General features: G+C 49.1%; 1 protein-coding gene across 1 annotated transcript; it reads right to left on the bottom strand.

The window, feature by feature from the left end:
• Nucleotides 1–27,222: 27,222 nt before the first annotated feature.
• On the bottom strand, nucleotides 27,223–95,062 carry LOC147120884 (endothelin-1). The gene is made up of 4 exons (XM_085977481.1): nucleotides 94,786–95,062; nucleotides 86,422–86,596; nucleotides 34,578–34,706; nucleotides 27,223–28,547 (listed from the first exon to the last, which is right to left on the bottom strand). The coding sequence occupies exons 1-4, from the start codon at nucleotides 94,844–94,846 to the stop codon at nucleotides 28,436–28,438; spliced, it is 477 nt and encodes a 158-aa protein (XP_085833607.1). The 5' UTR covers nucleotides 94,847–95,062; the 3' UTR covers nucleotides 27,223–28,435.
• Between the last annotated feature and the right edge of the window lie 28,300 nt (nucleotides 95,063–123,362).

The following is a 123,362-nucleotide window of genomic DNA, read 5'->3' as shown; positions in this document are numbered from 1 at the left end:
AGAGCTTACCTTCTTCCTTCCTTCGCAGGGGTCCATCGGGCCACCTTCCCCCCCAGTCGCACTCTTTCTTCCCCCCCAGTCGCACTCTCTCTTCCGCCCAGTCGCACTCTCTCTTCCCCCCCAGTCGCACTCTCTCTTCCCCCCCAGTCGCTCTCTCTCTTCCCCCCCGTCGCTCTCTCTCTTCCCCCCCAGTCGCTCTCTCTCTCTTCCCCCCAGTCGCTCTCTCTCTTCCCCCCCCAGGTCGCTCTCTCTCTTCCCCCCCCGTCGCTCTCTCTCTTCCCCCCCAGTCGCTCTCTCTCTTCCCACCCAGTCGCTCTCTCTCTTCCCCCCAGTCGCTCTCTCTCTTCCCCCCAGTCGCTCTCTCTCTTCCCCCCAGTCGCTCTCTCTCTTCCCCCCCAGTCGCTCTCTCTCTTCCCCCCAGTCGCTCTCTCTCTTCCCCCCCAGTCGCTCTCTCTCTTCCCCCCCAGTCGCTTTCTCTCTTCCCCCCAGTCACTTTCTCTCTTCCCCCCAGTCGCTTTCTCTCTTCCCCACAGTCGCGCTCTCTCTTCCCCCCCAGTCGCTCTCTCTCTTCCCCCCCAGTCGCTCTCTCTCTTCCCCCCCAGTCGCTCTCTCTCTTCCCCCCAGTCGCTCTCTCTCTTCCCCCCCAGTCGCTTTCTCTCTTCCCCCCAGTCACTTTCTCTCTTCCCCCCAGTCGCTCTCTCTCTTCCCCCAGTCGCTCTCTCTCTTCCCCCAGTCGCTCTCTCTCTTCCCCCAGTCGCGCTCTCTCTTCCCCCCCAGTCGCTCTCTCTCTTCCCCCCCAGTCGCTCTCTCTCTTCCCCCCCAGTCGCTCTCTCTTCCCCCCCAGTCGCGCTCTCTCTTCCCCCCAGTCGCGCTCTCTCTTCCCCCCCAGTCGCTCTCTCTTTTTCCCCCAGTCGCTCTCTCTCTTCCCCCCGGTCGCTCTCTCTCTTCCCCCCGGTCGCTCTCTCTCTTACCCCCAGTCGCTCTCTCTCTTACCCCCAGTCGCTCTCTCTCTTACCCCCAGTCGCTCTCTCTCTTCCCCCCAGTCGCTTTCTCTCTTCCCCCCAGTCGCTCTCTCTCTTCCCTCCAGTCGCTCTCTCTCTCTCTTCCAACAGCAACATGCCCTCGAAATAGCCTCGGCACCGCCGGGCACTCCAGCTAGTCTATATATAAACCATCTGAACCCCTCGATTAGATTCCAGCCTGTAACTCACTCCCAGGTATCCATTATTCTATATATAAACCACCCGAACCCCTTGATTAGATTCCAGCCTGGAACTCACTCCCAGGTATCCATTATTCTATATATAAATCACCCGAACCCCTCGATTAGATTCCAGCTTGTAACTCATTCCCAGGTATCATTTATTCTGTATATAAACCCCCCGAACCCCTGGATTAGATTCCAGCCTGTAACTCACTCCCGGGTATCCATTATTCTATATATAAACCACCTGAACCCCTCGATTAGATTCCAGCTTGTAACTCATTCCCAGGTATCATTTATTCTGTATATAAACCCCCCGAACCCCTGGATTAGATTCCAGCCTGTAACTCACTCCCAGGTATCCATTATTCTATCTATAAACCACCCGAACCCCTCGATTAGATTCCAGCCTGTAACTCACTCCCAAGTATCCATTATTCTATATATAAACCACCCGAACCCCTTGATTAGATTCCAGCCTGTAACTCATCCCCAGGTATCCATTATTCTATATATAAACCACCCGAACCCCTCGATTAGATTCCAGCCTGTAACTCACTCCCGGGTATCCATTATTCTATATATAAACCACCCGAACCCCTCGATTAGATTCCAGCCTGTAACTCACTCCCAGGTATCCATTATTCTATATATAAACCATCTGAACCCCTCGATTAGATTCCAGCCTGTAACTTAGAAACATACAAACATAGAAGATAGGAGCAGGAGTAGGCCATTCGGCCCTTCGAGCCTGCTCCGCCATTCAATGTGATCATGGCTGGTCATCCAAATTCAGTACCCTGTCCCTGCCTTTTCCCCATATCCCTTGATCCCTTTAGCCTCAAGAAATATATCCAACTCTTTCTTGAATATATTTAATGAACTAGCCTCCACCGCCCTCTGTGGCAGAGAATTCCACAGGTTCACCACTCTCTGGGTGAAGAAATTCCTCCTCATTTCAGTCCTAAATGGCTTACCCCTTATCCTTAGACTATGACACCTGGTTCTGGACTCCCCGGCCATCAGAAACATCCTTCCTGCATCTAGTCTGTCCAGACCTGACAGAATTTTATAGGTTTCGATGAGATCCCCTCTCAATCTTCTAAACTCCAGTGAGTATAAGCCCAATCGACACAATCTCTCCTCATACGTCATTCCTGCCGTCCCAGGTGTCAGCCTGGTGAATCTTCGCTGCATTCCCTCCATGGCAAGAACGTCCTTCCTCAGGTAAGGTGACCAAAACTGCACACAATACTCAAGGTGCGATCTCACCAAGGCCCTGTACACCTGTAGCAAGACATCTTTGTTCCTGTACTCGAACCCTCTTGCTACAAAGGCCAACATACCATTTGCCTTCTTAACCGCCTGCTGCACCTGCATGCTTACCTTCAGCGACTGGTGCACAAGGACACCCAGGTCTCTTTGCACTTCCCCTTCTCCCAATCTATTGCCATTCAAATAATAATCTGCCTTCCTGTTTTTGCCACCAAAGTGGATAACCTCACATTTATCCACATTATAGTGCATTTGCCATGTTTCTGCCCAATCACCCAACCTGTCCAAATCGTACTGGAGTTTCCCGACATCCTCCTCGCAGCTTACCCTCCCGCCCAGCTTTGTGTCATCTGCAAATTTGGAGATATTACATCCAATTCCCTCGTCCAGATCATTAATATATATTGTGAACAGCTGGGGTCCTAGGACCGATCCTTGCGGTACCCCACTAGTCACTGCCTGCCACTCGGAAAACGACCCGTTTATTCCAACTCTTTGCTGTCTATCCGCCAACTAGTTCTCTATCCAAGTCAATACCTTGCCCCCAATCCCATGTGCCTTAATTTTGCACGCTAACCTCTTATGTGGGACCTTACCGAAAGCCTTCTGAAAGTTCAAATACACCACAGCCACTGGTTCTCCCTTATCTATTTTACCAGTTACATCCTCAAAAAATTCCAGTAGATTAGTCAAGCACGATTTACCTTTTGTAAATCCATGTTGACTTTGTTCGATCCTGTCACTGCTTTCCAAGTGTTCTGCTATTACATCTTTTATAATAGACTCTAGCATTTTCCCCACTACCGATGTCAGGCTTACCGGTCTATAATTCCCCGCTTTTTCTCTACCACCTTTGTTGAATAGTGGGGTAACATTAGCTACCCTCCAATCCATGGATACCGTTCCAGAGTCTATCGAGTTCTGGAAGATGACCAGTAATGCATCTACTATCTCTAGGGCCACTTCCTTAAGTACCCTGGGATGTAGACCATCAGGCCCTGGGGATTTATCGGCCTTCAGTCCCATCAATCTTCCTAACACCATTTTCCTACAAATACTGATTTCTTTCAGTTCCTCTCTTTCATCAGACCCTTTGTTCCCCGGCATCTCTGGGAGTTTATTTGTGTCCTCCTTTGTGAAGACAGAAACAAAATATGTATTTAGTTGGTCTGCCATTTCTTTGCTCCCCATTATAAATTCCCCCGATTCTGACTGCAAAGGACCTACGCTTGACTTCACCAATCGTTTTCTCTTCACATATCTATAAAAGCTTTTACAGTCAGTTTTTATGGTCCCTGCTAGCTTACTCTCATATTCTATTATCCCTTTCTTAATTAATCCCTTTGTCCTCCTTTGTTGACTCCTAAACTGTTCCCAATCCTCAGGATTATTGCTTTTTCTAGCCAATTTATATGTCCTCTCCTTGGATCTTATGCTATCCCTAATTTCCCTTGTTAGCCACGGTTGAGTCACCTTTTTTGTTTTATTTTTATGCCAAACTGGGATGAACAAATTCTGTAGCTCATCCATTCGGTCTTTGAATGTTTGCCATTGCCTATCCACCGTGAACCCTTTGAGCGCCATTCCCCACTCAATCCTACCCAACTCGCTCCTCAGACCATCGTAGTTTCCATTATTTAAATTGAGGACCCTTGTCTCTGAGTCAACTACTTCATTCTCCATCTTAATGAAGAGTTCGATCATATTATGATCGCTCCGACCCAAGGGGCCTCGTACAACAAGATTGCTAATTAATCCTTTCTCGTTACATAATACCCAGTCTAAGATGGCCTGATCTCTGGTTGGTTCCTCGACATATTGGTCCAGGAAACCATCCCGTAAACACTCCAGGAATTCCTCCTCCACAGTATTGTTACTAATTTGGTTGGCCCAATCTATATGTAGATTAAAGTCACCCATGATGACTGCTGTGCCCTTATTGCACGCTTCTTTAATTTCCCTTTTAATGCCATCCCCAACCTTCACCTTACTGTTTGGAGGTCTATATACCACTCCCACTAATGTTTTTTTCCCCTTAGTATTTCTCAATTCTACCCATACAGATTCCACATCATCAGAGCTAATATCCTTCATTACAATTGTATTAATCCCTTCTTTAACCAGTAATGCTACCCCACCTCCCTTTCCTTTTTGCCTATCTTTCCTGAATATCGAATACCCCTGGATGTTGAGTTCCCAGTCTTGGCCACCCTTGAGCCACGTTTCTGTAATCCCAACCAAATCGTATTTGTTTACCTGTATTTGCGCAGCCAATTAATCCACCTTATTACAAATGCTCCTCGCATTAAGACACAAAGCCTTCAGGCTTGTTTTTTTAACGCTCTTAGACCTATTAGAATTATTATTTACTGTGGCCACGTTTGATTTAAACTGTTGATTTCTCTGACTGCCACTTTTGTTTTTCTCCTTCCTATCTTTTGCTTTTATCCCTGTTTTCCTTTCCTCTGTCTCCCTGCTCAGGTTCCCAACCCCCTGCCATTTTCGTTTAAATCCCCCCGAACAGTGCTAGCAAACCTCCCCGCAAGGATATTTGTCCCGCTCTGGTTCAAGTACAACCCGTCCGACTTGTACAAGTCCCACCTTCCCCAGAAGCAGGCCCAGTGATCCAGGAAACTAAAGCCCTCCCTCCTGCACCAACTCTTTAGCCACGCATTCATCTGCTCTATCCTCCTATTCCGATACTCACTAGCACGTGGTACCGGGAGTAATCCAGAGATTACAACCTTTGAGGTCCTGCTCTTTAATCTGCTACCTAGCTCCCTAAATTCTTGTTGCAGGACCTCATCCCTCTTCCTACCTATGTCGTTGGTCCCAATGTGAACCACGACCTCTGCCTGTTCACCCTCCCCCTTCAGAATGCCCTGCAGCCATTCAGTGACATCCTTGATCCTGGCACCAGGGAGGCAACAAACCATCCTGGAGTCACATCTACGGCCACAGAACCATCTATCTGTTCCCCTTATGATAGAATCCCCTACCACTATTGCTCTCCCACTCTTTTTCCTCCCTTCCTGAGCAGCAGAAGCACCCCCGGTGCCAGGAAGTTGGCTGCTGCTGCCTTCCTCTGGTGAGTCATCCCCCTCAACAGTATCCAAATTGGTATATCTGTTTGAAAGGGGGATGGCCACAGGGGTCCCCTGCACTACCTGCCTACTTCTACTGCTCCGCCTGCTGGTCACCCATCTCCCTTCTGCCTGTGCAGCCCTACCCTGCGGCATGACCAACTCATCATACGTGTAATCCACGACCCTCTCAGCATCGTGAATGCTCCACAACCCATCCATCCGCAGCTCCAGTGCCTCAATACGGCCCGTTAGTAGCTGCAGCTGGATGCATTTCTGGCACTCGTGGTCATCAGGGACGCTGGCAGCGTCCCTGAATTCCCACATAGAGCAAGAGGAGCATAACACGGGGCTGGGCTCTCCTGGCATGACTTACCCCTTTAATGAATTTAAATTAATTCAATACCACCAGTTAAAGATATACTCTAGGGCGCTTATTTACCAACTGCCCCCACTACACCACAGAGACACAAGAAAATATAAACCGCAGAATTTAATCTTGTAATAAAAGAAATACTCACCAACCAATCACTTACCTGCTTCCTGGTGACGTCACACTTGGATTACTTTTTACCTCTCTCCTCTGCTGTTGAATTGGTATGCCTCGTTCGCTGCCGCCGCTTTTAAGTGTCGCCGGTCGCGCCTCTGCTCTCCCCCAGGTCCAAGCTCTCTGGTCAGGCCTCGTTAGCTGCCGCCGCTTTTAACTGCCGCTGGTCGTGCCTCTGCTCTCTCCCAGATCCAAGCTCTCTGGTCGGGCCTCGTTCGCTGCCGCCGCTTTTAACTGCCGCCGGTTGCGCCTCTGCTCTCTCCCAGGTCCAAGCTCTCTGGTCGGGCCTCGTTCGCTGCCGCCGCTTTTAACTGCCACCGGTCGCGCCTCTGCTCTCTCCCAGGTCCAAGCTCTCTGGTCGGGCCTCGTTCGCTGCCACCGCTTTTAACTGCCGCCGGTCGCGCCTCTGCTCTCTCCCAGGTCCAAGCTCTCTGGTCGGGCCTCGTTCGCTGCCGCCGCTTTTAACTGCCACCGGTCGCGCCTCTGCTCTCTCCCAGGTCCAAGCTCTCTGGTCGGGCCTCGTTCGCTGCCACCGCTTTTAACTGCCGCCGGTCGCGCCTCTGCTCTCTCCCAGGTCCAAGCTCTCTGGTCGGGCCTCGTTCGCTGCCGCCGCTTTTAACTGCCGCCGGTCGCGCCTCTGCTCTCTCCCAGGTCCAAACTCACTCGCAGGTATCCATTATTCTATGAATAAACCAGCTAAAAGGGTTAAATTATGAGGACAGGTTGCATAAACTAGTTTTGTATTCCCTTGAGCATAAAAGATTAAGTGGTGATCTAATTGAGGTATTTTAAAGATGATTAAAGGATTTGATAGCATAGAGAGTGAAACTATTTCCTCTGATAGGAGGAGTCCAGAACAAGGAGGAATAATCTTAAAATTAGTGCTAGGTCATGCAGGGGGGAAGTCAGAAAGCACTTCTTTGTGTTAAATCCGTGAATCTTGATGTATGGTGTCCTTCAATAAATCGACAGAGACTGCAGAGGAACAATCAACAGGTGTTTACTGGATGAGGGTTACTCTAAACTAACAGTACAGATCCCTACTCAGGGTTTATATACAGGTGTGGTCACTGCCGGTACTACAGTATACAGGAGCTGTAAAAAGTAGTTCTCCCCTTAAAGGTACATACACTAAAATTCCTCCCCTTTTAGATTAACAGTACCATACATTCATTTAACAATTAACACTTTTAACATGCAACATTAACTGAAAATAGTCCATTTATAAATTCAGTCTTGGGGCGGCTTCCTGATCCTTTCTGGATAGCGCCTTTCCTGAGTGTCTTGCTCTTGATGCGGAGGCGATTCTGCCCCCCTGTCGTCGGTTGGTTCTTCAGCTTCCGATGCTACTGTTTCTAGGGTAGATGCTACCTGTATGTTGGGTTCATCACCAGGTACGCGAGACATGGGGTTGATTCGTTCCTGTGACGCTAGGATCTGGTTGACATGGCATCTCACAATGTTCTCCCCAACATCCACTGTGTACGTTAGTGGCCCCTGCCTTGTGCATATCGTTCCTGGTTGCCATTTCTCTGTTCGGTAGTCGCAGGCCAAGACTGGTTGCCCTACATTGAAGCTCCTTGTCGGCTTCTCATTGATGTGCTGGAATTGCTTATTCTCAACATTTCTTCGTACATTTGGCCTGAGCAAATCCAGACGAGATCTCAACCTTCGGTTAAAGAACATCATGGCCGGGGTCTGGTTGATAACTGCATGTGTCGCATTTCTGTAGGCTAACAGGAAATTGTCCACCTTATGCTGCAGTGGAATGTCGTCATCGCACATGGCCCTTACTGCCTTTTTAAAGGTTTGTACAAACCTCTCAGCCAATCCATTTGTGGCTGGATGATACGGGGCGGATGTGTAATGCCTTACCCCATTCCTTCTCATAAATTTCCGAAACTCTTCGGACACAAACTGTGGTCTGTTATCAGAGCAAATCTGCTCTGGCAAGCCGTTCCTGGCAAATATGGTCCGTAGGACTGCAATCGTTTTCTCCGTGGTGGTGGAGGACATTTTGATCACCTCAGGCCATTTCAAGTGTGCATCCACGGCTATTAAGAACATTGAGTCCATGAATGGACCAGCAAAATCAATATGCATCCGTTGCCATGGAGAGGAGGGCCACTCCCATGGGTGTAGAGGGGCATGTGGTGGTGCATTTTGGACCTTCTGGCATCCTGAGCAGCTCTTTGTCAGGTCCTCGATTTGCTGATCGATCCCCAGCCACCATACATAAGTCCTATCAAGGCTTTTCATTTTCACCCCTCCCAGATGGCCTTCGCGAAGCTCATTGAGCACTCTCTCCCTTAACTTGGGTGGAATTACCACTTGGGATCCACACATCAAGGTCCCCTGGCATACTGACAGCTGTTCTCTTCTGGATGAGAATGCTGGCAACAGTGAGTCGCCATGTGTTGGCCATCCCTTCACCGTCAAATCATATACCCGAGACAGTGTCGGGTCATTTCAGGTCTCCTTCGCTATATCCGCGTTAGTTACTGGCAAGCGTTCAATTATAGTCGAATAAAATATTTCGACAGGGTCCACTGCTGGTGCTTCCTCCGCAGTAGGCACTGGCAGGCGTGATAGCCCATCAGCGTTTCCATGCTGTTTTGTGCCCTTATACTCTATTTCATATTGGTTCAGCCCTAGAAAAAGGGACCATCTTTGTAGCCATTGCGCAGTCATCACCGGAACGCCCTTCTTTGGATTAAAGATGGAGACAAGTGTTTGGTGGTCAGTCAGCAAGGTGAACTTCTGCCCGTGCAGATAGTGGTTGAACTTTTTCACTCCCCACACTAGGCTGAGGGCCTCCCTGTCAATCTGGGCGTAGTTACGCTCGGCTGATGTTAGTGACCGAGACGCAAAGGCTACTGGCCTCTCCAAGCCGTCCGGGAATTTGTGCGACAGCACCGCTCCAATACCATAGGGTGATGCATCACACGCCAACCGAATTGGTAGTGCTGGGTTGAAATGAGCCAACACCTCTTTTGATGTGATCAATTCTTTGCACTTCTGGAAAGCTCGTTTACATTCGTCATTCCACTTCCATGGTACCCCCGTTTGCAGTAGGGTGTTCAGTGGGTGTAGTACTGTAGACAAATTCGGCAAGAACTTATGGTAGTAGTTCACCAGCCCGAGGAACGACCTCAGTTGTGACACATTTTCCGGTGCTGGAGCCTTGACTACTGCCTCAATCTTTTCAGGGGACTTATGTAACCCCTCTTCATCAATAACGTGGCCACAATACGAGATCTGCTTCTGGAAAAACTCGCATTTGTGGCGATTAGCTCGGAGCCCATATTCCTTCAATCTAGTGAGCACCTGCTCGAGGTTGGCGAGGTGATCACTGTCATTTTCGCCCGTAACCAGGATGTCGTCCAAATAACACTGGGTCCCTGGAATCCCTTGCAGGACTTGATCCACTGCCCTCTGCCAAATAGCCGGAGCTGATGCTACCCCGAACACCAGCCGGTTGTATTGGTAGAGACCTTTGTGAGTGTTGATCGTGAGGTACTGTTTCGAGGCTTCTTCTACCTCCATTTGCAGGTACGCCTGGGCCAGATCAATCTTAGTGAAGCGTTTTCCTCCAAATAGCGAGGCGAAAATATCTTCAATCCGTGGAAGCGGATATTGTACCGTGTGAAGGACTGGGGTCACTGTCACCTTAAAGTCCCCACAGATGCGAACCTTCTTTGGTTCCCCAGGCGTATTACTCAACGACCTCTTCATTACAGGAACAATGGGTGTGGCCCACTCGCTCCAGTCCACTTTGGACAGTACTCCTGAACGTTCCAAACCTTCCAGCTCTGCTTCGACAGCTGGGCGGATCGCATAAGGCACCGGTCTGGCCTTAAAAAACTTTGGGCTTGCATTTTCCTCTATTTTGATCGTCGCTGTTATGCCTTTTAGTGTTCCGAGTCCCTCCTGGAACACTTCTTGTGCGCCAGTTAGCATTTTTGACAGTTGTCCAGGTGTGACGTCGTCATCCTTTTTGGCATCTACCGTCAGTGCTTGTATGGAATGCCAATCTAGCTGTATCTTCCGGATCCAGTCACGTCCTAGTAGTGGTGGTCCTCCATCTGGCAATACATATAGGTCCATTTTTGGTGTTTCCTTGCCGTTGTATATCACGTTCACCCTAATTTTTCCTTTGGGGTAGACTTTTTGCCCCGTGTACGTCTTCAAGACAATCTCTGTATCTCTCAAGGGTATATGTGAGAATAGTCGCTTGTAGTTCCTTCGGTTTATGACTGTTAGGGCTGATCCTGTGTCCAATTCTATTTTCATTTGGACTCCGTCTATCTTGAGCGTGACCCAGATAGTTTGGTGATCCTCCATTTTGATTACATTATGTAGTTTCAGACAACCCAGCTCCTTGCTTCTGGAGTCTGTATCACTTTTCTGTTCGTCTGAACTACTCTCCGTCACCTTATGTACCTTTTTGTACTTCTCCTGTGGAGATTTCTTGCTGCTGGTTTTCTTTCCCGACCTGCAGACTCTTGCTATGTGTCCTACTTTTCCACACTGTCTGCACACTTGGTCCTTGAACCAACAATCCTTATGGTCATGTGTTGTTCTGCCGCAGCGATAACACTTCACTGCTCCATATGACATTTCATTTGTGCCATATTCATGCGGTCTCCGTTGTATCTCTGCAGCGCCCCGTGCGGCTGCTTCGTGCGATACTGCCATGCTGAAAGCATAAGATCCTTTTCTGATAGAAGCCGTTTCTGGGTTCCTTCACTTTGAAGCCCACACACAAACTTGTCCCTTAAAGTATCTGCTAGTCCCGTTCCAAACTGGCAGTGTTTCGATAGCTTGCGCAGTTCCGTTAAATACTCAGCATTACTTTTGTCTTTATGCTGGTTCCTTTTGTGAAACTTAAATCTTTCTGCTATCAGCAGCGGTGTGGGGTTTAAGTGGTCCTGTAGGATTGCCACTATGCTTTCAAAATCCTTTTCCACTGGCTTCTCTGGGGTTGCTAGGTTTTGCAGTAAGCCATACGTTTTTGCACCCATGGAATTCAACAATACCAGTGCTTTCCTGGCATCTGGCACTTCATTCGCCTTGCAGTACACTTCTGTGCGTTCTACATATGTCGCCCAATCTTCGACTTCATTGTCAAACGCTGTGACACTGCCACTCTTCGGCATCCCTGGGTGTGGTTAGACTGGCTAAAAATGGCATCTCCCGCACTCTCCCTTCTTCTCCGCTGGCTCAAAATGGCGTCTCCCGCGCTTTCCTTTCTTCCCGCGCTCTACCTTCTTCTCCACTATGGCTCAAAATGGCATCTCCCACGCTCTCCCTTCTTCTCTGCTGCGGCCCAAATGGCGTCTCCCGCGCTTTCCTTTCTTCCCCCACGGACGCTGCTGAGCCCTTGAGCACCGGCCGTGCTCTGCGCGTTTTCCTGCGTGCCTCTCTCGTTGACGCCGCTCGGTCCTGAACCCCGGCTGTGCCCTGTGCGCTTTACCCTCTCTCTCATTTTCTTTTCCGTCGATGCCGCTCGGTCTTCAACCCCAGCTGCGCCCTGTGTGCTTTACCCTCTCTCGTTGACGCCTCTCGGTCTTCAACCCCGGCTGCGCCCTGTGCGCTTTACCCTCTCTCTTACCCCGTCAACGCTGCTCGGCCTTTTTCTGTGCCGTCGGTCGGCTCCAGCCACCACTGTCCGGGAAGGGTCTGCGCCGTACCTGCTGCCAGCCCGCTGCGCTGGATCATCGCGACTGGAGAACCAAGCCCAGCTCTCCACAGCCTCCTCTGCAATGCTCAAGTCCTCTCTGGATGGTCGACGCCCGCACTTCTGGACTCGGCCTTCCCCTTTCACTGCTCTCCAGGAGCGAATCCCTGGGAGGTGATGCAGAGTTGCAGGTAGGTTTGAATCCACTCGTCGCCAATGTTAAATCCATGAATCTTGATGTATGGTATCCTTCAATAAATCGACAGAGACTGCAGAGGAACAATCAACAGGTGTTTACTGGATGAGGGTTACTCTAAAACTAACAGTACAGATCCCTACTCAGGGTTTATATACAGGTGTGGTCACTGCCGGTACTACAGTATACAGGAGCTGTAAAAAGTAGTTCTCCCCTTAAAGGTACATACACTACACTTTGCACAAAAGGTAGTGGAAAGCTAGAACTCTCCCACCCCCCACCCACCCCTTCCCAAAAGAAAAAGCTCTTGAGGCTGGGGGTCAATTGAAAATTTCAAAACTGAGATGGAAAGATTTTTGTGAGGCAAGGTTATTAAGCGTTATGGAACAAAGACGGGTTAAGGTATAGATCGGCCATGATCTAATTGAAGGACGGAACATGCTCAAGGGCCTATGTTCCTACTTAAGATCCTCGATTGGATTATAGCCTTTAACACCATCCAGGGAATTGTCGTTAAGCATTATTAACCATGATGTTCACTGCTGGCAAACCAGTCAACCATGAAGGTGTCAGATCCAAGCCCAATTTTGGCCTCATCCAACATTAACTCACAAGCATTGAAGGAGAAATTTGATGCATACACGAGGGAGAAGTGAACTCAGGGACCTGGGGGCAGGCTGGGAACTGGTCATTGCAGTGGGCGGGGGGGTAGATGAAGCAGTGTGGGAGGAGGCTCCTGTGGAATTTAACACTGGCACAGAGCAGTTGGCCTGTTTCTATGCTGTGGATTCTGGCACGATCATTGAATGGTAATTCGAAGCAGAAATTCTGGCTAATTTTCGCAGAAATTCTGGCCAATTTTCCTTCAGTTTAACCCAGGGGTGCACAGACCAATTAAAAAACAAAGTATTGATGATTTATTTAATTCATTGAGTAGTGGAAGGGCAGAGGATTAGGAAATTTTTAAAAACCAGCAAAGGACGACTAAAAAAATGATAAAGAGAGAGAAGATAGAATATGAGAGTAAGCTAGCAAGAAATATAAAAACAGACAGTAAGAGCTTCTACAGGTATATAAAAAGGAAGAGAGTAGCTAAAGTAAACATTGGTCCCCTAGAGGATGAGTCTGGGGAATTAATAATGGGAAACAGGGAAATGGCGGAGACTTTGAACAAATATTTTTTATCAGTCTTCACGGTAGAAGACACTAAAAGCATCCCAATAATGGATAATCAAGGGGCTATTGTGGTGGGGGGGGGGACTTAAAACAATCACTATCACTAGAGAGAAAGTACTAGGCAAACTAATGGGACTAAAGGTGGACAAGTCCCCTGGACCGATGGCCTGCATCCTAGAGTCTTAAAAGAGGTGGCTGCAGAGATAGTGGATGCATTCGTTGAAATCTACAAAAATTCCCTGGATTCTGGAGAGGTCCCAGCAGACTGGAAAACCGCAAATGTAACACCCCTATTTAAGAATGGAGACAGAAAGCAGGCAACTATAGACCAGTTAGCCTAACATCTGTCATTGGGAAAATGCTGGAGTCCATCATTAAGGAAGTGGTAGCAGGTCATTTAGAAAATCATAGTATAGTCAAGCAGAGTCAGCATGGTTTAATGAAAGGGAAATCATGTCTGACAAATTTGCTGGAATTCTTTTAGGATGTATCAAGCAGGGTATATAAAGAGGAACCAGTAGATGTCGTGTGTTTGGATTTCCAGAAGGCATTCGATAAGGTGCCACATAAAAGGTTACTGCACAAGATACGAGCTCACAGGGTTGGGGGTAATATATTAACATGAATAGAGGATTGGCTAACTAACAGAAAACAGAGAGTCGGGATAAATGGGTCATTTTCAGGTTGGCAAACTGTAACTAGTGGAACAATAGCAAAATACTGCAGATGCTGGAAATCTGAAATAACAACAGAAAATGCTGGAAATACTCGACAGGTCAGGCAGCATCCGTGGAGAGAGAAACAGAGTTAACGTTTCAGGTCTGGGACCCTTCATCAGAACTGGAAAAAGCTGGAGATGTAACAGATATCTCCAGGTGCAGAGACAGGGTGGGTTTAGGAGGGGAGGAAGGAATAGAAAGAATATATTGTGCTTATGTAAGAGGCAGGAAAGATAAAATGTTGCAACTGGGAATGGCAAAATAATACAGCATGAAAAATGGGGGCAGGGTTTATTGTCTGAAATTGTTGAACTCGATATTGAGTCCGGCAGGCTGTAAAGTGCCTAATCGAAAGATGAGGTGCTGTTCCTCGAGTTTACGTTGAGCTTCATTGGAACAATGCAATAGCCCGAGGACAGAGAGATCAGAGTGGGAGTGAAGCGGTGAATTAAAGTGACAGGCGACCGGAAGCTCAGGGTCACACGTACGGACTGAACGGAGGTGTTCCGCAAAGTGGTCGCCCAATCTGCGTTTGGTCTCCCCAATGGACCACATCGTGAGCAGCGAATACAGTATACTAAATTGCAAGAAGTACAAGTAAATCGCTGTTTCACCTGGAAGGGGTGTTTTGGGCCCTGGACAGTGGGAAGGGAGGAGGTAAAAGGGCATGTGTTACATCTCCTGCGCTTGCACGGGAAGGTGCCGGGCGAAGGAGAATGGCTGTTAGGGGTGATTGAGGAGTGGACCAGGTTGTCGCGGAGGGAGCGGTCCCTACGGAATGCTGAAAGGGGAGGTGAGGGGAAGATGTGTTTGGTGGTGGGATCACGTTGGAGGTGGCGGAAATGGCGGAGGATGATCCGTTGAATGTGAAGGCTGGTGGCATGAAAGGTGAGGACAAGGGGAACCCTATCGTGGTTCCGGGAGGGAGGGGCAGGGGTGAGAGCAGAAGTGCGCTAAATAGAACGGACACGGTCATGGCCGCGTCAACCACAGTAGAGGGGAATCCTCGGTTGAGGAAAAAGAAAGACATGTCGGAAGCACTGGTATGAAAGGTGGCATCGTCAGAACAGATGCAGCGGAGACGGAGAAACTGGGAGATTGGAATAGAGTCCTTACAGGAAGCCGGGTGGGAGGAAGTGTGGTCCAGGTAGCTGTGGGAGTCGGTGGGTTTGTAGTGGATGTTTGTCGAAAGCCGATCGCCAAAAATGGAGATGGAGAAGTCAAGGAAGGGAAGGGAAGAGTCGGAGATGGACCATGTGAAGGTGAGGGAAGGGTGGAAATTGGAAGTAAAGTGAATGAACTTATCTAGTTCGGGGCGAGAGCAGGAAACAGCACCGATACAGTCATCGATGTACCGGCAAAAGAGGTGAGGGAGGGGACCTGAGTAGGACTGGAACAAAGAGTGTTCCACATATCCCATGAACAGGCAGGCATAGCTAGGGCCCATGCAGGTTCCCATAGCAACACCTTTAATTTGGAGGAAGTGAGTGGAGTCAGGGGAGAAGTTGTTCAATGTGAGAACAAGTTCAGCCAGGTGAAGGAGGGTGGTGGTGGATGGGGACTGGTCGGGCCTCTGTTCAAGGAAGAAGCGGAGCACCCTCAGGCCATCCTGGTGGGGGATGGAGGTGTAGAGGGATTGGACGTCCATGGTGAAAAGGAGATGGTTGGGGCCAGGAAACTGGAAACTGTTAAAGTGACGGAGGGCATCGGAAGAGTCGCGAATGTAGATGGGAAGAGACGGGACAAGGGGAGAAATAATAGAGTCGAGATAGGAAGAGATAAGTTCCAGGGGCCAAATGACCTCTTCCTGTTCCTACGTCTTATGTTCTTAAGTTCTGAGACAGATGACAGCCTGTACTCCGTAGACACAGGAGACGGTAAGAAAGAGCTGCTCCATAATAAAAGATAAATTGCAGCTTGTGCAGATAGGCCTAATTCTACATAATGACAGGAAGACCTGTCAAACCTATAAATACTATAAGCCCCAAAACATCACTAAAACCTCAAATATTTTTTTTTTAAAACATCACATTTTTAAAATAAACTATAAATTACATAAAATAACTATTTTAAACAATAATTTAAATTTTTGAAAAAATTAATTACATTTTCTAACGGGGCTAAAAATAAACTTACCTTTCTTTAAAGTATTTAAAAATAATAAACCTGTGGAAAAAAATGTTTTAATTTTAATTAATTCACCACTTACCTTGTTAAAAGCAGGTCTTGCGCCTGCTTTTTAACAGTGTAATTGCTGGAGACCTACCCTCCCAGAGAAACCTGCACAAAAAACGTAAGTTCGATGCACACGCGCTGCCTCTCCGGTGCATGCGTTCCACCTGTGAACCCCTTCTTTCAGGGGAACGGAAGTTCCGGTTTCCCGCGCATGTGCAGTGCATGCAGGAAACCGGCACTTTCGTTGGGCCTATGCGTGAGTACCCAGCGCGTACTCACCCGTGGAGACCCGAATTTCTGGGCCATAATTAGCAAGCACAAAATAAAATGCTCAGTCGCACTTACACAAGCAATAGTTGGAAATAGAACCAGGAAGTGCCAAAATAAAATGCAGAGGTATTCTGTAAAATAACAATTGGTAGCATTCTACAAAAATGGGGCAGTGGTTATTTAATATAGAGATGATTATTTTTATAGTTAAAAATAACTATATTTATTGCTTCAGTAGCTACCGGTCTCAGACTTGTATTGCATTAGTGTTACACGACATATTTGTATAAGTGGCTCTGTCAGAAATTCAAGCACTTTTACTAACTTGAAAAGCACCATACGTTCATGTGACTTCATATATTCAGCTTTCTGAAAAGGCTGTGAGCTTCAATTGTGTAGATTTTGGGGAAACATTCGGTTGATTTGCACCTCCAGTTAGCGCCCTACTAACGGGGCGCAAAGCAACTAGCACCTAGGGGCGGCACCGCCAAGGCCTCCCGCGAAATTCAGTGGGAGGTTAGCGGCGGTGGTAACTGTTAGCGCCCCGCGGCACTGCGCCTCCGGCGATAGCATCATCGCCATGCGCAGCACCCCAGCTGCGATCTTCGGTAGCGCCCCGTGACTTACCGCCAGACGCTATGTCCGACAGGGTCAGGGCGGGGGCCTACCTGCGGCCGGGGTGGTGCAAATGAAAGGGGAGGTGCCAGACGGCCATTTTTGGTGCTGGCAGTCCTGCCCCCCCGTTGTTGTCCCCGGCCCCCCGTGAAGCCCCCATCGTGGGGATGCCGGCTACGCTCCGCGAACGCGGCACTTCTCTTGAGTGCCGGCACTCTGATTGCTGGTGGCCCAGCTGGGCCCCGAGTCACGCTGCGCAAGGCTCCTCCCCCTTAATAAGTGGAGGAAGGCTTGCAGTACCGCGCCATGATGTTCAATCGCAGCGCCCCAAGAGGGAGGCGGGGCGCTTCAAGTTTGGGCGCTACCTGTGAATTTTGGGCACGGGGGCGCAAATTTTTTCGGTGCGCAAAAGTAGCACCCTGGCGAAGTTAGCACCCCAAAGGAGACGCGACCCAATTTTTCCCCCTCTTTAACACACCTTTTTAAACATAACAAAGTATTTTAATTATTTTTTAAAAATACTGTAATCTCATTTCATCCAAAAGACGGCACCTCCGACAATGTCGTGCCCTGGGGCAGCAGCATGGACAATAAAAAATAACCGAACAAGGGGTTTTGAAAGGCCCTTTGCTGTGATGGTTTATCCGCATCAAAAGACTTGCATTTCTATAGCGCCTTTCACGACCACTGGACGTCCCAAAGCACTTCACAGCCAATGAAGTACTTTTTGAAGTGTGGTCACTGTTGTAATGTGGGAAACACGGCAGCCAATTTGCACACAGCAAACTCCCACAAACAGCAATGTGATAATGACCCAGATAATCTGTTTTTAATGATGTTGGTTGAGGGATAAATATTGGCTCCAGGACACCGGGGAAAACTCACTCTGCTCTTCTTCAAAATAGTGCTGTGGGATCTTTAACGTCCACCTGAGAGCAGACGGGGCCTCGGTTTAATGTCTCGTGCGAAAGGCAGCATCTCCGACAGTGCAGCACTCCCTCAGCACTGCGCTGGAGTGTCAGCCTAGATTTTTGTGCTCAAGTCCCTGGAGTGGGACTTGAACCCACAACCTTCTGACTCAGAGGTGAGGGTGAACATAAGAACATAAGACGTAGGAGCAGGAGTCGGCCATTCGCCCCCTCGATGCTGCTCCGTCATTCAATAAGATCATGGCTGATCTGATCTTGGCCTCAACTCCACTTCCCTGCCCGCTCCCCATAACCCTCGACTCCCTTATCGTTCAAAAATCTGTCTATCTCCACCTTAAATATATTCAAAGACCCAGCCTCCACAGCTCTCTGGGGAAGAGAATTCCAAAGATTCACGACCCTCTGAGAGAAGAAATTCCTCCTCATTTCCGTTTTAAATGGGTGCCCCCTTATTCTGAAACTATGCCCCCTAGTTCTAGATTCCCCCACGAGGGGAAACATCCTCTCTGCATCTACCCTGTCGAGCCCCCTCAGAATCTTATGTTTCAATAAGATCCCCTCTCATTCTTCTAAACTCCAATGAGTCCAGGCCCAACCTGCTCAACCTTTCTTCACAAGACAACCCCTTCATCTCCAGAATCAACCTCGTGAACCTTCTCTGAACTGAACCACAGCTGACGCCATCAGATAAATAAATAACCCTGAGAACAATTTTTTTTACAGACATAGATACTTTAATAACAATTTTAAAACAGGAATTACAAATATCTGTCTTAATATAACAAGTACAACAGGAAAAAAATATGGCTTTGTACAAAAAATGTAAGGTTGCATTGTAAACAACGGTTTCACAATATTACTGACTTTCCGCTTAATTCGGTCTGTTGCTTCTAGAGGTGGCCTTTAGTTGGTGGGGGGGAAACTGTGTTTAAAAAATAAAGGTTGCCTCTTCATAAAATGTTTGGATTTGCACACTCCAGGTTTCTGAATCCCAATGCATGCTTCTGTGACCGAGAGCAAGGGCAAGTCAATCAGGCCCTTCCAAGCGAGGGGTCATGAGAGAAGGGGAGGCTTGAATGGGACATGTCCTCTGATGATCACTGCCTGTGGCGGGGGGGCAGCGCGCCCTCCCCCCTCCCTTGACTCCCCCGCCCCCCCCCCCCCGCTCGGTGCCTACCTGTCCAAGAAGGAAATGAGGGAGCAAGTCACCCAGGCGTGGTGGGTGGCACAGTGTGGGTGAGACACAGTCAACCTACATCTCCATTGGGACGGAAGTCGGTGGCCTTGAACTGCCTCGCAGGGTTTGGGTGCTTCATCTCGTGGCTACATTGAAACTGTTGAGTAGACAGTAGGACACGCACACAAGGGTTGTGCGCCACACGTCCGGCACAGTTACGGCGTCACAGGGACCGAAGGTGGTCGGGGGGGTTCTGCCCAAGGTTGCCAACTCGGGTGGGACGAGGGGGTTTCATCATGCAATGTAACGGCTTTAAGGACTGAGCTACTCATTTTTAAGAAATAACTTGCAATTATACAGTGCCTTCCATGACCACAGGACGTCTCAAAGTGCTTCACAGCCAATTAAGTTCTTTTTTTTTTAAGTGTCTGTGATGAAATATATGCCTTCATCAGCCCCTGTGTTTTACCTGCTTTGTATTGTGTGTACTGCCCCCTTTTTCCTATTGTGTGTATTGGCTACGCCCCTGTCTTTTGTCATATAAAGGTCTCAAGAGCTGTATGAGTCATTCTATCAGACGAACCCGATGTGTAAAGACCTGCAATGTTCTTAGTGATTCAAAGCCTTTAGTTGAATCCTTTAAACTCCTTGGGCTAGATTTTCAGTTGCTTGCGCCAGCAGTTAGCGCCTTAAGAGAAGTGATTTTCGGGCGCTATTCGTGTAGCGCCCGGGCGCAGCGCAGTTTACGCCCCGCCCCAAATTAAGTTGCCCATTAGCGCCGGCGCAAAGTTTAGCGGCCGCCCGGATGCGCGCGCAGAAAATGACGTCACACCCTCGTGCAACGCCCTTTGGCCGCCCCGAATCCAAACTTCAGTCGGACCGCCCCATTCTGCGGCTGGCGTCCAGAGCGTTTGTAAAATGGAACGCAACACACCCTGGGGAGCGCAAATTAAAGGGCACTCCTCCTGCACTATAAACGGCAGTCTGCATGTGTTGTGTGGAAGGATCCAGTGTGTTGTTGTGAACGGTGTATTTATGTTTACCACCACCACCACCACCACCACCACCACCACCACCACCAACACCACCACCACCACCACCACCACCACCACCACCACCACCACCACCTCCTCCTCATCCTCCTCCAAAAAAAACACATTCACCCTTCCCCTTTAAGAGCTCACTGGCACCAGAGTGTCTGCCGTGCGCTGCGCCCGAGCTCGGGCGCTGCGCTCTGCACCGCCGGCTTAGCGCCTAAAGATAGTAGTGGAACGCCTCTTTTAGCGCTCCACCAACCTCTTAGGGCGAAGCCACTGAATTTCCGGCAACGGGGCGCTACTTTGGGGCGGGCGCTAACTTCGGGCGGGCGCTAAGGTTAGCGCCCCAAAACTGTCTATACTTAAAATCTAGCCCCTTGTCTTTGAGTTATCGATGGCACATCAGTGTCATCGCTGATATAATGTAGGAAAGGCGGCAGTTTGCCCTCCAGTGGAAAATAAGGACCAGGTTTCAGCTTCTGCTAAACTGTCCTGTGTTTCTCACAGAACCTAGGATGGCATGCAGTTTATACTAAGGTAGTTTTCTTCTGCCATCTTGGCTCCCTGTCCCCCCTCCCCAGCCCTGCAGTTGTTGGCTGAGATTATTCTCTCTTTAATTGCTCACTTATCCTCCCAAAGTTACCCCCGTTTAACTCAACCCCCCGCACCCCACCCCGACCCAGATGGCCTTCTGACCATCTGGGGTGCTTGCCAGCTCTGGATGGACGTATTCCTGGAGATATCATCACATGACCTCCTCCCTCCATTGGCCCCGCCCCCATGGTCTCCCCATTGGCCGCCCGACACGTCCGCCCACGCGGCGCCCCGCCTTCCCACGGCCAATGGGAAAACGAATAGACTCACCTGATTGGATGATTCTTAACTGTCCGTCAAACGGCTTTTTATCCCCCATGTCCGCTATTTCCATAACTGATAAACAAAAGTGTTCAAAGGAAAATTTTTAAAAAGAAACAATTTTCTATGATTTTTCTCCTGGTTTTTCGCTTGCAGCAGGAGATTGGTCTTTAATTCCCGGAGACTCCGGGCCAATACTGGAGGGTCGGCAACACTTGGACAATCTCGGACCGTGACGGTATCCTGGGGCCTCGGCCCACGCCTGCCTGCTTGCCTTGACAACTCTGCAGACTGGACGTCAGACGGCTCCCCCCCCAGCCAATGAACAGCAGGTGCTCAGACTAGACCTCCCACCGCCCCAACACCACGTCACACCCCCGCCACCGCTCGCCCAACGTGACTATCCTCACCGCCTTCCCAAGCCGACTGGACACCCAACAAAACTCTTCGAACTGGGCGATGACAAAGTTTCAATCAAACTCTGGCCTCTCCGGCCCATCTCCAATGTCAATTCCCGGAGACTCCAGGACAACCGGGGGTGGGGGGGGGGGGGGACGTTGGCAACCCCTGGCCCTGCCCTATCGGAGTTTACACCGGACAATCACACAGCCCTGGGGCACTGGGAGCTGAGCTTTACTACTGGAGGGAGCTGATAGAACCACTTCCGACAGATTCCTGAATCAATTGGATTTAATGCTGTATATACACACGGGATTCTGAGTGCGGGTATTAGCTTCCAGGACAGGAGACAGGACAGACCACGTTCCCCCACCCCCACCCCGGCAGCACAACAATGGTAAAGGCCTAGCAACAGGTCAGCTTTATACCTTAATGCCCGGCCTATGAATGGTGCATTAACAGGGGCGGGGGGGGGAGGGCAAAAGAGTGAAAGAGTTTTACTTAAAGATGTGTTAAATATCATCTTTCTTGCAACTGCTCTTGGCTTGTTGCGTTAGAAGCATTCCTTTTGTAGTCTTCCATAAGGTAAGCCACAGCATTCAGCTGAAAATCCCCGACTATTTATCAACACTGTGGCAATGGAGCTCTTTAATTGTTTACAATAGCAAAATACTGCGGATGCTGGAAATCCGAAATAACAACAGAAAACGCTGGGAAAACTCAGCAGGCCAGGGCAGCATCCGTGGAGAGAGAAATAGAGTCAACGTTTCAGGTCGGAGACCTTTCGTCAGAACTGAGAAAAAAGCAGGAAATAGAAAGCAAGTTTAGGGGCTGGGAAAAGGGGGAGGGGATGAGAGAACAAAAGGGAAGGTCAGTGATAGGATAGAAGGCCATGGAGGGAGTGCAGCGAAGATTCACCAGGCTGATACCTGGGATGGCAGGAATGACGTATGAGGAGAGATTGGGTCGATTGGGCTTATACTCGCTGGAGTTTAGAAGAATGATAGGGGATCTCATCGAAACTTATAAAATTCTAACAGGACTAGACAGACTGGATGCTGGAAGGATGTTCCCGATGGCCGGGGAGTCCAGAACCAGGGGTCACAGTCTAAGGATAAGGGGTAAGCCATTTAGGACAGAGATGAGGAGGAATTTCTTCACCCAGAGAGTGGTGAACCAGTGGAATTCTCTACCACAGAAGACAGTAGAGGCCAATTCATTAAATATATTCAAGAAGGAGTTGGATATATTTCTTAAGGCTAAAGGGATCAAGGGATATGGGGAGAAGGCAGGGACAGGGTACTGAATTTGGGTGATCAGCCATGATCTCATTGAATGGCGGAGCAGGCTCGAGGGGCCGAATGGCCTACTCCTGCTCCTATCTTCTTCTATGAGAGATTAAGAGACATTGAGAGACATTAAGAGGTATTCAAGGCAAGAGGAGATGGTAATGGGACAGGTTAAGGAATAAAGGATGGCTCGAGGTGGAGTGTGAATTGCGCTGGCAGAATGAAAGACAGCTGCCATGTGGGAGGGAAGAAAAAAAAGCCAAACAATAAGTGTGGATAAAAAAAGAAAATATATATATGTGATTAGGGCCGAGGTTATGATCTGAAATTGTTGAACTCTATGTTGAGTCCAGAGGGCTGTAGAGTGCCTAATGGAAAGATGAGGTGCTGTTCCTCGAGCTTACGCTGAGCTTCCATGGAACAATGCAAGAGGCCGAGGACGGTGAGGTCCGAGTGGGAATGGGGCAGTGAATTAAAGTGACAGGCCACCAGGAGCTCGGGGTCCCACTTACGGACTGAACGGAGGCGTTCCACAAAGCGGTTTACATGGGCTCCTTGAACTGAAAGACCTTGCAAGTAGGCCCCAGGCCTTTTACACTTCATCCTTCGCTATCACACCAGGGACACAATGGCTCATTTCAAAAGTGTCTGCTTACAAAAATGGTGTTTCATACAATTTCCCAAACCAATTCACTGAGTGACCTGCAGATCCTTTTCTACTTCTTCCGAACATGTTTGCAACAGCTGCTTGACGTGACAGATGCAATGGATCATGCGCGGCTACAATCTGAAGCAGCATCGTCTGCCGCACCCGACCTACCCCACCACACACCGCCCCATGGATGCCAATGGTGGAGCGATGGAAGTCGGGCATGTGCTAGAGGCCAGAATTGGAGGAGCGCAGAGATCTCGGAGGATTGTAGGGCTGGAGGAGGTTACGGAGATAGGGAAGGGGCGAGGCTATGGAAGGATTTGAAAACAACAACAACAACAATTTGTATTTATATAGCGCCTTTAACGTAGTAAAAACGTCCCAAGGTGCCTCACAGGAGTGTTATAAGGCAAAAATTTGACACCCAGCCACATGAGAAGAAATTAGGACAGATGACCAAAAGCTTGGTCACAGAGGTAGGTTTTAAGGAGCGTCTTAAAGGAGGAGAGAGAGGTAGAGAGGTTTAGGGAGGGAATTCCAGAGCTTAGGGCCTAGACAGCTGAAGGCATGGCCACCAATTATAATCAGGGATGCTCTAGAGGGCAGAATTAGAGGAGCGCAATGATCTCGGAGGGTTGTGGGGCTGGAGGGGATTACAGAGATAGGGAGGGGCGAGGCCATGGCGGAATTTGAAAACAAGGATGAGAGTTTTAAATTTGAGGCGTTGCCGGACTGGGAGGCAATGCAGGTCAGTGAGCACAGGGGTGATGGGCGAACGAGACTTGGTGCCAAGGAAAGAAAGGTAGAAGACAATTCATCTGCAAATGGTTGACCGGTTCAATCAGTTATGACTCGCTCCTCCTGTCAGTTGGCTGTGTGTGGGATGGGGAGGGGGTTGGTTACCAGGTTACCTGACTCACCGCCATAGCAATAATTTTGAAACACCTTAAAGGGGCACTGAGTTCATGAAATGATTTTGGCGAACTTTTTCTTTAGTCTCGGAAAAGTAATTTCCTTCGCAATGACATGAGGGTAGCGCGTTGGACGTGGTCTACATGGATTTTATCCAAGCTTTTGACAAGGTCCCACATGGCAGGAGAGTAAAAGAGAGTAAATTGGTAAGTTGGATCCAAAGTTGGAGCAGTGGTAGGAAGCAAAGAGTAATGGTCGGCGAGTGTTTTTGTGACTGGAAATCTGTCTCCAGTGGGGTTCCACAGGCCTCAGTACTAGGTCTCTTGCTTTTTGTGGTATATATCAATGATTTAGACTTCAATGCAGGGGGCAGTGTTCCTTGTAAGGTGCGGGGCTGTGCATCAGGGAACCTGCGCAGTCGGCTTGCCGACATTTCAATGTAAAAACCGCGCATGTGCGGTATTTTGAATGGCCCAGTCAGCCCCTTAAAGGGGCTGTGCTGGGCCCAAAAAATTACAGGGAACATAGATAGGGGGCATGATTAGGAAGTTTGTAGATGATACAAAAATTGGCAGTGTGGTTGATAGTGAGGAAGAAAGCTGTCGACTACAGGAAGATATCAATGAACTAGTCAGGTGGGCAGAAAATTGGCAAATGGAATTCAATCCGGAGAAGTGTGAGGTAATGCATTTGGCAAGGGCTAGCAAGGCAAGGGAATACACAATAAATGGTAGAATACAGAGATGTGTAGAGGAACATGTGTGTAGTGCATGTCCACAGATCCCTGAAGGTAGCAGGACAGGTAGATAAGGCGGTTAAGAAGGCATACGGGATACTTGCCTTTATTAGCCAAGGCATAGAATACAAGAGCAGGGAGGTTATGCCCGAACTGTATAAAACACCAGTTAGGCCCCAGCTAGAATACTGCGTGCAGTTCTGGTCACCACATTACAGGAAGGGCGTGATTGCACTAGAGGGGGTACAGAGGAGATTTACAAGGATGTTGCCGGGACTGGAGAATTTTGGCTATGAGGAAAGATTGGATAGGCTGGGTTTGTTTTCTTTGGAACAGAGGAGGCTGAGGGGAGACTTAACTGAGGTGTATGAAATTATGAGGGGCCTAGATAGAGTGGATAGGAAGGACCTATTTCACCTAGCAGAGAGGTCAATAACCAGGGTTCATTGATTTAAAGTGATTGGTAGAAGGATTAGAGGGGAGTTGAGGACAATCTTTTTCACCCAGAGGGTGGTGGGGGTCTGGAACTCACTGCCTGAAAGGGTGGTAGAGGCAGAAACCCTCATCACATTTAAAAAGTACTTGGTTATGCACTTGGAGTGCCACAACCTACAAGGCTACGGACCAAGAGCTGGAAAGTCTTCTCTCTTAGGCAGTCCCTCGGAACCGAGGATGACTTGCTTCCACGTTAAAAATGAGTTCTCAGGTGACTGATGAGTCCAATGCGGGACCTACAGTCTCTGTCACAGGTGGGGCAGACGGTGGTTGAAGGGGCAGGTGGGTGGGGTGCTTGGGTTGACGTGAGCTCCTTGCGCTGCCTGCGCTTGGCTTCCGCTTGCTCCCGGTGAAGAGACTCAAGGCGTTCGGCGCCTTCCCGGATGCTTCTCCTCCACTTTGTGCGGTCTTGGGCCAGGGATTCCCAGGTGTCAGTGGGGATGTTGCATTTTTTCAAGGAGGCTTTGAGGGTGTCCTTGAAGTGTTTCCTCTGCCCGCCTGGGGCTCTCTTGCCGTGTCAGAGCTCCGAGTAGAGCGCTTGTTTTGGGAGTCTCGTATCGGGCATGCGGACAATGTGACCCGTCCATCGGAGCTGATCGAGCGTGGTCAGAGCTTCGATGCTGGGGATGTTGGCCTGAGTGAGAATACTGACGTTAGTGCACCTATCCTGCCAATGGATTTGCAGGATCTTGCGGAGGCAGCATTGACGGTACCTCTCCAGTGCTTTGAGGTGCCTGCTGTACATGGTACTGGGGCTCTGGAACTCACTGCCTGAAAGGGTGGTAGAGCAGAGACCCTCATCACATTTAAAAAGTATTTGGATATGCACTTGAACTGCCGTAACCAACAGGGCTACAGACCAAGAGCTGGAAAGTGGCATTAGGCTGGAGAGCTCTTTTTCGGCCGGCACAGACATGATCACACAGAGTCACACAGAAACCCCACAGTGCAGATAGAGGCCATTTCGGCCCATCGAGCCTGCACCGACATATATCCCACCCGATCCCCGTAACCCCTACATATCCCACCCTATCCCCGTAACCCCACGTATTTAATCCCCCTAACACTAAGGGTCAATTTATCATAGCCAATCAACCTAACCCGCACATCTTTGGACTGTGGGAGGAAACCGGAGCACCCGGAGGAAACCCACGCAAACACGGGGAGAATGTGCAAACTCCACACAGACAGTCACCCGAGGCCGGATTCGAACCCGGGTCCCTGGCGCTGTGAGGCAACACTGCTAACCACTATGCCACCGTGCTGGGCCGAATGGCCTCCTTTCTATGATTCTATCAGTTTCCGCGTCTGCCCAAGGTTCTTTTTCTCGCCAAATGGTGTGACCAAACCAACTCTGCCATAGCTTTGAATCAGGTCATACTTGGGGTCACCACGTTGTGCTGTGATGCCCTTAACTTGTTTGCTGTATTGAGTTTGTGGTATGTAGTCTGGTGGGGAGTCGAGTCAAGAACAAGGGGCCGTTACCTTAAAATTAGAGCTAACCCATTCAGGGGGTGATGTCAGGAAGCACTTGTTCACACAAAGGGTAGTGGAAATCTGGAACTCCCTCCCCCCACCCGGTTTCCTCCGGGTGCTCCGGTTTCCTCCCACAGTCCAAAGATGTGCGGGTTAGGTTGATTGGCTATGATAAATTGACCCTCAGTGTTAGTGGGGATTAAATACGTGGGGTTACGGGGATAGGGTGGGATATGTGTTGGTGTAGTGGTTACGGGGATCGGGTGGGATATGTGTCGGTGCAGGCTCGATGGGCCGAAATGGCCTCTATTTGCACTGTGGGGTTTCTGTGATTCTGTGAAAAGGCTGCTGAGGCTGGGGGGGTCAATTGTAAATTTGAAAGCGGAGATTGATAGATTTTGGTTAGGAAAGGGGATTAAAGGTTATGGAAACAAGGCGGGTAGCTGGAGTTAAGACACAGATCAGCCATGATCTCATGGAAAGGTGGAATAGGCTCGAGGGGCTGAATGGCCTCCCCCTGTTCCTATGTTCTTAGTCCTGCTTTGTTAAAGCAGTGACTGTGCCACAGGCTTGATTATTATTCACCAAATTCAAAGTGAAACTGGAATTTGCAACGGAAGGCTTTGTGACAATGGTGGCTGGTATTTAATGCCAGAAGGCTGCTGGTCTTCCAGGGGCTAGGGTCTATAAATATAAGATAGTCACTAATAAATCCAATAACAAATTCCGGAGAACTTTCTTTACCCAGAGAGTGGTGAGAATGTGGAGGCAAATAGCATAGATGCATTTAAGGGGAAACTAGATAAGTACATGAGGGAGAAAGGAATAGAAGGTTATGCTGATAGAGTTAGATGAAGAGGGTTGGGAGGAGGCTCGAGTGGAGCATAAACACCGGCATGGACCAGTTGGGCCAAATGACCTGTTTTTGTGCTCCCAAATCCACGTAAGTCTCTGTAATGTCTTTAGCTGTCCATTATTTCTTGACTGGGGCAGAGATTGCATCATATAGAAGGTAAGTGTCTTGACAGATAACACTTGGTCCGTGTGATCTCCTGGACTGGTTTTGATCACCTGAGGGGGTCAGAGAGGCATTTCCAGAGCACGCTTACCCTGATTGACCCTGGGTTTTTTTCCTCTGGGTTTCTGCCTCTCCAAGCAGATTACGTGGCTGTTGGGGAGAGGGGTGGTGGTGGTGGTGGTAGGGTGGGAAGTGTCTAGTCGTGATGCTCCGGCCATCAGAAGTGTGGGGCAGGCTTGATGGAAGGGCTGGTCTTTCCCCACCCGTCAATTTTCAGATCTTGGCATCGTTGCTATGTCGTTCCATCCTGCCTTTCCGAAAGTGCCATCCATGGGGCGCTGATGCGACATGTCTGTCCAAACAGTGGGGCGGGAGGGGGAGAGGGGGCGGGATGCCTCTGATGCCTGAAGCACGTCCATTGTGTTGAACCTTGGGTGGTGCTGCCGCGTTGGCCTAAGATAAGCCTGCCCCCCACTCCCGTCCTCCCCCAGTCCTTTCCGCCTGCGACGGTGCTCCTCCTTTAGCTCTCCGACTCCCGCGAGGCCCCTCTTGTACCGCCCTCACTCGCCGCTCTCCATGTCCGCTTTCCCGCCACCTTCCAGAACATTCCGACGTTTGCGTCCCCAGCACGTCTGTAACAACAACAACTTGCATTTAGATAGCGTCTTTAACGTAGCAAAACGTCCCAAGGCGCTCAACAGGAGCGTAATCGAACACAGGAGATATTAGGGCAGGTGACCAAAAGCTTGGTCAAAGATGTAGGTTTTATGCAACGTCTTAAAGGAGGAGAGAGAGGTTGAAAGGCGGAGAGGTTTAGGGAGGGAATTCCAGAGCTTAGGGTCTAGGCAGCCGAAGGCACGGCCGCCGATGGTGGAGCGATTAAAATCGGGGATGCTCGAGAGGCTAGAATTGGAAGAGTGCAGAGGTCTCGGAGGGTTGTAGGGCTGGAGGAGGTTACAGAGATAAGGAGGGGGCGAGGCCATGGGGGGGATTTGAAAAGAAGGATGAGAATTTTAAAATTGAGGTGTTGCCAGACTGGGAGCCAATGTAGGTCATGTGTGATGGGTAAACAGGACTTGGTGCGAGTTAGGATACGGGCAGCAGAGTTTTGGGTGAACTGAAGTTTATGGAGGGTGGAAGATGAGAGACTGGCCAGAAGTGTGTTGGAATAGTCGAGTCTAACGGTGACAAACCACAACAAAAACCCTCGCGGCTAGGAGACGGTACAGTGGTGGCAATGTCATGGCTGCATTTTTTGTGCTGGGATATAATCAGCCTAGAATTTATGGGGTATTTCCCAACTATTCACCGACTTTCAGTAACAGGAGATCAGCTCATTTGAATAATTTGCATGCTTGTGGGAAATTTCTCACTGCTCACTCCCAGCATGGAGCCTTGTCCGCCGGGAACACGCTCCAAGCCATTGCATGGGAGTTTCCAACCAACACAGTTATTAAGAAAAGAGAAGGCTGAGGGGTGAGCTAATTAAGTGAATGGGCAAAACTGTGGCAAATGGACTTCAACGAAGGCAAGCATGAGGTCATCCACTTTAGACCTGAAAAAAATAGATCAGAGTACTTTCTAAATGGTGGAAAGCTAGAAGCAGTGGTGGTCCAAAGAGACTTAGGGGTCCAGGTACATAGATCATTAAAATGTCATGAACAGGTACAGAAAAGAATCAAAAAGGCTAATGGATTGCTAGGCTTTATATCTAGAGGACTAGAATACAAGGGGGTAGAAGTTATGCTGCAGCTGTACAAAGCCCTGGTTAGACCACACCTGGAGCGCTGTGAGCAGTTCTGGCCACCACACCTGAGGAAGGATATATTGGCCTTGGAGGGAGTGCAGCGTAGGTTTACCAGAATGATACCCGGACTCCAAGGGTTAAGTTATGAGGAGAGATTACGCAAATTAGGGCTCTATTCCTTGGAATTTAGAAGGTTAAGGGGTGATTTGATCAAAGTTTTCAAGATATTAAGGGGAACAGGTAGGGTAGATAGAGAGAAACTATTCCGTTAGTTGGTGAACCTGGGACTAGGGGCATAGTCTAAAAATTGGAGCCAGGTTTCAGGAGTGAAGTTAGGAAACACTTCTACACACAAAGGGTGGTAGAAGTTTGGAACTCTTCCGCAAACGGCAATTGATGTTGGATCAATTGTTAATTTTAAATCGGAGATTTCTTTGCTGACCATAGGTATTATGGGATATGGACAAAGGCCCATATTGGGCAAAGCCATGATCTCAGTGAAAGGTGGAACAGGCTCGAGGGGCTAAATGGCCTACTCCTGTTCCTATGTAGGTCTTTAAGATTATGAAGGGGTTCAATAGAGTAGACGTAGAGAAGATGTTTCCACTTGTGGGGAAGTCTAAAACCAGGGGCCGTCAATATAAGATAGTCACTAATAAATCCAATAGGGAATTCAGGAGAATCTTCTTTACCCAAAGAGTGGTGAGAATGTGGAACTTGCTACCACAGGGAGTGGTTGAAGTGAAAAGTATAGATGCATTTAAAGGGAAGCTAGATAAGGACATGAGGGAGGAAGGAATAGAAGGTTATGTTGATGGGGTGAGATGAAGAGGGGTGGGAGGAGGCCATTGTGGAGCATAAACACCGGCACAGACCAGTTGGGCCGAATGGCCTGTTTCTGTGCTGTAAATTCTATGTAATAAGTCGATAATCATGGGCTGCATGTATCTGGTTTCCTATATGAGCTGCCTGCTATATATTGTTAACCTATTGCGTATGGTGTCAGCCATGGGTCCGTAGTTGTGATCTTGCCTCTGAGTCAGAAGGTCGTGGGTTCATGCCTCACCTCAGAGACACAAGCCCGTAACACTCCCGCCTCCTGTGTAGTGAAATCTGGGCAGTCTGTTCACCCGCCCTGTATGCGCTATGGCCTGCGCTTGTGTTCTGTGGTCAGAAGGAAAACTTCAGAAGCCACATTTCCCCGCACCCCCCCCAACCCCCCGCCTCTCACAACTTGTGTGTTTCTAACCCTCCCTTTAATATATAAAGGCCTGGAATTTCCACGGGGGCCTCTCGTGCGGGAGATCAGCGGAACCCTAGAAGAGGTGGAGGAAATTCCGAATAATGGGGTTCCATCCACCTCCGGCTGAAGTTACTGCAGGAGATCAGGAAAACCCAGGGCCCATTGTGTCAGTAGATTCCTTTTCTAAATAAACCAATACGGAGACCCAAGTGAGTTAGTAACCCGCTGCGCCAGAAATGGGGCCTGGACTATTTTAACCCCCAGGCCTTCTTTAAATGCATTAGCTCTGGCTCAGTGTGTCGCACTTTTGCCTCCGAGTCAGAAGGTCGTGGGTTCAAGTCCCACTCCAGAGACTTGAGCACATAATCCAGGTTGACTCTCCCGTGCAGTACTGAGGGAGTGCAGCACTGTCGGAGGTGCCGTCTTTCAGATGAGACGTTAAACCGAGGCCCCGTCTGATTCAGAATAGGATCAGCAACCCTCCAGGGTTGGCCTGGAGTCTCCAGGAATTGGAGATTAGTCTCCAGGAACACCACTGCCAGCAACAGCCCGGGAGAAAAAAACCACAGGAGCATTAAACAAAGTTGTGCTTTTTTCACTTTCTTTGAAGGCTTTCATTTTATTAGTTATAAAAATATTGGAGTTGGGAGGTAAAGGCTGATTCACCAATGGTCAAGATTAATCCAATTGGGTGACAAAGATTCTGTTCCCTTTCCAATTGGCTGTGGGAAGACAACACGCCTGAAGGATGGACCAATGGCGGGGGTGATAGGGCGGGTGGTTGGAGGCGGGAGGCAATGTGATGAAGACTCCAGGAAGGAGTCTGTATTCACAAAGGAGGACACAAATAACCTCCCAGGAATATCGGCAAACATAGGGACTAATGAGAGGGAGGAGCTGACAGAAATTAGTATCTCTAGGGATATGGTGTTGGGTAAGTTGAGGGGACTGAAGGCCGACAAATCCCCGGGGCCTGATAAACTACATCCTAGGGTACTTAAGGAGGTGGCCCTGGAGATAGCAGATGCTCTAAGGATCATCTTCCGGAACTCCATTGACTCGGGAACAGTACCCGTGGATTGGAGGGTAGCTAATGTTACCCCAATATTTAAAAAGGGGGGTAGAGAGAAAGCAGGGAATTATAGACCAGTAAGCCTTACATCGGTTGTGGGCAAAATGCTAGAGTCCATTATTAAGGATAAAATAGCGGAGCACTTGACAAATGGGGAAAGGATCGGACAGAGTCAACATGGATTTACAAAGGGTAAATCGTGTTTGACTAATCTGCTGGAATTTTTTGAGGAAGTAACTGGTAAAATAGATGGGGGAGAGCCAGTGGATGTGGTGTACCTTGACTTCCAGAAAGCCTTCGATAAGGTTCCACACAAAAGATTATCATGCAAAATTAAGGCTCATGGGATTGGGGGCAAAGTATTAACGTGGATAGAGAACTGGCTGGCGGATAGAAAACAGAGAGTTGGAATAAACGGCTCGTTTTCGGAGTGGCAGGCAGTGACCAGCGGGGTGCCGCAAGGATCTGTCCTGGGACCCCAGCTGTTCACAATATATATAAATGATCTGGATCAGGGAATTGGATGCAATATTTCCAAATTCGCTGACGACACTAAACTAGGAGGAGGGGTGGGCTCTGATGAGGATGTCAGGAGGCTACAGTGCGATTTGGACAGGTTGGGGGAATGGGCGGATACGTGGCAGATGCACTATAATGTGGATAAATGCGAGGTTATCCACTTTGGGGGTAAAAACAGGAGGGTAGATTATTATCTAAATGGCAATAGATTGGGAGATGGGGAAGTGCAGAGGGACCTGGGTGTTCTTGTGCACCAGTCACTGAAGGAGAGCATGCAGGTGCAACAGGCGATTAAGAAGGCAAATGGTATGTTGGCCTTCATATCAAGGGGGTTCGAGTATAGGAATAGGGATACCTTACTACAGCTGTACAAGGTGCTGGTGAGACCGCATCTGGAGTATTGTGTACAGTTTTGGTCGCCCCATCTGCGGAAGGATGTTCTTGCCATGGAAAGAGTGCAGCGGCGATTCACCAGGCTGATACCTGGAATGGCGGGAATGACCTACGAGGAGAGATTGAATAGTTTGGGCTTTTACTCACTGGAGTTTAGAAGATTGAGAGGGGATCTCATCGAAACATATAAAATTATGGCAGGCCTGGACAGGCTGAATTCAGAGAGAATGTTTCCAATGGCCGGGGAGCACAGAACCAGGGGCCACAGTCTAAAAATAGCGGGCAAATCATTTAAAACAGAGATGAGGAAGAATTTCTTCACTCAAAGAGTGGTGAGCCTGTGGAATTCCCTGCCACAGAGGGCTGTGAAGGCTAATTCAATAAATATTTTCAAGAGAGAATTGGATATATTTCTGAAGGCTAAGGGGATTAAGGGTTACGGAGAAAAGGCGGGGACGGGGTACTGAACTGGTAAGATCAGCTATGATCTCAGACGAAGATCAGCCATGATCTCATTGAATGGCGGAGCAGGCTCGAAGGGCCGAATGGCCTACTCCTGTTCCTATCTCTATGTTTCTATGTTTCTCTATGTTTTAATACACCCAGCCAGAGTCGGCAACCCTGCAGCCGGGGCTTAAAGGGTTAAATTACGAGGGCAGGTTGCTTAAACTTGGCTTGGATTCCCTTGAGTTTAGAAGATTGAGAGGGTGATCTGATCGAGGTGTTTAATATGATAAAAAGTAGATAGAGAGAAACTGTTTCCACTTTTGGGAGAATCCAGTACAAGGGGGCACCACCTTAAAATTAGAGCCGGGCCGTTCAGGGTGATGTCAGGAAGCACTTCTTCACACAAAGGGTAGTGGAAATCTGGAACTCTCTCCCCCAAAAGGCTGTGGATGCTGCTTCAAGACAGAGGCCAACAGATTTTTGTTGGGTACGGGTATTAAGGGATATGGAGCAAGGGCAGATAAATAGAATTAAGATACAGATCAGCCATATTCTAATTGAATGACGGAACAGGCTCGAGGGGCTAAATGGCCTTCTCCTGTTATGTTTACGTGTGCATGCATATCCGTATTTTTTAAATTCGTTCCTGGGATGTGGGCGTCGCTGGCAAGGCCAGCATTTATTGCCCATCCCTAATTGCCCTTGAGAAGGTGGTGGTGAGCCGCCATTTCAGAGGGCAGTTAAGAGTCAACCACATTGCTGTGGGTCTGGAGTCACATATAGGCCAGACCGGGTAAGGACATTAGTGAACCAGATGGGTTTTTATGACAATCCGCTAGTTTCATGGTCACCACTACTGATACTTGCTTTTTTTTAAATTCCAGATTTATTTAATTAACTAAATTTAAATTCCCCAGCTGCCGTGGTGGGATTATTAACTCACGTCACTGGATCATTAGCTGAGGCCTCTTGATTACTAGTCCAGCAACATAACCAGTATGCGACTGTACCCTTGTGTGCACATTCGTGAGTGTGCGCACGTGTCCAGTGTGCGCGTGAGGATGTAAATGCGCACGAACCGCGCGCGCTGTTTGAAATGACTTCATGTTGCCAGCAAGCTCCCAACAAGTGTGGCAGTGGTAATGTGTGTGCGGGAAGGCCGTACTGTGGCAGTGCACTCAGTCCGTGTCGAGCCCATTGCAACCAGCACGGACTTGACTGGTCTTACTCCTAAGACATACCGTAGCGCTCTGGTTGGTGAGTGACAGAAGCTCCAACACTTTGCATTGCTGGCCTTGGTGCATAAACATCGACTCAGTTCCCGCTTCCGGCGCTTCAGAGGATTCCCCAGTCCATACGGAACAACTTGTCTGCACGGAGGAAAGTCACAGTTAGAGCTCTCAGTCGCCAAGTGACGGCAGTGGATAACGATGTATTCCCAGATTGAGAACATTGCCTACAGAGTGTCAGCCAGTGGCTCGGTGGGCAGCACTCTCTCCTCTGAGTCAGAAGGTTGAGGGTTCAAGTCTCGTTCCAGAGACTCGAGCACAAAAATCTAGGCTGACCCTCCAGTGTAGTACTGAGGGAGTGCTGCACTGTCGGAGGTGCCGTCTTTCAGCTGAGACGTTAAACTGAGGCCCTGTCTGCTCTCTCAGGTGGATGTAAAAGATCCCATGGCACTATTTCAAAGAAGAGCAGGGGCGTTCTCCCCGGTGTCTTGGCCAATATTTATTCCTCAACCAACATCACTGGAACAGATTATCTGGTCGTTATCTCATTGTGGGAGCTTGTTGTGTGCAAATTGGCTGCTGGGCTTCCAACATTACAACAGCAACTACACTTCAAAAGTACTTCATTGGCTGTAAAACGCTTTGAGAAGACATGGTCGAAATGCAAGTTTTTCTTCATTTTACGGGAATCTTTAATTCAGATCATGCATGTTGGAACACGAGAGAAAACAATTAACACAAAGACTTAAACGTATAACTCAAACAGGTCTTTACTGGTTGGAGGTAGGGACTATACGTAGGTCTTTACTTCATGCCCACAGGCGGGAACTGAGGGGAGATCAGTACCCACAGTACTATTTATACCCCTATGGCCAGGAGTGGTACTGCGTATCACTACGCCCTACAAGTAGTGCAGTCCTGTCCATAGGTTCAAAGTAGCACACATATTACATACACAACATTCCTCCCTTCCTAGCTTTACAGTCATCTCCCCATTTAACATAACGTAATAACATATATACATATATAACTTCAGGTTTACATAACAGAATAACATAGATACATAGATAACTTCATGTCAAAACAGATCACAGATTCAGTCTCTGCGGAAAACAGTTCACAGATTCAATCTCTGTGGTGGAGTCGGTTCACGTTGCTGGAGTGACTCATTCAATAGTCCTTCCATGGATTTAACAGTTTGAACTTCCGAACTGAATTGGCTCCGTTCGGAGGGACCACGTGTGTGATCTGGTAGAGGTAATAATGGTTCAGATGGGTCATCTTCTGTTTCGACTTTTCCTTTTCTGCTTCTTGGAGACTCTCTGGGCTCCACTGTCAGCTGCCAGCTGCATGCGCAGTTCCTCCTTCTCTTCCTCCTTTTTCCGTAGTAGAGCCACCTTCTCCCGATGTTCCGTAGACTTTCGGTGCTCCTCCATGATTTCTGTATGGTGGGAGTCGAAGTTACAAGTTGGGCAGGACAGGACATAGTAATATTCGGTGTCATCCTGATCTAGGCCAGCGAGAGGGTCTTCTATTTCCTCCATACCCAGCTGGGCATTAGCCAGCTTTTGTTCCAAGTCCAGACATCTTTCCTGAAGAGACTTCTTCATGCGTACCTCTTCATCCAGCTTTTTCTGGGCTTTCAGCAAGTCGTTTACTAATGACCTCATTTGAGATTTTACTACTTCAACTTCTTTTGGAGATTGATTGATCGGACTATTCAATCCCTCTACCGGAGCAGCTGTTTCAGCGGTCTGTTGTTCTACGTTGACGTGAGTCAGCGTACTTTTGGCATCCAAGGGCTGCTCTGTTGCAGTCATCTCAGTCTGTGTTGCCACCTCAGCTCTTCCAATAACCTTTGAGAGCTCCGAACCCCTTTCGTTTGAATATTGAAGTTCGTGTTCAAGTTTTTCCCATTTCAGAGTCCTGTCCTTCAGCATATGCAGGAGTTGGCTGACCGTTAACTCCTCTGACATCAGACGTTTTGTGTGCTCCTGCTCCATTTTCTCCATCAGCTGCTTCTGTTGTCTTTCCAGATTCTCCAACTCTATATCAAAGAACTCTTTCGTTGCATTCAACTCTTGCTCAAAACGGCGAAGCATTTGTTCTAATTGCTGTTGTAGTTTGAAATGGAGTTGAGTTCGAGCCCGGTGTCCCTCAGAAATGTGCATGTCAGTAGACTGGACAGACTCAGAATTCTCTATCTCAGTGGAATTCTGTGCTGAAACTTTGTCTTTTGCACACGGGTTGGTCTTACCATCATCAGTTCCAGAGTCTGGGTTGATTATGTTCACCGAGTTCTCACTCGTTATTGTTTGTAGGAAATGCCAGTCCATATTCATTTTCCTAATCCACTCCCGTCCTAGTAGTGGAGGACCTCCTTCAGATATCACATATAAGTCCATTATTTGACTGTCATCGCCCTTGTGGACCACTGCAACCTCTATTTTCCCGATGGGGTACACTCTTTGCCCCGTGTATGTTTTCAATATAATCCCCGTATCCTGTAGGGGAATATGTTGGAATAACTTTCCGTAATCTTTCTTATTTATGACCGTCAATGCCGATCCAGTGTCCAATTCCAGTTTTACTTGGACTCCTTCTATCTGAAGAGTGACCCAAATTGTCTGGAGGTCTGCACCCTTACCAGCGTTGAGTACTCTTAAGCTAGCCAGTCCATTACAGCTTAAGCTAGCCAGTTCATTACTGCTAGCGTCTGAATCGGACTCCTGTTCGGTCACCTTGTGTACCTTTGCGTATTTTCCTTGCGGTGACTTCTTGTTGCTGGTCTTCTTCCCTGACCTGCATACTCTAGCTATATGTCCAAGCCTACCACAAGTTCTACATTCTTGGTTTTTAAACCAACACTGGTTCTGATCATGCGTTGTCTTTCCACAACGATAACATTTGCCAGAACTCACACCCAATTTGTGTGCACTGAGCTCCGGTGACCGTAGCTGCATTACTGCCGTGCCTCTCACTGCGGCTTCGTGTGCTGCTGCCATAGTGACCGCCTTCTCAAGCGTCAGCTCATTCTCCTCGAGCAGTCGCTTTTGTGTATCCTGTTTAAATAAACCACACACAAATTTGTCTCGTAGTGCATCTGTCAGTCCCGTTCCAAACTGGCAATATTTCGCTAATTTACGCAATTCCAGCAAATATTCAGCATTGCTTTCATGCTGTAGCTGCCTTCTGTCGTAAAATTTAAATCGTTCCGCTAGCATCAGCGGCGTGGGGTTTAGATGATCTTTCAGGACAGTAACAATCTCATCGAACGTCTTATCCGCCGGTTCATCTGGTGATAACAGGTGTTTCAATTGCCCGTATGTCTTCGCACCCATTAAATTTAATAATGTTAGAGCTTTATCTTGGTCACGAATTTTATTGGCCTTACAATAATTTTTTACTCTTTCAACATATATGGCCCAATCTTCAAGGTCACAATCAAAGGTGCTAATATTCCCGTGTTTAGGCATTGTAGATTTGCAATTTCTCAGATTTTATTTTGTTTACTTGTTATCAAAGATGGCGGCTTCCCGCTCTTGCCGTCGTCCTCCGCCCACAAAATGGCGGTTTTCCCGCGCTTGGCGGTCTTCACCCGTCCCCCGACGCCGTCTCCCTTCAGCCCCCGAGTGCGGCCCTTATCTTCGCCGCAATCGATAGCCCGCGCTGTGCACCGCGGCTCTCGCACCTTGAGCTTCTGCAGCCGCCGCGCCTTTCAGTCCGAGTGCGGCCCTTATCTTTGGTCCCGATCGCTGGCCCGCGCTGCGCCTCGCACTTGAAGCGGCTCCCGGCCTCTGGCTCACCCGCTCGCGCGGCTCTTGCTCGCTCCCTCCCGGGCTCTGGCTTACCCGCTCGCGCATTTCACCGCGGCTCTTATCAGGGATTGCGATCGCCCTTATCTTCTCCAACTTCCCCAGCCCTGTCTTTGCAGCCAACGCTGCACGGCTTACCCCACCACCTAGGTTGAACAAGGAAACTGCAGAAAGACTTCTGTCAGTCGCTGGAAGCTGTCAGGATGGCTGCTGCACTCCAGTGCTCAGTCGCTGATGGAGGCTTCAGAGTCCTAAAGCCTGTCGCTTCTAGTGGGGTGGTGATGTTTGAAACCTCTCTTCAACTGCCGCAGGGTAAGAACCTGACTCGTCGCCAGTGTTAAGTATGTGTATTGTATTGAACAATTAACACAAAGACTTAAACGTATAACTCAAACAGGTCTTTACTGGTTGGAGGTAGGGACTATACGTAGGTCTTTACTTCATGCCCACAGGCGGGAACTGAGGGGAGATCAGTACCCACAGTACTATTTATACCCCTATGGCCAGGAGTGGTACTGCGTATCACTACGCCCTACAAGTAGTGCAGTCCTGTCCATAGGTTCAAAGTAGCACACATATTACATACACAACAGTGGGCTAGTAATTCCTGGCCTTTTAAAGCATACAAATTGTGTGAGGGAAAGAATTTGGGCCTCCACCACTTTTCTGGCCCAATGAGAAATATTTGATGGGGTGGGGAGAGCTTTATCCATCTGCCTTGCCCTTCCCCCCATGCCAACATCCGAGGAGGAGGCGGCTGGGTGGATGTTTTCAGGCGTCCTAGATTCTGCCACTTCCTCCACAGTTGGCAACGTTCGGTCCTTTAAAGGGTGTTGCCACCTTGGACTGAGTTCAGAAGAGATCTGATAGATGCCTGAGTCATAGAAACATAGAGATAGGAACAGGAGTAGGCCATTCGGCCCTTCGAGCCTGCTCCGCCATTCAATGAGATCATGGCTGATCTTCGTCTGAGATCATAGCTGATCTTACCAGTTCAGTACCCCGTCCCCGCCTTTTCTCCGTAACCCTTAATCCCCTTAGCCTTCAGAAATATATCCAATTCTCTCTTGAAAATATTTATTGAATTAGCCTTCACAGCCCTCTGTGGCAGGGAATTCCACAGGCTCACCACTCTTTGAGTGAAGAAATTCTTCCTCATCTCTGTTTTAAATGATTTGCCCGCTATTTTTAGACTGTGGCCCCTGGTTCTGTGCTCCCCTGCCATTGGAAACATTCTCTCTGAATTCAGCCTGTCCAGGCCTGCCATAATTTTATATGTTTCGATGAGATCCCCTCTCAATCTTCTAAACTCCAGTGAGTACAAGCCCAAACTATTCAATCTCTCTTCGTAGGTCATTCCCGCCATTCCAGGTATCAGCCTGGTGAATCGCCGTTGCACTCTTTCCATGGCAAGAACATCCTTCCGCAGATGGGGCGACCAAAACTGTACACAATACTCCAGATGCGGTCTCACCAGCACCTTGTACAGCTGTAGTAAGGTATCCCTATTCCTATACTCGAACCCCCTTGAAATGAAGGCCAACATACCATTTGCCTTCTTAATCGCCTGTTGCACCTGCATGCTCTCCTTCAGTGACTGGTGCACAAGAACACCCAGGTCCCTCTGCACTTCCCCATCTCCCAATCTATTGCCATTTAGATAATAATCTACCCTCCTGTTTTTACCCCCAAAGTGGATAACCTCGCATTTATCCACATTATAGTGCATCTGCCACGTATCCGCCCATTCCCCCAACCTGTCCAAATCGCACTGTAGCCTCCTGACATCCTCATCAGAGCCCACCCCTCCTCCTAGTTTAGTGTCGTCAGCGAATTTGGAAATATTGCATCCAATTCCCTGATCCAGATCATTTATATATATTGTGAACAGCTGGGGTCCCAGGACAGATCCTTGCGGCACCCCGCTGGTCACTGCCTGCCACTCCGAAAACGAGCCGTTTATTCCAACTCTCTGTTTTCTATCCGCCAGCCAGTTCTCTATCCACGTTAATACTTTGCCCCCAATCCCATGAGCCTTAATTTTGCATGATAATCTTTTGTGTGGAACCTTATCGAAGGCTTTCTGGAAGTCAAGGTACACCACATCCACTGGCTCTCCCCCATCTATTTTACCAGTTACTTCCTCAAAAAATTCCAGCAGATTAGTCAAACACGATTTACCCTTTGTAAATCCATGTTGACTCTGTCCGATCCTTTCCCCATTTGTCAAGTGCTCCGCTATTTTATCCTTAATAATGGACTCTAGCATTTTGCCCACAACCGATGTAAGGCTTACTGGTCTATAGTTCCCTGCTTTCTCTCTACCCCCCTTTTTAAATATTGGGGTAACATTAGCTACCCTCCAATCCACGGGTACTGTTCCCGAGTCAATGGAGTTCCGGAAGATGATCCTTAGAGCATCTGCTATCTCCAGGGCCACCTCCTTAAGTACCCTAGGATGTAGTTTATCAGGCCCCGGGGATTTGTCGGCCTTCAGTCCCCTCAACTTACCCAACACCATATCCCTAGAGATACTAATTTCTGTCAGCTCCTCCCTCTCATTAGTCCCTATGTTTGCCGATATTCCTGGGAGGTTATTTGTGTCCTCCTTTGTGAATACAGAACCAAAGTATGAGTTTTATTGGTCTGCCATTTCCTTATTCTCCATTATATATTCTCCCGAATCGGACTGCAAGGGACCGACTTGGGATTTTACCAGTCTTTTCCTCCTGATATACCGATAAAAGCTTTTGCAGTCTGTCTTTATGTTTGCTGCAAGTTTACTTTCGTATTCTATTTTCCCCTTCCTGATTAATCCCTTTGTCCTCTTTTGCTGTATCCTGTACTGCCCCCAATCTTCCGGTCTGGTGCTTTTTTTTGCCAGTTGATATGCCCTTTTTTTTGATTTTATGCTGTCCCTAATTTCCCTCGTTATCCACGGTTGAGTCACCTTTTTAGGTTTATTTTTATGCCAAACTGGTATAAACATGTTCTGGAATTCTTCCATTCTATCTTTGAATGCTTGCCATTGTCTATCCACTGTCAATCCCCCCAGAAACACCACCCAATCAATCTTACCCAATTCCCGTCTCATACCCTCGTAATTCCCTTTATTTAAGTTCTGGACCTTAGTCTCTGATTCAATTTCCTCACTCTCCATCTCGACTGAGAGCTCGATCATATTATGATCGCTCTGACCCAAGGGGCCTCGTACAAGAAGATTGCTGATAAGTCCCTTCTCATTGCACAATACCCAGTCTAAAATGGCCTGATCTCGAGTCGGCTCCTCGACATATTGGTCCAGATAACCGTCCCGAAAACATTCCAGGAATTCCTCCTCCTCAGAATTTTTACTAATTTGGGTAGTCCAATCAATATGTAAATTAAAGTCACCCATGATGACAGCTGTGCTCTTATCGCACGCTTCTCTAATTTCCCTTTTTATGCCTTCCCTCACCTCCATATTACTATTTGGAGGCCTATATATCACACCCACTAACGTTTTCCTCCCCTTGCTATTTCTCATTTCTACCCATACAGATTCCGTTTCATCCGAGTTAATATCCTTCCTTTCCATTGCATTAATCCCCTCCTTTACCAGCAATGCTACCCCACCTCCCCTACCTTTTTGCCGATCCTTCCTAAATATTGTATATCCCTGGATGTTAAGTTCCCAGCCTTGCCCACCCTGCAGCCACGTTTCTGTAATCCCAATCAAATCATACTTGTTTACCTCTATTTCCACAACTAATTCATCCACCTTGTTCCTAATGCTTCTAGCATTAAGATACAAAGCCTTCAGGCTTGCTTTTTTCACACTCTCATTATGAATTAGTTTGGCCCTTTGTGTTTCTCTCCTTTGCTTATTGCTTCTCACCTTTCTACCATCTATTTCTGACTTCATATGACTTCCCTCTTTTCCACTACCTAGGTTCCCATCCCCCTGCCAAATTAGTTTAAATCCTCCCGAACCGCCCTAGAAAATATTACCCCGAGGACATCGGCTCCCTCACAGTTCAGGTGTAGACCGTCCCCTTGGTACAGGTCACTCCTCCCCAAGAACTGGTTCCAATGCCTCAAGAATTTAAATCCCTCTCCCTTGCACCACTGCTCAAGCCACGTATTTAGCTTATCTATCTTACTCTCTCTAAACTTATTAGCTCGTGGCACTGGTAGCAATCCAGAGATTACTACCTTTGAGGTCCTACTTTTCAATTTAGCTCCTAACTCCCTAAATTCAGCTTGTAGGACCTCCTCCCTCTTTTTACCTACATCGTTGGTACCTACATGTACCACGACAACTGGCTGATCCCCCTCCCCCTTCAGAATGCTCTGCACCCGCTCCGAGACATCCTTGACCCTTGCACCAGGGAGGCAACATACCATCTTGGAGTCTCGGTCTCGGCCACAGAAACTCCTATCTATCCCCCTTACAATTGAATCCCCTATCACTATAGCCCTATCCCTCTTTTTCCCGCCCTTCTGTGCAGCAGAGCCAGTCATGGTGCCCTGAACCTGGCTGCTGGTGCCTTCCCCTGATAAGTCATCTCCCCCAACAGTACCCAAAACGGTAAACCTGTTTTGGAGGGAGATGACCGCAGGTGACTCCTGCACTACCTTCCTGCCTTTACCCTGCCTTTTGGTCACCCATTTACTGTCTGAGCTAGCCTTTACCTGCGGTGTGACCAACTCACTGAATGTGCTATCCACAACATCCTCAGCATCGCGTATGCTCCAGAGTGAGTCCATTTGCAGCTCCAGCGCCGCCATGCGGTCCGCTAGGAGCTGCAGCTGGACACACTTCCTGCACACATAGTTGTCAGGGACAGTGTCCCTGATTTCCCACATGGCACAGGAGGAGCATGACACGGGTCCGAGCTGCCCTTCCATGACTTAACCCTTACAATACCCTTTTATTTACTACGATTTAGCTTAATTATTGAATTCTACTTAGAATAAGTTTGTGAAAGTACTCACCAACCAGTCCTTGGATCAGCCTAAGTAACGAAGCTAGAAACTGACGGAGCTGAACTTATCATCAATTGTGTGGTACAGAGGATCATGGGGATTGCTGGACGTAAAAAGACCTTCTACCATTCTGGTAAAGAAAGACTTGCATTTCTATAGCGCCTTTCAAGACCACCGGACATCTCAAAGCACTTTACAGCCAACGAAGTACTTTTTGCAGTGGAGTCACTGTTGTAATGTAGGGAATCGCGGCAGCCAATTTGCACACAGCAAGCTCCCACAAACAGCAATGTGAAAATGACCAGGGCACTGAGGATAGCTCCCCTGCTCTTCTTCAAAATAGTGCCATGGGGATCTTTTACGTCCCGCATAAGAGATTAGCGTGTAAAGTTAAGGCGCATGGGATTGGGGGCAAGGTATTGACCTGGATAGAGAACTGGTTGGCAGACAGAAAGCAAAGAGTTGGAATAAATGGGTCTTTTTCCGAGTGGCAGGCAGTGACTAGTGGGGTACCGCAGGGATCAGTCCTTGGACCCCAGCTATTCACAATATATATAATGATCTAGATGAGGGAACTAGATGTAATATCTCCAAGTTTGCAGACGACACAAAGCTGGGTGGGCATGTGTGCTGTGAGGAGGATGCCGAGAAACTCCAGGATGATTTGGACAGGTTGGGTGATTGGGCAGAAGCTTGGCAGATGCAATATAACGTGGATAAATGCGAGGTTATCGACTTTGGTGTCAAAAACAGGAAGACAGATTATTATCTGAATGGCAATAGATTGGGAGAAGGGGAAGTGCAACGAGACCTGGGTGTCCTTGTGCACCAGTCGCTGAAGGTAAGCATGCAGATGCAGCAGGCGGTTAAGAAGGCAAATGGTATGTTGGCCTTCGTAGCGAGAGGGTTTGAGTACAGGAACAAGGATGTCTTGCTGCAGTTGTACAGGGCCTTGGTGAGACCACACCTTGAGTATTGTGTGCAGTTTTGGTTGCCTTATCTGAGGAAGGATGTTCTTGCCATGGAGGGAGTGCAGCGAAGATTCACCAGGCTGATACCTGGGATGGCAGGAATGACGTATGAGGAGAGATTGGGTCGATTGGGCTTATACTCGCTGAAGTTTAGAAGAATGAGAGGGGATCTCATTGAAACTTATAAAATTCTGACAGGACTGGACAGACTAGATGCAGGAAGGATGTTCCCGATGGTCGGGGAGTCCAGAACCAGGGGTCACAGTCTAAGGATAAGGGGTAAGCCACTTAGGACAGAAATGAGGAGGAATTTCTTCACCCAGAGAGTGGTGAACCTGTGGAATTCTCTACCACACAAGGCAGTAGAGGCCAATTCATTAAATATATTCAAGAAGGAGTTGGATATATTTCTTAAGGCTAAAGGGATCAAGGGATATGGAGAGAAGGCAGGAACAGGGTACTGAGTTTGGATGATAAGCGATGATCTCATTGAATGGCGGAGCAGGCTCGAGGGGCCGAATGGCCGACTCCTGCTCCTATCTTCTATGTTTCTATGTTTTCTATGTTTCTATGAAAGAAATCTATTGAATTTGCATTGGAATGAATCAATACTGACTGCTTTCACCGTCCCCCTAGGGAGCCTGTTCCATAGATCGCCCACTGAAATGTTGTTGCCGCAATGTTTCAGTGAAAAGAAGATTGAGCTGGAGACCTGGGGAGACATTTGGGCAATGCATGTGTGGTGTATGTAACCTGTTCCACCTTAAGAGAACTTAAGCCTGGTCCACCTTAAGAAAGGTACTACTTTCTTTGGCTGCTGTATACGTAATACCGGTGGTGACCACACCGGTATATAAGCACAGTGTAATAATATTGTATTCAGTATAGTCCGACCGCCAACCAGTAAAGACCTGTTGAATTTACTCTTGTGGTCTGTGTAATAATTCTCACTATAACACACAGACTTAACAGTGGCGACGAGTCCGATTCTTACCCTGCTCCAGTAATTTCCACGGCGACTTCGTCCACAGACAGGACGTCGAAGAGAGGTTTCCACCCTCATCACCTACTGGAAGACACGTCGAGCGGCAGGCATCGAGCAACCGGAGTGCAGAAGACATCCTGACCTCGAAGCCTCCATCAGCGACTGTCAGCTTCTTCTACTACCTAGTGGTGGGTAAGCCGGGCAGCGACGCGACAGAAAGTCAACCGCGTTGGCTGTACAGACGGGGCTGGGAAGACGGAGGAATAAGGGCGGTGAGGTCGATCGCGACTGGAGATAAGGGACGGGCCGCTTTCGAGCGAGAGGCGCAGCGCGGGACATCGATCGCGACCGGAGATAAGGGCCGCATTCGGGCTAAAGGCGCAGCGTCTGGGGAAACTGAAGGCGCGAGAGCCGCGGTGAAGCGGAGACAGCGTCGGGGGAACGGGTGAAGACCGCCAAGCGCGGGAAAACCGCCATTTTGTGGGCGGAGGACGACGACAAGGGCGGGAAGCCGCCATCTTGGATAACATTAAAAATACAATAAATTGCGATGATGCCTCAACATGGGAACATTAATGCCTTCGACAGTGATATAGAAGACTGGGCTATGTATGTAGAACGCATACAAAACTATTGTAAGGCAAATAAAATTCCTGATGCAGATAAAGCACTAACATTACTAAACTTAATGGGTGCGAAGACATACGGGCAATTGAAACACCTGTTATCACCAGATGAACCGGCGGATAAGACGTTCGAACAGATTGTTACTGTCCTAAAAAATCATCTTAACCCCACGCCGCTCATGCTAGCGGAACGATTTAAATTTTACGATAGAAGACAGCTGCAAAATGAAAGCAATGCTGAATATTTGATGGAATTACGTAAGCTAGCAAAATATTGTCAGTTTGGAACGGGACTGACAGAGGCACTTCGAGATAGATTTGTGTGTGGTTTATTTAAACAGCATACACAAAGACGACTGCTCGAGGAGAATGAGCTGTCTCTCGAGAAGGCGGTCACTATGGCAGCAGCACACGAGGCCGCAGCGAGAGGCACGGCAGTAATGCAGCTACGGCCACCGGAACTCGGTACAAACAAATTGGGTTTGAGTTCTGTCAAATGTTATCATTGTGGAAAGACAACGCACGATCAGAACCAGTGTTGGTTTAAAAACCAAGAATGCAGAACGTGTGGCAGGCTTGGCCACATAGCTAAAGTATGCCGGTCAGGAAGGAAGACCAGCAACAAAAAGTCACCGCAAGGAAAATATGCAAAGGTACACAAGGTGACAAAGAACAGTTTGACCGAACAGAAGTCAGATTCAGACGCTAGCAGTAATGAACTGGGTAGCTTAAGAATACACAACGTTGGTAAGGATACAGACCTCCAGACAATTTGGGTCACTCTTAAGATAGCAGGAGTCCAAGTAAAAATGGAATTGGACACTGGATCGGCATTGACGGTCATGAATAAGAAAGATTACAGAAGGTTATTCCAACATATTCCCTTACAGGATACGGAGATTATATTGAAAACGTACACGGGGCAAAGAGTGTACCCCATCGGAAAAATAGAGGTAGAAGTGGTCCACAAGGGCGAAGGAAGCCAAGTAATGGACTTATATGTGCTACCTGAAGGAGGTCCACCACTACTAGGACGGGAGTGGATTAGGAAAATGAATATGGACTGGCACTCCTTGAAAGCACTAACGGTAGATTCCGGGGGAAACAGCTGTCAAACCTAAACGATTGTCCAGAATATTGGATGAGGCTAAAGAGGTGTTCCAGCTGGGACTGGGAACACTGAGAGGAATTACGGCAAACATCAAGATTGATGAACATGCACAACCAACATTTTTTAAAGCCAGACCTGTACCCTATGCAATACGACCTGCGTTTGAAGCGGAGCTGGAAGCACTAGAACGTTCAGGTGTACTGTCTAAAGTAGATTGGAGTGAGTGGGCTACGTCCATTGTTCCCGTTATGAAACGTCCTGCGAACAATAAGCCAGGAGATCCAGGGAAGGTTCGCATCTGTGGAGATTTCAAAATCACAGTTAATCCGGTGCTTCACACGGTGCAGTATCCGCTTCCACGGATTGAGGATATTTTCGCTTCACTGTCTGGCGGGAAACACTTCACCAAGATAGACCTGGCGCAGGCGTACTTGCAGATGGAGGTTGAAGAAGAGTCACGCCAATACCTCACGATCAACACGCATCGAGGGTTGTACCGGTACAATAGGCTGGTTTTTGGAGTGGCATCGGCTCCAGCAATTTGGCAGAGGGCCATGGAGCAGGTATTACAGGGAATTCCAGGCACACAATGTTACCTGGACGACATTCTGATCACAGGTGATGGTGATGAACAACATCTCGCTAACTTGGGACTGGTGCTCAACAGACTGAAAGAGTATGGACTTAGAGTAAATCGGCGGAAATGTGAGTTCTTCCAGAAGCGGATCTCGTACTGTGGTCATGTCATTGACCGGGAGGGGCTTCATAAGTCTCCTGACAAGATAGAGGCAGTTGTAAAGGCTCCCGCTCCGGAGAATGTCTCTCAGTTGAGGTCGTTTCTAGGATTAATTAACTATTACCATAAATTTCTGCCAAATCTATCCATGGTACTGCATCCATTGAACGCTCTTTTACAGAAAGGGGTACCATGGGACTGGGGTGAAAACTGTAAGAAGGCATTTCGCAAAAGCAAAGAATTGATCACCTCAGAGGAAGTGTTGGCTCACTTCAACCCGACACTGCCTATTCGGTTGGCTTGTGATGCTTCTCCATATGGCATTGGGGCAGTACTCTCACATAAATTGCCAAATGGCACGGAAAGGCCAGTCGCGTTTGCATCCAGATCATTGACCTCCGCTGAGCGCAACTATGCGCAGATTGATAGGGAGGCCCTTCGCCTTGTATGGGGAGTGAAGAAGTTTAATCATTACCTACAGGGCCAAAAATTCACACTTCTGACGGACCATCAACCGTTGGTGTCCATTTTTAACCCTAAGAAGGGTGTTTTGGTGATGACAGCACAGCGTCTCCAGAGATGGTCTCTTTTCTTAGGGGCACATCAATATCAGATAGAATTCAAAGGTACGAAACAGCATGGCAATGCTGATGGCCTGTCGCGCCTGCCACTACCTGAAGATGAAGACATGACAAAAGTTGACCCTGTTGAGTTATTTCATTCGACCATTATCGAGTGTTTACCTGTCACCAATGCAAGTATTGAAAGAGAAACCAGGAACGACCCGACACTGTCCAGAGTCTACGAGGTGACAGTGAAAGGATGGCCAACACGGGGTGATCCTCTGTTACCGGCATTCTTGGCAAGGCGAGACCAGCTGTCCGTCTGCCATGGTACTTTGATGTACGGGACAAGAGTGATTATTCCTCCCAAGTTGAGGGAAAGAGTTTTAAAAGAACTACATGAAGGTCATCTGGGGGGAGTTAAAATGAAAAGCCTTGCTAGGGCTTACGTATGGTGGCCGGGTATTGACCAACAGATTGAGGAGTTAACGAAAAGCTGCACTGGGTGTCAAAAAGTGCAAAATGCACCTCCGATAACACCGCTACACCCATGGGAATGGCCTTCAGCCCCATGGCAACGCGTACACATTGACTTTGCTGGTCCATTCATGGACTCCATGTTCCTAATCGCGGTGGACGCACATTCCAAATGGCCAGAAGTCATCAAGATGAATACCACTACTTCAGAAAAGACAATTGCGGTGTTAAGAACAATATTCGCAAGGAACGGATTGCCAGAACAGATCTGTTCAGACAACGGACCACAGTTTGTATCGGAAGAATTCCAACAATTCTTAAAGAAGAATGGAGTTAAACATTATACCTCTGCCCCATATCATCCGGCGACAAACGGGTTGGCTGAAAGATTTGTCCAGACATTCAAAAAGGCTATTAAGGCCATGAATGATGATCAGATTCCGCTGCAACACAAGGTCGATAAGTTCCTGATGTCATATAGAAACGCCGATCATGCCGTGACTAACCAAAGTCCTGCTATGATGTTTTATAACAGGAGGTTGCGGTCCAAGTTGGACTTGTTAAAACCAAATGTGCGGAGGGAAGTGGAAAACAAACAGTTTCGGCATATTAACAGCAAGACCACTCGAACTTTCGACGTAGGACAACCAGTGATGGCAAGGGGCTGTGGAAACGAAAAATGGCAGTCCGGAACAATCCGGGCCAGACAAGGACCTCTGATGTACACCATAGATATTGGTCATAATGTGATAAGGCGTCATGCGGATCAACTGGTAGAGTCAAGAGCAAGGGTCGAACGCATGGTTGTGACAGAGACAGCTGTGGAAGACGTTCATGAACCTGAAGCATCTACCTCGGCCGAGAATGTACTTGATGATGATGACACCCAATACATCGGCAACCAACTAGAGGAGGCACCTCAACAACAAGAATCAGAGACCACTGAAAGGCGTTATCCAAGCCGAATCAGAAAGCCTCCTGAGAGACTGAACCTTTGAACTGTTATACCTGAAGTTATATATGTATATATGTTATGTTTATTTGGGGATATGACTGTTAAGCTAAAAAGGGAGGATTGTGGTGTATGTAACCTGTTCCACCTTAAGAGAACTTAAGCCTGGTCCACCTTAAGAAAGGTACTACTTTCTTTGGCTGCTGTATACGTAATACCGGTGGTGACCACACCGGTATATAAGCACAGTGTAATAATATTGTATTCAGTATAGTCCGACCTCCAACCAGTAAAGACCTGTTGAATTTACTCTTGTGGTCTGTGTAGTAATTCTCACTATAACACACAGACTTAACAGCATGTATCAGCAGAATTTTTTACAATTCATTCACAGGACGTGGGCATCGCTGATAAGGCCGGCATCTCTTGCCCATCCCCAGTTGCCCTCGAGAAGATGGTGGTGAGCCGCCATTTACAGAGGGGCAGTTAAGAGTCAACCACATTGCTGTGGGTCTGGAGTCACATACAGGCCAGACCGGGTAAGGACGGCAGATTTCCTTCCCTGAAGGACATCAGTGAGCCAGATGGTTTTTTACTGACAATCATGGTCACCATTACTGACACTAGCTCTTTATTCTAGATTTTATTTAATTGAATTTAAATTCCCCAGCTGCCGTGGAGAGATTGGGTCGATTGGGCTTATACTCGCTGGAGTTTAGAAGAATGAGAGGGGATCTCATTGAAACATAAAATTCTAACAGGACTAGACAGACTAGATGCAGGAAGGATGTTTCCGATGGTCGGGGAGTCCAGAACCAGGGGTCACAGTCTAAGGATAAGGGGTAAGCCATTTAGGACAGAAATGAGGAGGAATTTCTTCACCCAGAGAGTGGTGAACCTGTGGAATTCTCTAAGACAGAAGGCAGTAGAGGCCAATTCATTAAATATATTCATAGAAACATAAAAACATAGAAGATAGGAGCAGGAGTAGGCCATTTGGCCCCTCGAGCCTGCTCCGCCATTCAATGAGATCATGGCTGAACATCCAAATTCAGTACCCTGTCCCTGCTTTCTCCCCATAGCCATTGAACCCCTTAGCCTTAAGAAATATATCTAACTCCTTTTTAAAAAAAAATAATCGCACTGCTGTCACAGAATCTAAATGGCCATCATCTCTCAGCAAATTCAGAGCTTGCATGCATTGTTATGTTGGTTGAAGGATAAATATTGGCCAGGACACCGGGGATAACTCCCCCGCTCTTCGTCAAAATAGCGCCGTGGGATCTTTTACGTCCACCTGAGAGGGCAGACTTTAATATTTGGAACATTTATCTGGCATCAAATATATTTATGCTCCTTACACAACAAGGTGACAGGTATATTTATCTGTGATGTTAATCTGACGGATTAGCCTGAAGTTACACTCTAACTCTGTGCCAAGTGTGAATCCATTTTCAAACGCTCAGTGTTCACACCAGGAAATGAAAGCCATATGTGCCCACTGCATGCAGTGCCAATCAACATGGCTTAAAGGAGCATTGTCTGGGATGCACACAAGATTTCCCACATGCTGAGTTAGTCCCCTCATCTCGGCTGTGCTGAGATGCTGAATGAAGACCAGGCACTTGCTCGTAATTAGAAAGGGGGAAATCAGAGGCGATATTCCTCTAATTTACCCCTGTTCTGCACCCGTGCTTTAAGTGCCAATAGGTAGAATTACTTTCCCCAGTCCCTAAAATTCCTACATTACAACAGTGACTACACTTCAAAATGACTTCATTGGCTGTAAAGCGCTTGGGGACGCCCTGAGGTTGTGACGGGTGGTATAAAAATGCAAGCCTTTCTTTCATTTCCTTTATAATAATAATGATTTCCTTTTTCAAATCTTTATCCATTTCCATTTTAAGAGCTATTATGGATTATGCTTCCGCTGCTGTTTCTGATAGGAACCTCCATGTCCCAACCAACCTCTGTATAATAACATTTCTCCTCACCAATCCCTTCGTTTTTGTGATAATGAGCCGCCATTGATGTCCTCTAGATACCGACTCACCAACCTAGAGGAAATATATTTTCCCCATTTTCCTCAGCCTTGGCTCAGTGGGTAGCACTCTCGCCTCTGAGTTCATGAAGGTTGTGGGTCCCTCCATGGCCTCGTCCCTTCCTATCTCTGTAATCTCCTCCAGCCTCACAACCCCCCCACCCCACCACCCCGAGATATCTGCGCTCCTCTAATTCTGCCCTCTTGAGCATCCCTGATTATAATCGCTCAACCATTGGCGGCCGTGCCTTCAGCTGCCTTGGCCCTAAGCTCTGGAATTCCCTCCCTAAACCTCTCCGCCTCTCTACCTCTCTTTCCTCCTTTAAGACGCTCCTTAAAACTGACCTCTTTGACCAAGCTTTTGGTCACCTGCACTAATTTATCCTTAGGTGGATCGGTGTCAAATTTTTTGTCTTAAAATACTCTTGTGCAGCACCTTGGGATGTTTTATTACGCTAAAGGCGCTATATAAATACAAGTTGTTGTTGTTGTTCAAGTCCCACTCCAGGGAAATGAGCACAAAAATCTAGGCTGATACTCCAGAGCAGTACTGAGGGAGAGCTGCACTGTCGGAGGTGCCGTCTTTCAGATGAGACATTAAATCGAGGCCCCGTCTGCTCTCTCAGGCGGGCGTAAAAGATCCCATGGCACTATTTCAAAAAAGAGCAGGGGAGTTATTCCCGTTGTCCTGGCCATTATTTATCCCTCAACCAACATCACTAAAACAGATTATCTGGTCATTTATCAGGTTGCTGTTTGTGGGAGCTTGCTGTGCGCTAATTGGCTGGCATGTTTCCTACATTACAACAGTAACTACACTCCAAAAAGTACTTCATTGGCTGTAAAGCGCTTTGGGACATCTGGTGGTTGTGAAAGGCACTATAGGAATGCAAGTTTGGACAGGTTGGGTGATTGGCAAGTGCAGGAAAATGTGGATAAATGCAAGGTTATCCACTTTGGTGGCAAAAACAGGAAGACAGATTATTATCTGAACGGCAATAGATTGGGAAAGGGGAAGTGCAACGAGACCTGGGTGTCCTTGTGCACCAGTCGCTGAAGGTAAGCATGCAGGTGCAGCAGGCGGTTAAGAAGGCAAATGGTATGTTGGCCTTCATAACGAGATGATTCGAGTACAGGAGCAAGGATGTCTTGCTGCAGTTGTACAGGGCCTTGGTGAGACCACACCTTGAGTATTGTGTGCAGTTTTGGTCGCCTTATCTGAGGAAGGATGTTCTTGCCAGGAGAGAGTGCAGCGAAGATTCACCAGACTGATACCTGGGATGGCAGGAATGACGTATGAGGAGAGATTGGGTCGATTAGGCTTAAATTCGCTAGAGTTTAGAAGAATGAGAGGGGATCTCATTGAAACTTATAAAATGTTAACAGGACTAGACAGACTAGATGCAGGAAGGATGTCCATAGAAACATAGAAGACAGGAGCAGGAGTAGGCCATTCGGCCCCTCGAGCCTGCTCCGCCATTCAATGAGATCAAGGCAGATGATCCAAACTCAGTACCCTGTCCCTGCTTTCTCCCCATATCCCTTGATCCCTTTAGCCTTAAGAAATATATCTAACTCCTTCTTGAATATATTAATGAATTGGCCTCAACTGCCTTCTGTGGTAGAGAATTCCACAGGTTCACCACTCTCTGGGTGAAGAAATTCCTCCTCATCTCTGTCCTAAATGGCTTACCCCTTATCTTTAGACTTGACCCCTGGTTCTGGACTCCCTCGCCATCGGGAACATCCTTCCTGCATCTAGTCTGTCCAGTCCTGTTAGAATTTTATAACTTTCAATGAGATCCCCTCTCCTTCTTCTAAACTCCAGCGAGTATAAACCCAATCGACCCAATCTCTCTTCATACGTCATTCCTGCCATCTCAGGTATCAGTCTGGTGAATCTTCACTTCACTCCCTCCACGGCAAGAACATCCTTCTTCAGATAAGGTGACCAAAACTGCACACAATACTCAGGGGCCTAGAAATTCGGTAGGCTTAGCGCCGCTTTTGAGGCGCTAGAGGGCCTAGCGCCGGAGTTATGGCCAGTTTGGAAAATGAGTGGGTCCCTAAATCGGCGTTAGGCCGTTAGCGCTGCGCCGGCACCGATGACGTCATCGGTGTGCGCAGCGTCCCGGTTGCCATGGTAACCCACCCGAACTCCGAAATTGACTTGCGGCCGCCTCGCCCGTGGCAGCCGCAAGCAACGTTCTGGCAGAGGTGCCTTACTGGACTTTGCGCCGGCGCATTAAAGGCCCCGCGGCGGCCGGCCGCTTTCCCGCCGGCCGCCTGGCCGCAGCTCCCTCCCCGGACTTATCCCCCCCCCCCCGGGACAGATGCAAGCCCGGCACTTGTCCGAGGTGCCGGGCTCATTTTTACAATGATTTTCGCGGGCCGCGGCCGGGTGCAGGCAGCTCTTCCTTAAGGGAAGGAGGAGGCCTGCACTTCCCGAACCTGCCGCACTGCAGCGGGCGCCGCAGCGCCGGAATAGCGCCGCAATTCAGCGCGTAGCGCCAGTTTTCAGGCGCAAACAGCTTTCAGCAGCGCCGGCAGCCGTTTGGGCGCAGAACTAGTGAATTTTTGGCCCGCCCAGCGCTACTTAGCTCCGGCACTAACTTTCGGCGCTAAAGCCGTCGCTGCGCCAAAACCTAATTTCTAGGCCAAGGTGTGGTCTCACCAAGGCCCTGTACAACTGCAGCAAGACATCCTTGTTCCTGTAGAGAGGGCTTTAAACTAACTAGTGGGGGCGAGGTTCCTAGAGAGCAAATAATAAAAATGACAACAGAGAAGGTCATAGACTTAGGTAGCAGTGGGGAAATTAAAAACCAGAGCGTGTCAGGAAGGGGCAGAAGGTATGGAGTAAAAGGTAAAGTAATAAAAAGGGCAAAAGCAGGAACGAAGTGTCACAAAACATATTTGAAAGTTCTCTATCTGAATGCACGTAGCATTCGTAACAAAATAGACGAGTTAAAGGCACAAATAACTACATATGGGTATGATCTTGTGGCCATTACAGAAACATGGCTGCAGGGTGACAATGCCTGGGAATTAAACATACCAGGTTATTTAACGATCAGGAAGGACAGGCAGGAAGGAAGGGGAGGTGGGGTGGCTATGTTAATAAAGGAAGGAATCACTGTAATACAGAGAAATGATATTGGGTCAAAAGATCAGGATAATGAAACAGTTTGGGTGGAGGTAAGGAATAATAAGGGGAAAAAACACTAGTGGGCGTAGTCTATAGGCCTCTGAACAGTTGCAACTCTGTTGGACGGAGTATTAATCAGGAAATAGTTGAGGCTTGTAATAAGGGAACAGCTATAATTATGGGGGATTTTAACTATCATATTAATTGGACAAATCAAATTGGGCAGGGCTGCCTTGAGGATGAGTTCATTGAGTGTATTAGGGATGGGTTTCTTGAGCAGTATGTAACTGAACCGACCAGGGGGCAAGCAACCTTAGATCTGGTCCTGTGTAATGAGACAGGATTAATTAAAAATGTCCTAGTAAAGGATCCCCTTGGAATGAGTGACCATAACATGGTTGAATTCCATATTCAATTAGAGGGCGAAAAGGTTGGATCTCAAACAAGCGTGCTAAGCTTGAATAAAGGAGACTATGAAGGTATGAGAGCGGAATTGAGTAGAGTGGATTGGGAAAATAGATTAAAGGGTAAGACGATACATGATCAGTGGTGTACATTTAAGGAGTTATTTTACAACTTCCAAAAAATATATATTCCACTGAGAAGGACAGGGTGTAAAAGAAAAGACAGCCATCCGTGGCTAAGTAAAGAAATTAAGGATAGTATTCGACTAAAAACAAGGGCATATAAGGTAGCCAAATCTACTGGGAGGATAGAGGATTGGGAAAGCTTTAAAAGACAGCAAAAAATAACAAAAAGATTGATTAAGAAAGGGAAGATAGATTATGAAAGTAAATTAGCAAAAAATATAAAAACAGATAGTAAGAGTTTTTATAGTTATATAAAAAGAAAATGGGTGGCTAAAGTAAATGCTGGTCCCTTAGAGGATGAGACCGGGAAATTAATGGTGGGAAATATGGAGATGGCAAAAACACTGAATGAATATTTTATATCAGTCTTTACAGTAGAAGACACTAAGAATATCCCAACACTGGACAATCAGGGGGCTAAAGGAGGGGAGGAGCTAAACACAATCAAAATCACTAAGGAAGTGGTACTCGGTAAAATAATGGGACTCAAGGCAGATAAATCACCTGGACCTGATGGCTTACATCCTAGGGTCTTGAGGGAAGTGGAGGTAGGGATTGTGGATGCATTGGTAATAATTTTCCAAAACTCCCTGGACTCGGCAAAGGTCCCGGCAGACTGGAAAACTGCTAATGTAACACCCTTATTTAAAAAGGGCAGTAGACAGAAGGCTGGAAACTATAGACCGGTTAGCCTAACATCTGTGGTAGGTAAAATTTTGGAGTCCATTATTAAGGAGACAGTAACAGGACATTTGGATAATCATAATTTAATAGGACAAAGTCAGCATGGTTTTATGAAGGATAAGTCATGTTTGACAAATTTGCTGGAGTTCTTTGAGGAAGTAACATATAGGGTGGATAAAGGGGAACCAGTGGACGTAGTGTATTTAGACTTCCAAAAGGCATTTGGCAAGGTGCCACACAAAAGATTATTGCTTAAGATAAAAAATCACGGGATTGGGGGTAATATTCTGGCATGGATAGAGGATTGGCTATCTAACAGAAGGCAGAGAGTTGGGATAAATGGTTCATTCTCAGACTGGCAATCAGTAACTAGTGGTGTTCCGCAGGGGTCAGTGCTGGGTCCCCAACTCTTTACAATCTATATTAACGATTTGGAGGAGGGGACCGAGTGTAACATATCAAAGTTTGCAGATGATACTAAGATGGGAGGGAAAGTAGTGAGTGAGGAGGCCATAAAAAACCTGCAAGGGGACATAGACAGGCTAAGTAAGTGGGCAGCGATTTGGCAGATGGAATACAATACTGGAAAGTGTGAGGTTATGCACTTTGGCAGGAAAAATCGTAGAGCAAGTTATTGGGCCAGAAATTGTTGAACGGGGCTTGCCGCGCGTGCAAGCCCCGTATATGCACTTACCCCGCGCTACTGCCGATCAGCTCCAGGGACGCCTGGACTTGGTGTTTGAAAAAGAAGAATCCCGGGCAGCGTATGACGTCACGCCGCCCAGGAGTGCAGCCAGCGCGAAGCCAGGAGCGTGCAGTGCAAGTGAGACACGCCCCTTGAGGTCTTAGTTTCACTGCACACGCCCCCAATGTTTCTGTCAAGCTGCTAAGCATTTTTACATGCAAAGCAGCAGTTTAAATAGGTTTTTGGAAGTTTTTTGAAGATTTTGGTAACTTTTATAAACTTTTTTAAATGTTTACATTATTTTGAGTAATCTGAAGTAGTTTTAAAGAGAATTAAAGCAATTTAAAGGCTTTTAAAAGCCCTAAAAGAATTTTTTAAATTCCATTTATTTATTTAGCAATGTCGTCGTCATACGTGTCTTCACACTGTTCCCTTTGAGGAACTGTATGAAGTGGTGGAAGGATTTATGGCCATGATTAACGCTCATTCCGTGACCATAACCATCTTTGAACCAGCCATTAGGGCGGTTAGTCCTATGGCGGGAGGGTTTTACGGGCTCCCACAAGCTATACAAGGAGGGGGGGCCACCCACACCCACGGACGCAAATATCCCACTGGATGTCAACCCAGAATTTAGAGCCGGAGCTCCGACTCCACTTGCCGGGACTGTCTGGAGCGGGGTTCGAAACCCTACCCTGATCTGGCCCAGCGGCGGGGATCCTACCGCTATGACAAAGGCCCAATCCGATTAGCAACGTGAAATGGCAGCATGGGGCTCCAGTCACGGGGAGGGAAAAGGCGCAGGAAACGTATGGGTGTCACCTTTTGTGCGGAGTGGGCCTTTTGCGTAGCAGTAAGCATCCCCGCCGCTGGGCCAGAAGGAGTAGGGTTTTGAACCCCACTCCAGACAGTCCCGGCAAGTGGAGTCGGAGCTCCAACTTTAAATTCTGGGTGGACATCCAGCGGGATACTTGCGTCCGTGGGTGTTGGTGGCCCCCCCCCACCTCAGATGGGTTGTGGGAGCCCGTAAAACCCTCCCGCCATAGGACTAACCACCCTAATGGCTGGTTCAAAGATGGTTACGGTCACGGAATGAGCGTTAATCACGGCCATAAATCCTTCCACCACTTCATACAGTTCCCCAAAGGGAACAGTGTGAGGATACGTACGATGATGACCTCTTGCGCAATGCACCTCCTTGGACCCTCAGTCGCAGATGCGAGGGGGCAAGTCGTGCAATTGTTAAATTTTTCATTTTATTGACATGTAAAATGTTGGCCCAGTAATTCCCTTCCAAATGCGCGAGTACGGTCGGGGTACTTACGCATCTGGCTGGATAAAATGCCGGTTTTCAGCATGCACAGTGCATGTGGGGAAAACCGGCATTTCCTGTCCTCTGAACGAAGGGGTTCAGAGGCAGAACGCGTGCGACTGCACAGGCAGCGCGTGCGCAGTATAATTTGCCGCTTTCATTAATGCTTTCAGTGAGGTCAAGTCATTACAACTTACACATGAAAAAAGCATGGGTACAGTTGCTCCAGAGGCTGCGGAGGAAGATATTTATTATCGTGGAGCTTCTGAAAGTATGTATGTCTGTATATATTCCTTTGCGTGTTATGTATATATTCCTTTACTTATGTGTATGAATGTATTATTTAATTATGACTTTCAGAGAAAGTAACTTATTGGAAAATCATAATTAAAAACATACATTCATACACATTAGTAAAGGAATATAAAACATACATACATATACGTAAAGGAATATATGTGGACATACATACATAACTCATTCTCACATTCCATTCACACAGCCACAATTGCTCCTTCTACCTACCGTTCTGAAAACCCTTTTAAAAAAAAAAAAAATTTTAACTTTAAAACTTACTTAAAATTTCTTAAAATAACTTCCCTCCCTTTCCCAAACAAAAATATTGCATTTCAGAAGCTCCACGATAAAATATATCTTCCTCCGCAGCCAATGAACAACTTTACACTTGCTTTTTTCAAGTGTAACTTCTAAGGACTTACCCTCACTGAATCCATCATTGAAATCCACAAAGTTCACTGCGCAAGCGCTGCCTGTGCAGTCGCACGCGCTGTGAATAGACCTCGGGTCTGGAAATGCCGGCGTTCCCCGCATGCGCTGTTCCTGCTGAACGCCGGCATTTCCAACGGCCAGATGCGTGAGTACCCCAACCGTACTCACGCTTCTGGCCGCGAATTTCTGGCCCATTATCTTAATGGCAAGAAACTGGAAAGTACTGAAGTACAAAGGGATCTGGGGGTCCTGGTGCACGAAACTCAAAAGGTTAGTATGCAGGTGCAGCAAGTGATTAAGAAGGCCAATGGAATGTTGGCTTTCATTGCTAGGGGGATAGAATATAAAAATAGGGAGGTATTGCTTCAGTTGTACAAGGTATTGGTGAGACCGCACCTGGAATACTGCGTACAGTTTTGGTGTCCATACTTAAGAAAGGACATACTTGCTCTCGAGTCAGTACAAAGAAGGTTCACTCGGTTAATCCCGGGGATGAGGAGATGGACATATGAGGAGAGGTTGAGTAGATTGGGACTCTACTCATTGGAGTTCAGAAGAATGCGAAGCGATCTTATTGAAACATCTAAGATTGTGAAGGGGTTGGATCGGGTGGATGCGGGGAAGATGTTCCCGATGATGGGTGAAACTAGAACTAGGGGGCATAGTCTTAGAATAAGGGGCTGCTCTTTCAAAACTGAGATGAGGAGGAACTACTTCACTCAGAGGGTGGTAGGTCCATGGAATATGCTGCCCCAAAAAGCGGTAGAAGCTACATCATTACATAAATTTAAAACAGAAATAGACAGTTTCCTAGAAGTAAAGGGAATTAAGGGTTACGGGGAGCGGGCAGGAATTTGGACATGAGTCTAGGTTCGGATCGGTCATGGCCCTATGGGTAGCGGAGCCTGATCCTGCTCCTATTTCGTGTGTCTAATTCTGTTAGATTCAGGAGATGGTTCTGTGATAGTGGATTGGCGGTTAGGATCAGATCAGCCATGATCTTATTGAATGGCGGAGCAGGCTCGAGGGGCCGATTGGCCTACGCCTGCTCCTTTTTCTCATGTTCTTATGTTCTTATGAATCCTCTTGCTACGAATGCCAATATACCATTTGCCTTCTTAACCGCCTGCTGCGCCTGCATGCTTACCTTCAGTGACTGGACACCCAGGTCTTGTTGCACTTCCCCTTCTCCCAATCTATTGCCGTTCAGATAATAATCTGTCTTCCTGTTTTTGCCACCAAAGTGGATAACCTCGCATTTATCCACATTATACTGCATCTGCCATACATCTGCCCAATCACCCAACCTGTCCAAATCATACTGGAGTTTCTCGGCATCCTCCTCACAGCACACACGTCCACCCAGCTTTGTGTCATCTGCAAACTTGGAGATATTACATCTAGTTCCCTCGTCTAGATCATTAATATATATTGTGAATAGCTGGGGTCCTAGTACCGATCCCTGTGGTACCCCACTAATCACTGCCTGCCACTCGGAAAAAGACCCGTTTATTCCAGCACTTTGCTTCCTGTCTGCCAGTCAGTTTTCTATCCATGTCAATACCTTTTCCTCAATCCCATGTGCTTTAACTTCACACGCTAATCTCTTATGCGGGACCTTATCCAAAGCCTTCTGAAAGTCCAAATACACCACATCCACTGGTTCTCCCTTATCTATTTTACCAGTTACATCCTCAAAAAATTCCAGTAGATTAGTCAAGCACGATTTACCTTTTGTAAATCCATGTTGACTTTGTCCGATCCTGTCACTGTTTTCCAAGTGCTCTGCTATTACATCTTTTATAATGGATTTTCCCCACTACCGATGTCAGGCTTACAGGTCTGTAATGCCCCATTTTCTCTCTACCACCTTTTTTGAATAGTGGGGTAACATTAGCTACCCTCCAATCCATGGGTGCTGTTCCAGAATGTATAGAATTTTGGAAGATGACCAGCAATGCATCTACTATTTCTGGGGCCACTTCCTTAAGTACCCTATGATGTAGATTATCAGGCCCTGGGGATTTATCAGCTTTCAATCCCGTCAATTTCCTTAACACCATTTCCCTACAAATATTGATTTCATTCAGTTCCTCCCTCTCATTAGACCCTATGTTCCCCGACATCTCTGGGAGGTTATTTGTGTCCTCCTTTGTGAAGACAGAATCAAAGTATGTATTTAATTGGTCTGCCATTTCTTTGTTCCCCATTATAAATTCCCCTGATTCTGACTGCAAGGGACCTATGCTTGACTTCACCAATCTTTTTCTCTTCACATATCGATAGAAGTTTTTACAGTCAGTTTTTCTGTTCCCTGAAAGCTTACTCTCATACTCTATTTTCCACCTCTTAATTAATCCCTTTGTTCTCCTTTGCTGAATCCTAAACTGCTCCCAATCCTCAGGTTTGCTGCTTTTTTTGGCCAATTTGTCTGTCCTCTCCTTGGATCTTATGCTGTCCCTAATTTCCCTTGTTAGCCACGGTTGAGTCACCTTTTTTGTTTTATTTTTATGCCAAACAGGGATGAACAAATTCTGTAGTTCATCCATGCGATCTTTAAATGTTTGCCATTGCCTATCCACCGTCAACCCTTTAATTAACATTCCCCAATCCATCCTACCCAACTCGCGCCTCATACCATCGTAGTTTCCTTTATATAAATTCAGGACCCTAGTCTCTGAGTCAAATACTTCACTCTCCATCTTAATAAAGAATTCTATCATATTATGATCGGTCCGGCCCAAGGGGCCTCGCACAACAAGATTGCTAATTAATCCTTTCTCATTACATAATACCCAGTCCAAGATGGCCTGATCTCTAGTTGGTTCCTCGACATATTGGTCCAGGAAACCATCCCGTATACACCCCAGGAATTCCTCCTCCACAGTATTGTTACTAATTTGGTTAGCCCAATCTATATGTAGATTAAAGTCACCCATGAAAGCTGCTGTGCCCTTATTGCACGCGTCTCTAATTTCCCATTTAATGCCATCCCCAACCTCGGCATTACTGTTTGGGGGTCTGTATACAACTCCCACTAACGTTTTCTGCCCCATGGTATTTCTCAGCTCTACCCATACAGATTCCACATCATCAGAGCTAATATCCTTCCATACTATTGTGTTAATCTCCTCTTTAACCAGCAATGCTAACCCACTTCCTTTTCCTTTTTGCCTGTCTTTCCAGAATATTGAATACCCCTGGATGTTGAATTCCCAGCCTTGGTCACCCTGGAGCCATGTTTCCGTAATCCCCATCATATCATATCCATTTACATCTATTTACGCAGCTAATTCATCCACCTTATTACGAATACTCCTCACATTAAGACACAAAGCCTTCAGACTTGTTTTTTTAACACTCTTAGACCTTTTAGAACTATTATTTACTGTGGCCATGTTTGATTTAAACCCTTGATTTCTCTGCCTGCCACTTTTGCTTTTCTCCTTCCTGTCTTTTTCTTCTATCCTTGTTTCCCATTCCTCTGTCTCCCTACACAGGTTCCCAACCTCCTGCCATTTTAGTTTAAACCCTCCCCAACAGCACTAGCAAACACTCCCCCTTGGACATCAGTCCCGGTCCTGCCCAGGTGCAAACCGTCCAGTTTGTACTGGTCCCACCTCCCCCAGAACCGGTTCCGATGTCCCAGGAATTTGAATCCCTCCCCCTTGCACCATTCCTCTAGCCATGTATTCATCTGAAATATCCTTCTATTTCTACTCTGACTAGCACGTGGCACTGGTAGCAATCCTGAGATTACTACATTTGAGGTCCTATTTTTTAATTTACCTCCTAACTCCCTATATTCAGCTTTTAGGACCTCATCCCAGTTTATAACTATATCGTTGGTACCTATATGCACCATGACAACTGGCTGCTCACCCTCCTCCTCCAGAATGCTCTGCAGCTGCTCCAAGACATCCTTGACCCTTGCACCAGGGAGGCAACATACCATCTTGGAATCTTGTTTGCGGCCGCAGAAATGCCTATCTATTTCCCTTACAATAGAATCCCCTATCACTATAGCTCTCCCGCTCTTTTTCCTCCTGTCCTGTGCAGCAGAACCACCCACAGTGCCAGGAAATTGACTGCTGCTGTCTTCCCCCGATAAGCCATCCCCCCCAACAATATACAAAGCGGTATAACTGTTTGAGAGGGGGATAGCCACAGGGGACCCCTGCACTACCTGCCTACACCTGCTACTCTGCCTGGCGGTCACCCATTCCCTTCCTGCCTGTGCAGCCTTTACCTGCGGTGTGACCAACTCCCTAAACGTGCTTTCCACGACGTCCTCAGCATCGCGAATGCTCCAGTATGTATCCATTCGCAGCTCCAGTGCTGCAATGCGGTCTGCCAGTAGCTGCAGCTGGATACACTTCCCGCATACATGGTCGCCAGAGACACAGAAAGTGTCGCTGATTTCCCACATAGCGCAGGAGGAGCTAACCACGGCACCGAGCTGTCCTGCCATGACTTACCCTTCAATTAATTTAAATTAACTTAAATCAAATCAAGACCACCAATTACACTACAATTAAATGATATACTCAAGGGCCCTTGGTTACTAGCACTAGAAGCTACAGCCACAAAAAAATTAAGACCTTCTAAACTTTATAACCTATGAACCTTAACTGTCAAATTATAGAGTAAGTATAAATACTCCCTGGTCTTACTCACCCAATCAGCTGCTCCCTCCTGCCCGCGTCATGTTTTGCATCGTGACATGGCTCTGGAATGCCGCCGCCGGTCTGAGATTGGTGAAAGAAAGCCCGCAAAAGTGAGTTTAAATACTCACTGGGACTCCGGTCTCACTGCTCCCGACACCAGCCTCTGCAAAGAAAGCCCGCAAAAGTGAGTTTAAATACTCACTGGGACTCCGGTCTCACTGCTCCCGACACCAGCCTCTGCAAAGAAAGCCCGCAAAAGTGAGTTTAAATACTCACTGGGTCTCCGGTCTCACTGCTCCCGACACCAGCCTCTGCAAAGAAAGCCCGCAAAAGTGAGTTTAAATACTCACTGGGACTCCGGTCTCACTGCTCCCGACACCAGCCTCTGCAAAGAAAGCCCGCAAAAGTGAGTTTAAATACTCACTGGGACTCCGGTCTCACTGCTCCCGACACCAGCCTCTGCAAAGAAAGCCCGCAAAAGTGTTCCCGATGGCAGGGGAGTCCAGAACCAGGGGCCACAGTCTAAGGATAAGGGGTAAGCCATTTAGGACTGAGATGAGGAGGAATTTCTTCACCCAGAGAGTGGTGAACCTGTGGAATTCTCCACCACACAAGGCAGTTGAGGCCAATTCATTAAATATATTCAAGAAGGAGTTAGATATATTTCTTAAGGCTAAAGGGATCAAGGGATATGGGGAGAAGGCAGGGACAGGGTACTGAGTTTGGATGATCAGCCATGACCTCATTAAATGGCGGAGCAGGCTCGAGGGACCGAATGGCCTACCCCTGCTCCTAATTTCTATGTTTCTATGTTTCTATGTAAGTCTTTCTTTCACTTACTTTGTCAATCCCTCATAATTTTGAAGACTTTTATCAGGTATCCAGTTAGCGTTCCCGCTCTAGTGATAGGGACTTTTCTTTCTGTTACGTCTAAAACTAGTTAAACCAAAGGTTTTAGTTACCTAAAATGCTACCGGGGCTAAAAGGGTTACGTTACGAGGACAGCTTACATAGACTAGGCTTGTAGGTTGATTAGTAGAGATTATAGTGTGATCTAATTGAGGCCTTTAAGTTGATTAAATTCATATCAACCCTTTAATTATCTTAAACACCTGAATTAGATCATCTTGCAACTTTCTATGCTCAAGGGAATACAAGGCTAGTCTATAGTTATACAGGGTACTGGTGAGGCCACACCTGTAATACTGCGTACAGTTTTGGTTTCCATATTTAAGAAAAGATATACTTGCTCTCGAGGCGGTTCAGAGAAGGTTAACTCGGTTGATTCCGGAGATGAGGGGGTTGACGTATGAGGAAAGGTTGAGTAGGTTGGGCCTCTACTCATTGGAATTCAGAAGAATGAGAGGCGATCTTATCGAAACATATAAGATTGTGAGGGGGCTTGATCGGGTGGATGCGGTGAGGATGTTTCCACTGATGGGTGAGACTAGAACTAGGGGGCATAATCTTAGAATAAGGGGCTGCCCTTTCAAAACTGAGATGAGGAGAAACTTCTTCACTCAGAAGGTAGTAAATCTATGGAATTTGCTACCTCAGAGAGCTGTGGAAGCTGCGACATTAAATAAATTTAAAACGGAGATAGACAGTTTCCTAGCTGATAAGGGAATTAGGGGTTACGGAGAGCGGGCAGGGAAGTGGACGTGAGTCTATGTTCGGATCAGCCATGATCCTATTGAATGGCGGAGCAGGCCTGAGGGGCCGTATGGCCTACTCCTGCTCCTACTTCTTATGTTCTTATGTTCTTATGTTCTATGCAACCTGCCCTCGTAATTTAACCCTTTTAGCCCCTTTTATGAGATAAGCAACTGATTAAATGTAACATGCAGTGCATCAAATGATGCCATAGGAACACTGTCCAGTTCTCTTAGTGACAATATTGTGTATAAATAACTTAAAAGTACAAAAATTATACACTTTTTGTGGGCTATTTTTCAAAGTGATAAATGACTTTATTCAGGTGGTGGCCACCCAAGTCTTTGGGAGCAGGGGGCTTTGCTGAGTGACCATTGCTCAGGGTATCATATTAATCTCAGATTTAACATCAGAGATGCTCAAGCAATAACAGAAAGGGAGAGATAAATTCTAATTACGCTCATGATTTGGCCACAGTCACTGAGGATTTGGGGCCTCTCAACAGCATCCTGGAGACAACTGCAACGGAACTTTCGAGGAATAAACAAGGCCAGTTTGGTGCGTTTTGATTAGGTGGTTTCTTCCGTTATGTAAACAGCAGTAGGGTCTCCATTGAGCGGTGGGGCCACTGTCGCCAGATGAACCTGACCTGAGTGTACAGCTGGCTGGCTCCGAGCGTTAGCCCCGCTTCAGAGCTCCACGGATCGTCGGCATCATCGTGGTGGCTACCATCATCGCTGTGGCCACCATCATCGCCATGGCCACCATCATCGTCATGGCCACCACCATCGCCGTGGCCAGCACCATCGTCCTGGCCACCATCATCGCCATAGCTACCATCATCACCATGGCTACCATCGATTGCCTTGGCTACCATCATCGCCATGGCTATCATCATCATCACCGTGGCTACTATCATCGCCATGGCATATGATGATGGGTTGCTCAGCATGTTCTGTCTTTGGATTGATGCTGGGGTGAACAATGGTCATACTTAAGGCGATTGGCGCCAATAACGCAATGGATTTTAACTGTGGTGTAACCGATATCGTATATAGGTTTAAGGTTTGGTTGAATGCTCAATGTCCCTATTTATATAAAGTATAGGTAGGGTCATAGAAATATAGAAACATAGAAGATAGCAGCAGGAGTAGGCCTTTTGGCCCCTCGAGCCTGTTCCGCCATTCAATGAGATCATGGCTGATCATCCAAATTCAGTACCCTGTCCCTGCTTTCTCCCCATATCCCTTGATCCCTTTAGTCTTAAGAAATATATCCAACTCCTTCTTGAATATATTTAATGAATTGGCCTCTACTGCCTTCTGTGGTAGAGAATTCCACAGGTTCACCACTCTCTGGGTGAAGAAATTCCTCCTCATCTCTGTCCTAAATGGCTCACCCCTTATCCTTAGACTATGACCCCTGGTTCTGGACTCCCCCACCATCGGGAACATCCTTCCTGCATCTAGTCTGTCCAGTCCTGTTAGAATTATATAAGTTTCAATGAGATCCCCTCTCATTCTTCTAAACTCCAGCGAGTACAAGCCCAATCGACCCAATCTCTCCTCATACGTCATTCCTGTCATCCCAGGTATCAGCATGGTGAATCTTCGCTGCACTCCTTCCATGGCAAGAACATCCTTCCTCAGATAAGGCGACCAAAACTGCACACAATACTCAAGATGTGGTCTCACCAAGGCCCTGTACAATTGCAGCAAGACATCCTTGTTCCTGTACTCAAACCCTCTCGTTACGAAGGCCAACATACCATTTGCCTTCTTAACCACCTGCTGCACCTGCATGCTTACCTTCAGCGACTGGTGCACAAGGACGCCCAGGTCTCATTGCACATCTCCTTCTCCCAATCTATTGCCATTCAGATAATAATCTACCTTCTTGTTTTTGACACCAAAGTGGATAACCTCGCATTTATCCACGTTATATTGCATCTGCCATGCTTCTGCCCAATCACCCAACCTGTCCAAATCATACTGGAGTTTCTCGGCATCCTCCTCACAGCACACACGCCCACCCAGCTTTGTGTCGTCTGCAAACTTGGAGTTATTACATCTAGTTCCCTCGTCCAGATCATTAATATAGATTGTGAATAGCTGGGGTCCAAGGACCGATCCCTGCGGTACCCCACTAGTCACTGCCTGCCACTCGGAAAAAGAGCCATTTATTCCAACTCTTTGCTTTCTATCTGCCAACCAGTTCTCGATCCAAGTCAATACCTTGCCCCCAATCCCATGTGCCTTAACTTTACACGCTAATCTCTTATGCAGGACCTTATCAAAAGCCTTCTGAAAGTCCAAATACACCACATCCACTGGTTCTCCCTTATCTATTTTACCAGTTACATCCTCAAAAAATTCCAGTAGATTAGTCAAGCACGATTTACCTTTTGTAAATCCATGTTGACTTTGTCCGATCCGGTCACTGTTTTCCAAGTGCTCTGCTATTACATCTTTTATAATGGACTCTAGCATTTTCCCCACTACCAATGTCAGGCTTACCGGACTGTAATTCTCCATTTTCTCTCTACCACCTTTTTGAATAGTGGGGTAACATTAGCTACCCGCCAATCCATGGGTACTGTTCCAGAGTCTATCGAATTTTGGAAGATGACCAGCAATGCATCTACTATTTCTAGGGCCACTTCCTTAAGTACCCTAGGATGTAGATTATCAGGCCCAGGAGATTTATCGGCCTTCAATCCCATCAATTTCTCTAACACCATTTCCCTACAAATACTGATTTCTATCAGTTCCTCCCTTTCATTAGACCCATTGGGCTAGATTTTCAGTCGCTTGCGCCAGCAGTTAGCGCCTTAAGAGAAGTGATTTCCGGGCGCTATGCGTGTAGCGCCCGGGCGCAGCGCAGTTTGCGCCCCGCCCCAAATTAAGTTGCCCGTTAGCGCCGGCGCAAAGTTTAGCGCCCGCCCGGATGCGCGCGCAGAAAATGACGTCACATCCTCGTGCAACGCCCTTTGGCCGCCCCGATTGCAAACTTCAGTCGGACCGCCCCATTGTGCGGCGGGCGGCCGGAGCGTTTGGAAAAAGGAACGCAACACAACCAGCGCGGGCCCCGGGGGGCGCTAATTAAAGGGAACGTCCTCTCCAGTATAAAGGCCATCCTTTTTTCAGAAAACAGTCTTGTGCAACGCATTTCTGGAGACACAACAAGGAGGATAGCTAACTGGTTTCAAGCAGCAAGAGCCAGGTATTTTTGGACTCAGGCAATAGCGCTGCAAGTGGCCATTTGGAAATTAGACTGTTTGCCAGGATTTGATGGGGGCTGCATGGGGTGCCAACGCGCAGCTGCAGCGCCATGTCCGTAGGGCTCGCAGACGCATTGTGAGAGGGGCAGCCCTGGCTAGAGGCAGAGGGGGCTACAGGCGTCGGCCACGTAGGCCTTACCCAGTCAGGCTATACCGCCAGCAGCGCTCCTACCTAAACATGAGTGCCGCGCGATGTGTTAGAAGGCTCCGATTCCGAAAGGAGGTGATTGCAGAGATCTGCCACCTGCTTCGCCGAGATCTGCGGCCAAAGCTCAGGTGCAGGACGTCTCTGTCGGTGGAAGTGAAGGTGGCGGTGGCATTGAACTTCTATGCCACCGGCTCCTTCCAATACGCTGCTGGGGACATAGCAAACATCTCCCAGTATGGCGCGCATCGCTGCATCCGCCACGTGACCGAAGCACTGTTCAGAAGGAGAAGCCAATTCATCTCCTTCCCCATGGCCCTCGAGAGCCAGCATCAGCGCGCATTGGGATTTGCCAGACTCGGGGAATTCCCCTTGGTGCAGGGCGCCATTGACTGTACGCATGTGGCTTTGCGGGCCCCTCTGGAGCATGGCGAGCAGTATCGCAACAGGAAGGGCTACCATTCTCTGAATGTGCAGCTGGTATGTGACCACAAGCAGCGCATCATGGCAGTCAATGCCAGCTTCCCAGGCAGCAGCCACGATGCCTTTATCCTGCGGCAGAGTACTGTGCATGACATGTTCCAGGCACAGCCTTCCCCAAGAGGATGGCTCATCGGGGACAAAGGCTATCCTTTGTGCACCTGGCTCATGACCCCGCTCCGCGCGCCCAGGACCGCTGCTGAAGAGGCCTACAATGAGAGCCATCAAACCACCCGCAACATCATCGAGCTAACTATTGGGGTCCTCAAGCAGCGGTTCCGCTGCCTTGATCGCTCCGGAGGAGCTCTCCAGTATTCGCCGGACCGGGTCTCCCAATTTGTGGTGGTTTGCTGCATGCTACACAACCTGGCTATCCGCAGGACTCAGGCACTGCCACCTGACGTTGGACCAGCACCTCAGGAGGAGGAGCAGGAGGAGCATGAGGAGGAGGATGAGGAGCAGGAGTACGTTCCCAGGAGGGAGCGACCAGGGCCAAGGGCCGCACGACGCCACCTTATTACACGGTACTTCTAAGCCCCCTGTCAGGGAATGGCCAGGGGCCATGAGGGAAGATGAATGCAGCCGCTCTGCAAGCCCTCAGCCGGCGAAGCCAACAAACACTAAGAAGAACAACCATGGAGACTGCATGAATAAAGATAATTTTTTATTGCACAAAAATGAAAAGCCCTTCCCACATGAATCCCCAAAAACAATAAACGGGCCCCACAAAAAGCCCAACAAACGACTCACTCCCACAAACTGGGGAGGAGCCACTCCACCTTTATTCAAACCGGGCCTCAACGTCGGCCTAACGCAAAAAATAAGCCCTCCAAAAGTACAACCATGGGCAAAATAAAGATGGCCACCGCCATATTAAAGGAAAGCTGCCCACACCCTCTACTGAGTGGCCCGCGAGGGCGAGACCTTGGCCAGCATTTTGCCTCCCCTGCCCTGCCTGCTGCTCCTTCGCAAGCTCTGCCCAGTGGCTGCTGCGAGGCTGGGGGAAGGCGCCTGAGGCTCAGATGCCCTTCCGCCAGATGCCGCTGGGGGGCGGCCTACACGCCGTTTGGGCCTCGAGGGGCCGTCTGCTGAGTGGCGCACCTGAGCCTGGCCACCATCAGCTGCAGCCGCTTGCCCTTGACGCCCCAGAGGGGGAATGGCGGCGACGGATGGCGCAATGTGGGCCAGCTGGCGTCTGGGATGCGCTGGCTGGTGCTGTGGCGCGGTGGCACTCGGCCGGGCCCGCACTGCAGGATCCGCAGCAATCAGCCGACGGGCGGCTTGCTGGGATGGTCCAGCGCGGCGCCTGCCCTGGCGATGCCTGCCTGAGACAGCGCGTGTGGCAGCAGTGAGTGGCCCTGTGGTCCTGGTGTGCGCGCGCATCACATCCGCCAGGGTCTTGACGGCATCAGTCAGCATGCGGCCACTCGCGGCAGTTGCTGCCCCGAACTCGCGCACACTGGTCACCAGCGACTCGATGGCCTCAGGCATGCGCCCCACCACGCTCATGAGCTCCGTGTGGCGCCGGTCTGAGTCGTCGGCCATCTTATCCAGCTTCCGCACCTCCTCCGAAGTGAAGGTGTCCGGACTGGAGTCGCGACTCTCCCGCTGGGGAGGAGGGGGCCGAACTAGGGGACCCTTGCCGCGTTGGTGACGGCGAGTGTGCCGAGCAGCAGCACTCCCCTCTGATCCTTCCCCCCTTTGGGGGGAAGGCCGCGGGCCACGCGCACGGCTGCTGGGTGGCTGGATGCCACTGGTCCCAGAAGCTGCATTGCCCTGCGACAGTTCCTCCAGGCACTCGTCCAGTGAGGAGGTGTCAAGCATTCCTCCTCTCCTGCGGGACGTGACTGTTCCCCCGAAGGTCCGGCTTGCTCCTCCTCCTCCTCCTGGTCGGAGGTGCTGTCACTGGCAGCTTCAGGGTCCTGGTCGTCACCAGCTGAAAGCAGGAATGCACAAGAGTAGCTTCAGAGTGAGGAGACGGCGTCAGCGAGGGAGTTAGGACTGGTGGGATTCAGCGCATTGGTGGGACAGTGGCAAAGGAGGTAGCTTGGATGGGCCAGTGCGACGCGAGAGGGCCAAAAGGCGAGGTCCTTACCATTGCCGGGCAGTGGAGGGTCGGATACACCGCACGCTGTGGGGACAATCACACGGGCTCCCATGAGCACACACACGCGCTCCTCCAGCCGAGTGAGCTTCTGCAGCTTGGTGCGGCCACCCCTGGCACGGGCCTGGCGATTAAACGCTACTTTAGCCTGCAAGAGAAAGGACGGGCTGTAAGTGCGCAGTGAAGCCCTGATGTAGTGTGCACTGCCTCCCATGGTGGAATAGCTTGGACAGAGTGAAGCCCTGATGTAGTGTGCACTGCCTCCCATGGTGGAATAGCTTGGACAGAGTGAAGCCCTGATGTAGTGTGCACTGCTTCCCATGGTGGAATAGCTTGGACAGAGTGAAGCCCTGATGTACTGTGCACTGCCTCCCATGGTGGAATAGCTTGGACAGAGTGAAGCCCTGATGTAGTGTGCACTGCTTCCCATGGTGGAATAGCTTGGACAGAGTGAAGCCCTGATGTAGTGTGCACTGCCTCCCATGGTGGAATAGCTTGGACAGAGTGAAGCCCTGATGTAGTGTGCACTGCCTCCCATGGTGGAATAGCTTGGACAGAGTGAAGCCCTGATGTACTGTGCACTGCCTCCCATGGTGGAATAGCTTGGCCAAAGTGTAGAGTGCCGAATGGCCATTTGATGCTCATGACTGTCCCAATGCTGCTGGCTGAGGGCTGGCCAATAGGACTTTCAGGTCCCTTTGCCCATCATGTCAGGTGTACATGCAAGAATGAGGAGGAGACTGGAAAGGCTACTCACCTTCACAATCCTGGTCAGATCGTTGTATTTCTTACGGCATTGTTTGTGGGTCCTGGGGGCCTCGCCGGTGAACGTCACCCTCTGGGCGATCTGCTTCCAGGCTTTGGTGTAGTCATGGTGGGTTGGATTCCTCCCACTCTCTGGAAACAAGATCTTGCGCCTCACCTCCAGAGCTGTGACCATTATGTCCAGATCACCCTCTGAGAAGCGCAGGGCACGCTGACGGGCCTTCTCTGGCGTTGCCATGACTCCCTGGGGCTGAGCAGCAGTGTTGAGGCCTCTTTGCAAGGCTGCAGTGTGCAGGGCGTGGCAGCAGACCAATTCGTCCCTTCCCCCTTTAAGAGCTGGTCGGCACCACGGGGTCTGCTGTCAGTGCAAAAATGACCGCACCCGTGCTGCGCCCCGCCTGGGCGCTATCCCTCTGGACCGCCGGCTTAGCGCCTAAAGGTAGGAGTGGAATGCCTCTTTTAGCGCTCCACCACTCTCTTAGGGCGAAGCCACTGAATTTCCGGCAACGGGGCGCTACTTTGGGGCGGGCGCTAACTTCGGGCGGGCGCTAAGGTTAGCGCCCCAAAACTGTCTATACTGAAAATCTAGCCCTATGTTCCCCGACATCTCTGGGAGGTTATTTGTGTCCTCCTTTGTGAAGACAGAACCAAAGTATGTATTTAATTTGTCAGCCATTTCTTTGTTCCCCATTATAAATTCCCCTGATTCTGACTGCAAGGGACCTACGCTTGACTTCACCAATCTTTTTCTCTTCACATATCTATAAAAGCTTTTACAGTCAGTTTTTATGTTCCCTGCAAGCTTATTCTCATACTTTATTTTCCCCCTCTTAATTAATTCCTTTGTCCTCCTTTGTTGAATCCTAAACTGCTCCCAATCCTCAGGTTTACTGCTTTTTCTGGCCAATTTATATGTCCTCTCCTTGGATCTTATGCTATCTCTAATTTCCCTTGTTAGCCACGGTTGAGTCACCTTTTTTGTTTTATTTTTATGCCAAACTGAGATGGACAAATTCTGTAGTTCATCCATGCGATCTTTGAATGTTTGCCATTGCCTATCCACCTATCCCACATACTTCTTTCTTACGGCTTTATCAACTTGTCCTCCCACTTTCAAAGGATGGTGCATCTGAATCCGTAAATCTCTCTAAAGAGTTCAACAATTTCAGATCATAACCTCTCATGCTGAAATGCTGCCGGGGCTAAAAGGGTTACGTTACGAGGACAGGTTACATCGACTAGGCTTGTAGGTTGATTAGTAGAGATTATAGTGTGATCTAATTGAGGTCTTTAAGTTGATTAATTCATATCAACCCTTTAATTATCTTAAACACCTGAATCAGATCATCTCTCAACCTTCCAGCTCTAGGGAATACAAGGCTAGTCTATGCAACCTGTCCTCGTAATTTAACCCTTTTAGCCCCTTTTATGAGATAAGCAACTGATTAAATGTAACATGCAGCGCGTCAAATGATGCCATAGGAACACTGTCCAGTTCTCTTAGTGACAATATTGTGTATAAATAACCTAAAAGTACAAAAATTATACACTTTTGGTGGGCTATTTTTCAAAATGATGAATGACTTTATTCAGGTGATGGCCACCCAAGTCTTTGGGAGCAGGGGGCTTTGGTAAGTGACCATTGCTCAGGGTATCATATTAATCTCAGATTTAACATCAGAGATGCTCAAGCAATAACAGAAAGGGAGAGATAAATTCTAATTACGCTCATGATTTGGCCACAGTCACTGAGGATTTGGGGCCTCTCAACAACATCCTGGAGACAACTGCAACGGAACTTTCCAGGAATCCTATCATATATTTTGTTTTCCACACTATTTTTTACGTTTGTGTTTTCCTTTCTTCTCCCCCACATGGCTCTCCCGGTCTTTCATTCTGCCAGCGCAATTCACACTTCATCTAGAGCCATCTTTTGTTTCTTAACCTGTCCCATTACCACCTCCTCTTGCCTTGAATATCTCTTAATGTCTCTTAATCTCTTCCGCCTTCTATCCTATCACAGACCTTCCCTTTTGTTCTTTCCTCCCCTCCCCCCTTTCCCAGCTCCTACACTTGCTTAAAAATCTGTTCCATTTCCTGCTTTTTTCCAGTTCTGACGAAAGGTCATCGACCTGAAACGTTAACCCTGTTTCTCTCTTCACAGATGCTGCCTGCTGAGTATCTCCAGCATTGTCTGTTTTTATTTAACCCTAAAACTCTCTGCTCCGCTTATCCTTTCATTGTTCTACCACTCAGCCTATATACCATCGTTCCTCTGGCTCTTTCTCAATCTTTAAATCTCATTGCTTAAGGAGGTAGACTGTTGGTCCCGTCGTTCACCAAGGTTGCAGATTCCCCCCATTATCAGCTTTCAATTCTAGCAACTCGCAGGGTGGCTAGTTTCGAGCTGAAGGCTGAGGGAAAAGTCTAACTAATGGGGGACACCGTGAGGTGCCCTGTTCCAGCAAATCCTGGGCCCATGTCTTCTCGGTATTCTTCCTCCCACAATGTATCGTCTCACATTTCTTCACATTAAAGCTCCTCTGCGATCTACTTACTATGTCCTCCTGAAGTCGCTTACAGTGCTCCTTACAGTCAACCACACTCCCTATTTCTGAGTCTTCTGCCAATACTGTCCCCCCAAGCCCCAAGTCCAGATCACTTATAAACATTGAGAAGAGTGATGGCCCCACAAACACTGAACCTTTGGGACACACCACTGTTCATATTATCCAAGTCCATCCATTAACCAGCACTCCCTGTTCCCTTCAATAATTCCAGTAGATTTGTGAGGCAACACCTATTGCCACGAGGTGAGATGCTGCTTTCGGACGAGACGCTAAACCGAGGCCCCGTCTGCCCTCTCAGGTGGACGTGAAAGATCCCACGACTATCATTTCGAAGAAGAGCAGGGGAGTTCTCACCGGTGTCCCGACCAATATGTATCCTTCAATCACCATCATTAAAAAACTGATTATCTCATTGGTCATTTATATCATTGCTGCTTGTGGGGGCTTGCTGTGCGCAAATTGGCTCCCATACTTGCCTACATTACAACAGTGACTACACTTCAAAAAGTGTAAAGCGCTTTGGGACGTCCTGAGGTTGTAAAATTCTCTATATAGATACAATTTCTTTCTTTTCTTTGTTTCCATTCATTTCAATGGAAGGAAAAACAGACAGATTCTATGAGGTGTGTGGTCTTTCCCTCTAGACTTTCCTCTCTCACTCCACCCAAGCGGTAACGATAGAAATCTTCCTCTCGGAGGTGGACTGGCTTTGACAATATGCAGACTCCTGGTGGATGGGCTGTCTGAATGATTGAACGATTGAATGCTGCTCATAGCATCTGATCTCTCTCTCTCTCCAATTACCATACCGAGGCACTGTACAACTTATTATTCTTGCTGCCATACTTCTGTGTTCTTCTGCAGACATCTCTCTGCTGAAAGGATATAATTACCGTACCACAAAAATACCTCATTATAACGAAAGCTGACCCAGAAAATTTTAAATATAGTGTACAGTCAAAGAATCCCCACCCTGCAAAACATAGATTCTGATGAAGGGTCATTCGACCTGAAATGACTCTGTTTCTCTCTCTCCACAGATGTCTCCTGACCTGCTGAGTATTTCCAACATTTTCTGTTTTTAATTAATTGTTGCAATCAGTTCGAGAGTACATTGGTGTATGTGAGTGTGCGTGTGTTTGTTTATACGTAGGTGTGTATTTTTGTATATATGTGTGTGTGTATGAGTCTATACGTAGAAGAGATAAGAAGCAGGACCTCAGTCTTATGTTCATTAATAAATGACGTTATTGATCATTACATCCCCCTTTCTTTGAGGTTTAACAAAATCAATATCAATCAACTTTCAAGAAAACAATAAAGATAATATCAGTAACACTTTTGTTAGTGCTCTATAAACATGAACATTTTCAAAACAGTCAACACATTTTCAAAGCTTTACATTGTACTCAAAGATTAAGTCTATCAGGCTTTTTTACTTCACGTGTGGATCTTCTCAACACGGGTAAGTCTGATGTGTCTTCATGAGATTGCTCTAGCGGTGAATGACAAGATGCAGTTGCGGCATTGTCATCGATCTGCTCTTGTATAGATCGAGGTCTCCTTGCGATCTTTGCTTGGAGAGGGTTTCAGTGTTTCCTTCACTCTTCATGCCATAACTCTCAATGTAGTCAATACACTCTCGAAAAACTGCTGGCAGCTGGATCCCATCATACAGCATAGTCCTCTCAGCAGCCTCGGCTAATGGAACACCAAAGATTGGCCTGAGGGAAGAAGGAGTATCCACCGGAACTGCTTCCTGCTCTTGAATAGTCTCTTGTGTTTTTAGGAGGGAACGGCAGTTCCTCCTGAGAATCTGTCCTTCCTCAGTTCTAACAGTGTATGACCTTGGTCCTACTTCCTCAAGAACTGTAGCTTTCCTGTTCCATGCATCTGGATCCTCAATCCTGACAACATCATCCCTTGTCAATGGTTTTAGAGTTTTGGATGACTTGTCATAGTATGATTTCTGTTTCAGCTTTAACAGTTGAAGTCTCTGTCTCAGTTCCTCACTTTGCTGTTCTTTTGCACAGCAGGGTGTTATTGATCATTACACTCAGTAGTGGCAAGTACATGTTGGAGAATCGGGCCTTTAGTGTTATACATAGATACATAGAAACATAGAAGATAGGAGCAGGAGTAGGCCATTCAGCCCCTCGAGCCTGCTCCGCCATTCAATGAGATCATGGCTGATCATCCAAATTCAGTACCCTGTCCCTGCCTTCTCCACATATCCCTTGATCCCTTTAGCCTTAAGAAATATATCCAACTCCTTCTTGAATATATTTAATGAATTGGCTTCCACCGCCCTCTGTGGCAGAGAATTCCACAGGTTCCCCACTCTCTGGGTGAAGAAATTCCTCCTAATCTCAGTCCTAAATGGCTTACCCCTTATCCTTAGACTATGACACCTGGTTCTGGACTCCCCGGCCATCGGAAACATCCTTCCTGCATCTAGTCTATCCAGGCCTGACAGAATTTTATAGGTTTCGATGAGATCCCCTCTCAATCTTCTAAACTCCAGTGAGTATAAGCCCAATCGACACAAACTCTCCTCATACGTCATTCCTGCCATCCCAGGTATCAGCCTGGTGAATCTTCGCTGCACTCCTTCCATGGCATGAACATCCTTCCTCAGACAAGGCGACCAAAACTGCACACAATACTCAAGGTGCGGTCTCACCAAGGCCCTGTACAATTGCAGCAAGACATCCTTGTTCCTGTACTCGAACCCTCTAGCTACGAAGGCCAACATACCATTTGCCTTCTTAACTGCCTGCTGCACCTGCATGCTTACCTTCAGCGACTGGTGCACAAGAACACCCAGGTCTCTTTGCACTTCCCCTTCTCCCAATCTATTGCCATTCAAATAATAATCTGCCTTCCTGTTTTTACCACCAAAGTGGATAACCTCACATTTATCCACATTACAGTGCATTTGCCATGTTTCTGCCCAATCACCCAACCTGTCCAAATCGTACTGGAGTTTCATGACATCCTCCTCACAGCATACCCTCCCACCCAGCTTTGTGTCATCTGCAAATTTGGAGATATTACATCCAATTCCCTCGTCCAGATCATTAATATATATTGTGAACAGCTGGGGTCCTAGGACCGATCCTTGCGGTACCCCACTAGTCACTGCCTGCCACTCGGAAAACGACCCGTTTATTCCAACTCTTTGCTTTCTATCCGCCAACCAGTTCTCTATCCAAGTCAATACCTTGCCCCCAATCCCATGTGCCTTAATTTTGCACGCTAATCTCTTATGCGGGACCTTATCGAAAGCCTTCTGAAAGTCCAAATACACCACATCCACTGGTTCTCCCTTATCTATTTTACCAGTTACATCCTCAAAAAATTCCAGTAGATTAGTCAAGCGCGATTTACCTTTTGTAAATCCATGTTGACTTTGTCCGATCCTGTCACTGTTTTCCAAGTGCTCTGCTATTACATCTTTTATAATAGACTCTAGCATTTTCCCCACTACCGATGTCAGGCTTACCGGTCTATAATTCCCCGCTTTTTCTCTACCACCTTTTTTGAATAGTGGGGTAACATTAGCTACCCTCCAATCCATGGGTACTGTTCCAGAGTCTATCGAGTGCTAGAAGATGACCAGCAATGCATCTACCATTTCTAGGGCCAACTCCTTAAGTACCCTAGGATGTAGATCATCAGGTCCTGGGGATCCATCGGACTTCAGTCCCATCAACTTTCCCAACACCATTTCCCTACAAATACTGATTCTTTCAGTTCCACCCTTTCATTAGACCCTATGTTCCCCGGCATCTCAGGGAGGTTATTTGTGTCCTCCTTTGTGAAGACAGAACCAAAATATGTATTTAGTTGGTCTGCCATTTCTTTGCTCCCCATTATAAATTCCCCTGATTCTGACTGCAAGGGACCTACGCTTGACTTCACCAATCTTTTTCTCTTCACATATGTATAAAAGCTTTTACAGTCAGTTTTTATGTTCCCTGCAAGCTTACTCTCATATTCTATTTTCCCCTTCTTAATTAATCCCTTTGTCCTCCTTTGTTGAATCCTAAACTGCTCCCAATCCTCAGGATTATTGCTTTTTCTGGCCAATTTATATGTCCTCTCCTTGGATCTTATGCTATCCCTAATTTCCCTTGTTAGCCACGGTTGAGTCACCTTTTTTGTTTTATTTTTATGCCAAACTGGGATGAACAAATTCTGTAGTTCATCCATGCGATCTTTTAATGTTTTCCATTGCCTATCCACCGTCAACACTTTGAGTGACATTCCCCAATCAATCCTACCCAACTCGCGCCTCAGACCATCGTAGTTTCCTTTATTTAAATTTAGGACCCTAGTCTCTGAGTCAACTACTTCATTCTCCATCTTAATGAAGAATTCGATCATATTATGATCGCTCCGACCCAAGGGGCCTCGTACAACAAGATTGCTAATTAATCCTTTCTTGTTACATAATATGCCGGGGAAATAATACATAACATTTAGGACTGAAATGAGGAGGAATTTCTTCACCCAGAGAGTGGTGAACCTGTGGAATTCTTTGCCACAGAGGGCGGTGGAGGCCAGTTCATTAAATATATTCAAGAAAGAGTTGGATATATTTCTTAAGGCTAAAGGGATCAAGGGATATGGGGAGAAGGCAGGGACCGGGTACTGAATTTGGATGATCAGCCATGATCTCATTGAATGGCGGAGCAGGCTCGAGGGGCCGAATGGCCTACTCCTGCTCCTATCTTCTATGTTTCTATACCCAGCCTAAGATGGCCTGATCTCTCGTTGGTTCCTCGACACATTGGTCCAGGAAACCATCCCGTAAACACTCCAGGAATTCCTCCTCCACAGTATTGTTACTAATTTGGTTAGCCCAATCTATATGTAGATTAAAGTCACCCATGATGACTGCTGTGCCCTTATAGCACATCTTTGACCTGTCTTACAAAGAAAGAGAGGACGTACATGTATACAGCACCTTGCACATACTCAGGAGGTCTCAAAGTGCTCCACAGCCAATGAAGTACTTTTGAAACGCAGTCACTGTTGTAATGTAGAGAAAGGCGGCAACCAATCTGTGCACAGCAAGCTCCCACAAACAGCAATCAGATTACTGACCAGATAATCTGTTCCAGTGATGTTGGTTGAGGGATAAATATTAGCCAGGTCACCGGGGAGAGATCCCCTGCTCCTCTTTCAATAGTGCCATGGGATCTCTTACAGCCAGTCTAATCTGAAAGATGGCACCGCTAACAGTGCAGCGCTCCCTCGGTACTCTCCTAGAGTGCCAGCCTCGATTTTGCGCTCATGTCTCTGGAGCGAGGCTGGAACCCCCAACCTTTTGACACAGAGGCAAAAGTGCTATCCACTGGGCCATGGCTGATAATGCTATGGGCATCAAGACTGATGGACAGTGAGGGAGCGAGAGAGAATGGGAGGAAGTGGGGAATGTGAAAGAGGGGGGAAAAGAGAGGGAAGATGGTGAGAAACAAGGAAAGACTAGACCAAGAGAGAGAGTGGGCCTGTAGCAAAAGGGTTTCCTATCTCCTTTAGCTGTGTTGGCATAGTGACGCTATCAGTGACACATGTTGATATTCTCCCGCCATCCAGTTATCAGCTTGACCTTCGATCATCTAATTTAAGAGATTAGCGCTGAGATTTCTGAGATAAAAAAGAAAGACTTGCATTTATATAGCACCTTTCACGACCACTGGGTGTCTCAAAGCGCTTTACAGCCAATGAAGTACTTTTTGAAGTGTAGTCACTGTTGTAATGTAGGAAACACGGCAGCCAATTTGCGCATTGCAAACTCCCACAAATAGCAATGTGATAATGACCAGATAATCTGTTTTTGTTATGTTAATTGAGAGATGACTATTGGCCAGGACACCGGGGATAACTCCCCTGCTCTTCTTTGAAATAGTGCCATGGGATCTTTTACATCCACCTGAGAGAGCAGCCAGTCTCATTCGAAAGACGGCACCTCCGACAGTGCAGCGCTCCCTCAGCGCTGCACTGGAGTGTCAGCCTAGCTTTATGTGCTCAAGTCCCTGGAGTGGGACTATGAACCCACAACCTTCTGACTCAGAGGCAAGTGCGCTACCAACTGAGCCACAGTTGACACTGCGTGACTCAGAGATACAGGAAGAGACTCCAATGGGCTCACTCCTCCAGCGCAAGTGCAGAACCTCCAGCTGCCCCCAAGCAAAGGCCGCAGACCACATCCTAATTGGCGGGAATAGCTCACTTACACAGTCAAAGTGGGCCACCCGCACCTGTACGGGGGCTTCAGAGGCGCTCAGCCCAGTCCATCAGTAGATGGCGAACTGCTCACAGCCGATTTGATAGGGTGTGGGGAGGTGTGGGGGGGGGGGTTGAGGGGATGTGGGGAGATGAAGTGGAGGGGGAGGGGGATCCCATAGGCTCATCCTCAGCCGAAAACAATCTTAGAAAAACCCGGTGCTGACTTACGTCAACCCTCAGCTGGCATGGGTTCTGTTGGGTCCCATTGGTTGGTTTAATCGGGCATTAACTCCCAAGGCAGCCATGGAGCTACTGCAAGCAAGACATCGAGATGTAGGGGACGAGGCACGGCTGTGCGCAAAATTACAACAGTGACTTCACTTCAAAAAAAAGTACTTCATTGGGTGTAAAGCATTATTGGATGTCCTGAAGTTGGAAAAGGCGCTATAGAAATGCAAGTCTTTCTTTTTTTCTGTCTTTCTTTCTCTCTCTCTCTGCCCTCCCCTCCCTCTTTCTTTCTTTCTTTATCCGCTTTCAAATCAGGAACTTGCGCCCATTACATTCTTGACCACAGCAATCTTTAATACACAATTATATCACATTATTCGACAGAAAGAAACCTCTCCACCGACAACCCAAAGATTTCCACGCTGATTTTAAAACTTGTACGTCAATCTTGCTTTTCCCGATCAAAGAAGATTCATTTCTTTTCACCCGTCTTCCTAACTGAACCAGGGCAGTGTACACACCTGAAAATGTCACACCTGAATGTGTCACACTTGAAAATGTCACACCTGAATGTGTCACACCTGAAAATGTCACACCTGAATGTGTCACACCTGAAAATGTCACACCTGAATGTGTCACACCTGAAAATGTCACACCTGAATGTGTTACACCTGAAAATGTCACACCTGAATGTGTCACACCTGAAAATGTCACACCTGAATGTGTCACACCTGAAAATGTCACACCTGAAAATGTCACACCTGAATGTGTCACACCTGAATGTGTCACACCTGAAAATGTCACACCTGCATGTGTCACACCTGAAAATGTCACACCTGAATGTGTCACACCTGAAAATGCCACACGTGCAAAGTTCGTGATTTGCAATTGCTAGGCTGAAATATTGCATTCATAAAATGGCACAAATCACAACTGAGCAGAGAAGGAGACATCAATGAACAAGTATTACATTTTTTTTAAAATAGAAAACAAAGAGGAAGATAGCAATTAGCCTCCAATTGACCTGCAAATGGACCACTTCACGCCGCTTGGCTCTATAGCTATCGCTCTTTAGAAAGAAAGACTTGCATTTATATAGCACCTTTCACGACCACCGGACGTCTCAAAGCGCTTTACAGCCAATGAAGTACATTTGAAGTGTAGTCACTGTTGTAATGTAGGAAACACGGCAGCCAATTTATGCACAGCAAGCTCCCACAAACAGCAATGTGATAATGACCGGATAATCTGTTTTTGTTATGATGATTGATGGATAAATATTGGCCCAGGACACCGGGGATAACTCCCCCGCTCTTCTTTGAGATAGTGCCATGGGATCTTTTACGTCCGCCTGAGAGAGCAGACGGGGCCTCGGTTTAACGTCTCATCAGAAAGACGGCACCTCCGACAGTGCAGCACTCCCTCAGAACTGCACTGGGAGTGTCAGCCTAGATTTATGTGCTCAAGTCCCTGGAGTATCAGACAATCAGGCTGGAAGAAATCTGAGTGAGGTAGGACATTTGCATTAAACAGCATGTTATGTCAGCAATGTGGTAGTTATTAGAAGTATAATGGGCAGGAAGTGTGTGCACATGTAAAGTTTTTATAACATTATTAGAACCTTACTGCACAGAAGGAGGCCTTTTGGCCCATCGTGCCTGTGCCAGCTCTTTGAAAGTGCCATCCAATTAATCCCAATTGCCTGCTCTTTCCCCAGAGCCCAGCCAATCTTTCCCCTTCAAGTCCATCTCCAGTTCCCTTTTGAAAATTACGATTGAATCTGCATCCACCACCCTTTCAGGCAGCGCATTCCAGATCACAAAAAACAATTCTCCTCATCTCCCCTCTGGTTCTTTTACCAATTATGTTAAATCTGTGTCCTCTATTTTTTTTAATTCGTTTATGGGATGTGGGCGTCGCTGGCAAGGCCAGCATTTATTGCCCATCCCTAACTGGCAGGAGGGTTACCAGTGGAAACAATTTCTCCCCATTTACTCTAACAAAACCCTTCATAATTTACAACACCTCCTCCCCTTAGCCTTCTCTGCTCTAAGGAGAACAATTTCAACTTCTCCAGTCTATCCACAAAACCAAAGTCTCTCATCCCTGGTACCATTCTAGCAAATCTCCTCTGCACCCTCTCCAAGGCCTTGACACCCTTCCTAAAGTGTGGTGGCCAGAACTGGGCACAATACTCCAGCTGAGGCCTAACCAGTGAACATAGCCTGGCGATCGAAAAAGGTAGACACAGGCAGACCCGGCTACCAAGAGAGGACAGGATATGCTCTCACTGCAGTCAGGGAATGGTGGAGACAGAGATGCACTTCCTCACAGCTTGTAGGAAATATCAGGGCATAAGGGAGAATTTCTACCCAAAATTTACAAAAATATGCCCGGAATTCAGAAATTTGAATGACGACCAAAAACTCCCATACATAGATACATAGATACATAGAAGATAGGAGCAGGAGTAGGCCATTCGGCCCTTCGTGCCTGCTCCGCCATTTAATGAGATCATGGCTGATCCTTTAATTCAGTATCCCGTCCCCGCCTTCTCTCCGTAACCCTTAACCCCTTTTGCCCGTAGAAATATATCTAATTCCCTCTTAAATATATTTAATGAGCTGGCATACACTGCCCTCTGTGGCAATGAGTTCCACAGGTTCACCACTCTCTGAGTGAAGAAATTCCCCCTCATCTCTGTCCTAAATGGTTTAGCCCTTATCCTTAAATTATGTCCTCTAGTTCTGTTCTCACCCGCCAAGGGAAACATTCCTTCTGCATCCAGTCTGTCTAGACCTGTCAGAATTTTATACACTTCTATGAGGTCCCCTCTCAATCTTCTAAACTCCAGTGTGTACATCCCTAAACTACATAGTCTCTCCTCATAGGTCATTCCCGCCATTCCTGGTATCAGCCTGGTGAATCGCCGCTGCACCCCCTCCATGGCAAGAACATCCTTCCTCAGATGAGGCGACCAAAACTGTACACAGTACTCGAGGTGTGGTCTCACCAGTGCCCTGTACAGCTGCAGCAAGGTATCCCTGTTCCTGTATTCTAACCCTTTTGCTATGAAGGCCAGCATACCGTTTGCCTTCTTGACCGCCTGTTGCACCTGCATGCTCGCCTTCAGTGACTGGTGTACAAGAACACCCAGGTCTCTCTGTACTTCCCCCTCTCCCAATCTATTGCCATTTAAATAATAATTTGCCCTCCCGTTCCTGCACCCAAGGTGGATAACTTCGCACTTGTCCACATTATAGTGCATCTGCCATTTATCCGCCCAATCGCCCAGTCTGTCCAAATCGCTCTGGAGCTTCCTGGTCTCTTCCTCTGAGCCCACCCCCCCTCCTAGTTTAGTGTCGTCTGCAAATTTGGAAATGCTGCATCCGACTCCCTGATCCAGGTCATTAATGTAAATTGTGAACAGCTGGGGGCCCAGGACAGATCCCTGTGGTACCCCACTTGTTACTGCCTGCCATTCAGAAAATGAGCCGTTTATTCCAACTCTCTGTTTTCTATCTGACAGCCAGTTCCCTATCCACGCCAAAACTTTCCCCTTTATCCCATGAGCCTCAATTTTCCATGCTAATCTTTTATGTGGGACCTTATCGAAGGCCTTTTGGAAGTCCAGGTACACCACATCTACTGGCTCTCCCCCATCTATTCTACCAGTTACTCCCTCAAAAAATTCCAATAGATTAGTCAAGCACGATTTACCCTTTGTAAATCCATGTTGACTCTGTCCTATCCTGTCCCCATTTGCTAAGTGCTCCGCTATTTCATCCTTAATGATGGACTCCAGCATTTTGCCCACAACTGATGTAAGGCTTACAGGTCTGTAATTACCTGCTTTTTCCCTACCCCCCTTTTTGAATAGTGGGGTAACGTTAGCTACCCTCCAATCCATCGGCACTGTTCCCGAGTCTAATGAATTCTGAAAAATCATCCTTAGTGCATCCGCTATCTCTAGGGCCACCTCCTTCAGTACCCTAGGATGCATGTTATCAGGCCCTGGGGATTTGTCCACCTTCAATCCCTTTAGCTTCCTTAACACCATATCCTTAGAGATATTGATTTGCGTCAGTTCCTCCTTTGCCAATGTCCCTATTTTTCCCGATATCCCAGGGAGGTTTTTTGTGTCTTCCTTCGTAAAGACTGACCCAAAGTATGCATTTAGTTGATCTGCCATTTCCTTATTTCCCATTATATATTCCCCCGTATCTGACTGCAATGGACCAACTTTGGTTTTCACCAGTCTTTTCCTTTTGATATACTTATAAAAGCTTTTGGAGTTAGTTTTTATATTTTCCGCCAGCTTGTTTTCGTAAGCTATTTTGCCCCATACCTACTAGGGGAAGAGAGAAATTGCGTAACACTAGCGGCACACTATGTTACAGCTTGCCATAAACAGAGGGACAACCACTAAAGATAAGATAAGAATATATATAAATTATATGAAAGTATATTTATACACTCAGGGATATATCTGTTTATACACTGTATGGATAGATCTGTATTTTTGTGAACAAACATGAATGTTTTCCGATGCTTTGGCAACATAAGATGTAACTTGTCATCATGCCAATAAAGCGATTTGAATTGAATTGAATTGAATTGACTTATATAAAGGATTAGCATAACTTCCTGGCTTTTACAGATTATATACATATAAATGTGGGTGTCAAAGTAAATACACCACTTCTGTTTGAAGTGTAACAGAACAACAGATCCACTGTTGTTACAGCAACAACTTGCATTAAACATAGTAAAACGTCCCAAGGCATTTCACAGGAAGCTTATCAAACACAATTTGACACCGGGCCACCTGAGGAGATGTTCGGACAGGTGACCAAAAGCTTGATCAAAGAGGGAGGTTTTAAGGAGCAACTTAAAGGAGGAGAGAGAGAGGTAGAGGGGCGGAGAGGTTTAGGGAGGTTATTCCAGAGTTTAGGGCTCAGGCAGCTGAAGGCACGGCCGCCAGTGGTGGAGCGATTAAAATCAGGGAGGAGGTGACAGAGATAGGGAAGGGGCGAGGGTCATGGAAGGATTTGAAAATAGGGCTGAGAGTTTTAAAATCGAGGCATTGCCGGGACCGGGAGCCAATGTAGGGCAGCGAGCACAAGGGGGGTGATGGGTGAACGGGGCCTGGTGCGAGTTAGGATACGGGGAGAAGAGCCCTGGATGAACTCAAGTTTACAGAAGGCGGAAGATGGGAAGCCGGCCCAGTGGCTGTTGGAATGGTTGAGTTACTTGGTACCAGAAGCCTTCTGGAAAACCGTCAAATTTGTCTAAAGATAATTCCTGGCGGATTACTGGACTGAGGCGACCACTCACCCTGGCGTGTTGACCCAGACGATGCCCACGTGGCAGAAGTAGACGCACTCTGTGTCTTGCATGTTGCTGCAGGAGCAGCGCTTGTCTCTGCGTAGAGCAGAGCGGACCTCCCCTGGCCCCTGGTCGCTGGTCCTCTCTGACCCCGCTAAGGCTCCAGCAAGAGCTTCTGAACTCCCTGCAACAAGAAAAAAAAAATAAAGTCCCAGACAGACATTTAAAATGGAGTTGGGGACTTGTAGTCGAATAGCCTGCCAACATCTCAACTTAGCTCTTCAAAAACATGGAAAATACTGCTTGGACCAGGGCAATAATACCATTTGTGCCACACTAAGGTCATGCCACACATGGGAATGGTAGCATTCTGGTATTGTCACTGGGCTAATAATCCAGCAGCCTGGACTAAAGATCCAGAGACGTGAGTTCAAATTCCACCACGCCAGCTGGGAAATTTAAATTCAGTTAATTAAATAAATCTGGAATCAAAAGCTAGTGTCAGTAACGGTGACCATGAAACTACCGAATTGTCGTAAAAACCCATCTGGTTCACTAATGCCCTTTAGGGAAGGAAATCTGCTGTCCTCACCCGGTCTGGCCGATATGTGACCCCAGACCCACAGCAATGTGGTTGACTCTTAACTGCCCTCTGAAATGGCCTAGCAAGCCACTCAGTTGGAACAAACCACTACGAATAAAACCGGCTATGGACACGGCTACGGCAATGGCACACTCAGCCCAGCCGACGTGCAAAGTCCTCCTCACCAACATCTGGGACCACAGTTGGTCGAGCTGTCCTCCAGACCTAGTCATACTCACAGAATCATACCTTTCAGCCAATGTCCCAAACTCCTCCATCACCATCCCTGGGTATGTCCTGTCCCACCGGCAGGACAGGCCCACCAGGGGTGGTGGCACAGTGGTATACAGTCGGCAAGGAGTGACTCTGGGCCCCATGAAGTCTCATGGCTTCAGGCCAAGCATGGGCAAGGGATCCTCAGCTGATGAATCAGTGCTCCTCTATGTTGAACACCACTTGGAAGAAGCACTGAGAGTAGCAAGGGCACAGAATGTACTCTGGGTGGGGGAATTCAATATCCATCACCAAGAGTGGCTCGGTAGCACTACAACTGACCGAGCTGGCTGACATAGCTGAAGGACATAGCTGCCAGTCTGGGCCTGTGACAGGTGGTGAGAGAACCAACATGAGGGATAAACTTACTTGACCTCATCCTCACCAATCTACCTGTTGCAGATTCATGACAGCATTGGTAGCAGTGACCACTGCACAGTCATTGTGGAGACGAAGTCCCATCTTCACACTGAGGACACCCTCCATCGTGTTGTGTGGCACTACCACCATGCTAAATGGGATAGATTCAGAACAGATCTAGCAGCTCAAAACCGGGCATCAATGAGGCGCTGTGGGGCAGCAGCAGAGTTGTATTCCACCACAATCTGTAATCTCATGGCCCGGCATAACCCTTACGCCACCATTACCATCAAGCCAGGGGACCAACACTGGTTCTAAGGAGTGTACAGGAGCAGCACCAAGCAAACCTAAAAATGAGGTGCCAACCTGGGGAAGCTGCAACACAGGACTACATGTATGCTAAAAAACAGAAGCAGCATGCTATAGACAGGGCTAAGCGGTCCCACAATCAATGGATCAGATCAAAGCTCTGCAGTCCTGCCACATCCAGTCGTGAATGATGGTGGACCATTAAACAACAACAGGAGGAGGAGGCTCCATGAATGTCTCCATCCTCAATGGTGGTGGAGCCCAGCACGTGAGTGCAAAAGACACTCCATATCGGCCTCCTCCTGAGGTTCCCACCATCACAGAAGCCAATCTTCAGCCAATTTGATTCACTCCACGTGATATCAAGAAACGGCCGAGCGCATTGGATACAGCAAAGGCTATGGGCCCCGACAACATCCCGGCTATCGTGCTGAAGACATGTGCTCCAGAACTAGCCGTGCCTCTAGCCAAGCTGTTCCAGTACAGCTACAACACTGGCATCTATCCGACAATGTGGAAAACTGCCCAGGTATGTCCTGTCCACAAAAAGCAGGACAAATCCAATCCGGCCAATTACCGCCCCATCAGTCTACTCTCAATCATCAGCAAAGTGATGGAAGGTGTCGTCGACAGTACTATCAAGCAGCACTTACTCACCAATAACCTGCTCACTGATGCCCAGTTTAGGTTCCGCCTGGGCCACTGGGCTCCCGACCTCATTACAGCCTTGGTCCAAACATGGACAAAGGAGCTGAATTCCAGAGGTGAGGTGAGAGTGACTGCCCTTGACATCAAGGCAGCATTTGACCGAGTGTGGCATCAAGGAGCCCTAGTAAAACTGAAGTCAATGGGAATCGGGGGGGGAAACTCTCCACTGGCTGGAGTCATACCTAGCACAAAGGAAGAAAGAAAAAAAGAAAATAAATATATATATATATTTATTTTTGGTCTTTCACGACCTCAGGATGTTCCAAAGCGCTTTACAGCCAATGAAGTACTTTTGAGATGTTGTCACTGTTGTAATGTAGAAAACACGACAGCCAATTTGCGCACAGCAAGCTCCCACAAACTGCAATGTGATAAATGACCCCAGATAATTTGTTCTAGTGATGTTGATTGAGGGATAAACATTGGCCAGGACCCCAGGGGTAACTCCCCTGCTCTTCTTCGAAATAGTGCCATGGGATCTTTTACGTCTGCCTGAGAGAGCAGACGGGGCCTCGTTTTAACATCTCATCTGAAAGACGGCACCTCCGACAGTGCAGCGCTCTCTCAGTGCTGCACTGAAGTGTCAGCCTAGAACATGTTACTGAAAGCCCCTCTGATGAGTATGTCTCGCAGCTCACTCCCAGCATCTGTCTGCGTCCCTGCCCTGTTCTCTTGTCCAAATTCCTCTGCCTCATTGGGTTTCAGCTTCTGTCTCTTGCCTACACCTCAGGAATCTCAACTTTCAGGCTTTTCTGAAGAGCAAAGTTGTGCAGAACACAACAGGGTAACCATGATTCACGAGACAACACTAGAGAATGCTGAAGGGAACCCCAGAGCCAACGAGGCTTTCGGCACGCCTGGGGCCAATTCATTTTTAAAGTGTGGGTGTGAGCCTTGCTGTAACGTTCCTCTGCTTCATCGGTCCTTCTTCTCAATGGGGTCAGAAGTCACGGTAACATGGATACAACCCTTGTCCGCAAGAAGCCACCTTGACTCTGATTCTGAAAGGGTGCATGGACACTGGGCTGCCAAAGACTGAATTAAACAAACTGGGTAATCCCGTATAGGAATCTGTGCTCGTAATCAAGCACTAACTGGATGTTAAGAGAATTAAATCCCTTTTGGTTGACGTAATGGTATGGGTAGACAGTAGGAGCCACATGACAGCAATCCACGACCTCCAATCATTGTGGAAATCCAGGAACCTAAAGAAAGTTAATTGCCTGCTCGCTCAATTCCAACCCTCCTCCCCCAGATTCTGACTCCCACCCAATAGATCCACTGGGGAGAGGCACAGCACAGCCTGTGGAAGAGCAGTGAATGACAGACCGCAACTTCAGGATTTCCACATGCGCCTGCGGCAAATCCTGAAGTCGCGGTCAGTTTCAAAGGCGGAATGACGACGAATACTGCCACTTCGCCGTCATCCCGATCGCAAATTCCGGGCCATTGTGTTTAAGCACACGTATTGACTGAGCTTCGCTCCACTTGTTTAGGGAACATACTTCAGCTTCTATCATGCTTAAGCAAATAACCCTGGCACTCTGGCACCAGAAATATAACACCAGCAGAACAGAGAAAAGACACCAAACTGTCGAATGTGACAACTGATACAACAGACGTTGCTCGTAGCTCTCTTCAATAAATCACCTACAGCAAGCAGCCTCACTATAACTGCACGCCATACAACAGTCTGTGTTTTAGGTTGCTTACAGCGCTCTCTCTCATAGAGAAAATAGGACAAAAAAGAAGACTTGCATTTATATAGCGCCTTACACGACCTCAGGATGTTCCAAAGTGCTTTACAGCCAATGAAGTATTTTTGAAGTGGAGTCACTGTTGTAATGCAGGGAAACGCGGCAGCCAATTTGCACACAGCAAGCTCCCACAAACAGCAATGTGATAATGACCAGATAATCTGTTTTAGTGATGTTGATTGAGGGATACATATTGGTCAGGACATTGGGGAGAACTCCCCTGTTCTTCTTCATAGTTCTTTAAGATCTTTTACATCCACCTGATAGAGTTTAACATCACATCCAAAAGACAGCACCTCTGACAGTGCAGCCATCCCTCAGTACTGCACTGGGAGTGTCAGCCTGGATTATGTGCTCAAGTCTCTGGGGTGGGACTTGAACCCACGACCTCTGTAGACTCAGAGGTGAGAGTGCTGCCCACTGAGCCACGGCTGACCCCTCAGAATTTCCATAGGGGTTTTTTCCGATTTCCCAACGTAACTTTATGCGGACTTCTCGGAGAAATGACATAAACAGCATCAAGCACCTTCTCACCAACACATTCCTCAGTGTGCACTGTGCATTATTACAAATGTTTAACTTGTATTAAACTGCTCTTGTCAGCTATTTTGCAAGAGCCGTTCACCATTTTATTTTGAAACAGGTTGACACCGCCACTAAAACAACAGGCCTGCAGGGTAACATCGCTGTTTTCAAGCTCGTAACACATAGAAACATAGAAACATGGAAGATAGGAGCAGGAGTAGGCCATTCGGCCCCTCGAGCCTGCTCCGCCATTCAATCAGATCATGGCTGATCATCCAAACTCAGTACCCGGTCCCTGCCTTCTCCCCATACCCCTTGATCCTTTTAGCCCTAAGAAATATATCTAACTCCTTCTTGAATATATTTAATGAATTGGCCTCAACTGACTTCTGTGGTAGAGAATTCCACAGGTTCACCAATCTCTGGGTGAAGAAATTCCTCCTCATCTCTGTCCTAAATGGCTTACCCCTTATCCTTAGACTGTGACCCTTGATTCTGGACTCCCTGGCCATCGGGAACATCATTCCTGCATCTAGTCTGTCCAGTCCTGTTAGAATTTTATAAGTTTCAATGAGATTCCCCTCTCATTCTTCTAAACTCCAGCGAGTACAAGCCCAATCGACCCAATCTCTCCTCATATGTCATTCCTGCCATCCCAGGTATCAGCCTGGTGAATCTTCGCTGAACTCCCTCCATGGCAAGAACATCCTTCCTCAGATAAGGCGACCACGCTCCAGTAGGCCACAGTCTCAGAATGATACCAGGGCTTAAAGGGTTAAACTATGAGGTCAGGTTGCATAAACTTGGCTTGTACTCCCTGGAGTTTAGCAGACTGAGGAGAGATCTGATCGCGGTGTTTAAAATATTAAAAGGATTCGATAGGGTAAATAGAGAGAAACCATTTCCTCTGGTGGGGGGGGGGCGAAATCAAGAACAAGGGGGCACAATCATAAAATCAGAGCCGGGCCATTCAGGGGTGAAATCAGGAAGCACTTTTTCACACAAAGGGTAGTGGAAATCTGCGACACTCTCCGCCAAAAGGCCGTGGACGCTGAGGGTCAATTGCAGCTTTCAAGGCTGAGAGTGATAGATTTTTGTTGGGTAACGGTATCAAGGGATATGGAGCTAAGGCTAAGGTTAAATGGAGATGAGGTGCACATCAGCCACGATCTCACTGAGTGGCCTCCTCCTGTTCCTGCGTTCCTATATCTTTGATATTCAATCCATTGCTGACAACTTTCTAATATCAAACATCCTCTGTGCCACACCCCAACACAGAATGCTTTCTGATGCAACACACATTGCTTACGGCTCCTCTTCAAAGAAAGAACTTGCATTTCTGTAGTGCCTTCCATAACCTCAGTCCGGCCCAAAGCGTTTTACAGCCAATGAAGTGTACTCACTGCTGTAATGTAGGAACAGATCAACCTTAGCAAAGAACCTCTTACGTGTCCCACAATAGCGCAGTCTTGATAAGAACAGAAGAACAGAAGAAATAGAAGCAGGAGTCGGCCATTCTGACCCTCGAGCCTGCTCCACCATTCAATAAGATCATGGCTGATCTTTGACCTCAACTCCACTTTACTGCACTATCCCCAAATCCCTTGATTCCTTTAATATCAAAAAATCTGTTGCTCTCTGTCTTGAGCATCCACAGCCCATCTGGGGTAGAGAATTCCAAAGATTCACCAGGTTCTGAGTTGATATGACACAACACACACACAGTAGCTCACCACTCCCCTCTCAAACATACTCTCGACATAATGCTTTCGCATCTGTCAGCTGTGGCTCAGTGGGCAGCACTCTCACCTCTGAGTCAGAAGGTTGCGGGTTCAAGTCCCACTCCATGAGACTTGAGCACAAAAATCCAGGCTGACACTTCAGTGCCAGTACTGAGGGAGTGCCGCACTGTCGGAGGTGCCGACTTTCAGATGCGACATTACACTGAGCTCTCTCAGGTGGAGATGTAAAATATCCCATGGCACTATATCGAGGAAGAACTATCCCCGGTGTTCTGGCCAATACTTATCCATCAGTCAACAGCACCCCCCCCCCCCCCCACCCCAAAAAAAAAGATTATCTGGTCATTATCACGTTGCTGTTTGTGGGAGCTTGCTGTGTGCAAATTGGCTGCTGCGCTTCCTACATCACAACAGTGACAACATGTTTAAAAAAAAGTACTTCATTGGCTGTGAGGCGCTGTGGGACGTCCTAAGGCGGTGAAAGGCGCTAGAGAAATGCAAGCCTTGCTATTTTCGTGCGCCAGCCTTTCAAGCACGTTGGCCACGATATATCATTAGGACAGTTATAGCGAGTTGTGCAGCAGGAGGAGGAGGATGTCTGCACTGACCTACCCGGCCACACCATGACACGGGGGCAGTCGCTCCCAGCCACATTCCTGAGGTTCGACCTGTTGTCGAAAGAGGATCAGCTTTTCATCTTGGATGTGGCGGCTTTGAAACCTTTCACCGCCCCAGGGCGCTGCCTGCTGGTTTTTCTTTGAGCTCTGTTTTATTCCGGGGAGAGCAGGGCGGGGAGTTCAAGGGAACTTGGGCAACAAAAATAAATCAATTAAACAAAGTTTCACAGAACTGCAAGGATTTGAAAAAGCGCATCAACAAAAAAGTATTCAGGATGTGAAATCAATTTAAAATGTCGTGGTTAAAAGAGTGATACATTTTTGTTTTTAAACCATGCATGTTCGCACCTGAAGCCTGTCAGATACTATCAGGATTCATCATAAACTGACAGCAGTAACTGAGTCAACACCTAGTTCTCATTCCGGTTTTTTTTAAATATGGTAATTTTTAAGCTACTGGGGTATATAAAAAAAAAGATTTTGTAGTTTAGTTGAGCAAAAGGGTGCAGCTCCCATTAATTGACCATCATTTCAGATCTTGCCCGCATTTTATCAAACCTCCTTTTTGGAACACGGCAGTTTCTGGTGCAATGTGCAAATCCGTGTTCGCCTGCTGCACAACGTGTGGTATAACTCTGATTTGCGGGAGTGGGGTGGTATAACTCTGATTTGAGGGAGTGGGTGGTATAGCTCTGATTTGAGGGTGTGGGGTATAACTCTGATTTGAGGGAGTGGGGTGGTATAACTCTGATTTGAGGGAGTGGGGTGGTATAACTCTGATTTGAGGGAGTGGGGTGGTATAGCTCTGATTTGAGGGAGTGGGGTGGTATAACTCTGATTTGAGGGAGTGGGGTGGTATAACTGATTTGAGGGAGTGGGGTGGTATAACTCTGATTTGAGGGAGTGGGGTGGTATAACTCTGATTTGAGGGAGTGGGGTGGTATAACTCTGATTTGAGGGAGTGGGGTGGTATAGCTCTGATTTGAGGGAGTGGGGTGGTATAACTCTGATTTGAGGGAGTGGGGTGGTATAACTGATTTGAGGGAGTGGGGTGGTATAACTCTGATTTGAGGGAGTGGCGTGGTATAACTCTGATTTGAGGGAGTGGGGTGGTATAACTGATTTGAGGGAGTGGGGTGGTATAACTCTGATTTGAGGGAGTGGGGTGGTATAACTCTGATTTGAGGGAGTGGGGTGGTATAACTGATTTGAGGGAGTGGGGTGGTATAACTCTGATTTGAGGGAGTGGGGTGGTATAACTCTGATTTGAGGGAGTGGGGTGGTATAACTGATTTGAGGGAGTGGGGTGGTATAACTGATTTGAGGGAGTGGTGTGGTATAACTCTGATTTGAGGGAGTGGGGTGGTATAACTCTGATTTGAGGGAGTGGGGTGGTGTAACTGATTTGAGGGAGTGGGGTGGTATAACTCTGATTTGAGGGAGTGGGGGGGGGTGCGGGAGACCCATTAATACCATCTCTGTTTCGGAACCGTACTCACCTTCAGGAATCAGGTGCGAGGTGACTGTGAGCGCCAGCGCAGAGAAGATGAAGACATTCATTGCAGCAAAGTTGTCCCGAAGAATTGGACGAGCCAGTCGGAGTCAGCAAGTCGCTTCTGCTGCGCACAGAATGAATGCGCTTCTCTTTTAAAAGAAGATTCCTCCAGAGTCCTGGGCACATCCGTACCTTATTATGAGCTAACTTTAATGCTTTTTTTAGGTACAGGCAAATCACACAAACAGAAAGCTGCGTGTCTCTCTCTTGCTCTCTCTCTCTCTCGGTCGCTCTCTCTCTCTCTCGCTCCTAGTCCCTCCCTCGTCAGTAATCCTGTCTGGAAATAACTCTTTAACCCACCCACAGTGAATACCAAGTGAGCTGCAAGCGTCACATTGTCAGCCACCTGTTAGTGCCAGGTTAAGTCTCATCTGAAGCAACCAGTACAACGACAGCAACGACATTTGGGGAGGGGGGGGGGGGGCGGTTGTCTTTTGCTTGTGGGGAGGGGAGCAAAAGACAAGAACAGGGAAACACAGCCCTGTGCAGCTGGTCAAGGGACAAGCTCCCAGCAGCATTGGCACCGCCTGCCGCACTCCTGGGGTTTCTTGTACAAAACAAAGGCAATTGCGATTAACTTTTAATATTCTGTTCTTTTGAAACCATTGCTTGCGAATCCATGCGCGCGCACTTTTAGTGGGGAGGGGATCTTTCTTCCTCCGCTATCCGAACCATTAATTCGTTTATTGTCAATAGTTTAGCACCTTTCGTTGAAACAGCCGAGGCAGTAATTTGCCACCAACGCATTAAAGCGTTCTGGCTCAAATAGCCCCACCCCCACACCTCAAGGGTCGGAGACTGTCCTTGTTTATTGTTTTTGTCTTGGTGTTACCAAGACAGCCTGGAGAGAGAGGGGGAGGGAGGGAAAAGGAAATATAGAGGGAGAGAGAGGGAGAGAGAGAGGCAGAGTGAGCTAGAGATAGAGTGAGTGCGTGAGATAGAGGGAGAGAGGGAGAGGGAGATGTATAATGAGATAGAGGGAGAGAGAGTTTATATATAGAGGGAGAGAGATAGAGAGTGAGAAGGCAATATAGAGGTAGAGAGAGGGAGAGAGAGAAATATATATAGAGAGAGACAGGGTGAGATAGAGAGGGAGAGAGATAGAGTGAGAGAGTGAGATAGAGGGAGAGGGAGATATATAGAGTGAGATAGAGGGAGAGATAGAGAGCGAGGGAGAGAGATAGAGAGGGAGAAGGCGATATAGAGGGAGAGGAGAGAGGGAAAGAGACAAAGAGAAGGAAAGAGAAATATATATATAGAGAGAGATAGAGATAGAGATAGAGACCGCTAACACAACAAGAATTTGCAAAATGGGACAAACACCCAATTGAGATCCTACATGCAGAATTCTGTAAAAGTATCCTCCGGACTCAAAGGAAAACCGTAAACAATGCATGCAGGGCAGAACTAGGCCAATATCCATTAATAATCACTATCCAAAAAAGAGCCACCAAATTTTGGAAACACCTAGAAATGAGCAACCCCCAATGCTATCATTACGAAGCCCTGAAATGCCAAGAGAGGACCATAAAGAAGAATACCCTCAGTCAACTAGTCCTGGGACTCAGTGAAGTAACTACTAACACTACTAACAATAACCAGCCCCAGGACAGTGACAGCGTAACACAAAGAATTCGACCCAACACAATCGTCGCTAAGCAAAAGGAAAAATATCTGTCATATTGGGCAGAAACAACAAAAACTCAAAGCAAACTCAATTGCTACTTGGCCCTAAACAGACAATACAACATGGCTGATTACCTGACCATGGTAAAGGATAGCAAACTGAGAAAAACCTTGACAATGTACAGACTTAGTGAACATAACCTGGCGATCGAAAAAGGTAGACACAGGCAGACCCGGCTACCAAGAGAGGACAGGATATGCTCTCACTGCAGTCAGGGAGTGGTGGAGACAGAGATGCACTTCCTCACAGCTTGTAGAAAATATCAGGGCATAAGGGAGAATTTCTACCCAAAATTCACAAAAATATGCCCGGAATTCAGAAATTTGAATGACGACCAAAAACTCCCATACCTACTAGGGGAAGAGAGAAATTGCATAACACTAGCGGCACACTATGTTACAGCTTGCCATAAACAGAGGGACAACCACTAAATATAAGAAAAGAGTATATATAAATTATATGAAAGTATATTTATACACTCAAGGATATATCTGTTTATACACTGTATGGATAGATCTGTATTTTTGTGAACAAACATGAATGTTTTTCGATGCTTTGGCAACATAAGATGTAACTTGTCATGCCAATAAGGCGATTTGAATTGAATTGAATTGAATTGAATTGAGAGAAGAATTTGCACACAGCAAGCTCCCACAAACAGCAATGTGATAATGACCCAGATAATCGGTTGTAGTGATGTTGATTGAAGGAATAAATATTGGTCCCAGGACACCGGGGATAACTCCCCCTGCTCCTCTTCAAAATAGTGCCGCGGGATCTTTTACATCCACCTGAGAGAGCAGACGGGGCCTCGGTTTAGCGTCTCATCCTCTGACAGAGCGGCACTCCCTCAGTACTGCACTGGGAGCGTCAGCCTGGATTTTTTGTGCTCCAGTCTCTGGAGTGGGGCTCTGCCCCCACAACCCCCTGACTCAGAGATCACAGCTGAGGAGTACGACAAAGCGAGTGAGCTGAACCAACACGCACGGTGAAAGAAGCACTCCAGGCCGCGCGTGCGGAATTAATTGAGAGGATTGGGTAACCAGTACATGGCAGCCAAGTCCCGCCAGATGTTTATTCCCCACTTTCAACTCCAAATTTTTAAAAAATTACCTTGTTAGGCAGAACATGTGTCGATGGCGCCTACGGGCATTAGCGCCTTAAATTTCGACGGTCCTGAGGTGGTGGCCCAGAACAGATGCCGGGGAAAATGCCGCAGTCATTCAATCATCGTTTCGCCAAAGGGAACTTATTTTCTTTGGTGGCGGGAGTAAAGGGGTTCGACAGAAAGCTCCTCATTTATCGTAGGCCCAGTTGATTTAAATAATGAACACAGCTTGCTACTAGGAATCTTTAAATCCAAATCCCCTGCCTGCAGCCGTAAGGATCAGAAGTCTGGATTCTGTAATAGTGGAACTTTTTATTAACCCTTAGACTGCTTTACAGTGAATCTGCAGCAGAGAAACTCAGGCCATTCTGCCCAACTAGCCTGTGTTTATGGATGAGCAGAAATTTGCTCCACCTAAATATCAGACTTCTGATCCTTACGGCTGCAGGCAGGGGATTTGGATTTAAAGGGCCCAGAAATTCGGGTCTCCACGGGTGAGTACGCGCTGGGCACTCACGTGTCGGCCCAACGGAAGTGCCGGTTTCGTGCATGCACTGCGCATGCGCGGGAAACCGGAACTTCCGTTCCCCTACAGGTCAAACGCGTGCGCCGGGGAGGCAGCGCGTGCGTATGGAACCTCCGTTTTTTTTTGCAGGTTTCTCCGGGAGGGTAGGTCTCCAACAGTTACGCTTTTAAAAAGCAGTCGCAAGGCCTGCTCTTAACAAGGTAAGTGGTGAATTAATTAAAATTGAAATTTTTTTTCCACAGGTTTATTATTTTTAAATACTTCAAAGAAAGGTAAGTTTATTTTTAGCCCCGTTAGAAAAAGTAATTAATGTTTTCAAAAATTTTAATTATTGTTTAAAATGTTTATTTCATGTAATTTATAGTTATTTTAAAAATGTGATTTAAAAAAAACAATTATTTGAAGTTTTAGTTATGTTTTGGGGCTTATAGTATTTATAGGTTTGACAGCTCTTCCTGTCAAACATAGAAGATAGGAGCAGGAGTAGGCCATTCGGCCCCTCGAGCCTGCTCCGCCATTTAATGAGATCATGGCTGATCATCCAAATTCAGTACCCTGTCCCTGCCTTCGCCCATATCCCTTGATCCCTTTAGCCTTAAGAAATATATCCAACTCTTTCTTGAATATATTTAATGAATTGGCCTCCACTGCCTTCTGTGGTAGAGAATTCCACAGGTTCACCACTCTCTGGGTGAAGAAATTCCTCCTCATCTCTGTCCTAAATGGCCTACCCCTTATCCTTAGACTGTGACCCCTGGTTCTGGACTCCCCGACCATCGGGAACAGTCTTCCTGCATCTAGTAATTTATGAATGAAGCATTCCCTGCTACCATTGGCTCTCCATGGCCCACGTGATTCCAGGGGACGCTTCGAACTAACTGCGCCCCTGAGATACACAAGCACTGCGCGCCGGCAGTTGGAGCAGGCCCAGGATCGGAATCCCACAGGGGCCCACAGCTCAACGGCCGGCGCGCTAGGTAAGTGCAGGTCGGAGGCTTGCACCCGCGGGAAGCCCCCGACCTGAATTTCTGGGCCATTGTCTTTGGTCTCCGCTACAAACTCCGTTCCCTAGCCACTGACTCCAGCCCCCTCCTTGGCATCTGTCTGAGGCTGAGCCAGACCGTTCGCACCCTTGGTATCATATTTGACACCAAAATGAGTTTCCGACCACATATTCGCTCCTTCACCAAGGCCGCCTATTTCCACCTCTGTAACATCGCCCAACTCCGCCATTGCCTCAGCTCATCCGCTGTTGAAACCCTCCTCCATGCCTTTGTTACCTCTGGACTTGACTATTCCAATGCACTCCTGGCCGGCCTCCCATCTTCCACCCTCCGTAAACGTAAGCACATCCAAAATTCTGCTGCCCCGTGTCCTAACTCGCACCGAGTCCCAATCACCCATCACCCCTGTGCTCGCTGGCCTACATTGGCTCCGGGTCTGGCAATGCCTCGATTTTAAAATTCGCATCCTTGTTTCCAAATCCCTCCATGGCCTCACCCCTCCCTCTGTCTGTAACCTCCTCCAGCCCTAAAACCCTCCAAGATCTCTGCGCTCCTTCAATTCTGACCTCTTGAGCATCCTCGAATTTCATCGTACCACCAGTGGTGGCCGAGTCTTCAGCTGCCTGGGCCCTAAGCTTTGAAATTCCCTGCCTAAACCTCTCCGTCTCTCTAACTCTCTTTCCTCCTTTAAGACACTCCTTAAAACCGACCTCTTTAATCAAGCTTTTGGTCACCTGTCCTAATATCTCCTTATGTGGCTCAGTGTCAAGAAACATAGAAACATAGAAGATAGGCGCAGGAGTAGACCATTCGGCCCCTCGAGCCTACTCTGCCATTCAATGAGATCATGGCTGATCATCCAAATTCAGTACCCTGTCCCTGCTTTCTCCCCATATCCCTTGATCCCTTTAGCCTTAAGAAATACATCCAACTCCTTCTTGAATATATTTAATGAAGTGCCCTCTACTGCCTTCTGTGGTAGAGAATTCCACAGGTTCACCGCTCTCTGGGTGAAGAAATTCCTCCTCATTTCTGTCCTAAATGGCTTACCCTTATCCTTAGACTGTGACCCCTGGTTCTGGACTCCCCCGACCATCGGGAACATTCTTCCTGCATCTAGTCTGTCCAGTCCTGTCAGAATTTTATAAGTTTCAATGAGATCCCCTCTCATTCTTCTAAACTCCAGCGAGTATAAGCCCAATCGAGCCAATCTCTCCTCATATGTCATTCCTGCCATCCCAGGTATCAGCCTGGTGAATCTTCGCTGAACTCCCTCCATGGCAAGAACATCCTTCCTCGGATAAGGCGACCAAAACTGCACACAATACTCAAGGTGTGGTCTCACCAAGGCCCTGTACAACTGCAGCAAGACATTCTTGTTCCTGTACTCGAACCCTCTCGCTACGAAGGCCAACATACCATTTGCCTTCTTAACCGCCTGCTGCACCTGCATGCTTACCTTCAGCAACTGGTGCACAAGGACACCCAGGTCTCGTTGCACTTCCCCTTCTCCCCAATCTATTGCCATTCAGATAATAATCTGCCTTCCTGTTTTTGACACCAAAGTGGATAACCTCGCATTTATCCACTTTATATCGATCGCTGCTGCCGAGCACAGCCGCGTCAGGGAAAGAAAATCTGCGCCAGCAAAACACAGTAAACATCCATTTTTATTAATTTTCTCATTTTTTATTAATTTTCTTCTCCTCTCCCCTTCACACGGAGCTCGCGCCCCGCATAAATAAATCTCCGCAACCCTCCGCCAGCGAAAATATCATGCGTTGATACTTAAACCAATTATTAAAGCAACCCATAGCTCCATGGATTCCATAGATTTAGGCCTGCGACCTGACTATATTATTATACATTCATACTTAAACCACCACAGATTTATGCGCAGGTCGTTTCTGCACAGCTTCTGGTCGCTGGCAGCAGTCACTCTGAAATAGGTTTCAATTGCTTTTAATTACCGTAGATTTCAGGATTTTAATGAGAGTTTTGGGATTACATTCCACAGATCAGTTTGTTTCTTCTGTGAAAACAATACAATCCAACGACCTCATGTTCGACATATGAAAAGTGGTATTAAAGAAAGAAAGACTTGCATTTCTATAGCGTCTTTCACACCCACCGGACATCCCAAAGTGCTTCACAGACAATGAAGTACTTTTGAAGTGTAGTCACTGTTGTAATGTGGGAAATGCGGCAACCAATTTGTGCACAGCAAGCTCCCACAAACAGCAGTGTGATAATGACCCAGATAATCTGTTTTTGTTATGTTGGTTGAGGGATAAATATTGGCCAGGACACCGGGGAGAACTCCCCTGCTCTTCTTCGAAATAGCGCCGTGGGATCTTTTACGTCCACCTGAGAGAGCAGAGGGGGCCTCGGTTTAACGTCTCATCCAAAAGACGGCACCACTGACAGTGCAGCACTCGCTCAGCGCTACACTGGAGTGTCAGTCCTAGCTTTATGTGCTCAAATCCCTGGAGTGGGATATGAACCCCCGACCTTCTGACTCAGAGGCGAGTGTGCTACCCACTGCGCCACAGCTGACATTAAGAAGTGGGAACGCAGTGGGACGTGAGCGTGTCATGACTTAAGCTACAGCTATACCCAAGATTCCATCAATTGGGTTAAAAAAATGTAAAATATGCAAAAGGGAATGGGGGAGGGGGATTTAGAATATTTTAAAGTGGGGAGTGAGCTCATATGGTGCCCTCTCCCCCAGGAAATTTAAATTATTGACTTTTTTTTAAGCTTTTGCCAGAATTTTGATGTGTACTATCAGAAGTTAACAGTCGACGATTATAACACATGTATGTAGGTGCCATTGCTAAATGAGATAATGTGGTAAATATTAATAGTCTGTATGCTTCCTTACAACATCATAAAATATAGTTGAGATGAATAGCACATATGCATTTAACGGAAAGGATAGATGGAAAAATGAATAGAAGGATATGCTGATAGGGTGAGATGAAGAGGGGTGGGAGGAGGCTCATGGACCTGTTTGGCCAAATGGCCTGTTTCTGTGCTGCATATTCTATATAATGTAATCATAGACCAATTCTTTCCTAGCCAATCAGAAAAGGCAGAAACACTGGACCAATCAGAGACAACATAACCACTGGACCAATCAGACACAATACAAACACTGGACCAATCAGAAACAACAGAAAAACTGGACCAATCGGAATCAACAGAAACACCGGACCAATCAGAAACAATAGAAAAAATGGACCAATCAGAATCAACAGAAACACTGGACCAATAGAATCAACAGAAACACTGGACAAATAGAATCAACAGAAACACCAGACCAATCAGAAACACTGGACAAATTAGAAACACTGGATGAATTAGAAACACTGGACCAATCAGAAACAATAGAAAAAATGGACCAATCAGAATCAACAGAAACACTGGACCAATAGAATCAACAGAAACACTGGCCCAATCAGAATCAACAGAAACACTGGACCAATCAGAATCGACAGAAACACTGGACCAATCTGAAACAATAGAAAAACTGCACCAATGAGAATCAACAGAAACACTGGACCAATCAGAAACAATAGAAAAACTGGACCAATCAGAATCAACAGAAACACTGGACCAATCAGAAACAATAGAAAAACTGCACCAATCAGAAATACTGGACCAATCAGAAACAATAGAAAAAATGGACCAATCAGAATCAACAGCAACACTGGACCAATCAGAAACAATAGAAAAACTGGACCAATCAAACAATAGAAAAACTGGACCAATCAGAAACAACAGAAACACTGGACCAATCAGAAACAGCAGAAACACCAGACCAATCAGAAAACCGATACATGAGCCTAATGTTTTTATAAAGATTGATGGTGATGCAAAAAATAATAATTGCAGTTTGTAATGTTTTCCTGAAGGTGCAAAGGGTATTTAATGAGTTGAACCTTGTTTGAGTAGCATGTCTAAGTTATGTGCTATGTTAGATATCATAGAAACATAGAAGATAGGAGCAGGAGTAGGCCATTCGGCCCCTCGAGCCTGCTCCGCCATTCAATGAGATCATGGCTGATCATCCAAATTCAGTACCCTGTCCCTGCTTTCTCCCCATATCCCTTGATCCCTTTAGCCTTAAGAAATATATCCAACTCCTTCTTGAATATATTTAATGAATTGGCTTCAACTGCCTTCTGTGGTAGAGAATTCCACAGGTTCACCACTCTCTGGGTGAAGAAATTCCTCCTCATCTCAGTCCTGAATGGCTTACCCCTTATCCTTAGACTGTGACCCCTGGTTCTGGACTCCCCGGCCATCGGGAACATCCTTCCTGCATCTAGTCTGTCTAGCCCTGTTAGAATTTTATAAGTTTCAATGAAATCCCCTCTCATTCTTCTAAACTCCAGCGAGTATAAGCCCAATCGTCCCAATCTCTCCTCATACGTCATTCCTGCCATCCCAGGTATCAGCCTGGTGAATCTTCGCTGAACTCCTTCCATGGCAAGAACATCCTTCCTCAGATAAGGCGATCAAAACTGCACACAATACTCAAGGTGTGGCCTTACCAAGGCCCTGTACAACTGCAGCAAGACATCCTTGTTCCTGTACTCGAAATCCTCTCATAATAATAATAATAATAATAATAATCAACTTTATTGTCATTGTTAGTGCACAAGTGCAGTACAACGAAATGTAAGCTTGCGGCTCCCGAGAGTGTACATTTTGATTAAGACATTTAACATTCAACATTCATTTGGCTTGTAATACATAAACATAAACATAATAAAGTGCATTGGCAGATGTGCAGGCTTTAGAGTTTATTTGTGGAGTTCAGTAGGATGACAGCCCTGGGAAAGAAACTGTTCCTAAATCTGGTCGTTCGGGTGCGAATGCATCTGTAGCGTCTCCCAGATGGCAGGGGGCGAACAAACAGTGGCTGGGGTGGGTAGGGTCTTTGATGATGGTCAGTGACCTCCGTAAACAGCATTTCTGGTAGATGTTCTCAATGGTCGGTAGCCGGGTGCCGGTAATGCGTTGGGCAGTTTTGACTACCCGCTGCAGGGCTTTCCGGTCATAGGAGCTACAGCTGCCATACCACACTGTGATACAGTTCGTCAGGATGCTCTCTATTGTGCAGCGGTAAAAGTTAGAGAGGATCAGGGGTGACAGGTTACATCCCTTCAGCCTCCTTAGGAAATATAGGCGCTGCTGGGCCTTCTTCACCAAAGAGGAGGTATTGAGGGACCAGGAGAGGTCTTCCGTGATGTGGACTCCGAGGAACTTAAAGCTGTCCACCCTTTCCACCACAGCCCCATGGATGTGGATGGGGGTGTGTCTTCCGCCTTTAGACTTCCTGAAGTCCACAATGATTTCCTTGGTTTTCTTGATGTTAAGGGCCAGGTTGTTGTCGGCGCACCACTTCACGAGATGCCTGACCTCCTCCCTGTAGGCTGACTCATCGTTGTTGGTGATCTGGCCTACCACCGTGGTATCATCTGCAAACTTGATGATGGTGTTGGAACCATGAACAGCCACACAGTCGTGGGTGAAGAGGGAGTAGAGGAGGGGGCTCAGCACACAACCTTGTGGGGCCCCCGTGTTCAGGGTCGGGGGGTGGGGGAGGTGTGGTTACCTAATTTGACAGACTGGGGTCTGTTAGTTAGGAAGTCCAGGGTCCAGTTGCAAAGGGAAGTGTTCAGGCCAAGAGTGTGGAGTTTGGTGGCCATCTTGTTGGGGACGATAGTGTTGAATGCTGAGCTGTAGTCTATGAACAGCATTCTGATGTAGGTCTCTTTACCGTCTAAGTGTTTCAATGCAGAATGTAGAGCAGTTGTGATTGCATCCTCCGTTGATCTGTTTGCACGATAGGCAAACTGGTGTTGGTCAAGAGAGGTGGGAACACTGGCTTTGATGTGAGCCAGGACCAGTCCCTCGAAACACTTCATTATGATGGGTGTGAGTGCGACAGGTCGATAGTCGTTCAGACACGTCACAGCCGTTTGCTTTGGCACAGGAATAATGGTGGCGGTCTTGAAGCATGTAGGGACTACTGCCTGGGCCAATGACAGATTGAAGATGGCGGTGAAGACATCAGCCAGCTGATCAGCACATTCTTTGAGTACCCGTCCAGGGATGCTATCAGGTCCAGCAGCCTTACGTGTATTCACTCCGCGTAGAACACCCCATTTGCCTTCTTAACCGCCTGCTGCACCTGCATGCTTGCCTTCAGCGACTGGTGCACAAGGACACCCAGTCCTCGTTGCACTTCCCCTTCAGTTACACTCTTTTAAAGGACTGCAGCAGAGCACTGACAACCAAAAGAATGGTTTAATTGATTTAAGGTCCAAGGAAACCGTAGCATAAGAACATAAGAAATAGGAGCAGGAGTAGGCCAATCGGCCCCTCGAGCCTGCTCCGCCATTCAATAAGATCATGGCTGACCTGATCCTAACCGCCAATCCACTATCACAGAACCATCTCCTGAATCTAACAGAATTAGACACACGAAATAGGAGCAGGATCAGGCTACACGGCCCCTGGGCCCGCTCCGCTACCCACAGGGCCATGACCGATCCGAACCTAGACTCATGTCCAAATTCCTGCCCGCTCCCCGTAACCCTTAATTCCCTTTACTTCTAGGAAACTGTCTATTTCTGTTTTAAATTTATGTAATGATGTAGCTTCTACAGCTTTTTGGGGCAGCATATTCCATGGACCTACCACCCTCTGAGTGAAGTAGTTCCTCCTCATCTCAGTTTTGAAAGAGCAGCCCCTTATTCTAAGACTATGCCCCCTAGTTCTAGTTTCACCCATCATCGGGAACATCCTCCCTGCATCCACCCGATCCAACCCCTTCACAATCTTATATGTTTCAATAAGATCGCCTCTCATTCTTCTGAACTCCAATGAGTAGAGTCCCAATCTACTCAACCTCTCCTCAAATGTCCATCCCCTCATCCCCGGGATTAACCGAGTGAACCTTCTTTGTACTGACTCGAGAGCAAGTATGTCCTTTCTTAAGTATGGACACCAAAACAGTACGCAGTATTCCAGGTGCGGTCTCACCAATACCTTGTACAACTGAAGCAATACCTCCCTATTTTTATATTCTATCCCCCTAGCAATGAAAGCCAACATTCCATTGGCCTTCTTAATCACTTGCTGCACCTGCATACCAGAGGATTGCCACATTTTCAGCTGATGGAGAGTTTTGTGGGATTGGTTGGCTCCCAGGCTGGTCAAAGTTTTTGTATGCCCACTTAAGTGTTCCCACTTTGTTCCAAAATGCTTTATTTCAATGGCCCAGTAATTCCGGGCACAACACGTGAGTAAGGACGGGGTACTCACGCGTGTGCCCGGAGAAATTGCCGGTTTTCAGCATGCACAGCGCATGCGCTGAAAACCGGCATTTCCTGTCCTCTGACCCAAGGGGTTAAGAGGCAGAACGCGCACGACTGCACAGGCAGCGCGTGCGCAGTGAAATTCCTTTTTTTTTTCCAGAGTTGCGCGTGTGTAAAGGCCTCCGGTCTTTACGCATAGAAAAACCACACGTAAGTACTTAGTTTTTCAGGTAAGTGGGCTTTTAGTACAATTGAGAATTTTTTTTTCCACAGGTTTGTTATTTTTAAAGAATTTACAGTAAGGTAAGTTTAGTTTTAGCACCGATTTAAAAACATTTTTTTTTTTTCAAATTTTAAAATTATTGTTTAAAATAGTTTTTCAGAGTTCTTTATTGTTCATTTAAGTAGTGCAATGTTTTTTTTAAATTTTCTTTCAGGTTTAAGTAGCGTTTTGGGGCCAGGAGTTTTCATGAGTTTGACAGCTCTTTCTGTCAAACTCATGAATGAGTTTCCCCTCCCCTGATTGGCTGCACAGTGCTCACCTGATCCCAGCCGGCACATCGCACTAACTACACCGCTGGATCAGGTAAGCACATCGCGCCGACATCTGAACCGAGCCAGTGACAGGAAATGCAAGCAGTCCCGGGCTTCAGATGTCAGCGCGCAGGGTGAGTGCAGATCAGGGGCTTGCACGCGCGGCAAGCACCCGATCCTAATTTCAGGGCCATTGTATACGGTTATTCCAGTGCAGCACTGAGGGAGCTCTCTTGCCGTGCCGGAGCTCCGAGTACAGTGCTTGTTTTGGGAGTCTCATATCGAGCATGCGGACAATGTGACCCGTCCATCAGAGCTGATTGAGCGTGGTCAGAGCTTCAATGCTGGGGATGTTGGTCTGAGCAAGAACACTGACGTTGGTGCGCCGATTCCGCCATGGGATTTGCAGGATATTGCGGAGGCAGCATTGGTGGTACCTCTCCAGTGCTTTGAGGTGCCTGCTGTACATGGTCCATGTCTCTGAGGTGTACAGCAGGGCGGATATCACTGCTGCTCTGTAGACCATGAGCTTAGTGCCGGGTTTGAGGTCCTGGTCTTCAAACACTCTCTTCCTCAGGCGACCCAAGGCTGCACTGGCACACTGAAGGCGGTGTTGGACTTCGTCGTCGACGTCTGCCCTTGTTGACAGTAGGCTCCCGAGGTATGGAAAGTGGTCCACGTTGCCCAAGGCCTTGTCGTGGATTTTAATCATCGGGGGGCAGTAGTGTGTGGCGGGAGCAGGTTGGTAGCGGACCTTTGTCTTATGGATGTTTAGTGTAAGGCCCATGCTCTCGTACGCTTCGGTGAAGGTGTTGACGAAGGTTTGGAGTTCGACTTCCGAGTGAGCCCACCTAGTGGCGAATCTACTCTGTACATTCCCCATGGTTTTATTGTCCTTTCGGTAATGGGGCACCCAGAACTAATGACAGTAGTTTAACTACAGCCTAACCATGGACACATTTATCATTACCTCTTTACTCTTGCTGCTATATGCCCCAATTATAAAACCTAGATGCTATTGGTTGATTTTTACTACAACTTTTCTTTTCACTTTCAGGAAATTATGCGTTTGTGTCTCTAAGTCTAATCTTCCACTCTCTTTGCAGTGAATCTATTTATACTCCTATTCTTTGCTTTACTCCTCAAAGGTGTTGCCTCAAACTGTTCTGCATTAAATTGCATTTGCCACCTGTCTGCCCTAGAGACTAGGGCCTAGAAATTCAGTTAGGGGCGCCCAGCTCGCCTGGGCGCCGGAATTACCGCTGCGCGCGGAGCCAATTGCGCCAGCGGGATATTCAGTTTCATCAGCCCAAGTGGAAGCCGGCCGCTAAACAAGGGTTTCGGCGCCCCGCTTGGGGCGCTGAAACTGAATATCGGCGTGCAAAGTGCCGCAGCGCCACCCGCTGCGGCACGGCAGCCTGCGGTACTGCAGGCCTTCCTCTCACTCTTAAGGGGGAGGTGCCTGCAACAGCGCGATCCCCGCTCGCGAGTGCCGGCAAATGAGCCCGGCACCAAGGAGAAGTGCCGGGCTCTCTGGAAACAGCCGGCAATGCCGCGGGGGGGGGCGTGTAGGAGGCCGGGGACGGAGGTGCGGGCAGGCGGCCGCCGAAAAAGCAGCCGGCCGCACCTCCACCTTAACTCACCCCACTACCGGCACAGGTAGGCCCCGTGTACCGGTCGCTGTTTGCGGCCGGCGTGGGGGAGGCGGCAGCGACCAAATATGGCCAGCGGGGCGATAGCGGGGCGCTGCGCACACCGATGACGTCATCGGTGGCGGCGCAGCGCTACTGGCTAACGCCGCCATTAGCGCCCCGCTAAATATCACGGTAGGTTTGCACAGTGGCGCAAAAGCCGTCTTTGGGCGCAAACTGGTGGCGCAGGCCACTGAATTTCTAGGCCTAGAGATTTTAACCACAGCACCTTCCCGGTGCTGTGAAGGTTAAGGGGTTAAGGCTGATCGAGGCGTTCAAGAATATGAAAGGCTACCATGAGGTAAAGTAGTGATAGGATTGTTTAAACAGATTGGTGAGAGGGCACCAATAAACGATAATCACAAACAAAAGCATTGAATGGGAAGTTCAAAAAAAATGCTGCCTCTCAGTGGGTCGCACTCTCACCTCTGAGTCAGAAGGTTATGGGTTCGAGCCCCACTCCAGAGACTTGAGCACAAAATCTAGGCTGACACCCCAGTGCAGTACTGAGGGAGCGCTGCACTGTTGGAGGTGCCGTCTTTCAGATGAAACGTTAAACCGAGGCCCCATCTGTCCTCTCAGGTGGACATAAAAAATCCCATGGCAATACTTTGAAGAAGAGCAGGGGGAGTTATCCCCGGTGTCCTGGCCAATATTTATTCCTCAATCAACATCACTAAAACAGATTATCTGGTCATGTTCACATTGCTGTTTGTGGGAGCTTGCTGTGTGCAAATTGGCTGCCGCGTTTCCCACATTACAACAGTGACTGCACTTCAAGAAGTACTTCATTGGCTGTAAAGCGCTTTGGGACATCCAGAGGTTGTGAAAGGTGCTATAGAAATGTAAGTCTTTCAATAGGGGAAGATAAGTTAGGGTTTCAGGTGTAGACTGATTCTAACAAGGGGTCTTGAATTAAGACTTTCTGCCCACCTCGTAGACTCCAGACTCTCTGAGCTCTCCAACTCCCTTGGCATGCCTTAGACTTTTAAGACCTCCACGCAGATCCCAGGCTTACCAACATCGGTTTAACGTCTCATCCGAAAGATGGCCTTTGTAGCGAGAGGGTTTGAGTACAGGAACAAGGATGTCTTGCTGCACTTGTACAGGGCCTTGGTGAGACCACATCTTGAGTATTGTGTGCAGTTTTGGTCGCCTTATCTGAGGAAGGATGTTCTTGCCATGGAGGGAGTGCAGCGAAAATTCACCAGGCTGATACCTGGGATGGCAGGAATGACGTATGAGGAGAGATTGGGTCGATTGGGCTTATACTCAGTGGAGTTTAGAAGAATGAGAGGGGATCTCATTGAAACTTATAAAATTCTAACAGGACTAGACAGACTGGATGCTGGAAGGATGTTCCCGATGGCCGGGGAGTCCAGAACCAGGGGTCACAGTCTAAGGATAAGGGGTAAGCCAATTAGGACAGAGATGAGGAGGAATTTTTTCACCCAGCGAGTGGTGAACCTGTGGAATTCTCTACCACAGAAGACAGTTCAGGCCAATTCATTAAATGTATTCAAGAAGGAGTTGGATATATTTCTTAAGGCTAAAGGGATCAAGGGATATGGGGAGAAGGCAGGGACAGGGTACTGAATTTGGATGATCAGCCATGATCTCATTGAATGGTGGAGCAGGCTCGAGGGGCCGAATGGCCTACTCCTGCTCCTATCTTCTATGGCACCTCCGACAGTGCAGCACTCCCTCAGTACTGCACTAAGATGTCTGGAGTGAGGCTTGAACCCACAACCTTCTAACTCGAGAGGTGAGAGCACCACCCACTGAGCCACAGCTGACACTTCCTATACAGATGGACGTGCTGTGTGTTTCCAGAAGTTTCTATTTTTATTCCATTATCTGCCCAGTGTGTGAGACATTAATCGTACTTGGCAACTGGAGAGCTAAAGCAAATAAACTTCCTTACATTTCTCGTATTAAAAGTAAACCACCAATGTTTGAACTGAAAACAGTGAGTTATTTAAACTTGTGAAATCCGAGCTATTTTATCATGAGTAAATATTGCATGTGCACAGAAAGACTCACGATTAGTATTACTCAGGTTTAACGGCGGTGGCACTAAAAGTTTTTGCAGGCTAATGAAATCTACTGTTTTTCACGAGTCTAACTTACTTTCAGTGTCTGATGTGAATTGTGGGCTACATAACCCGCAGGGTGAGCCAGCCTAATGAAAGGCCAGCAGCAGTAATTCCCTTCAGCTGCTCTGAACTGTGTCTAGGAGGCAGTTATGCGCCTGAAAAAGCATAAGGAAAACAGAAACATTACTGATAGAGTAAAAATAACACCTCGCATGTCTATCGCGCCTTTCACCTCAGCATGTCCCAAAGCGCTTTACAGCCAATGAAGTACTTTTGAAGTGTTAACGAGCCAGATTTTCAGTGTGCCGTGAGGCGGGCTTTTAGGCGTGCGGGGGGCAAAAATCCCGAATTCGGGGGTCCCGACACCATCCCGCCCAAAACCCGCCTCCACGTAAGTTTCAAAGGAGGCGGGTACCCGCCCCGCACTGGGACCCGCCTTCCCGAGGCAGGAAGGGATTACTGTCAATTAACTGCCTGTTAACAGGTAGTTAACAGGCAGTTTTTAGCCTAATCTCTATTTTGAGGGGTGTCGTGTGGGATTCCCGATGGCTCCAAACCACGCCAGGTTAGAGCAGGCGGGCTGTCGGGTAGAAGGACTTGGAGGGGTCGCGATGTCGGTGTTCAGGTGAGTGATGGGTGCATGAGTGCAAAGGTAAGTGTGTTTGGTGTGTTTAAAGTGTGTAAAGAAGTTTAAATTACCTGTACTTACCTTAACAGCCTTTCTTCCTCTAGGTGTCGGGAGTCCATCACTCAGCCGGCACTGAAAGCTGAATGGCTGCGATCTGTCAAAAGTGACAGCCTGCAGCTTTCAGTGCCGGCGAGATTTCTAACTGAGTCTGCATAGAAAGACTCAGGTTAGAAGTAAGACTGTCAGTGTTTGACAGCTTCAAACAGCTGTGAAACGCTGATATTTCATCTGTCAGCACGTCTTGACAGATGAAATTTCAGTCTGTGACGTCACCTGTTGCCGGGTGGCCCTTAATTGGCCTGCTGAGCCCGCTGGGCGAGCTCAACAAGGTCAATCAAGTGAAAATCGCGTGGATTGGCCGGACGTCGATGGAGGCGGGACTAAAACCCAAACGTTGTAGTCCCGCCTCCTTCCCGACTGCTGAATGAAAATCCAGCTTGTAGTCTTTGCTGTAATGTGGGAAATGCGGCAGCCAATTTGCGCACAGCAAGCTCCCACAAACAGCAATGTGATAATGACCCAGATAATCTGTATTTTAGTGGTGTTGAGTGAGGGATAAACATTGACCCATGACACTGGGGAGAACTCTCCTGCACTCCTTTGAAATAGTGCCGTGGGATCTTTTATGTTCACCCGAGAGAGCAGACGGGGCCGTGCTTTGACATCTCATCCGAAAGACGGCACCTCCGACAGTGCAGCGCTCCCTCAGTACTGCACTGGAATGTGTCAGCCTGGATTATCTGCTCAGAGTCTCTGGAGTGGGACTTGAACCCACAACCTTCTGACTCAAAGGCAAGAGTGCACTGAGCCACAGCTATTTAACATTGCAAACCGAGCCAAGGTGCTTGACACGAGCGTAATAAGACAAAATTAGACGCTGAGTCAAAGAGATATCAGGAGGGTTGATGAAAAGCTTGGTCAAAGAGGTAGGTTTTAAGGAGGGTCTTAAAGGAGGAAAGAGAGGTAGAGAGGCAGAGAGATTTAGGAAGGGAATTCCAGGGCTTAGGCCCTCGACAACTGAAGGCACGGCCACCAATGGTAGAGCGATGGAAATCAGGGATGCACAAGAGGCCAGAACTTAAGATGCTCCTTAAAACCTAACTCTTTACCAAGCTTTTGGTCACCTGCCCTAATATCTCCTTCTGTGGCTCAGTGTCAAATTTTGTCTGATAATCGCTCCCATGAAGGGCCGTGGGACGTTTTTAGCTACGTTAAAGGTTCTATACAAATACAAGTTGTTGTTGATGCACCGGGCATGGGAGGAGGGGTCTGAGAGCCAGCAGGGCCAGTCGCTTGATTGACAGGTGGGGACCCTCACGTTGCAGAGTTTGGGCTGCCTGAATCCCAGCAGGCAGCCAGCATGCTCCTCCCCTTCCGCGAGGGAACGGCTCAGGAGGCTTGGGGTCACAATTGTGACACAAACTGCAGTCACTGAGGAGCAGCACTCCTGTCAGTTCATGCTGTTAACATTCACACACCTCCCCCCTCGACACCCCACCCCACATCCCCCCTCGACACCCCCCCGACACCACCCCCCTCGACACCCCCCCCCGACATCCCCCCTCGACACCTCCCCCTCGACACCCCCCCCGGACACCTCCCCCTCGACACCCCCCCCCGACACCCCCCTCGACACCCCCCCTCGACACCCCCCCTCGACACCCCCCCTCGACACCCCCCCTCGACACCCCCCCTCGACACCCCCCCTCGACACCTCCCCCCGACACCTCCCCCCGACACCCCCCCTCGACACCCCCCTCGAGACACCCCCTCGACTCCGCCCCTCGACACCCCCCCGACACCCCCTCGACACCCCCCCCTGTTGTGTATGTAACCTGTTCCACCTTAAGAGAGCTTAAGCCTGTTCCACCTTAAGAGATGTACTACTTTCTCAGGCTGCTGTAGACGTAATACCGGGGGTGAACACACCGGTATATAAGCACTGTGCAGTAATCTTGTATTCAGTGTAGTCCCTACCTCCAACCAGTAAAGACCTGTTTTATTGTTACTGATTAAGTCTGAGTATTAATTACTTGAACAACTCACAGACTTAACACTGGCGACGAGTCAGATTCTTACCCTGCGGCAGTTATTCCACGGCGGCTTCGTCCACAGACAGGACGTTGAAGAGAGGTTTCAAATCTCACCACCCCACTGGAAGCGACAGGCATTAGGACCCTGAAGCCTCCATCAGCGACTGAAAACTGGAGGACAGAAGACATCCTGCAGCTTCTTTTTCAACCTCGGTGGTGGGTAAGCCTAGCAGCGTTGGCTGCAAAGACAGGGCTGGGGAAGTTGGAGGAGATAAGGGCCGCACTCGGACTGAAAGGCGCGGCGGCTGCAGAAGCTCAAGGTGCGAGAGCCGCGGTGCACAGCGCGGGCTATCGATCGCACAGAAGATAAGGGCCGAGAGCCGCTTCGGTCGGGAGCCACTTCGCGATCCAGCGATCGCATCCGCTGATAAGGGCCGCACTCGGGCGATCGCGGCGAAGATAAGGGCCGCACTCGGGGGCTGAAGGGAGACGGCGTCGGGGGACGGGTGAAGTCCGCCAAGCGCGGGAAAACCGCCATTTTGTGGGCGGAGGACGACGGCAAGAGCGAGAAGCCGCCATCTTTGATAACAAGTAAAGAAAATAAAATCTGAGAAATTGCAAATCTACAATGCCTAAACACGGGAATATTAGCACCTTTGATAGTGACCTCGAAGATTGGGCCATATATGTTGAAAGAGTAAAAAATTATTGTAAGGCCAATAAAATTTGTGACCAAGATAAAGCACTAACATTATTAAATTTAATGGGTGCGAAGACATACGGGCAATTGAAACACCTGTTATCACCAGATGAACCGGCGGATAAGACGTTCGATGAGATTGTTACTGTCCTGAAAGATCATCTAAACCCCACGCCGCTGATGCTAGCGGAACGATTTAAATTTTACGACAGAAGGCAGCTACAGCATGAAAGCAATGCTGAATATTTGCTGGAATTGCGTAAATTCAGATAGAAGGAGTCCAAGTAAAAATGGAATTGGACACTGGATCGGCATTGTCGGTCATGAATAAGAAAGATTACAGAAGGTTATTCCAACATATTCCCCTACAGGATACGGAGATTATATTGACAACCTACACGGGGCAGAGAGTGTACCCCATCGGGACAATAAAGGTTGCAGTGGCCAACAAGGGCGAAGGAAGTCAAATAATGGACTTATATGTGCTACCGGAGGGAGGTCCACCACTACTAGGCCGGGAGTGGTTTAGAAACATAAATATGGACTGGCATTCGCTAAAAGCCATAAAGAGTGAGAACTCGGTGCAGATAATCAGCCCAGACTCTAGAACTGATGATGGTAAGACCAATCCATGTGCAAAAGACAACGTTTCAGCACAGAATTCCACTGAGCAACAACAACATAGTTTAACAGAGAATTCTGAGTCTGTCAAGTCTACTGATATGCACATTTTTGAGGGACACTGGGCTCGAACTCAACTCCATTTCAAACTACAACAGCAATTAGAACAAATGATTCGCCGTTTTGAGCAAGAGATGAATGAAATAAAAAAGTTCTTTGTTACAGAGTGGGAGAATCTGGAAAGGCAACAGAAGCAACTGATGGAGAAAATGGAGCAGGAGCACACCAACCATCTGCGCGAGGAGGCCGAACGAATCAAAGCTGATTCAGGTTCTGAAGGTGCGTGCCATAATCTGGTGTCAGAAGAGTTAACGGTCAGCCAACTCCTTCATATGCTGAGGGACAAGACTCTGAAATGGGAAAAACTTGAACACGAGCTGCGATCTTCAAAGGAAAAGGGTTCGGAGCTCTCAAAAGTCATTGAGATGGCTGATGTGACGACACAGACTGAAACGACTCACGTCAATGTAGAACAACAGACCGCTGAAACAGCTGCTCCGGTAGAGGGATTGCATAGTCCGATCAATCAATCTCCAAAGGAAGTTGAAGTATTAAAATCACAAATGAGGTCACTAGTAAACGACTTGCTGAAAGCCCAGAAAAAGCTGGATGCAGAGGTACACATGAAGAAGCCTCTTCAGGAAAGATGTCTGGATTTGGAACAAGAGCTGGCTAACGTCCAGCTGGGTATGGAGGAAATAGACGACCCTCTCGCTGACCTGTCGGACGACTCCGAATATTACTATGTCCTGTCCTGCCCAACTTGTAACTTCGACTCCCACCATACAGAAATCATGGAGGAGCACCGAAAGTCTACGGAACATCGGGAGAAGGTGGCTCTACTACGAAAAAAGGAGGAAGAGAAGGAGGAACTGCGCATGCAGCTGGCAGCTGTGGCAGCTGACAATGGAGCCCAGAGAGTCTCCAAGAAGCAGAAAAGGAAAAGTAAAAACAGAAGATGACCCATCTGAACCATTATCACCTCTACCAGATCACACACGTGGTCCCCTCCGAACGGAGCCAAATCAGTTCGGAAGTTCAAGCTGTTAAATCCATGAAAGGACTATTGAATGAGTAACGTGAACCGACTACACCACAGAGATTGAATCTGTGAACTGTTTTCCGCAGAGACTGAATCTGTGATATGTTACGTTAAACATGAAGTTATATATGTATATATGTTATTACGTTATGTTAAATGGGGGGGATGACTATAAAGCTAAGAAGGGAGGAGTGTTGTGTATGTAACCTGTTCCACCTTAAGAGAGCTTAAGCCTGTTCCACCTTAAGGGATGCACAACTTTCTCAGGCTGCTGTAGACGTAATACCGGGGGTGAACACACCGGTATTAAGCACTGTGCAGTAATCTTGCATTCAGTGTAGTCCCTACCTCCAACCAGTAAAGACCTGTTTTATTGTTACTGATTAAGTCTGAGTATTAATTACTTGAACAACTCACAGACTTAACACCCCCGACACCCCCTCGACACCCCCCTCAACACCTCCCCGTCTCGACATCCCCCCTCGACACCCCCCTCGACATCCCCCCTCGACATCCCCCCTCGACACCCCCCTCGACATCCCCCCTCGACACACCCCTCAACACCTCCCCCCTCGACACCCCCCTCGACCCCTCGACACCCCCCTCGACACTTCCCCCCTCGACACACCCCCTCGACACACCCCCTCGACACACCCCCTCGACACCCCCCCCCGACATCCCCCCTCGACACCCCCCTTCAACACCTCCCCCCTCGATACCCCCTCGACACCCCCCTTCAACACCTCCCCCCTCGACACCCCCCCTCGACACCTCCCCCTCGACAGCCCCCCTCGACGACACCCCCCCTCGAAACCTCCCCTCGACATCCCCCTCGACACCCCCCCCTCGACACACCCCTCGACACGCCCCTCAATACTTCCCTCAACACCTCCCCCCTCAACACCCCCCCTCGACACCTCCCCCCTCGACACCCCCCCTCGACACCACCCCTCGACACCTCCCCCCCCTCGACACCACCCCCCTCGACACCTCCCCCCTCAACAGCCCCCTCGACACCTCCCCCCTCAACACCCCCCTCGACACCTCCCCCCTCAACACCCCCCCTCGACACCCCCCCCTCGACACCCCCCTCGACACCCCCCTCGACACCCCCCCTCGACACCCCCCTCGACACCCCCCCGACACCTCCCCCGACACGCCCCCCCGACACCCCCGCTCGACACCCCCCCCGACATCCCCCCTCGACACTCCCCCCTCAACTCCCCCTCGACACCCCCCCTCGACACCCCCCCTCGACATCCCCCCTCGACACCACCCCTCGACATCCCCCCTCGACACCCCCCCTCGACACCCCCGCTCGACACCTCCCCTCGACACCCCCCCGACATCCCCCCTCGACACCCCCACGACAAACCCCCATCGACACCCCCCCCGACATCCCCCCTCGACACCCCCCCCGACACCCCCCTCGACACCCCCCCTCGACACCCCCCCTCGACACCCCCCCTCGACACCCCCCCTCGACACCTCCCCCCTCGACACCCCCCCTCGACACCCCCCCTCGACACCCCCCTCGACATCCCCCCTCGACACCCCCCCTCGACACCCCCCTCGACACCTCCCCCCTCGACACCCCCCCTCGACATCCCCCCTCGACACCTCCCCCCTCGACACACCCCCTCGACACACCCCCTCGACACCCCCCCCGACATCCCCCCTCGACACCCCCCTTCAACACCTCCCCCCTCGACACCTCCCCTCGACACCTCCCCTCGACACCTCCCCCCTCGACACCTCCCCCCTCGACACCTCCCCCCTCGACACCTCCCCCCTCGACACCCCCCCTTGACACCTCTCCCCTCTACACCTTCCCTCGACACCTCCCCCCTCGACATCCCCCCTCGACACCCCCCCTCGACACCTCCCCCCTCGACACCCCCCCTCGACACCCCCCCTCGACACCCCCCCTCGACACCCCCCCTCGACACCCCCCTCGACACCCCCCCTCGACACCCCCCTCGACACCCCCCTCGACACCCCCCTCGACACCCCCCTCGACACCCCCCCTCGACATCCCCCCTCGACACCGCCCCCGACATCCCCCCTCGACATCCCCCCTCGACACCCCCCCGACATCCCCCCTCGACACCCCCCCCGACATCCCCCCTCGACACCCCCCCGACATCCCCCCTCGACACCCCCCCGACATCCCCCCTCGACACCCCCACGACATCCCCCCTCGACACCCCCCCCGACATCCCCCCTCGACACCCCCCCCGACATCCCCCCTCGACACCCCCCCCGACATCCCCCCTCGACACATCCCCCCTCGAAACCCCCCTCGACACCCCCCCTCGACACCCCCCCTCGACACCCCCCCTCGACACCCCCCCTCGACACCCCCCCTCGACACACCCCCTCGACACACCCCCTCGACACACCCCCTCAATATCTCCCTCAATACCTCCCTCCACACCCCCCCCGACATCCCCCCTCGACACACCCCTCAATACCTCCCTCAATACCTCCCTCGACACCCCCCCGACATTCCCCTCGACACCCCCCTCAATACCTCCCTCAATACCTCCCTCGACACCCCCCCGACATTCCCCTCGACACCCCCCTCAATACCTCCCTCAATACCTCCCTCGACACCCCCCCCGACATACCCCCTCGTCCCTCCCCCTGACATCCCCCCTCGACACCCCCCTCGACACCTCCCCTCGACACCTCCCCCCTCAACAGCCCCCTCGACACACCCCCTCGACACCCCCCTCAACACCCCCCCCTCGACGCACCCCTCGACAGCCCCCCTCGACCGCCCCCCTCGACACCCCCACTCGACACCCCCCTTCAACACCTCCCCCCTCGACACCACCGCTCGACACCTCCCCCCCGACATCCCCCCCCGACACCCCCCCTCGACACCTCCCCCCTCGACACCCCCCCTCGACACCTCCCCCCTCAACACCCCCCCTCGACACCTCCCCCCTCGACACACCCCTCGACACCCCCCCCTCGACACCCCCCCTCGATACCTCCCCCCTCGACACCCCCCCTCGACACCACCCCCCTCGACACCTCCCCTCGACACCTCCCCCCACAACACCCCCCCTCGACACCCCCCTCGACACCCCCCTCGACACCCCCCTCGACACCCCCCTCCACACCTCCCCTCGACACCTCCCCTCGACACCTCCACCCTCGACACCCCCCTCCACACCCCCCTCCACACCTCCCCTCGACACCTCCCCTCGACACCTCCACCCTCGACACCCCCCCTCGACACCCCCCCTCGACACCCCCCCTCGACACCCCCCCTCAATATCTCCCTCAGTACCTCCCTCCACACCCCCCCGACATCCCCCCTCGACACACCCCTCAATACCTCCCTCAATACCTCCCTCAACACCCCCCCCGACATTCCCCTCGACACCCCCCTCAATACCTCCCTCAATACCTCCCTCGACACCCCCCCCGACATCCCCCCTCAACACTCCCCCTGACATCCCCCCTCGACACCCCCCTCGACACCTCCCCTCGACACCTCCCCCCTCAACAGCCCCCTCGACACACCCCCTCGACACCCACCTCAACACCCCCCCCCTCGACGCACCCCTCGACACACCCCCTCGACCTCCCCCCTCGACACCCCCACTCGACACCCCCCTTCAACACCTCCCCCCTCGACACCACCGCTCGACACCTCCCCCCCGACATCCCCCCCCGACACCCCCCCTCGACACCTCCCCCCTCAACACCCCCCCTCGACACCACACCCCTCGACACCCCCCCTCGACACCTCCCCCCTCGACACCCCCCCTCGACACCACCCCCCTCGACACCTCCCCTCGACACCTCCCCCCACGACACCCCCCCACGACACCCCCCCTCGACACCCCCCTCGACACCCCCCTCCACACCTCCCCTCGACACCTCCACCCTCGACACCCCCCCTCGACACCCCCCCTCGACACCACCCCCCTCGACACCTCCCCTCGACACCTCCCCCCACGACACCCCCCCTCGACACCTCCCCCCTCGACACCCCCCCTCGACACCACCCCCCTCGACACCTCCCCTCGACACCTCCCCCCACGACACCCCCCCTCGACACCCCCCTCGACACCCCCCTCGACACCCCCCTCGACACCCCCCTCCACACCTCCCCTCGACACCTCCCCTCGACACCTCCACCCTCGACACCCCCCCTCGACACCCCCCTCGACACCCCCCTCGACACCCCCCTCGACACCCCCCCTCGACACCCCCCTCGACACCCCCCTCGACACCCCCCTCGACACCCCCCCTCGACACCCCCCCTCGACACCCCCCCTCGACACCCCCCTCGACACCCCCCTCGACACCCCCCTCGACACCCCCCCCGACACCCCCTCCGACACCCCCCCTCGACACCCCCCCTCGACACCTCCCCCCTCGACACCCCCCCTCGACACCCCCTTCGACACCCCCCCTCGACACCCCCCCTCGACACCCCCCCTCGACACCCCCCCTCGACACCCCCCCTCGACACCTCCCCCCTCGACACCTCCCCCCTCGACACCTCCCCCCTCGACACCTCCCCCCTCGACACCCCCCTCGACACCTCCCCCCTCGACACCTCCCCCCTCGACAACCCCCCTCGACACCTCCCCTCGACACCTCCCCCCTCGACACCTCCCCTCGACACCCCCCCCTCGACACCTCCCCCCTCGACACCCCCCCTCGACACCCCCCCTCGACACCCCCCCTCGCCACACCCCTCGCCACACCCCCTCGACACCCCCCCCCGACACCCCCCCTCGACACCCCCCCCGACACCCCCCCTCGACACACACCCCCTCGACACACACCCCCTCGACACCGCCCCCGACATCCCCCCTCGACATCCCCCCTCGACACCCCCCCGACATCCCCCCTCGACACCCCCCCCGACATCCCCCCTCGACACCCCCCCGACATCCCCCCTCGACACCCCCCCGACATCCCCCCTCGACACCCCCACGACATCCCCCCTCGACACCCCCCCCGACATCCCCCCTCGACACCCCCCCCGACATCCCCCCTCGACACCCCCCCCGACATCCCCCCTCGACACATCCCCCCTCGAAACCCCCCTCGACACCCCCCCTCGACACCCCCCCTCGACACCCCCCCTCGACACCCCCCCTCGACACACCCCCTCGACACACCCCCTCGACACACCCCCTCAATATCTCCCTCAATACCTCCCTCCACACCCCCCCCCGACATCCCCCCTCGACACACCCCTCAATACCTCCCTCAATACCTCCCTCGACACCTCCCCTCGACACCTCCACCCTCGACACCCCCCCTCGACACCCCCCCTCGACACCCCCCCTCGACACCCCCCCTCAATATCTCCCTCAGTACCTCCCTCCACACCCCCCCCGACATCCCCCCTCGACACACCCCTCAATACCTCCCTCAATACCTCCCTCAACACCCCCCCCGACATTCCCCTCGACACCCCCCTCAATACCTCCCTCAATACCTCCCTCGACACCCCCCCCGACATCCCCCCTCAACACTCCCCCTGACATCCCCCCTCGACACCCCCCTCGACACCCCCCTCGACACCTCCCCTCGACACCTCCCCCCTCAACAGCCCCCTCGACACACCCCCTCGACACCCACCTCAACACCCCCCCCCTCGACGCACCCCTCGACACACCCCCTCGACCTCCCCCCTCGACACCCCCACTCGACACCCCCCTTCAACACCTCCCCCCTCGACACCACCGCTCGACACCTCCCCCCCGACATCCCCCCCCGACACCCCCCCTCGACACCTCCCCCCTCGACACCACACCCCTCGACACCCCCCCTCGACACCTCCCCCCTCGACACCCCCCCTCGACACCACCCCCCTCGACACCTCCCCTCGACACCTCCCCCCACGACACCCCCCCTCGACACCCCCCTCGACACCCCCCTCCACACCTCCCCTCCACACCTCCCCTCGACACCTCCCCTCGACACCTCCACCCTCGACACCCCCCCTCGACACCACCCCCCTCGACACCTCCCCTCGACACCTCCCCCCACGACACCCCCCCTCGACACCTCCCCCCTCGACACCCCCCCTCGACACCACCCCCCTCGACACCTCCCCTCGACACCTCCCCCCACGACACCCCCCCTCGACACCCCCCTCGACACCCCCCTCGACACCCCCCTCCACACCTCCCATCGACACCTCCCCTCGACACCTCCCCCCTCGACACCCCCCCTCGACACCCCCCTCGACACCCCCCTCGACACCCCCCTCGACACCCCCCTCGACACCCCCCCTCGACACCCCCCTCGACACCCCCCTCGACACCCCCCCTCGACACCCCCCCTCGACACCCCCCTCGACACCCCCCTCGACACCCCCCTCGACACCCCCCTCGACACCCCCCCCGACACCCCCTCCGACACCCCCCCTCGACACCCCCCCTCGACACCTCCCCCCTCGACACCCCCCCTCGACACCCCCTTCGACACCCCCCCTCGACACCCCCCCTCGACACCCCCCCTCGACACCCCCCCTCGACACCCCCCCTCGACACCTCCCCCCTCGACACCTCCCCCCTCGACACCTCCCCCCTCGACACCTCCCCCCTCGACACCCCCCTCGACACCTCCCCCCTCGACACCTCCCCCCTCGACAACCCCCCTCGACACCTCCCCTCGACACCTCCCCCCTCGACACCTCCCCTCGACACCCCCCCCTCGACACCTCCCCCCTCGACACCCCCCCTCGACACCCCCCCTCGACACCCCCCCTCGACACTCCCCCTCGCCACACCCCTCGCCACACCCCCTCGACACCCCCCCCCGACACCCCCCCTCGACACCCCCCCCGACACCCCCCCTCGACACACACCCCCTCGACACACACCCCCTCGACACACCCCCTCGACACACCCGCTCGACACCCCCCCTCGACACCCCCTTCGACACACCCCCTTCGACACACCCCCTTCGACACACCCCCTTCGACACACCCCCTCGACACCCCCCCTCGACACCTCCCCCCTCGACACCCCCCCTCGACACCTCCCCCCTCGACACCTCCCCCCTCGACACCACCGCTCGACACCCCCCCTCGACACGCCCCCTCGACACACCCACTCGACACCCCCCCTCGTCACCCCCCTTCAACACCTCCCCCCTCGACACCCCCCCTCGACACCCCCCTTCAACACCTCCCCCCTCGACACCACCGCTCGACACCCCCCTCGACACGCCCCCTCGACACACCCCCTCGACACCCCCCTCGACACCCTCCCCTCGACACCTCCCCCCTCGACACCCCCCCTCGACACCTCTCCCCTCGACACCTTCCCTCGACACCTCCCCCCTCAACTCCCACCTCGACACCCCCCCTCGACACCTCCCCCCTCGACACCCCCCTCGACACCCCCTCG

This window comes from Somniosus microcephalus, chromosome 3 (assembly GCF_052327205.1).
Source record: "Somniosus microcephalus isolate GS21.2 chromosome 3, FLI_Smic_1.0, whole genome shotgun sequence".
Taxonomy (NCBI): Eukaryota; Metazoa; Chordata; class Chondrichthyes; order Squaliformes; family Somniosidae; genus Somniosus; species Somniosus microcephalus.
Note: the sequence above shows the minus strand (reverse complement) of the source record. Positions and strands in the feature narration are given on the sequence as shown.

Coding starts and splice junctions, on each gene's coding strand:
- LOC147120884 (XM_085977481.1), bottom strand. CDS start 94,846: ATGAATGTCTTCATCTTCTCTGCGCTGGCGCTCACAGTCACCTCGCAC. Junction 34,707..86,421: donor GTCTGGGTCAACACGCCAGG/GTGAGTGGTCGC, acceptor TCCTCCGTGCAG/ACAAGTTGTTCCGTATGGAC. Junction 28,548..34,577: donor TCACCAACCAGAGCGCTACG/GTATGTCTTAGG, acceptor TTGTTGTTACAG/ACGTGCTGGGGACGCAAACG.